Source organism: Toxotes jaculatrix, chromosome 5, assembly GCF_017976425.1.
Source record: "Toxotes jaculatrix isolate fToxJac2 chromosome 5, fToxJac2.pri, whole genome shotgun sequence".
Lineage (NCBI taxonomy): Eukaryota > Metazoa > Chordata > Actinopteri > Toxotidae > Toxotes > Toxotes jaculatrix.
In genome coordinates, this window is record NC_054398.1 from 3,781,169 (window position 1) to 3,925,347 (window position 144,179).

The following is a 144,179-nucleotide window of genomic DNA, read 5'->3' on the forward strand; positions in this document are numbered from 1 at the left end:
CATCATGGAAGGGCTCCCATTTAAAAACAACTCCAACAAATACTGAAGCCAATCACTCAGAATCATGTTGTCAGTTTGTGATTAGTCTTTACCAGGAAACGAGCGACTGGATTGTGTCCATTCTGAAAACACAGCTGTCCTGTCCTGTCCTGTAACGGGACCTCATGCTTTGAACTGGGACCACACCCTGTGTAAGCCAGTGTTTGTTTTTTGAAATTCAGGTTAATACCAGTATTGTTTATATTGTCTTTGTATTGGACACCGTCACAAATAACAATGACAATTTCTTCTGTATTTGTAGGTACAATGCATGCATCATTTTTCTGTGAGTCATTTTTAAATCTCTCTTTTGTTGTGAGATACTAATCATATTGTAAACACGAGATGTATTATGAACCTAAAGCAGACTGTGTTAATTGTCCATTCAGATGTTATTAATAAATATTTCTATATATAGCCCGGACTGATTATTGGGGAGTGTGAGATACAGAGAGAACATGTTTCAGAAAGTGTTAGAGAAACAGAATGAGACAGACACATATAAACACAAGAATACCCCCCACCCCACCGCACCCCGCCCACACACCTTTTTCTTCCACCTGTGCTGTGAGCTCCCCCCAAACCCCCTGTGACTGAAAGTCCTGTGAAGAGCTTCTGGCAACACACACATTCTTTCAGTGGCACACATACACACTTTCATTGAAGCCGGGGACAGAGGTAAGACCTCACGGTTGTGAAATACCTAAAGGCAAAATATCCAGGTGTCTATGTGTGTGTGAAACTGTGTATGTGGATGATGTGTTGCTGCGATTTTCGCCCCAAACCTCTTCGAGCTATACTCATTATAACAATATGTCTTAGCTGCCCCTCAGTAAGCCCATTACCAGACCAGCTAATGTCAGAAGCTGCAGTAATTCTCCATATCCTGGGGTCACTCGGGGACAGAGCAACGAGAACGGTGAGATATCATCACCTCATTAAGTTCACATGTCAGTATATGTTAACAGACTCTTAGACAACAGACATAGAAAAACACTGGCACTTATCTGCAGATATTTGTATCCATTCCTTCTCCTAGGAGCATATTACAGAGCTGAACCGGTTAAAGTAAATGTTCCTTATTTCACTGAATGATTCACATTTTAGGAGGAAGTGCATCCCTGTCTCAGCCTCACCTGTCGAACACATGTTAACATACGTTTCTGTCCACCATCTCAATATGTTCACCAGCCAGATGCCGACTTCATCTGTCTGTGTGTTTAATGGTGACAGTGTAAAGTGGGTCTATCAGAGAAAACAGCTGCCTGCTGTGTCTGGAAAGAAAGATGATGAGAGTGGTAATAAATAGTAAAGTTATGGGTCATAAAACAAAAACAATTAGCGAAAAGATATGAAAACGCTCTGTAGACCTGAGGGAAAATGCAGAGTCGGGTGATAATTGTCTGTGGGTTCATAATCCTTTTAACCATTATTTATATAAAAGTATTGATTGTTGCTTTAAGCCTGACCATCTCTGCATCCTGAAAACATAAAGATCCCTAAGCTCCTAATGGGTAAAATGTTTTCAGCTTCTGGTGGTGTTTGTTTTTTATAACTCACTGCCCATGTCCTCAAATTTCTGCCACCCCCCCGTCACTCCTGGATTAATGTGTCTTCGCAGGTGTCTCATTTCCCGTCTCTGAGATGTGGTTTTATCAGCAGCTGCAGCACAATCTGGCAGCTACAATCACAACATTATAAGCATTATCCACGCAGCATGCACATTTCCTACGATAGATATAGTTCATTCTACTTCTATCGCATCTGCATGTACACAGAAATGCAACACTATGAATGCCTTTGAGAAAAGACTGTCTGAATGTGCGCCATCATCCCCACTGAAACAGTTGCGTCTCCATTTCATAGTTTTTGCCGTCTACATTGTCAAAGTCTGATTTTACCTGTGAGGTCTCTCGTCAGGTAAATGTAAAAGCAGGTTTCAAAGTTTCAAAGTTTCTAAGTTATGTCAGCACAAGTAATCACATAATAACACTGATCACGACCTTATCTTGCAATCTTCCGGCTCTACATTAAAACTGTCTGCTGTGGCGCATTGGACCAAACTCTCCCCACACACAGGTAAACTGTGTGGTCTGACCAATGGCAGCCATTCGTTTTCAGCCCAATGTGATTAACAGCCTGTGCTTCACAAACAGCTGCAGGCAAGAGAAACCTGAAGTAACTGAGTTACAGCTCATTAGTGTTACACACAGGTTTACTGTGACGCCTCTCACACACACATACACACAGCTCATTTCTGGGATGGTTGGACTTTCACTAAATATCTATTTTCACCTGAGGCGATGGGGCCGTTGAAGACCATGAGACACAAGACTGGACTGCACACTATTCATTATGACAATGATTCTGTTGGTACTTTCTGACACCAACAACAGAGTCTCAGAGAATTTAAACATTTAAAATCCTGGATATCAATATGAATCTTGTTAACGTACATAATCCATCAAGTAACTGACCATTGTCCACTCAACAGCAATGATTGATTGTCATGCTGTGCTGGCAATGGCTAATTGTCCATGATGTAGATCCAATAAATTAGTTTAATGACTGTTTCAGTCAGCTAATTTCTATGTTCACTTTCAGTCAGACTCAAGAGACAAGTGTTTAAAATCATGTTTGTCTGGAAAGCTGTAAGAGGCTCACACAGCTTGTCCCAGTATATGCTGTTTTGTCCTCAAATCTCTAGAAAGGAGTTAGAGTTAGAACAACCCATTGTTGTCATGTCCCAGGTGTCATGAATAGAGAGGATCCAAACACTGGAATAAACACAGCTTTGTAAACTGTCTGTATACTCGGGGGGGGGGGGGGGGGGGGGGGGGGGGGGTGAAAAATGTAAAGTTAAATCATTTAGAATAAAAAAAGAGAAGGAGTTCACTGAGCTGGGATCAGTGGTTGGTCATTAGGTACACGTTTACAGCTCATTCACGCTTCTGTCTGGCTGATGTTTGGTCAACACAGTCAGGCCGTTTTATTAACAGCTACTGATTTACTCACTTCAATTAACTGTATATTTATCACATGCAATTTCCCCATTGTGGAACTAATAAAGGTGTATCTTATCTTATATCTTATAGAGTATTTCTCATACAGAACAAGGTGTTCTGTTGCTAAGATATCTGCAGTAAGACCACAGAGTATAGAGGACACTGCAACTACAGTGAGCTCTTCCTCTGATTTACAGAGTTTAATGGTGACAAGCAGAGACGTTGCTGCATGACCTCAGTGTACTGAGGAATGTAAGATCATATACAGCCATATACTTATTATTACACACACTAAAACATGTCCTTTATATATGTGCTTCAGTGTTTGTTGGTGTGAATCATCTTGAGCTTCTCTTCACTGCCTGCTGAAGCTGTGCTGAAGAGGCATTTTGCTGTTTGACCTGTAATAACCCTCTCTGCATTATTTTGCCCCAATGAAATACCTTTTCCAGATCAGTGAAAGGTATACAGGACATATATATATATATAAAAAAGCCATTCAACAAAATTCCCCTTTTTGTTTCGTGGTTGAAAGTATGACAATGCAGGGAGGACAGGAACACGACTCTCTAGGCGGGAAACAGAGTAGCTGAGCCAACAGAGGAACTATACCGCATCAGCGATGTGGAGTCTGAGTGATGTTTGGGATAATATTCTGTCTGAGGCTTCCTGTGTCACAAATACAATTGGATGACACTTCTATTTCCGAGTGTACAAAAGAACCAGGGGAACTTATAAAGGCATCCATGATGAGACTGATACAGATGAAACCAAGCAGACAGAATGCTGTCGCAGTATTTATGCTGGTCGGGACAATGTGATCAGTCATTCTGATTCACAGATCCAAGCCACACATCACAGAGGAATTCAGGCTACATTTAGAAATTACAGGACATTAGTGAAGACAAAGTACATCCTGGATGTAGTTCAGCGTATCAACAGGCACTAGAAAATGATCCAACAGTGAGGCACCTTCAGGCTGCATATGGTTCCAATTTGTCCAACTAATTTATCCCTCCTGAGCTCTCAAAGCAATTTACAGAAAGATGCTGCAAAGCACTTTTGAAGCGGTGTTTGTTGCTCTATGAATATTTTGTGCCCTTCTTGCGATGGCTGCTGTGGGCGCTCAGAGCAAAATCGGCTTCATGAAAACATCTAAGGACCAAAAACGTCTCAGGATAGGTTGAGCAGCTTTGCCACAGGCCATTCTGTCAGATAAAGTGTGGTTCTACAATAAACGGCTGCAAAGGACGGATTTGGAAATGAGAAATTTAGAGACATGTCCCTTGTGCTGTAACAGGCCACATGACTTCTTAGGTATTTGCAGACTTAGAAACAGCAAGCAGGTGCCATTGCTGCGACCACTGCTTCCAGTGTATACAACGTGGCAGCCATGCCTCAGAGGTCGACATCAGCGGACGTGGTAAGGAGAGAGAGAGGGCAGATACTGCTTTACTGAAATCACACAGCTATTTGCTGCTGCCATCAGATGATGGCTGATGATGACTGAACTTTTTCTGACTTGCTGTCACAGTTTGCCGTGTGACCATGGCAACCACTGAAAACGGAGGAAAATGAGGAGCAGAATTTTTTTTCTGGTTCCCAAGATTAAACACCTTCTCACCAGCAGAAAACAAACACTGATTTAAAAAACAGTCTCGGAGCAACATCACCTTCAAAGTTTGTTTGCATCAGTTGATACTCAACTTAAACTTATTAATTAATATTAACTGTGGTGGAGTTGCACAGCAGCACACTTTACTGTGATGTACATTTAATACTATAATGACGACCAGTCAAGTTCTAGACACTTTGCTGTGGCACCACAAAGCGTGGTCAGGTGAATCCTGTTTGCTTTAAGTATCATTGACATGTGTCCAGATGTGAACTTCACTGGCTGATCGATGATTGTTTTCACTTATGTCATCATAGATTATGAAGTGTAGCTCGATCTGCAGACGCAGCAACTTTATCCATTTAATTAAACCCAATTAAATTACAGCACAGCAGGAGTAGAAAGTGAAGGGGTGTGAATACCTTCTGAAGCCAAAATCTATTTGTGTTAATACAGTACAGTATATCAAAGCATATTAATAGTATGTTTAACAGTTGGAGCTGTGCTTCATCTACAACAGGAAGTTAAATCCATCCATCAATTTGCTCATAAATCAGTTTTCTTAGAGCAACTCACTGATAGTTGTCAGTTAATTGTGACTTCAGTGTACTACTGGATGTACTGACAACTACAAGTTGTCAACTTGCCTAGTTTTAATTCCAAAGATGACAGGAACTCCTGACTGCTCTGATATGTTTTTTTTTTTCTCCAACTTGGTCAAAAGAACTACAAAAAAAAGTTTCCTAGTGCGCCTACAAGACTAGCAACGGGGGTGAACCTTCGATGTGTGAGCAATCCCTATTGGGAATAACAGGAGTTTTTCATTTTCTTGCAGCTCTGTTGACTGTTGACTGCAGCACCAGCCTAAGACGCTAAACACTGTTAGCTCAAAGCTCTGATGTTCCGCAGAACAGCCTCACAGAGCTGCCAGCATGGTGGCAGACTCTTCTTCTCCTTCTAAATCTTGGTTCTGTGTTGGCGCCTGTAATTCAATTGTTGCCAGTTTTGTCCAGGACTCTCCGAGAGACAGATTTTAATCTCAACAGACCTCTGTGGTTAATGGAAGTTAAATAAATAAATGAATAAATACGCAGTGGCTTCAGCTCTCTGGTCTTCGCTCGCTTGTGAGATTTCTGCTCTGTAACACTGTGGACCTCTCCTCTTTATTTGAAAACCCACAAGGAAATATATTTCTAATACATTTCTAACTATAAATTTATCTCAAATAATCATGTATCAGTGTGTTGGAGTTCAATTGAGCAAGGGAGCTGCAGAGAAGTATTTGGATGCCCTCGTCATAAATGCTGTCAGTTACAGTTAGGCTTGTTGTTAATTCTGTTTATGCAGACGTGTAGGTGTTCAGCTACAGCTTAGTTTGAATACACTCCCACACGCTGCTGCTTTGTGCTGTTTATCAACCCGTTCCCATTTTAACAGATCACTAAGGATACCACATTCAACCAGCGAGGGACCTTTAATTCATTCAGTCAAACATCTACTGTAGGGTGGAAGCAAATATCTGATGAAATAGGAAACTCAAACTTTAATTGCCTAAGAGACTTTTCAAATCGTTGAATACACACACAAAAAAAAAACTGAGTGTAATTACTGGTATTCTGTAGATTGGTTTTCGGGTTTTTTTCAGCAGGGTGTGTGTGTGTGTGTGTGTGTGTGTGTGTGAGACCCTTTCTCATGTGGTCCCCCGGGATACTGCCGTATATCATTACAGTGTGCTCATGGTCAACTTGGTTGCTTAATTAAGAAAACTTAACCTCGAGGACCAGTAAAACCTGAAGGTAATCAGCTTTTTGTGTGCTACGGTTAAGGAGGGAATGAATGTATGTATGTATGTATGAATGAATGAATGAATGAATGTTGTATGTTCAACTACAGAGCTCATTATTAGAGGATAGGGGAGATGCTGCTCCATTTTCACCATCTAATCTAAATGGAGACACTACTCCCTCTGCGGTTTTGTGTGTGTGCATGCATATGTGTGTGTGTGTGTGTTTGATCTCAGAAAGAACAAGGAAAAAGAGAGAGAGAGAGAGAGAGAGAGAGAGAGAGAGAGAGAGAGAGAGAGAGAGAGAGGGTTGGGGAGGTGGTGTTGAGATCATCTCGTCAGTTGGAAGCACTTTGTTGAAAGAACAGCGAACAAGGTCACTTAGTCTGCAACCACAGAACCACCTATGGGAACTAACTACAATGCGCACAAACATGCACACACACACACTCACACACACATACTGTAATTCTTCAGGCGTGCTAATGGAGAGTTGTTCTCTTCTTCCTGTCACTGAGCAGTGAGTTACTGACTTGTTTGTGATCTTGAGGTGGAAAAAATGTATAAACATGAGCTGAAGGCACTAAAATAACACGCAGCAACATGAAAATGCTCTGTTACAGAGCATGAACTCACTACATGGAAAGATAAGTGTTCAACACACGTGAACAACATGTTGGCATCATGGGGAAAGACAAAACAGGTTGTAAAGGTTGATGCTGAGATGTTTTAAGGAGTTCAAGCATTGAAATTTTAGTAGGATTTATTTAGTCGGAACAAATATTTTTATACCAAAAGCTCGTTTAAAGCTGCACTAATTAGCATTTTTATATTTACACTGGATCAAAACTGAGGGTAATGTAAAAGGAGTTGCATGCAGTGATCAACCCACTGTGAATTATCACCCAACTCTGCAGTTTCCCTCAGATTTACGAAATATTTTTGCATCTTTAAGCTCAATGTTTTGATTTTACGGCCCACAGCTTCGCTGTTCTGGTTCAGACTCTCCTCTCTCACTGACCTCATTTCCAGGAGCAGGCAGCTGTTTGTTAAACCCACCCACTACCTGCCCAGCACCAACCAGCAGACAGACAAAGCAGGCAAGCTGCTGGTGAAGAACATGGAGAACATATTTCCCTCAGGAAATTCCCTGAGGTCGAGCAGGTTCTGGACAGGTTATTTTTAAATCTCTTTCCGTCTCCATCCATATGTTACAAGTAGCAAAACTTTAGCCTCGGCCGTGCGGTCAGGTTTGGCACTGCCTCTGTGGCTCAATCAGGTCTTAATGATACAGGCACAGGTAAGATTCAGGTCTCAGTTTTAGGCCCATGTAGAACTGTACTCAGTCTTAATTAATTGTATTAACTGTGTTGCAACCTGCTTGTTAGTATTAGGAGTTTTCCTCTGACTGAACCAGTTTAAGTCCAATTTTAAATGATGCTCTCGTAAAATTCCTGTGTCTCATCTGCTTTCTTCAGACACATTAGCTGGATTTGCTCTGTCTTTCATGTCCTTTTAAAAAGTGTCGCCGAAATGCTACAATCAATGCAGAAAATATTAGGAATCTTTAACGGTCCATTTCTCAGTCTGCTCAAGGTAAAGAAATCCTTCTCTACCTGGTCTGCATCACCGGCCTCTCTTCCTGTGTATTGATTTAATAAAGGAATCAATACTAGATGACACCTTGTACCTGGTCTCAACTTGCAATGTTCATCCATCGTGTTACTGAATGGACACAGTGGACCCTCCTCTATTCTGTTTCTATTTTTAAGTCTGTAGTGACAACAACAGAGGAAACTGGGATTTAGCCAACAAATTATTTACACGCTCACTACTCTATACACTGATGGACATTAAATAAATCCTTTGTAAGTATTCAATCATTTATTCATGGGTGTTTTAGCACCTAAAAGCACCACAGAGGCATGTATGTCTATTTTTAGAACATGCCATGACTTGTGTTGGGAATAGATTGGCTTATGTAAATGAGATCATGAATACTTCACATCTGCTGGCAAATCAGAGCCCTGCTCTAGACTTTGAGCTCGCGGTCGGCTTTCAGCTGGCCACTGGAGCTGGCAAACTTAACTACATAAAGCTGAACCCATGGGGACAGGCTGACTGATGACAGAGAGCATGCTGGGAAGGAACCCCTGAATAAAACAAGGACTTCAAGAAATCCTCTGCGGGAGGCAGATTTACATGAATGTGCTATACAGCATGTGAATGTACAGGACCGACTGTTTGAACATGGTCTTCTCGGGGGATTGTGGTTTTGATTTATATGTCGCTTCATCTGCATCCTGTAACCTTAGCAAAGTAACTGCCTGAAAACTGCACTAGATTACAAATGCTCCAAACCTTCAACAGCTGAAACAGTCATGTCCCACTGCTGTAGCAGGCTGCTGAGGTGCAACATTGCTCAACAAAGCTTAAAATACACTTTTGCAAGATATGCTGTTTTTAAGAGACTAACAAGGAGGCACTCACTCGTACTGTGAAGACGTGTGATAAAGAACTGGAGCATTATTACTGTCACACATTACATGCACTTTATATCTCACTCTGTTTACTGTTTACTTTACTGTGTTGCAGTAAACTCGAATCTAGAAATGATCTTTCGCGCCAGGTACCAATATCAGTACTTCACCTCTAGATATCTGCTGATACCAGCTATCAACCTGAAAATCTATAAACCTCACTGTGTGGAAGTAATCTGGATCATTTTTATTAGCTATGCTAGCAGCATTGAAATTCAAGTACAAGAATTAAATGGCCATGTAACTTGGGGAGATATCCAGGGAACCAAGGAGATGACTCCTGATGACTTTGGTCATTCCCTGACTTTTCGTTTATGGTCACAAATGTCAAAGGTCTCAGTTATTCAGTGAAATATCTCAACATCATAATGGACTGGCACAGACGTTTTGTTCCCTGGAAGATGCATCCTAATGACTTTGACAACCCTGTGACTTAGATGGTGGAACTCGTACCTGGTAAACTTCGGCTGTCCTCCTGTGAGACTGTCCTCCTGCAAGAGGCGTGCCCATTGGTCATCTGTAGATGCAGCTTTTTGTGACCCACTAGTTCTGGGTCCCAGGAGTGGTACCACAGGAACAAAAACAAAATCCCTGCAAGATAAAGTTCAGCAGCAATGAAGACACAGAGCACTCGGTTCATCCTCCAGATTCCTTACTGTTTCTTAAATGCATAAGTGTCCATCAGTTCAGCTGTTTAACGTTATCCCATCAAACACAGCTCTTGACACATGTACAGTGCACTTCTCACAGTATTCAGCTAAAACAACATAAAAGTACATAAGTGATTTGGGGCAACTATAGTAACGTGCAATTTACAGCAATACTCAGCTGTACATAAAGCAAACTACATTTAGTTTTGTGAAATTTAAACTGGACTTCAGCACTTATAATGGACCTGCATATCAACCACAGAGAAATACAAATCAGTAAATGTTTAGAACAAATCAAACTGGATAAAACCTAAACAGTAACACCTTTAAACCAGAAACATTAACAAACTTTCAACTCTGTAGCCTTCAAACTATGTTGAAGTCCAAGCCACTTGATGCACATTATATACACATATTGCTTGAACCAACCCTCAGAGTAAAACACCTTAAGTTTATGTACACGGCTTTGTATTCTTCAAAATGTACTTATACCCAGGGCTGTGAAACATATGACAGTTACCCTGTCGATACCATAGACTCTATAAGACATGGACGTAGCACCCGTGACGTCACCCATTGGTTTCGGGGAGTTTTGTGACCAAACCATGGGCATTTGAGCTGCGCCATCTTGGATTTTAGTGGGAGTGTACTTTCCATATTTGGCGGAGTGGCGGTTACTCTACGGTCTGCCGGGGTCAGCCGGGCGAGAACCCGGCCACTTAGCTCGGAGCAACCGAGCTAGCCTAAGGCTAATCAGCTAGGCTAACAAGCTAAGCGGCAGCTACACACAGCTACATCCACCACACGACAGTCCCCGAGTCCGACCCGACTAGCTCGACTCCGTACGACCGCTACACACAGCATACAACAGAGATCATAATCGGAAATTAAGTCATAAGCTAGCGGCAAAATATGCTAATACATGCTAATTAGTGCAAACATCCAGGTAAAACAGTGAGAATTGCGCAATTCTGAAGCCAGCACCCAGCGGTCGATACGAGGTGTGTAGGAGCATCAAGTAATCACTGTGCAATGTAAATAAACTCAGCGACATTCCTGCAAGACCGCGTTCAGGTACTCGCAACCCATGTCACCGCGGTGCAGCAGCGAGCCCGCCTGCAAAGTTCAAACCTGCGGGTTTCCAAACTTTCATATTTTCACATAAATGCTCAGAATAACATCGCAAACGTTTACAAAATCAGCGTGTAAATAAAACGTGGGTTTACAACGGTAAATAACAGCGGCACAGGTACTAACCTGCAAGATACAGGTAAAGTTCGGCTGCAGATCAAGTGATTCGCCCTCCAGATTTTACCTCCCACCTTAAGAAACCCCGGGTGCAACTGCTCCGATGCAAATAGTTCCACTTGAGGTGCTGCTCGGACTTTCGCTCAAGAGACATTCACTGATAATCAACATTATTTCTTTTATCCATCACCGTTCCACAGCCATGTGTTTATTATTGTAACCATGATGACAAGGGTCCTCTAAACTTAAGGAAGTGCTTATTAAAGTCATTGAAAGTGCTGCTAGTAGTATTTTACTGACTGTGAAACATGACCATAATTTTTGAGTAGGTTCTCATGAGTTGAGAATGTTGAATCAGCTGCATCAGCTTGCATAACCTCAAGTGTTTACATGCTATTTTTAAGTTTGTGTTCTATTTCCTTCTTTGCTGTGTCATCTCACTATTGATGCTGCGATGTCCCAGTTTCTCCATGGGGACCACACAAGTTTCTTCTTATCTTCACAGACACAACAGGGAAACACTTAGCAGGGACACTGACAGGGGACACAATTAAATCAGAGGAATAGTAAGGAGTAATATTCTGTGTCCCCGCCCCCCAAGCTGATGTACCGGTGCAGGATATTTTTCCTCCACCTGATGGGCTAGAATGACAGTGATTATTACACCATACCCTGTCACACCTGTGCAGAATTACCCACTGTACACCTAAACAAGTGTTTTCACTCATTTTGCATGATGAGAAGTCATTTCAGCACAGAGCGCCTGTGAGCTCAATCACTGTGAATCCGTGGCCATGCAGCTGTCATTTTCAATCCTGCATTCCACTTATTGCAAAGCAGCACAGCACAGATTTACAGAATGCATGTGGGCCAGGAGAATTCAGACGGGGCCATGGATAAATAAGGTTCTGTTGCCTGCTGACTGTACAGCAGACTGACAAGACATCCTCACTGTAAAGTGGAATTTCCAAAGCTAATAAAATGTCTCTTTAATAAAGCTGAAACTGCTTTAACAGGAGGGGAACAACGTGCTTGAGCTCTCACAACAAGATCTTCAAGTGGCAGATTTATATCTCCATGGGAGGTGGAGTGACGTTAATATTACCTGTGCTGGTCACTGATTTAAACCCCATCGGGAGCATTTATGTGAGTAATTTTCCACCCCCACCCCGGCAGTTATTACAGCCACAATTACAAGCTGAGTGATAAACAGTTCGTGATTGCAAAGTGCCCATGGTTGTACAGACAACTGGTACTGGATTAGTATGATACTGAAGAAAGATGAAAATCCTGATGATTCTCAGTTCCCTGATTTCTAAGTGGATTTATGAATGTTTATTCATGATGACCATGATATCAGTGTGTGTTTGAGATTTGACTCAGGTATAACACAGAGAAGATTTACTATTTTTTCACTCAAATCCATCACATAGTATATTTTTCTCATGTCTCTTCCTTCACACCTTACTTTCAACTCTTCTGTGCCCTCCTTGCTTTGTCATGCTGAATGTCTTTGGCTATTATGTGACAGCCCCTGATCAGCCTGTGAGTCTGTGTGTGTGTGTGTGTGTGTGTGTGTGTGTGTGTGTGTGTTTTGGTTTTTTTTAGGTGTCAGAGGAGCCTGATTGAGAGGCCCAGTCAGATCTGGAGCACCTGGGCCCAGTGCACCTGAGGACATAAAGGGCCCAGCCCTCAGAGTGACTTTCTCTCGCCTCTGTTGGAAACCCCTTTCAGTTTTATTTGGCCTTTGGTTTGTTACGACATCTCTCACATTGTTCACACACATTTACACCACTGATACCGACTCACACACCTCACATCCCAAACAAATTAGTGTATTTACTTTACAATAAATCATTTAATTTTCTAGCATTTGTGTGACCATGCATTTTGTCATGGTTCACAGGGCAGGTTAGGACACAGACCACATCCTGTACTTCACCAATGGTTAAAAAGCTGTATGCATCTATGAGTTAAATTATCTAGGACAACGGTGAATATTAAACTCCCCACCTCCCCCTGTAATGTTAATCCTATCCAAATGGGCCTTTATTTCTCATTATTGTAGCCATTGTGTCATCACCTCTATTGTGCTCATCACTAACTTTGTGCTCATCACCTCTATTGTAGAGATTGTGTGGAAATGTGTCCAGGGAAAACAAACATACAAATAAACAAAGAAATATCAGGGCAAGCAGCATAAGCCTCCTGAAGCTTTCCAAATATATTATGAGATTGTATTTTACATAAATTCTTCAAAATGCTGTTAACAAACTGGTGTGCAGAGGTAAATCCCAATGCAGTATATTACAGCCTGGATGGACAGCAAGGTCCGAAATCTATGGAAAGCACGGGACACAACTTATAAGTCCAGGGAGGCTGTAACCAGGACCAATCTGAAAAAGGGCATGAGCCTTGCTGACATGTCTCACAAGCAGAAAATCAAGGAATACTTCAACAGTGAGAAGCTGTGGTGGGGATGGCAAGACATCCAGTCCCATATTATGGGTCCCAATACAGAAAATACAGAAATCCCCATAAAACTGGTCTCCAAGCTCCTAGACCTGGGCCTCAATCAACACCTCTGCACCTGGATCATGGACTTTCTCACTGAGTCAGAATGGGAGCTCATTACTCCTCCACACCAACGCTGAGCATTGGTGCCCCTCAGAGCTCCATCCTAAGCCACTGTTAAATAATAATAAGCCATTGTTAAATACTCAGTACCGCAGTGCTCAGATAGTGGTGAGCCTTCCCATAGAGAGGAGATTCGGCACCTGGCAAAGTGGTGCTAAGATAATCACTTATCTCTTAACACCAGTAGGACCAAAGAGCTCATTACTGTTTTCAGATGTGGAGGTGGACATGCTCCACTCCTCATAAATGGAGACATGGTGAAGAGAGTGTCAAGCTTTGAGTTTCTGGGTGTCCACATGTCAGAAGATGTCTCGTGGACTACCAACAAGACAGCACCGGTAAAGAAGGCACAACAATGGCTTTCCTTTCTGAGATCACTAAAGTAAACCTGAACCGAGATCTGCTCGTCACCTTCCACCGCCGCTGCAGAGAAAGCACCCTCACGTATGGCATGGTACACCAACTGCACCGCCACAGAGAGGCAAGCTCTGCAGTGGGTCATTAGGAGCCCAGCTGCCACTTCTGGAAGCTATCTACAACTCCCACTGTCTCCGCAGAGCCACCACCATCTGCTAGGACCTGACACACCCCTGCCATCGGCTCTTCATTCTCCTGCCCACCAGATGGCACTATAGGTGCATCAGGACCTGCACCGCTAGATTAAGGAAGAAGTTTTACCCAAAATTAAAAAACTCCTGAACTATTCTCTTAAAGCACGGCACATTTAGAGCTATAAAACTGACACCTATCTGTGTTGCACTGATGTGTGTGCACTATTACATTGCTGCTAATGACTTAGCTAGTGACCCACCCACCATACATATGATACGAATGATTTCCTTTCCATGCCTACTCATCCTTTTTATTCCTTTTTTAAAACTTAAATTTACATTTCATACATTTTTTTATACTGATATTTTATTCCTCCTGTGTAGCTTGGTACAGCTTGGTACACTGAATGTGGTTGTACGATGAGAATAGAGGTATTCTATTCAAATTATGAGGACAGGAGCCAGACTGACCTTTAAATTTTTCTATGGGATGTTTATACAGAGGACGACTTGCACTGTTCAGGCACTGTCTTCCTGTCTCTCCATCTTCTCTTTCTCCTCACACATTCATGTATAGACATAGTGATAAAACATTTACATGTGCAGTTTCTGCTATCGTGTAACCCCTCCTCACTTCCCAGGAAGGGTACTGATCCCAGGGGCCAGTTTCCTGATACTGCCCTTAGTATTCCCTGGAAAAGTCCTGGTAATATAGTTTAGTATGCAGGGACAGCAATGGAGTAGCTCTGGGACCACAGGAATGTGATGAAATTATGGTAATAGAGGACAGAGAGACAGGCTCAGAAGAAGTACACATAAGGAGAAAGAAAAGAGAGGGAGAGCAGAGTGGTGAACATGACATGTTATGCAATACTTTGCTCATTATGAGCCTTATGAAAATGGAGCATCAGAACAGTCTATACCAGCCAGGCAGAAACAGATGCTGGATAACAGATATTACAGGCGTCTCCATAGGATAATGTCATTGGCGACCCCCTCAGCATTAGTCTTGCACCATCAGGGGAAAAAAATCCCCAGCATGCCATTCTGTGATAAGGTATGTTCAAAACTAAAGGTTAGATGTCAGTTAGACGTTCTGTTGATAATGTCCCCAGAAGATGAACAGTTTCCATTTGGAAATAAACAGTTACTTTGGGGAAATACACTCTTCTATGGTTTGCACCACTCTCATGTCTGGGTCTCACGTCCAGCCATGTGCTGGATTATTTCTTGTCCAGAGGCAGTAACTTAACTGTGCTGGCAGACAGATTTAGTTACCTTTGCTCAGAGCTGTTTCCCTGTCTCCGGTCTTTATGCTAAGCTGAGCTAATTGTCTGCTGGAGGTTGCTTCTTATCGCTCTTCATATCACTCTCTTCATCTAACTCGTGGCAAGAAAGCGGATAAGCATATTTCCCAAAATGTCAGACTATTCCTTAAAAGATTTACTCTTTCACGTCCTAAATTTCTCTGTCTGGAACACAGCGAACATTTAAAAGGACAGTGGACAAGTTGATTACACTGAAGGTGGCTTCAGAAGTTTCTGTGAATGTTCTGACACTTTTATACACCATATGATTGTAGCATTACAGAAATCCAGTGTAACTACTGTGAATTCACTCTCACCACAGCCTCCATTCTCTGTAAAGGAATAAATTACAAACTTTACTACAAACTTCACTTTGGGTAGAGTATGGTGGAGTTGTGGTCTGCATGAACATCAAATATGCTCTCCCTTCGGATAAAACAAAAGTTATATTCAGGATTTCTCAGCAGCCCTCCACCACCTGAGGGCAGAGCACGGCCAGACATCTCAAACAACTGGAGCTGAAAACCGAAAAGAAAAGCAGGAGAGGTTTAAAGGTGTTGAATGTGCTGAATGTGTGTTCTTGTTTGCATGTGTGTGTCTGTGTGTTGTCCCAGTGGACTCCAAAACAAAGGTAGAGAAGAACAATACTGAAAAGTACATCTTTCTCAGAAGTTCCCTTCCAGGCACCTAATGGGCCCTCAAGAGAGAATATCAACCATTTAGATTCAAAGTAGGGTCTGTTTCTGAGCGGCAGACTTGGAGGGATTATCATGGTGGAAGAATCCTTTATTGATGGATTACTAACATTTATACATGCAAATCAGTTAAATGTAAACCCTCAAGCCTTTATTAAGGACTCATTCACATGCTAATAATCCATCAAATGTGCAGATGTTCTTTCCAGAAGGTGGTCATGGGAGGGTTTTTTTTTTTGTGATTAATTAAAGTTATCCTGGAGGAGGATATGTACAATCTGGGAACCCCAAATGTGTCCTTATTAATGGTATATACTCACATATAAAGCTTTAATAAATTATTTATTAACCATTAATAGTTATTATTGCATTTTACAAACCCATAAACCATTGTAAAGTGTGCCTCACTAAGAAACTAGTTTTTAATGAAACTTCCTCAGGTGAACTTTCCACTGAACCCAGTGTTTCAAAAATAAACATTGTTTTTATGGCATTTCAGCTTAAAGATAAAGATGGAAGTACAGAAGGGCAGTTGTCATCACAATATTAATTCAAGATTTTGGGAAATATGTTTACGCACTTTCTTGTTGAAAGTTGGATGAGAAGATTGATACCAGTCCCACGTCTGTATGGTAAAAAATAAAGCTACAGACAGCAGTCGTTTAGCTTAGCATGAAGACTGGAAGCAGGGGGATGGAGGCAGCCTGATTCTGTCCACAGGTAACTAAATCTAAAGCTAGAGAGACAGATTTTTTTAACCTTTGGACTGAACCAGGCCAGCTGCTCCTCCTGCTTCCAGTCCATGTTGAGCTAAGCAGCAGTAGTTTCATATTGAAGGGACAGATGTCAGAGTAGTATTTGTAACACGAGAACCTTTTCTCCAGTCTTTGATCAGTCTTTTTTTTTTTTTCACAAATTGGATCTGCTTCAGAGTACACTGTTTGACACTACATACAGTGAGTGCTCTAGATGTCTTATGCATATTTTTATTTATACACATTTTCCAACACTCCTGTCCAGCATACAATATTTGCAATCTGCGGATCCAGCTTAGAATTTAAAACCAGAGTTTGAGCAACATGAATCTTAGAGGTTAAATTATTGTATATCTGAACAATGTTTTCAAAAAGTCCTCCACTGCTACGTGTTCTCAGATAAACTCTTCAGTTTCTGAGGTTTTAAAAGAAATGGAATGTAGCCATCATCCTGGGAGCTGTCACAAAGTGCTCCTGCCCTGTTTGAAGTTGAAAGCATGTCTAATTGTTGCTCTCAATGTATGAGCTGAAACACTATGCCCACAAACCAACTGCAGTAAAACATCATTCAATATTGATCATTAGTAGATAAAAAAAAAAAAAAGCTATAGTACTTCATCTGGCTTTTATTATTCATGAGCATCATTTACTCATGATATGTGGGCTGAGTTTGTAACACCTGAAGTCTGCTTGTATTGTACAATTCAATTAAATAGGCAGCTCAAGTTGAACGTCAGTGGCCGAGGTGCAGAGAAAGACTTCAGTTCATCAGATTTACAAGTTATGTGTACGAACAGTAAGTGGAAACAAATGTTTGGATTGTCTGACTTGTTAAAGAGGCACTGGTGGTGAGTACCTGTGAAAATAGGTGTGTGTAATGATTTCTGTGGCTCTAACTTTGTCAGGTCTGAGAAAAAAAAAGCCCTAATAATGTCATAACAATGTCTTCATGGATGTATGAGAGGTGATATACAAGTAAATTTGATTGAACAACAGGTCGGCACGCATTAGAAATCTCTGTCTGGTTCTGACTGTTCTTCTTTAAATCTGCCACTTACAAGGTTTTCAGGTTTATTTTACCAACCAATGAATCGCCTTGTATTCTGGTTTAATCCTGCCTCTTGTTCATATCTGGAAAAAAGTCAGATCAGGCAAATCAAACATTAATTGAAGAGAAATCCGACGTAAAAGCTGATGAAAAACTTTGAGGAAAAAAAGCAGTAATATTATGTGATACCAAGATGAAACTATGTCATATATTATATTGATTATTGAAATACAGAAACAGATTGTTTACGTTTGTTACTTAGTTACTCACAGTATCATAGTCTTGATCAGGATTTTTCATTCTTCTACCTCCATCTAGTGGAGTGAAATTGTAGGTACATTACCAGACATGAGAAAACTGTTAGAACTATAGGAATGAATGAAAACTAATTATGGTTATATAAAGCAAACCATGCAGAGTATTTACAAAGCATTTTAAATATATGAATCCTTTTACCTTTCCTAAATTCCCTCTTATATTTTGCAGACATTGGCTTCAATTCCTAACTGTTTAGAATCTCACAGAACCCAATGTGGGCTGTGTGAAAATAATATTATTTTTAATTATAAAATCAACCTGTGTTTTTCCAGAAAATATTTTTTCCTTATGTAGCACCAATATGAGAAGCATACTGAAGCAGTAACACCCCCCCCCCCCCCCCAAACTGGGGTCGCCCATTTGGTGGTGACAAAAAACAGAGGAGACGATGAAGCACTGTTAACACCAGTGCTCATGCTATGTTGTTAACACCAAATAAGAATATATTTTATGTTTTACATGTTGTAGGCCATTGTTTGGCAAGTATAAGAAGGCTGAAATGTTATCAGCTCAAAATGATGCTTACAAGCCATTCTCATAAAATCAGGAAAAGAATCAAGTAGAAAAACAAAGTCAATTATTGTATTTATCTGTTAAAAATGGCCAAAGATCTCCACTGAGGTTAATCAAAACCAGTTCATGATTTTCACATTTACATTTTTTTTTATTGTAAAGGTGGTTTCTTACAAAATAGTCACATGATACTGAGGCCAAGAAATAAAAGGAGGAGGCCTGGAAACAGTAAAGAGTGAAGACGGAGGAAACATCTACAGAAAACTTTGGTGATGACATTCTTATTAAAACAGAAACAAACTGCAACCTAATCTGCTGAGTAATGATAAAAAAAAAAAAAAAAAAAGATTTTACAGATCACTGTCATCATGGCAACACAAGTGAAAAGCTCAATAAAAACAGTACATGGAAATAACCTGTGTTTTAACCAAGGCTCCAGTAACAGCCATCCTACAGACCTCAACACTGCAGAAACCTCCATATTGTTTCCTTTGCAGCCAGAGCTCTGCACAACACAACACAACACGTGTGAGACGAGTGTTGATTCAGTCATTTTGCTGTTTGAAGACATCTACAGCTGATAAAGCGATAAAGTCCACCCAAAATAATCATTTTCACACATGCTAAAGTAAAGATCTTCTGACAGACTGAGAGCTATCACAGGTTTGATGCTACATCAGCTGAAACAACAGATGAACAGCAGTACAGTATATAAAGACTAATTTAAACAGTATAAAACATCTCCATTTAAATGTACCTGTTTACTAGGGAAAGTGTTTTTAGTAATTACATAGTAGCGTCATTTATAAGTGTTGGTTAGATAATAGATATACAGTACATCCATAAGACTTTAGAGACATGAGCATCTATGTCTTGCAAAAAAAAAAAAAAGTGATGGTTGCCAACTTCAAGTATTCAAATCTAGGATTGAAAGTTTGTCTGCAATTTTAAAATGATTACTCCAATTTTCCAAGGACTTCCTGCCATAAATGAAGTTTGATTTTAAATGCAAAATTGCTGAAAATGAATCATATAATAATTTATTTAAATTTTCTGATGCTATTCTACAGTTTATGTTCAGTAGCACAGTAAGTCCTCTTAAAAGTAAACAATATTTGAGGTGGAAAAATGAACTGCAGAATCGTCGGATCCTTTATTTACTATTACAATTGAATTTTTCCTCAGTTCTTACATGTCAGCGTGGATACAGGTGGAGGAATGAGAACATGCATTTCATCTGCTGTCAGTGCTCCACCTGCTGAACACTGCTCTGCTGGTGGTGTGGAGCTGAGTGGTTCCACTGTGCCTTAGAGTCAAACATTGTGACATGTGTTGGGTTTAAATAATGCTGCGCTGTTACGAATTAAATTACACAACAGTATACAAAATAGTTAAAACTAGCCCTATTAAAAGAACTTACATACTGATTACATTAGTAGTACTGATAGTTTCACTACATTTTGCCGATAATACTTCCGTACTTATACTTTAAATGCAGGACTTCTACTTGTAATGGAGAAATTTTATTTTGCAGCTTTGCTACTTTAACTCAAGTAAAGGATCTGGATATCCACTCCACACTCCTGAGGTGCTGTGGTCACCGCAGTAACATTGTTAACGAACACTGCGTCCCTCTAACTCTCTTTCTGCTGCTTGTAACTGTTGTCGCTGTCGTCGTCCTCCCAGTTGTTTACAGTGTATATTGTGTCTCTGTGCCCGCTTAGCTTGTTTCTGGTGTTTTAATATTAATCAGTATTCGTCCTTTTCAGTACCACACCATGAAGCTTGCAGGTGATGGAACAACAACAAGGCCAGGGACATTTGTTTAAGTATGTGTTTTCTGCTTTAAAGGCTAAAGTCAGGGAACAAAAGTGTAGTAAACACCACAGATGACATGAAAGACTGTAACATGATTTCCTGCAGTCCTGTTCCCACCTCTGTGCAGGGGGGGATTTACAAAATCCCCCCTGCACAGAGGTGGGTGCATGATTTATACACATCACTGCACCTCTGTGAGCCTCCATCCAGCACATCTGATTAAGATAGTTTATATTTACAGATAATTCAGCTTCTTTCACACTTATTCTATAATGACTTTGCTCCACAGCAGCAGGCTGCCATTTTAGCATGAATTAGAATCAGAAGGAACGGATAAAACTAATAATCTGATCCAGTTAGATCATGGAAAGACCAGCACCCCGTGCGTGGACTATAGCAACGACACTAACATGATACCAGTGATGATGTTTGGAGAAAGTATGTTTGTGTCAGTACATGTAGCATGAAGCAGACACAGCAATCAGAGGTTGCTGTTTCTCAAAACAGGAGCAGGTTTCGACAAGAATTCCCAGGAAATCCCAGGATTCAGCTTTATTTCATGCCCCAGGAGTCAGAACAAAAAGTTTGTGTCAGTGAAGAAGCTACTTTTGTTTTTTTTTTTCCTCAAATCAAATTCCTGTAAAGGTGTTTTTTTGGGGGGGGGGGGTTCTTTTTTTTTTTTGCAGGACACAGACATGACTCTCTAATACTTCCATTGTGGTCTAAAGTAAAAGTCAGCCCTGTTAACTAAATGTCTACAATGGCTTCACTAAACAGCGCATCAGCATCTTCTCTTTCTTTTCTCCTCCTCTTTCCCCTACTTGCCCGGACCCTAACTTTTCCTTGGTGTCAAACCAGTTGTCTCACCCTCCCCTCACCTTACTACACCCCCCCCCCCCCCCGCATCATCTTTATCAAATAAACCCATATTTTCATATCTCATGTATTTAACACTCAGCTCCCCTCCCCTCTGTAGCTCAGTAGTGCCCCCTAGCAGGGACTAATGTTACAGGCACGGATCTCCCTCAGCTTCTTACAGCTGGCCTTGGGTCTCCTCATTATCGGTGAACGCTCCTGGATCCCCCCTCCACACGGTTTGGTACATTCTGACCAGTTGCCCCACCGCCGTATCCTGCAATCTGCTGGAACAAACAAAAAGACAGCGGCATCTCAACGGTGGCCTTATATAGCTGCTTTAACAATAATGACAATCTAAGAGATCATGACCATCAACCTGGCTGTTCTTCTGGCACTGCATCTTTACCCCGTTTCCCTGGGCACTTCCTGATCTTGCATTTCTTCCTCTGGACGGTCTCGGGACAAAGGCTGCCTCCAAACTGAGGCTCCAGTTTGACCATGCGGGTTCGAATGATGTGTCCTTTACCGCAGGACTTGTTACACTCTGACCACTCCGTCCACTCTGAGAGCATGCAGTCGATAGCTGGGTGGAGGAAGAATGGAAGGAGCAGCAAAGAGAGGAAAGGGTGAAAAACTAGATGTAGATCGCAAGTCCAGTTTTAGCACTGTGCTCCAGGAGTCATTTAACAAGTCAGCGCTAACTTTTCTTTGGTCCTTCACTCTAAGTTAATTTCCTTTTCACTGAAAACTGATTAATTTCTGTGACATTGACTATTTAAGGGCAAAGGGAGGAAGTGAACAATGATGTACACTCATCTTACCAACAAAGCACAAGAATCTGTTCTTATTCCTTCTGCATAAAGTTCAACTGATGTGTGACCAAACAGAAAGGGCTTTAGGGTTTCAGATATATTTTTTAAAGTAACCTCTCCAGTTATTTATTCTTTGTCACTGATTTATAATTCTCAGTTATCAGACATGATCAAAGTTTAGTGTTAGAAAAATAGCTCCACATATAACCGAGGTCTGAGGGAAAAAGAAGGTGGCATGTTAAAAAAGTACTGAAATGCTTATTGCTATGGAGGATAAATCGTAGTCTTGGGCAGTGGAGATGGGAAAGGTATAGGGCCACATGGTTTATGGGTGTTAAGTGAGGCAGGACCGCTGTTATTAGTCCTAGATCAGATTAGATAATTTTATTAATTGCAAGATCAGAAATTAGTCTGGTTAAAGTCAGATATGTCACAGCGAAGAAAATATAAAGGCAAATTGCCACAACACGCAAAAACAATCTAATACTTCCAACAATTTTAATCATTAATTTCACTTTTGTAAAAAGTTTTAGACAATATGGTAAAATGTGGAAAAAAAAAAATCAACAGCAGGATGCGTTTTGTAATTTCAGCCACTTACGGCACTCAGGCAGCATGCACTTCTCCGTCTGCTCCAGCTCCTCGGTGCACTCTGCGGGATCAGACTTCAGCATCCTCTGACGTGTTCGCACACCACGCCCACACGTCACGCTGCACTCACTCCAGTCCGACCAGGGAGACAGCATGCACGGGATGGTGTCTGCAGACACGCACGAGTACAAGTTTACAATTATGTGACATACAAATATGAATAAATACACAAGTGAATAAATGATTGTTAACTCACGGCATTCTGGCATCATGCATTTCTCCACTTCAGCCACCTCGGTTTTACACATTGATCCATCTATCGGAGGCATCTTCACCATGCGCTCACGTCTTCTCATGCCCATCCCACAGGTGACGCTGCAGGGGTCCCAGTCCGTCCATTCAGTCACCACACAGCTGCTGGGTGCTGTGGGAAGGTCAGTAGGTTCAGTTACTGTGACAAAAGGAACCAGTACCAAGCTAATTGCTTTATTTTTGGGGTATGATTGACAAATTGTTATCACGTCTTTGGAATCTTTTTTATATTAGGGTCAGGGTTATTTTATTTATTAATTATATTAGCACAAAATTAGCACAAAACCCAAAGTACAGCTGAGGCTGATGAGACAGCCAGTTTTGACTTGATGGTGGTGCTACAGCAGGACAGGGCATGACTGAAGTTTCTGCAGCTCTCCCCGGGGCGGAGCACAAACGTATGAACCAGATTTCATGGCAATCACTTGAGTAGTTGTTGAGAGATTTCACTCAAACACACAAATATCAGGCGGATGGCAGCAACAGAGGAAAGGTCAGGGCATCGCCTGGGTGCCATAAACAGATAGCTGTTGAGATATTTCAGTCCGAACCAAAGCGGCAGCCTGACCAAATGACTGACAGACTGTCACTGCCATCCCCAGAGCCATGAGCTCTGTGTTATTTTCAAGGAACTGGTAAAAGGCTACAACCAAAGCTAATAATAATAATATATATATATATATATATATATATAACAATGTCTCATTAAGGCAAAGGACTGCCTTATATTACCTGCGACAATTGGCAGCATGCATCTAAAAGAATCTAATGGAGCTTCTTTGATGATAATGAGGGCCAGCTGTAAGGACAGGGTTTGTTAGCTGTTCTTTTCTGCTTAAAACTAAAGGAGACTGTGCCTTTGAAGTTGTTGCTGTCAGACTTTGCAATTCTCTCCCTGTGGACTTAAGATCTGACAGTATAGCCACCTTTACAAAGCCCTTCAGATCCACCTGTTTAGAACTTCCTTGTTGTTGTTTTTTTAGTAATACTTCAGAAAAAAAATAAGGTAATTAAATTGCGTTTCTTAACAAACAAACAAAAAAAAAACACACATATATTCACACATGCACATAACACTACAGCATTAACAAGGACTCACAGCATTCATCGTTGACGACACACTTCTCAGTCTCCTCGGTGTGGAGCTGGCAGAGCGAGCCGTCCTCAGGATACTGTTTGACATATCGCTCTCTGGACCTCATCCCCATCCCACAGGACACAGTGCAGGCTGACCAGCTGATCCACTCCGACATCATGCACGTGGAAGGTTCTGTCCACCAGGAGAGGAAAAAAGAAGAAGAAGAAGAAGGTTATTGTCAGGAAAATGTCTGTGTTTGTATTTCAGCTGTTTTCATTTTTCATAATTAGTGAAGCCAAAGGACAGACTCAAGTTTTACACTGCAAGTGTAAATAATTATAAATGGTCAGAAAATTGTACTTTTGTCATTGCCAAAGTCAGTTTAAACAGACATCACAATCATTATGCAGCACTACGGGGTTGGATTCCGTTCAGTGTTTCCCATACACTGATTTATTTGTGGCACTCCACCACACTATAAACACTGACTGCCACATATTGATTTTCTATTTTTTCACTTCTTCAAATGGATAAAATCTTATCTCACTGTAGAGCTGCATGGAGTGCACTGATTCACTCAGCTCTTCCTTGTTCCCCTCTCTGTATAAAATACACGTGGCACAGTCCGATCAGTGTCATTAGCTAACCACTTCATTTGTTCTGAATGTTTCCAGGCTTCAGCCGGTGGCAGCTAAACCAGCAAGAGAGGGTCAGGAAGGGAATGCTGTAGCTAATGAAGAGAGAGAGCTGTAGGAAAGGAGGAGGAGGAGGAGGAGGACAGCAGCCAACATCCTGCTGTGACATGATTCATCACATCATTTCTGCAGATTTGTCAGATGCACATTCAAGCTGCCAATCTCCTTTTCTACCACATCCCACAGGCGCTCTACTGGATTCAGGTCTGGAGACTGTGGAGGCCACTGAAGTTCACTGAACTCACTGTCATGAAACCACTTTGAGACGACTTTAGCTTTGTGAACATGGTCAGCAACAATACTCCGACAGACTGGGACATTCAGACCATGACTGATTGGTATTAAGGCCCAAAGTGAACCAAGAAAACCTTCCCCACACCATCACACCACCACCACCAGCCTGGACTGTTGACACGAGGCAGGCTGACTCCAAATTCTGACCCTACCATCTGCAGCCTCAACACAAATCCAGATCCATCAGACCAGGCTACGTTGTTCCAGTCTTCAACAGTCCAGTGTTGGTGAGCCTGTGTCCACTGCAGCCTCAGGTCTCTGACGTGGTCTCTGCTGTTGTAGTCCATCCACCTCAAGGCTGGACGTGATGTTCCTTCTGAGAAACTTCTCTGTTCCCCACAGTTGTACCGAGCAGTTATCTGAGTTAGCGTGGCCTTTCTGTCAGCTCCAACCAGTCTGACCTCTGACCTCTGTCATCATGGTTTTTGTTTTTGGATCCATTCTGAGTTAAACTCTAGAGACTGTTGCATGTAGAAAATCTCCAGAGAGCAGCAGTTTCAGAAACACTCAAACCAACAATCATGTCACAGTCAAGCTGAAGCTCCTGACCTGTATCTGCAGGATTTTATGCAGCACACTGCTGCTGTATTATCGCATAAAGCAGGTCACTGAATAAGCGGGTGTGCAGGTGTTCCTAACAAAGTGCTCGGTCAGTGAGTATGACGTGTGGGAGGAAATCGATGTGAAGATATAGAAGACAACTTTCAAACTCCACACAGGACGGCCCTAATCAGCCTTAAACACTACAGTTTTGAAAGAATAATCAATTAACTATTGAGGATATGTGACCCCAAAAGATATCATCAGTCTAACACTCTCCCAACTGAGCTATTTCAGCCTCAGAGTCTTGCTCAAGAGCACTTCAGCACACAGGATGCCTGATAAGAATATCTGAAACCAAGTCCTTCACTTACAAGACACTGTGCCCGCACACTAAAACAGAAGTATCAGTTGCTTGGATTTCAGTCTCCTCAGTCAACTCAAAGTTGAAGGTGCCGTTTTCAAAAGGCTCTTCCTCAGACACACTGCTTCAGCTCTCTTTTAATAAGTCAAGTTGCCTGAGGGACAGTCCTATTCACAGCATGGGCCTGAGGGAGTGAAAGTCAATATGTATGACCCCGGCTTGTATCAGCCGAAAACTGAACCGCAGCTTCTCTGACTTAACAAGGTCCACTCTGGTGTATTTTATCACTATTAGCCAGCATGGCGCTTCAAGATCTCCCTACTCTTCATTTACAGAGTCATTGTACGAGTCTAACTCCCCTTTACTGCCTCTGCTCTCCTTCAAACACCTCTTCCGAGAGTAGAGCCTTGGTGCAGATGGTATATTAAAAGTGAGACAAAGGGATTCTGTCAAGAAGACATGATTATATGAGAACAGACCTTGCAAACAGGATTTTTTTTTTCAAGAAAGAAGATGAATAAACTTTAAACAACTTAGCATGGATTTTTCTTTGACTCACAACATTTGACTCTCTTACACTCTCCGCCTTCCAACAAACTGAGAGCAGCATTGCTTATCGGCTGTGGCCTAATAAAGCAGAACTAAGTGAATCATTAATAAAAGATACAGGTATCTCTAGCCCGGATGAGGTCCCCAGAGAGCCAAAGCGTTTCCCAGGAATATTAATCACCCCTGGCATCAGCCCCCAACCAGCCTCAGCATGAACCTCGCAATTATCAATCTCCCACCGCACGCTAACGGAGCGCTAAATGAAAACAAAGGAGAGGTGCTTAGGAACAAAAAGCTATCTGTGTTGCTGTCTGATAATCGATACGAGGAGCAGCGAATGGTGTGAACGTGTGTGTGTCTGCATGTGTGTGTGTGTGAGAAGCTCCTTTAGCCTTGAACAGCCTGAGCTGCACTTGTCTGATGACTGGTAGACATCCTGGGAGCGAGGGAAGAAGAGTGAGGAGCGAGGAGACAGGCGCTCACTGTGCTGCCTCTCAGCATTTGTTCCAAACTGACAACTTCACTGGAAATTGGACAAAAGCAAACTCCTGGGGTTTTGTGCTTATGTGTGTGCTCGTTGCGGGATGGTGGGTTGTTACTTGCAGGAAAAGAGCATCAAATTGACAACTTTGAAGGAAATCAGAGAGAAAAGTTTCTCCTTTGACGACAGCTGAGAGAAACAGGAAAAAAGTCGACACCAATTTGCTTTAAAGACATCTGTCGTCAGCTTTGATGCTTGGATTACCGTGAACATCTGCTTTGCTAAATATGTTTGTGTCTTTGCATCTACACTTTGTTTCCGAAATCCTCATACACAATCCTCCTGTTGTTCCTGTTATCTTTAACACAACAATGAAAGCATGGTGCGCTGAGAAGATAAACACAGTCAAATCCTGGTTTAAGCATCCTGCATGCAGGAAGCTGCTCAGCATTAACAGCTAATCCACATAATCTTTTATGTTTCAGTGAAGTAATTAGGGTATCCAATTACCAATGTTTACTCTGTGTAATTAGGGATTTACTGTATTTTCTGACATGTTCTGTTGATGTAACCATATCAGCTTCAGATATGTGTGGATGCGTGGGCGTCGCTGTCTTTTACAGCCGGCATCTGCTTTCACAATCAGCTCCTGGTTGCACATTGTAATCACAGAGTTGCCATCTGCTTCCTTCTGTTTTACCTGTTTCTTTACACACGCTCTAATCCTGCACAACAATAAGCCCCATTGTCATCGAACGGCTGCACAATTAAATTTCTGAATAAAACAACACCACTAGGCTGTGAAACACAAATGAGGCAGCAGCTTTGTGTTTTCACCGCAGATTCCATCGGTTTGAGCCAAAATGAACCACCCACAGCCACTGAATCTTAGCATGAGATAAAAACCTAAGCTTTAATCTGCTTATTATTTTGAGGGTTCACTGATCGCCCCTCTTGTTGATAGGAAATGAACGCCCCAAACTCTAAAACTCTGAAAGGATTAGAACATAAGAAATTAAACCTTTTGTTTTTTTTTTATGCTTTTTGTGTAATGAAGTAACAGCACATGAAGAAAAAACTAAACTTTAACAGAAAACGACAGTCAAGTAACTTTACTCAGTAATGTGTCTCTAAATTGACAGCAACATTGTTTACTGCCGTCTCTGAGGCTCCTTCATATGCTGCTCTCAACATGCAAACATACAGAGTTACACAGTTACACATAAACTATGCATGTTTCCAGAATGCAGGGCTTTTGCACTGCAGCTTTTTCAAAGTATTTCTGCTGTTGTTAACAGCAGCTGCTGGTCACCTTGGTAGTGGATGGACTAATACTTAAGATTTTCCTCGACAAACGACGCTCTCCGGATTTTCACGAGTGTTAATGCCCTATAGTGAGACAAGGCGTCCCTTTTTGGCTCTGTTCAGAGGGAATTAAAGAGCACTTACTTTCAGTGTAATGAGGGAAATAGAGAATTATCTGCATTTGCACTTTGGTTGTGCTACTGGACGTGCTTCCACCCAGCCAAATGAATGTTATTTATTGAAGGAAAACTGGCTGAGAATGCTTGTTCTCTTCCAAATTCTCCATTATTTATATATTATATGAGTCTAAAAATGAGTGTGTGTGTGTGCCTGTGTTTACCCTCCATACTGCATCCTGGACCCATGCAGGGCTGGAAATCTTGAGTATGGGGACACGGCACACTGAGGTCCAGCTGGGCCTTCAGCATCCTCTGCCTCATCCTGCGACCTTTTTCACACGTAGCACTGCTACACGCCGACCAGGGGGACCAGCCTGAGTAGATGCATGTCTCCGGTGTGTCGTCTGAGAGGGAAGGACAGAGGGATGGTAAGTGGGTGAAGGAGAAGACTAATTTCATTTAAGTTTTCTGTTAATTCGGTGAATTGGATCACGAGATCATTGTTAAAGCAGTTAAATTTGCTTTTACAAAACTTACTTTTCTATTTCATTCCTCTAAAGCAGCTGAACTCATTTGTCAGACGGAGCGGGAGGGGAGAAGGGCGGGAGACTTGGCTAACATTGATTATTTAACATCAACATATCCAAAGGTGATTACTGCAGGTAGTGGACCACAAGAGGCCACAGAGTGACATCTGAGGGGGACAGGTAGGAGCAGAGGGATGGAGTTGGAGAGAAAGGGAAGAGTGTGATTTGTGAATGTCTTGTCCAATTATCAGTGGTAGCAGAGCTACAAGAAGTAGCAGGGGTACTGGCTTCAATTAATAATGCTCTCTTGGGGGTTCAGAGAGGCAGAGAAAATGAGAGGAGAGGAGAGAAAGAATATACCATCAGGCCTCAGGGAGGAACCTGAGTGGATCCAATTCTCTGGGATAACATGTAACGACAGAGGAGGAGAATGAGGGAAGAAAGGAGCTGGAGAAGCAGGAAGGAAGGTAAGAGGAGAGCTGGGTTGATGTGTAAGTGAAGGCAACGAAGCTCCGGGCGGACCAGGGGGACCAGCCGGAATGGATACTCGTCTCTGTAGTGTCATCTCCCACAGTGAAGCCGGAGAAAGGGAGGACAAGTGGAGTAAGAGGCGGAAAAGGGAGGAGGGGAAGAAGCAAATGGTACATGACTGACAGAGGAAGAAATTTATTAGGCAGCAGGGGATCCTTGTTAAGAATTCTGCTGCATGAGCAAAATCCTGCAACTTACCCAAGGCCACTTAAAGTAAAAAGAGGCGCAAAGCACCCGTGTATAACACAAACACTGTTATGCACTTCTGCACCATTTAGCCTGTTCTAACTAAGGTCACAGCTCTGAACCTGGTGGGGGCTGGGGAGTACCAGAAAAAAATCTACTGAGTGCGACATGTGACGCCATCTGATGATGACGACGGTGGCTGTCTGATCTGTCTGTGATCGAGCGCTGACATTACTGCTTTATGAAAGACTGGTTGATTGATTGTCCCGTATGGTTTCTGATTTTTGTTTCTCAAAGGTCACAGGATACAGCCAATCTAGTTTCAGCTGGGCTTTAAATCAAGAGTAAAGACAGTGTAAACATACACTCCACACTATTCCTTTAACTGAGTGCTTTGAATTTCCTGAACATATCCATACTGTCATGCATAAATTGCCAGGTGTGGATATTTCCAGATAGGGTTGTGAATATCTTAAACTTTTTTTCTTTTTTTTTTTAGATAGAAACAGGAACTTGATTTGTTCCTTCTTTTATTATTTATTCACTACATTACAGCTCAAACTCTCAGAAACACTCTGTGGGGGCCACAAACAGATTTCCTTAGCAGTACTGTCCAGAGTGACAGGATCTGTGCTGCTCTCAGAATGTAAAGTATGTTTGACGAGAGCAGGACTTGCTTCAGACACAGCTGTGTTGCTCTGCAGCAGTGGGGCGCACGCCTTCTCACAGCAGGGTCCCTGCCAGATGTGTGTTCTGACTAGCTGACCCATCCCATCGGAGACTCAACTTAAACCAGCTGTGCCTTTAATAAGCTAAATGTGTGTCCTTGAGCATCGTAGGACACTGAATCTCAACAAGGTCTGTTCAGTGTGTGAGCTACATGACTCCATAGTTAACGTGAGTGTTTAGCAAACACAGCGAACTGAAGAACTGGTCAAGTTCAAAGAACATAAAGGAATGCAATATCAGGTAATGACAGGGACTGAATAATTAGTTAAATACTGCATCGGATTAATGTAATATGTTGTATATTGGTTGGGTTCTTTCCCTGAACAACTGTAATTGAGAAAGGATGATGTGGTAATACGGGTACTGCACCTTCCTCCTTCTCCTCCTGTCCAATATCAGCTACGATGTCATCTATGGTGTCAGGGACCACATTACATTGTTCCCCCTGCGAACACAAAGAAAACGGGGGTCACACACTGACAAGGACTAACACACACACACAAAATGTATCCGAACACTTCTTACAAGATAAAGCAAAGCAATCATCAAGGGTGAAACATTTTTGGCCCCTGAAAGAAGTTTCTAGCTTTTCTAGGTCTTCATGTAAGCATGTAAGTAAGCAAGTAACTTTGGTCACACAATAGCAGGGACACTCTAAAGGTGAGGGGGTCACATGGCCAGTGGAAGCAGGTGCATGTGGTTGCGTGACTCTATATGTTTGGAAGCTCTGGAAAACTAAATAAGTGGAAGTCGATTTAAATTTTTTACTATTTCTGTAACTAATTTCTAAATCTCATTCACACATACGTGGGCACGTGCAGTCCTACATACTACATTTTACCTTCCGAGCAATGCGTTCCACCACCACTTTAGCCACCGGGGTAATTGCTCCTCCCTCTGGGTCATAAAATGGGCTCTGGGGGTGGTCCAAACTGGTCAGTGGCCGGATCTTCTCCTGAGGGAGGGTGGGCTTGTTTGGCGACTGAAAGACGGTGAAATAAGCGGGTAAGTGAGCGAACGCGACAACAGCAGTGCGAATGATGTGTAATGTCAAAGGTGTCGCTTGTAGAGACGCAGAAAATTATCACCTGACTCTGCAATTGCCCTCAGCTCTACAAAGCCTTTTAGCATCTCCCAGTTATTTTGGTTTCAACAGCCCCAGTTTAACTGTTTGGTTCAGTCTCACTGCTCTCATCGGCATAATTGTCCAGCCGCAGGAGGCAGGTGTTTCTGGCAAAGAAGCTCTTTAAACTGACGTTACAGTACCTGCCCAGCAGCATGCAACAGACAGGTGAAATCAGCAACTAGCTGGTAAATGATGAAGCATTTAACTGTTAATGAGCCAAGTACTTTTCTTTGGAGTTTGACTCCGAATGAATGCTGATGCTGATCCATGTCTGCCTGATGTGTAGAAAAGCCACTCTTTGCCCTACAGTTTTAAATAGTACGGTGATAATCCGTCTGTGTTTTACTGCTAGTTGCGTTGCCCCCAGGTAGCCAAAAAAGTTTTGCAGCTTTGAGTATCTAATATATAAAAGAGTTGAAGCCTCTTTTGAAGCCCCCAGTAACCTTTCTGGAAATAAATACTGTTTCTGAGCAAAATGGGAAATCAGGTGGACATGAATTTAACACCCAGCAGAAGGCACCCCTGCTGCACTGGACATCAAATCAGGAATTTTTTAGCATTACAAGGGCCTCTCAGTTTCCCCAGGTAGCTGTCTCTAAGTTCTCGCTGTCAGTTTAAAGGTGAATTAGCTCTGATGGCTCTTTAATAATCCAGGGAAAATGTGCATGAGCAAATAAGATGCTACAGGTGACGATCAGGTCATAATTTGAAGGGGAACTATTTCCCCTCTATCACATTAGCATTGTGCAAATCAGGTACTCCGAGGTGAATTCGTTCGTGTCCTAGAGGAAAACATCTGCTCTTGTATATTGGGTATCAAATATGCCTGAGGAAAGAGAGTTCGAGTCTTCCTCTGAGGAATGGTTAGAATAATCAAAGTTAAACAGAATTTAGAGAATGGGAATGACTCCTATCAGCCACAACATTAAATTCGGTTAGCGGTTTTGATATTGTGTCTAAATGGTGTATTTGTGGAACAAAGAACACTAATTCAATAGCAGCGTATAGTGTATGCTTTTCTCTGAAACGGACTTTTAAAATGACAAAAACATAATTTCTCTTGAGGGAAGCAGCAGTGGAGAAGCAGTTATTCAAAGCAGAATTAATAAAAAGTAATAATACTACAATGGCTGCACAGGTTTTATCCTCCATTCTGACCAAAAATGGAGAGGTGGGTAACTGTCAAGGTCCTGAAAGAGGCACCTACAGTGGCTGTTTTTCCCATCAGCCACCTGGTCCAGAGCCTCTTTTCTGTTTGATCTCAGTGTGCATTATTTATGTCCATTTAAACACCCCTTTAATAAGAGATTCGTGGCATTGTTGCCAGGTGTGTGTTATAGGATGTGTTTCCACATATTGTTGGAGCTTTAAAAAAAAAAAAACCTCTAGGGAGAGAACAGATAAAACGTGACAAAAATGAATCATTCTCTTTCTTCTTTCAGGTTAAATCAACTCTGCCGTTTCAAGTTTTGAACAAACTTTTGATTTAATATATGCAGAAGTACTGAATAAGAGAAAAGGAAGACGTCTACAAAGGGGGTATGAATATGAAGTTACATTCCCCGTCTACAGGGCTGCAACAATGTCGACAATTCTCTTTGTAGTTTGCAAGTTCACTTAAAGTTTTCTTCTCTGACTTCTCTGGCTTTGGTTGAAAAGATCTTGCGTGACAACAAACAGAAGACATCTTTCACTTGTTGGAGACAATTAGAAATTACAACTCTGTCTGCAAACAACAAGAAACTATAAACGCTTTGCTTTTCATACAATAAAAGGATGAGCAAGTGTCTGGAAGATGTGTAGTCCCATGTCTCTGTCTGCAGGGGGCAGTCATTTCATGTCCGCTGTGCTGTAGGATGAATATATGATGTGGTGGTAAACTTTAACTTCAACATATTTTCATAGGGACACTTTCATCATGTGAGTCTTCATCATGTGAGGCCACCGTCTAGTTCTTTTCTTCTAAGGCTTTGAGTCCTTATCTTGTTGTAGGATGAAGCTCTGACCAAACAGTCTGTCTTCCTTTGGTTCTCGTCATTCAGATAAAAATAAACAGAACAACTTCCTGCACTACAGTATTAATAATAATAATGCATCAGAAGTTGTGGTGACACAGTTTGTTCCAGCACTGTCTTTGTACAGACAGAGGGTTTGTCAACAAAAGTTGGGTCACCTGTATTAACTTTAAAGGCTTCATTTACTTCCATTAGTGAAGTGAAAGTGAAAATTGTATGTTAACCAATGAAAAAAGGAATGTTGTTATGAAGTTTACATGGTCTTTCCATTTTTGGTGACCTAAATAGACACTTTACTCCTAACCCTAGTACCATTTTAAGTTATTCACTGGCCTTGAACTGATTAAAGTTCATAAAATCTGGAAAAATGGGGGGTGTTCTAAAACTTTTGAAAGATGTTTACCTCCTCCCCTCAGCCGGAAAAGTTCCTTGCTTATTCATGAGCCTGTAAACTATAAATAAATTGCTGTAGTCTCCAAACAGTGAGTGAATATGGATGAGCACCTTTCATTCCAAGGATGTAGAAAGCTAAAAAAGTCAAACACAGTAACAGACAGATGGAAGTCAAGTGTGCTGTGATGCAGCAGTTTAAGATAAATGCTGTTTACTGCTAGTGACTTATAAACCATATAATTAGACCATACCACAGCACCTTTCAGTGAGGCACAGCTAATACAAGTGTCTCATACACAATATGGTATCCATTGATGTTACACATCAGCAGCAGCCATTTTAGAGGTGTGTAATGAGCTGTTCATTCACGTCTTCAGTGACAAAAACAACATCACAATATACAACAAAGTAATCTTTAACAGACATCAGCAGACTCATTTTTAACTTTAGCACTAAGTTGGATCCTTCTCTATCTTGGCCACATGTAGCTAACGTTAAAATGCTAATGGTAGCTACAAGTATCTCCATTATATCTCCATTTCAATTTACTTATAGCAGATTTAATTTCTCTCAGTCTGAGCATCGAGGAGTTAAATGAGTCGTAATAGCTTGCTTTTATACTTCTGTGGCAGAAAAGGAAGTGACAAAGCTATATGTGTATATCTGTACATGTACGCTACTCTCTTCCCATTGGCTCGCAGACCTCCCCATGTCTGGGTACCCCAGAGTTGAGCAGTTAGAGCTGCTGACAATACAGTGCCAGTGTAACATTACTGATGTGACCTATGGGCACAGACTTTTAACTTTTTTGGCTCTTGGCTTTTCTTATAGCTTATTTTGTCTATTTTGCTATGTGCTCCATTGTCCACCATGACGACAACAGCTTTAGCAAATTGTGACACAACTGCAGTGCCTCTACTAGATGTTACACCTGCTGGGTTTCTACCACTGCCAGCAAATATTTGAACTCATTAGGTAAATCAGGACTGACTATACCTCATACGTGACGCCACTATCAGTGCCTGCATCCCATGGAATGAGGTCTGTCACCAGCCTCTGGACCCAGCCGCACTCTTTGGTGCAGAGATCCTCTCCTGACAGCCCCACGTTCCAGTCCGGACTGGGCCCGAGCATGGTGAGGAAGGACATCAGGTGCCGGGTCCGGTCCACAGAAAACTCTGCTGATGGAGCTGCTCGCCTGGTGATGGTGATAATAATGAATGTAATGAAAAAAGAGCAAAAGATTTAAAAAATTAACGTGTTCTGAATATTGTTTTAATGAGGCAGCCTTAAGTATGTTTTAACATAATCATCTCAGGAGAAACATTTTCCTAAATCCCAACACGCTGCTATGGCATTTTTTACTTAATTACATTCAAAATGGCCAGTGCTGATGTCACGACCTCTGACCTGAGTCACATTCTGCTAATTGCTGTATAATCGAAGCTCTGAAATATCAAATTAGAGGAGGAAAATAGCACATAATGAGATATTCTCTTTACGTGTTTAAAACCTACTGAATTTAATAATGTATTTTGAATGTAATAATGAGCTAATTTGAAGTTTCTTTGCAGAAAACTGTCTTTGGTATCTTAATTATCCTGTCTTAACCAAGACGTAAATGTAAAAGCAACTCTTCTAGAACAACTTGACAACTTTGCATGCAAAATTGAACAAAATGAGCTAATATTTCATTCTCACAGTGTGAATGTGTGGCTGTGTGGGTGCGTACACGTGTGTGTGTGAATGTTCTCATTAGTAAAAATAATAGTGGCACAATATATTGCAAATGACAGACAACGCTAGGAGGGGTAATTAAACAGATGTTTGGTGAGAGATACAGTACATTAGTGTGTGTGCGTGTGTGTTCATGCCCGTGCAGTGCTGAGGGCTAAAATTGTGATAAGTTTCTAATTGCTCTTGAACTCATTCCAAAGAGTGCACAGGATGCCAGAGTGTGCAACTATTCAGACAAATCAAACTGGCTTTCAAGAGGTGTATAAAGGAAGACATCATAAAATAATAATTAAGAATAAATTTACTGAAGTTCATACAGTAGCATCAGAATTGTAATTGTAATTTACAATTCATTCATGGGGTAAAAGAATGAAACTTTTTCCAACTTAAGAATTTGATTCTGTGTGTGATTAAGATGTAGTGTTTTTCATTTATTACACATATCACTCTTTACTTCACGCTAAACAGATTATGTTATGCTTGTGAGAAAATCTAGAATAATCTTGGCTTGATGGATGCTCAGACAGCTTCTCAACAGAAAAGAAACAACATATTGTTTTGTGGGCCTCCAAAATACCAGCTTTTCATCAACCGAGAAATCTGCCATGTTTTTAGCTTATAGCCACCACACCAATCACTTAAGCTTGTACATTTTCCTCTTAAAAACATATTTCCTCAACCAAAATCATCCAGCAGTAATATACAATATAACAGACTTTGTAAAGGACGGTGCTGCTGAAAACATGACCAATAAATGATCAGCACATCTATCAAGAAGTGTCGATGACATGTTCTTGTCAGGAAGTCAGCTATCCTTCCTTTTTCCCTTTTGTTTCCCCTTCTCTGGTGTTTCATGTTTGTCCCCCAGTTAGTCTCTCTGTGTTTGTGTGTGCTGGGTGTGGCTTCCTGGTCTCCATCTCCAGCTGATTTGCCTGCGCGCCTGACGTTCAGCTTTCTCATTAAGCTGCTGCTGCTGCAAAAAAAAAACTCAAGACCCCAACTGACTCCATCAGATCGTTCAGCCACCACTGTGGCACAGACACTATGGCCAAGCTCTCAGTATTCTGCCATGTTGTTTTTGTGTTGTTCTGAACCTTGCTAATTCTCTGCTCTGGATCCACTACACTTGCAAACCTGTCCATCGGCCATGTCCAGCTTTGCTCTCGTCAGCTGTTACCTGTCTGGATCACTGATCCCCTGTCTGCTCTGTCCTGCTTTGTATCAGGCTGTTGCTTCTGTGTCCTCCTCAGCTGCCTGCTCCACTCTGCCACTACCTGCCTTACCGTCATGTCCAGATCCAGGATCCTCTAGCTAAGCTTTCAAACCATCTACTACTCAGATTACAATCAAATACCTTTACCTTTATTCATTGTCTCCTGGTCTGTGTTTGCGTTTGGGTCCTTAACCAAACTGTTACAACAGTTTTTGGTTAACTTGAGGTAAAATATAATACATCTATTGTTTAGAGAGAAGCGATTTAAAGTCAAACTGAAATTTTATTTCTCCTCACTTTTTGTGGTAGAAAATATAAACTAATGTGCCTTTGGGTTTGTTTCTGATGGCAGCGGTTGACTGGCATCTGAGAGCGGGTGTTGCTAGGAGACGCACTGTCAACTTCTGTGGCGCTCTAACGGATGCGAGGGGGCTTTCCATTCCACTAATTATGCGTCCTCCCTTCCTCACCCCTGCTCCAACCTGTGACTTGGAAATTGATCTACGTTTGCCATCATCAGGGATGTTGCAGTCCCTCACAGTAGGGTTGGGAAATACCTACTGAATTGCCATATGATGATATCTACAGTGAACCTCCATGTCATGGTAATCAGTAATGACATGGAGACAGGGGGGCAAGACTTAACAATTCCTGAGAATATAACGATTAACAATGGTTTGTGTAAGGCGTGTCCTGCTGTCACTGTGAACCGGAAGGACAATGTTTGGAGAATCAGGCCATGACATTGTCATCACCACGTCCACCTGGTTGCTACGGATTCTCCAGAGACTGACCTGCTCTATTCGCACATTGGCTCACCGACTTTGTACAAGGGAGCTGGCAGGACATGGTCCGTGTAGGACATTTGCATTCTTCAGGTAATGTCTAGAAAAGTTCAGGGTTGCAGTGGATGTGTGAAAGCAACTTAACCGGTGGACTTTCACAAACTAATTAAGCTATAAAGTTTATTCAGAATATTTATACCTGTTTTTATTGCTCCCTCATATATGTACTGTTGTTTCTATCAGTCAGCCTTTGATACCACTCACTCTGCATATAAAGTGTCTGTATTACATGCTGGAGCAGCAGTCTGGTGTTCTTTTTAAGTGTTGTTATTTCTACACATTTGACAGTTGAGATTGTGTATGTCATGAGTAGCTGCTGTCTCTTCAAACTGACGCTGGAGGGAGCAGAGATGTCCTGTTTGTCCTGTCTGTTAAATGAAACTCTTCCATCCTCTCGTATCCCTGCTGGGAAGAACTAAGGAGGAGACACGAGTGATGGAAGCAAAGGAGCCGCATCAGTTAGATGGAAAGCACCCACACTAGGTTTTTTTTCCCTCTTTTCCACATGGTGTAAGTAATGTACTGTTGGAAGCTAGTTAGTCGAGCTTGCTAATGTTAGCTCCTCTAGAACTGGACGCTGTTCTGCTTTCACCTGCAGCTCCTGCCCAAATTATAAAAATAAGGAGGTCTAACTCGCGTTAACTGTCAAGGGTCCAGATGTGGTGATGGCAAAGGACCAGACTGCCAAAGTTCCCAATAATGGGTAGTCCTGTAAGCACAGCGCTTTGAGGCGTTACCCCATGAGTGGACTGACACTGAGAAATAAACACCGGTAAATGGGAAGAAACCAACAGCTAATGTCAGCTCCCCAGCTGGTTAACTCTCTATGCAGCCAGAGAGCTTAGCTGATATCATGAATATTTGTGCTCACCCACAGTAATACTGACCACACACACACACACACACACACACACACACACACACACACACACACACACACACACACACACACACACACACACACACATATATATATATATATATAAAGAGAGAGAGAGTGCTGTTGTTTCACATTGTTAAAGTTTGATTTTCAATCATATCTCTCACAGAAGTGCCTTTTCCCTTTACTGAGAGTGTCATTGAATGATACTTACAGGTTGAGTGGCTGCCACGCTGGCCACTGAGCCTTAGTTTTGATCACAGTCAGTACTTCATCTCCCTGTAGAGAGAAACAACCAGAGAGAGAGAGTAAGAAAGAGATAGTCACTAAATGGATGACTATAAAAAGAGAAAAAAGAAACACTGACATAGAAAAGACCAAAACTGACAAATTGACATCACTGAGGGTGAGTACTCTCATCCAAGGACAGCAAAGCATATTCCACTTTTCAAAGGCTTAAGAACCTGGACAAAGTGCGTCTCTTATCAGGACAAAATGGCTGTGTGCTGTTTTATAATAGCCGTCTGTCATTCTAGTGGGGAACCTCATTCTGCACTCCGCGCAGCACCCACCAGTCTCTGTAGTCTCTCTGTAGCATTACGGCCACTTTATGGGCCGAACAACACATTATCTATCATAATGCATCGGATGTAATTATTCAGCCAGAAGCAGGAAGACAAATGATGGATTTAGTTTGGCGCAGCAGTTGATTAGAACTGAATTGGAAAGTCCAAATGTGCCCTTTCTGGTTTAATAAGAGCCTTTATTGTGTTTTCTCCACTTCTCCTTCGTTTTGTCTCTTTCTCGGTTAAACACAGACACAAACACCTACAAATATATACACACATAAACACAAACACTTTTGGATATGCCAAAAAAAAAATTCTGGTTGACTGAAGATTCCAGAGTTGCTTTGAAAGCCTCCTCTCTTCCCTGGGGCGGTGTGGAGAAAATAAGTGTGTGTGTGTGTTGGCAAGTGGTTAGGTGGGAGTCTGTATGTGTATGTGTGTATTTGTGTATGTGTGTGTGTGTGTGTGTGTGGATGAAAACAAGTTTACAAGTCAGTGTCCATCTTCTCTTCAGAGCAGCCTGGGGCTCTGTGGCCTCTCTGGCCTCAGACCTCACTCCATCCTCTCACATACACAAACAAACCCACAACACACACACACACACAGTTGGACACAGGTGGACACACACACAGACAGAAATGTTTGTGAATGTAGACGGCAAGAGGGACAGAAACACACACTCTGCCAAGGAATCAAGAAAGACAAACTCATGAATGGATGAATATCCCGACAGGTGGGATGGCAGCCAGAGAGGTAACAGTAAGGTTACGCTTCCACTCGCAGCAGCACTGGCTTATGTGTCAAAACAATGTCAAACCATGAATTACAGCATTTTTACCAATGTAAAATTTGAAAATGTAACAAATCACGAGAAAATATGCAGATGTGTGTATGTGACTAGTTGGTGAACGTAGTGGAGCATTTAGCAGCTGAAGAATTTTTATTAGGAGTTGGTGGAGATCAAAACAAAGCTGTAAGGAGAGTCGGACATGCGTTCATCAGGTGACAGGAGGTATGATACCAAACACATGCTAACGTAAATACACAACTAACAAGTTCATATTAACTTAGAAGCTTGAGTATACAGTGTTAATATCGTTTCTTTATTCATTCATCCATGTGTTTGTGTTAGGTTATGTCCAGCTGTTAACCCATGCCAACCAAACTCTTATTGCTGGAAGTAAACTGCTCATCTTTGGACAGAAAGAGGGCTGGTGCTGATTTGCATGTGGCCCGTGAAAACAGACAGATTACGATAAGAGAGGCGATCTGACTGACGGATGCATAAAAGTAGTTCTGTATGGTGTCTACTGAATTTTAAGCAGATGTGATACACTTGAAATGACAAGTTTAAATGCGGCCATTATTTTTCAGTCTTATTCATATAGCTGCTCTCTGCTATGATCTGCCACTGCTGTGGTTAAGGTTTGATTAGATGGAGATACATCAGAGACGGTACTTGGTTACGATTATTTAAAGATGATTGTCATGGTTAAAAGAAGAAGTACTTGTATGGCATTAATATAGTTTATTAAAATGCAAAGAAATGTGGAATCACAACCCAAATAAACTGCAACCCAAGGTTACTATCATTCAAAAACCCGTCAGAGAGCTACAGCATGAAATGCGGAGATTTGCATCTAAAATCACAGCTTGCATTGCCTCTATATGAATTTGCCTTTTAACGTTTCTCAGCTTCTCTTTGCACGTCTCAGTTCTTCTGAGTTTGGTTGTTACGGTAAATGTACAAATGTTCCAGGGGTGAGGATTGTTCTCCTCTTCTACTGGTCTGATAAACTGTGAGTCATCATTATATTCAGGAACTAAGCCTGTAGACAAAAGCCTTGTTGTCTTCATGGGCTCTTACTCACCCCGCTCCCTCACCCATACAGATCAATGCTCTCTCTCATGCACATACACACCCTTCTGTGGTTGAGCTAATCAGGGATCAGATAAACGCTACAGCAGCATGGTGTGACTTGTATTTGATTGTATGTAGAAATCGCTGGAGCTGCTTGTAGCTTTAATGAGACAGAGAACAACGGATCATTTCATTGTAATCCTAGTGAAACGTCAGCTGGACAGAGGAGAGAGAACATGGAGCTGATACAGTCACTCTGTGGGAGGAGTAAAGATTACATTCATCCTGGAGAGACTGATGCACTTACACCTTTCCAACATCTGGTTAGAACGCAGCTCAAATTTGCTCCATGGGTGGATAGAGCAATCACATTTCAAACCATCTTGAATGCCTACAGATGCATTTAGACTTGGTAATAGCTATCCAATCAGCCTGAGACGCATGAAGTGACTAAGCGTAAACAGGGTCCTGCCAAAAGAGGCATCAGACCAGAAAACGCACATATGGCTCAGTCTGGAAAGCAACATCGAACAAGTTTTCCAGATGTTAAAACTCATGCCAACAAACTTTTCCAGCCCATCACGTGGCACGTGGGCTCAGTGGGCTTTATAGGCCAACATCAGCAACGGGTTCCCACTCCAGCACAAGCTTTTTAAGCAGCCAAGGATATCCTGGATAAGAAACCGGCACATGAGGAAATCAATTGACTCCAGTAAATTAAGCCCCAGTATAATCACTTCAGTGACAGAAGTCCAATAAAAGAAATCAAATATCAGTGTTTCATAGTATGACAGGAGTCAGGGAGGTGAGGGAAGGGTCAGTGGAAGATGGCATCATCCCTTCAACTTCTGTTACACATTACCCTGTGAGACAACAGTATCCATCAACACCACATTTCACACAGTACACTCCAAATCATGCTGAAATACTAAAGTACAGGTCAATTAATTTTGTCACAGTGATGTGCTACACACTCAAATCATAGTTAGACATGACTGAAAACACTTCACCCGCAATCGTACATGTTTTTCCAACCTTGCTGGTTCGAATGCAAGGAAGCCAGCGTGATTACAAGTTTCCCACTTTCCAGATAAACATGCTGAAAGGATAAACATGTTGAAGGCAATTTTCTCCGTCATTTTTTTCACTCCATTCACCACCTCCCACTGCTAGTCACTCTCAATGCTTTGGTTCAATTTAGGCTAAAGGAAAAGGATCCTATTCCTGTGAAACAGCCCAGCACATTTTATGGCAGCCCTCAGCTGGTATCAGGTAATACAGAATGCTTCATGGAGGCCAGTAGGAGATGCAAATCTTCCTGTAATGGCCTTGTTTGTTTATGGTAATTATTGTAATGGAACAAAATGACTGTGATTTACCAATGTTTAAAGGCACATTACATTTTCATGAACGTTTTCGAGGAGAAGAGAAAGAACAGAACAGAAGGAGAGGGAGGTGGAACCAAAGAAGCTGGACAGGTAGGAATAAAAAAAAGAGAAAAAGGAAATTGTAGAGGACAGGAGAAAGAAGAGAAACCACAAGCATTAATTTGCAAAGTGAGACAAGGGGGTGAGAAGAGGGTAAGATAGAGAAAGAGAGAGAGGACAGCAAGAAAAGACGAGACAAGGATGAGGAAGAAAGGAATAAGAAGTTACAATAAAGACTGAAGTGAACACGCAATAATAATGAGACCGAGACGGACCAGGAACAAGGGAGACACAACTGAGAGAGAAAAAAATGACAAGATGCACTTAATGGAAGGACAGAGTGACAATCTGAGAAAGGAGAGAGGTTAAAAAAGGAGCAGAGAAAAAGAGCAGGGGTTAGAAGAGAAGCACACACACACACAGTTAAAATAGTCTTACATTGATTACATTCACTCCATTTTCCCTGGCATGATAACACTTCCTTCACTCCCTCCTTTGTTCCATCCTTCCCATCTCATTTCCTTTCTTTCCAGTCTTTGATTCCTGCCTTGTACCCTTCCATTTTACCATTACCTTCTGTCTTATAATTCTTATATTATTTATACTTATCCTTTCATTTTTTCCCCATTTTATTTTTTATTTTCTTTTAGCCAGTCAAATGCACATAACCAATATCCAAACCTATCCATAACGCTAATTATTGCTGGGATGATTAGTTGCTTAATTGATGAGACAAGTGAAATATAAAATCAGCTGACGGAAGATTAATTTTATATAACCTTGTAAGTAACTGCCTTAATGCTGTAACTACTTGTTGGCAGACATTAACTTAGCAGATTCTTGTCGCCATAGTGACAGTGAAGTGGCAGAAATGCTGGATGAATGAATAAACTGCTGTTTGTCCAGAAATAATTTCAGCACCTAACTCCCTAAAAACCCGTATGTAGTTGTTACGTGATCATTTGTGTAAGGACAAAAACAACAACAACAACAACAACAACAAATACAATAAAATAAAAATAAAATTATAGTTATTGACCTTCAGATACGTGGACAGACTTGCCTCCCTCTACTTCCCATTTTTATACTAGGCTAGCCTTATTGCCTCCTGCTTCTAGCTCTGCACTTAATGCCCAGACATGAGAGTGGTGTTGATCTTCTCATCTGACTTTTGAATAGAAAGCAGTAAGTGTTTTTTTCCCCCCCAAAATGTTGAATTATTCCTCACATCTATTAATACAAATAAAACAAGGCTCAGAGTCTACACAGCCATGCTAGCAGATCTGAGAGGATGTGCTTTGGCACAGCAGGGGTTTGAGCTAAATGCCAGCTTGGTAAAATGCTCACAATGACAATGCTAACATGCAGATGTTCAGTTTAGCATGTCAGCATATTGCCATTTAGCATGAAACATAAAATATAGCTGAGGCTATACTAGTTTTGCAGGTAATTTAGCCACAAACCAAAGTATTGGAAAAATTAAATTTTGGTGATGGTGATAGAGGAAAAGTTATGGCTGGAAATCTTTAAATTCATCAATAATGGTGATTATTAAGAAACTATAATTAAAATTGTAATCAGTTTTAGTCATGATTCTAATGTTGCTTTATTGAAGTGCCCACTGACCAATTAAATTATCTTACATTTTGAGACGTCAGTGATCCACACACATGCACATTTATTTACCACTGGATGTGTTTGAGCTCCTGTTACAGTGACCGGATCCCACTAAAGTGAGACTGTCTCGTACCTCAGTGAATTTCCGACACAGATCTGCTGCCATTCATGTTCTGTCAGACTTTACAGCAGCGGGTGTGACAGCAGAGAAGATGAAGAGGAATGAAATTACAAAGATTAGTAAGTGACACTGCTGGCCAAAACCCAGGTACATGGTGCTGAGGTGAAGGCCTGTAAAAGAGTGCTGTGACTCACTGCTGCTGCTGCTGTTACTCTTTGCAGAATATGAGCCATGACAGCAAATATGAACTCTATATCTAGACCATCAGGCTGATGGATAGGAAGATGGTGACAGAGTAAGAGAGAGGGAAAAAGTGATGCACAGAAAATGGGCAAATATAAAATCAGAGATGGAAACAGATCCAAACAGCAGCTATGTTTTAATCTGCCTATTTTGCTAATTACAACCTATCAAATTAAAGGCTGAATGGAGGAAACAGGAGTTGATACCACACTTTCCCCATTATTGTAAAAAAAGACCTTTTAAATTGATATGGTAAACTTGTTATCAATCAGCTGCCTGTTTACACATCCAGTAGAAGTGGAGCAACATTAGCATTCATTTGGAGTCATGTTTGTATTCACCTGATGAATCCACCACATCTTGTGGCCAAGATGTTGCTATGAGGCATGAGCGTGAATTAAAAGACTAAAGTTGCCAGCTGGAAAAACAAAACAATGAGCTGAAAGACATTGTAAAGCTCCATAAACCTCAGAGGGAAACTGCAGAGTTGGTGATAATTCTCCATAATTATTTGATCCATTGTGATTATAAAAAAAAATATTGATTATAGCTGCTTTAAACTACATTTTCTGCCAAATACTGAATGCTTTTGTTGTTCTAGCCATGCATTGTAATAAAAAAAAATTCTTCAGATCAAAGAATAGTGTAACTGTGTGTGTGATAACAGCTGGACAGAAACATACTTGTGTGAACAGGACAGAGGCAGACACAGACAGCCTGCACCATTCCCTCCCAAATCCCCTCAATGGTCTCAGTTCTGCCCACTTATCACTCACTCACTTTGGAATGAAGTTTTGCCTGGAGGGACCGTGTGCGTGGTGGCGTGAGGCTCTGTATTGTCTTTCCAGACTCGGTCTAATAAAAGAAAATGAGCCTGGGGACTTTGGGAAAAGGTGTCTAATAAAAAATCAACACTGCACTAATGCAATTACAATTGCATAGGGGCCATGGAACAGATGGATGACTGGGCCAATACGTTTTAACTCAGTCGGATAAAATTCACAGCTACAGGTCAAACTGTAGGAACACACACATACACATCCACTGACACATGTAAGTATTCACTTAGAAAGATGCCACACAGGTGAACACACAGAGTTTCATCCAAAAGGTGACTACATGATGAAACAATCTGCCCTTGTGGAAATAAATTGTTATTTCCCTCATCTAGCAAGATGTCTTCAATCATTTGTCAAACATCATTCCACAAAGCTATACGCACACAACAATTTCAGCTCAGCAGGTTATTTATCAACCACCTGTGACATGGATATGAAGCCAAGAGCCACGATGTATCATCTGTCCAATTACATTGTAATTTACTTGTCCCTCAAGCTAGCGGCTGTAATTGCACTGTACAAAATAACAACCTGTGTTCCCTTATAGCAAAACCATCAACAGATTTGAAATAATCAAAGCCCATGTCTTCTTTCCCCTGAAAGCTTGGTAGTTTCAAATCACAATTTAATATTCAATGATCTAACATTTATATATTTCATCATTTGAAGTCATCTGATAAAGTCTGACAGTGAACAGCTTGGTGTCTGAAATGTTCCTAATTCTACTAATATCCTGATAATTCTGCACCGTGGCCCCTGGAGATATGAGTGTGTTTGTTCCCATCTCACTGTGGACCATGATGGCTCATATTTCAGTAATTTGTGTTAAATTTTAATACTTCACATTAAACACTTAGAGCTCCAATGTTCAAAACAATGCAGCTGCACAACAAATTAGAAGTTTTTATGAGACTTTGACGACTGTGTTCCTATTATAATGATGGTAGCAATGATGATACTGGCAAAGGTAGTAATATCAGGGTATAAAAACATGCTGTTTCATTGAATGTAGCCAGTTGAATTGGTGTTCGTGTAGAAGAAGAATTCCCTAATGGTTTAGGATTTGTATATCTGCTGCAACACAAACAAAAATTACACCCACTGCTTTTAAACCCGGTCCTAAAGTCCCTGAAAACTTGGTTTCAAATCTTAAGTATTTTATATAATATTTCTTTATAACATTTGTCAAAACAACTACTCATGTGTCAGGATCGTGAGAAAGCAAAGACGCAGGAAACAATGAGGCCAAATCACAGCTTTGGGACAGTGTGCAGGTTAGAAGGGCAGTGCCAGACCCTCAACATACTCCAATGGAAGGACAGGTGTCACATGGCTCAGGAAGAGCAGGAGCAGGACTGGAGGAAGTACGTGCAGGCAGGATGGTGGGAAAGTGGAAACAGGCCATGTGGACCCAACTAAAGTAAGCCGTTGACTGCTTCACTGGAGGAAATTTTTGATCCAGTTGGTTTATGAGATTCTCTAGAGCTCATCCAACCATTTCTGATGGGGTCTGGCAGAAATATCATTTGTGCTCACTTTATCAGAGGAAAGGGATGCCTGGAGCATAACCAAAGTTGTTCTCCAAACTACTGAGGAAGGGGTACTACCAGAGAAGTCCCCTCAGGTGCTGAGGGCAATAGGAGATGCCATCTGCACAGGGATTGTTAGCAACAAATGTCTACACCCAACAAATGAAGACAAGTGGCTTTGCCAAGAAAAAGCAGAGACCGAAGCAGCATCCAAGATCAGCAAATGTGCTTCTTGCACCACTTTGGACAAGCAGCTGAAGGCTGACCTATGAGGCAGCCTCATAGGTCAGCCTTCAGCTGCCATGTAGGAAGATCAAATGGAAGACCTAGTAGCCAGAGCTGAGGATGGTGTGCGCAGTTAGTGCCCATCAAGGAAGGAGGCTGCAGAGGCTTTGCCAGTTAGTCCATACGCAGGGCCCTAAAGTTCTTTGTCATTACAGGGCTGTACAGGATGAGAGCCGTAAGGAAAAGGACTGATGCCACAGAAAAGGCATCAAGATGGCTGTGCATCAAGAAGATTGACCTATGGACCACGCACGCTACTTGGGCAAAAGATAGGGCCTGATAAACCCTGACTGGGTCTCTTGGGCAAGAGTTTCTGATATGGAAAGACTTAAAACACCCAAAGGCCTTAAGTTACATCACTGATGAGTGTCTCTCAGGAAAGGGTATCTAGTTTGTTTATGTCCATCCAGTGAGGGAGCTTGAGGAGGGCCAGTGAACCTACCCTCCATCTCTTGTGTCCACGCAATCCACGGAACACTTTTTACCTTCTCCGCAGTCATGGTGTTTGTTTTGGTTTGGAATGTCCACTTCTCTTTTCAAAGCCCCATGTTTTCATATGCACTCTGATTGGATATGACTCTTCTGCCATCTCAGACTCATCTTCAAAGTGCCCCAAGCGCAAGTGCCTCTTGTTTCTCGCTACCATGAAATCAAATATTTTTGAAAACTGACTTGAGGGCTTTTGTCTTAGATCTAAGAAACTGGACAGAAAGATCCAAAAATCTTTTGTCTGCATTTGGTAAACAACCCACAACTGTCATCAGACTTTGATTCAGATTTAATCCGTAATCCTGACTGAAGTAAGGAAGGACGTGAAGTCAGCCTTTTCCAACTGAGTGTTGCCCTCTTCAAACCAGTAAGAAGGGCACAAACAAAACACAAGATATAGAAATCGTGTCAAAAAATTAAAACTGTTTTAACTTTGGAAGATAATGTGTTGATGTGACAACCATCACTTTAAGGAAGAATCCCATTGAGAAAGCAGGTTTAAAAATGTTGTATGTCTGTTTTTTGTCCATGTGATGACACCCAGGTTTTGTGACAGTACAGCACTGTATGTGTCCCTTTTTTGAGCACCTTGCTATGTGTTTCAATACGAAAATTACTTTCTTTGTGCATTTTCTCCAAGATATTATAACCTGAGAGACAGGTAATCCATCACACCAGTGTCAGGTGTAATATGTGACACATTCACCTGAGGAAGCACTGTCACATTAGGCAGCATGGATCACTGTTGAAGAATCCCGTGGCATTCTGAGCTTTTATACTGTGAATACATCAGGCCACAGAACTATGTGGTGTAGACCTTTATGTACTTAATTATTTGTATTTACATGAGAAAAATATGAGGAAAAGCAAACCCACAGATCATCCTATTTTAAGCCCTCTTTACACTTGCTGGTATAACTTGATGATTTGTTTATCTGTTTACCAAGCCACTTAACTTTGAGATGTGTCTGGAAAATGGATGACTGCTGTGTATGAGCGAAGAAGTCATTTTTTATCAGTAATGTCATTTAAAAAAAGAGGAAAATAGAAAAACATGTTATGACAGATGAGGAAACAGAAGAAGAATACTTTCAAGCTGAGATAAGAAATTAGATGTTATTACAGTAAAAATAAATTAGCTGGCATGAGAGCTCTTTCGAAAACCAAGGTTTTGCTGTAGAAGAAATGTGGAAGCTTCAGCAGAAAGCCTTGTGAATTTGCATTTGAAGTGGATCTGGAAATGTAGATGATGCTTTAGAGACTGCAATCCAGCAGACTGCAGCCACTCATCCAGGACACCTCAAAGGCATTTGGACCAGGCGCCTGGATTTAAATCTGAAACACCATTATCACTGAGATCTTCCTGAGGGTGAGAGAAGAGAAGAGAAGAGAAGAGAAGAGAAGAGAAGAGAAGAGAAGAGAAGAATAATTTCATCTTATTAACCTGTGCAACTTAATGCCTTGTCTTGTGTAATGAGGGTATTGTACCATTAGGGGGCTTCTTCTCCCCTCCCCTATCCACCCCTATGTGTTTATTTCTCTGTCCTGCTCTGTGCAGTTCAGGTCTGGTTGCAATTCTCATTTCTTTTCATATCTTTGCAATCACTCAGGTCAAGTAAACCGTAACTGCCTGTGTTATTTAGGCGTTTGGGAAAAGAAAGGTTCTGACATTTTTTCCAAGGTTATGAATGTAGCCTTTTCTACAGATAATTGATCAAACTGCAGTCTTGAACCTTTCCTTAGCTGTAATTTGGGAAGAAGGCAAAGGTCATTATGTGCTCAACTGAGAACTGGTTCTATGCCTCTGGCAGCTGAGGTGATGATTTTGAAATTGCCTCTGGCAGTTTCATTTTGTGTTATATCATACTAGATAGGCTGACCTAAGAAAACCTCTGTGTGGAGGAAATAAAAAACAAAAGAAACAGATCTAATGGCTTCACGTTAAAATGGCCCTTTAAGGTTGAAGACAAAACGTCTCGAGTCATGCTAGGCGTGGTTAGGCATGGATCTAGGAATGGCAATGTTCGTCTGTCAGTCAGCTGTGCCATGTATCACAGTGTAATATCTCAGCAACTACTGGATAGATTGCCATGAAATTTAGTCCAGCACTTGAACACTTGACCAAGTTCCACAAAATTGAAAGTATGCTTTAAGTGAAGTGTTTTGGGACAAGTTAACTTCCACACCTCCAATAAAGAACAGCACACAAGGCCTAGCATTCCATCTTGAGGGACATCTTAAATCTCAGAGAAACTTAAAGGTCTGTTGTCAAGGACAACAATGTACTTGTGATTATTTTTGTTAACTGTGCTCTTTCTGAAGGGCTTCTGCTTTTTATAGACCTCTTCATGTTTCTGTGTATTGTCTGTTGCCCCTCTGCTTTAAGTCGCGTTTCCTTTGGTAAAGAAAAAAAAAATATGTGTACATACTGTATGTGGTATACCAAGTTGCATTAAGGTCTGCGTCCTGAGCATCTTTCACACATAAACAATCAGTTAATTTATCAGTGCAATGAGATCTAATAACTTGAGGTTAACAGATTTATGAGCCAGCATCATCCAAATTCAACATCAGTGCTATGATCTGTTCCCAGTCAGAAACAACACTTGAGTTAACTGTTCACTTTGGACTCTAATGATAATGAATAGTTGTATGTGAAGATAATCAGAGAAGCAGACTTCCTTTGTAACCGCCACTGAGTCTGTGAGATGAAGCACCTGGAAATCCTGTATTGCAGTGATCTCCAATCAGACCAGTCCGCTGGGGTCTATCTTAGATATCAAATCAGGGACTGATTTATACCCAGGGTTGCTACTGCCGACCCACCGGCGGGACAGAAGAGTAGCAACAGAGGTCATAACCATGACTTTAAAGCAGCTTCAAAGTGTCTACTATTCAAAGCATGTTACACAGTAATTCATAAAAATTATTTGAAAATCTCACAAGAAAAAGGGAGGGAGGGGGGCAATGATTTTCTGTGAGCAACATGTCAAGGAGAAAGACATTGTGGAGGGAGGAAGAAAGGCGAGTAAGTTCACAAAGTTGGAAAAGGAAAAGAGCAGCAAAGAAAAACAAAAAGCACAAAAAAAGAACGAGTGTCAGAGAGAAAGGCCGAGCAGAGTGGTGTGGGAGAAGGAAGCGGGGTCGGGGGGAGTAAGAGAAGTAGAGTTTTGTGAAGAGGAGAGCAGAGAAAAGGGAGAAGAGGGAGGTCAGAGTGGGAGTGAAAGTCCAGTAATTGCTTTGACCTTGAGCTGAGCGAGGTGTAACTCAGTCAAAGAGAGTGATGAATTCCTTGCCCCCGGCCCTGTCGCGGGAATAAAGTCACTGCTCGCAGGGATTTTTGTTTATGACAATTTGAAAAAAAACAACAAAAAACATGGAAGGTGGACAGAAGGCTGGCTGAAAGAGTCTGGGACGGGCAGGTTTCACAGCCTCCCAGGGAAACTGTTAAATGGAAAAGGTGGACTGGAGGGGATCCTTAAAGGCCAGAGAAACAAGAGAGACTGCAGCAGAAATATTTGTAACACAGCTGAGGCAGATGGATTCTGGTCTGTGTGACCTGTCAGTCAGATGATGTTTACGACCACTGATAGACTGAACTCTGGAGAAGGACTTGGCCAGAGAAGCACTCACACTGCTTTTCTTTGTGCTCTTCTCTATTGGGTTGCAGCAGCTCCAGAGTTTTCTAGCAAAGAGTACATTAACAGGTTTTTCCTGCTCATTAAACTTTCATAAGGCTTGTGGCAGCTGCAGGAAAATATGACATATTCTGAAATGGCTTTCACCATGTAACCCACCGTATGAAAAATGATCCTTTATGAGCCTTGCTTTTTATTTTTATTTTTTCCATGCTGTTTTGGCCACCCAAAACATGTCATATTTTTCAGTGTTAGAGGAAGTGTTCACATCCTGAACTTCAATTTCAATTTCAATTATTCAATTTATAGTAACTGTGCAAGTGCAACGACAAGAGCAGCAACAAACGCAAAGCAGTGGATCTTGCACGACTGTGGGCACACCTGCTATTTTGGTTCATCTGGTTGCAGTGCAAAGTGCAAAAGGGCTGGCTGGGGTGGAATACAAATTGCAGGGTGTGGTGATTAATAAATTCACTCTTTGCCAGTCACATAGTCTCATTTGCTCTGAAACAGCTGTGCCAATCACAGTGATGCATGACAACAAGGGCTCAACAAATGGAAATGATATTGTTGTTGGATGGTGCAGAGCAGCACAATCTGAACCCGCAGCGCCTCATGTCTGCAGTCCAGAGGCAGACGGTGTGGATTTTTGTTTAACATGTACAGAGATGACAGAAATAAGTAATTTAAAAAAAATGTTGATGAATCCATTTTTAGGACCACCTTTCTTTTGTATCTTATGTCATAAATGGTCATATTTTACCATAAAATGTGATATAATAGAATTTGAGCTGTGATACATTTCAAGAATAAAACATGAAATGCTACTCTTGCTGTGTTGGATAGGAGGCAATGACATGAGGATCGATGAGCCGCTGTAATATGACATCTCCAACTTAAACAACAGAATCCTGAGTCACTATGGACCAGTTTGTGTGTAGTATTGTACGGGGCTACGTTTTTGCAGTGTGGTGTCAGGTGCACATGATTTAATAAGGCCGTAGACAGTTGTGCGTTACGGCACTGTGTTCTGAAGCTGCACTTCTCAAATCAGATGCTGCAGATTTATCAACATATGTGTCCTTCTGCCCTCAGATGCTGCCATGGGAAACATCCACCCATTGGCTTGAGGCTTACACGGTGTTCACACTGATATGTTGTAAAATGGCTTCATTTACCCTTGACAAATGGTTACAGGTGTAGTATCATTATGGTTTATATTTCCTTGCACAAAAACAATTAAAACTTTAAAGCAAAAGTCCTGCATGAAAAATATTATTTTACTAAAAATACCACATATAATGCAGCAGAATGATTTCTGTCAGTGTTATACCGCCATGCATTATACTTTTGGATTCTTCTTACATTAACATCTAAGCAGAATTTTAATGTGAATGGGCCAAGGCCTTATTTTAACTTATGCTGTTGGCAAGGATTAAAAAAAACGGGAAAGTGTCCTGGCAACTGCCCCCAAAGCTTCAGGGCTTCAGTTTATCTGTGCGGTAATTACTTTGTGATAATTTGATTAATTGCACATTATTGGTAATATGCAAAACTAAAGTGCAATCTAAACTGAAATAAAAAGGGCCTTAATGTGACCCTGGCATTATTACCTGGCCTTGAGGTCGTGTATCAAAATCTAGTTTTATTATTAGTTTTATCACTTACTACTAGAGTTTTTCATAATACGGTGTTTATTTCAATATTTTCATTTCAATTAAATTATTACTAAATAACTTAGGACCCACAGCCTACTTCTGCCCAGGGCCCTATAGCTGGGAAAAAATGACTGTTGGGTGGTTTAATATATAGTGACACATCATGTTTTATAATTAAAATCTCATCAAAGGTTTCACATGTAAAATATTCATCTCTAATGTAAGTAATACATTTATCAGTCAGCAACATGTCAGATAAATGTAGTAGAGTATAGGTATAAAGTATATAAAATGGAAGTATTCAAGTACAGTACATCATGAGCTGATTATTTATGAGCACTCCTGCAGGTTGTTAAGCACTCCACAATCTCTGCACCCGCCCCCACGTTTCTAAAAACAGCCACAGAAAAACCCTGACTGAAATGATGGAAGTAAACGTGTCCTTTAGCCTAATGGCAAAACTGCAGCTACAACTTCTACTTGAGTTCTGTGGTCCTCCCCACTACACGTCTCCCTCGGGAACCCACGGTAATTATCTTGTCATGGGGCTAGATTGGTGTGTTGAACACAACTGATTACACCAAGGCTGATTGGCGCAAAATTTAACTGGCTCCAGCGTCCCTAATGAAGAGGGATGTGAACTGGTGTCAAGCTGCTGTCGCACAGTAAATGCCAACCCACATGTCAGCGCTGACACGAGCACTGAGGTTGGAGATGGGGGCCCTGATTACGCCTTATCATCCAATATCCGGCTGATAAGTGTAAAACAGCAGTGGAGTGACAAGAATAACACAGAGCAGAGGAATCCAAAGAGGGAATGAAGGGAGAAGGAAAGGACAGCAGGGAGAAAGGGCAGCATGGAGAGATAATGACAAAATGTTTGTGTGTGAAAAGGCAGAAAAAAGGAGTAAACAAAACTCAGTTTTGTGTGTTCTGAGACGGTATGTGGTGCATTCAAGCAAATATTACTCACGTCAACCCCAGGTCTGTTCGTTTAAGGGATTGTACATCATACTATGGAGCTTGTCAAAGTGATGGCTGGTGGCTAAGTTATCAGTTTTTGTCCACTCTGGTGGAGGGGATCTGTGAATGACAGTGTCAGTTGGATGGTCCGCTACTTTGCTCAAGACTGAAATATCTCAGCAACTATTGCATGGATCGCCATAAAATTTAGTAGGCATTCAAGATCCATGAAAGATGAATCCTGCTGACAGTCTGGTGATCCTCAGACTGAAAATGGATGGATGGCAGACCTCCCCAGAGTCGTACACTCTTAGGGCCACATCACGCGTAGCAGTTTCCATTGACTTTGCAATCATAGCCTACATGTATTTAGCTCCTGATTTACTAAGACAGCAGGTCTTTATGCAGTCAGCCTCTGGGCTGTGCCTGGACGCACTCTGGCAGTAAAGGAGAGCCCATAGGCACGGTTCAGTGGTGGAATTTGTAATATATTGATCTCGACTGCAAAATATTCACTTTGGCTGCATTTTAACTCCACCTGAGAAAAAGTGTCACTATTACTCAAAATATTAATCATGAAAGTAGTGCGAAACAGTCATCTTTAGGCAGTGTCTAATTTTTAATGCTGTAGGAGGCATTAAGCATGTTCATGGCAAACAAAAGAAGAAGGAGTGAAATAAAAAGTTACAGATACAGAAAATACACAAGACACCGCCCACAAAGCCCTGGTGCAGAGAGAGAGACTGAGATCAGGATGCAGAGGCAGGGTGGGCAACAAACAAACAAACAAAAATTAAAATTAAATAATCCCATCCATGCTATGTTTACACCTGGTTTTAAGAAATAGAGAATTGCTGCAAATTGCCTTAGTCAGTATAATGGAAAACGTTATCAACCATCATCCCTTCATTGTGTGTATGCAATAAGGAGAGAGAAGCACCGCTCACACAAACGACACACAAATTGCACCTCCTGTCTAGCGGGCCTGTTAAAATACGTGTGTGGGGCAGAATGTTTTAGATCTGCACCAGAAAAACAGGCGCAAAAGCCTTAACGGTAAATCCGTGCCTCAGTCTTTTGACAAGTTCTGCTGGACAGCCCACACACGCACAGCAGCAATCGAAGCCAAATTCAGCTCTTCATACACTTCATTTAGAGTTTATATCCGAACCAAGGAAAAAATGAGTGCAGAAGTTTGAAATAATGGTTAGGGGGAAAAAAAAGAAGGGAAAAAAGATGGAGAAAGAACACACTGGGTAAGGAAGGAAAACGGTGACAGCAAAAAGGAGGGAACGGATGAGAGAAGAAAGGTGTGGGTACATAAGTAAGGAAGAAATGAGCAGACTGATTAATTTCAGAGGAAAGTGAAGAGAATAAGAATGAAATGTACCAGAGGAGGAAGGCGTGTAGGTGACAAACAATGCACTGTTTACCATATGTCACACTGCCGATGTGTTGGGGATTAAAGCTTCAGTCCACATGAAAGAAGCAGCCTCATTATAAAGCTCCCAACATATTGCTACCTGGTAGGCGTGCGATGCTAACAAGCTACTGTACGTCCCCTATTTGCTGTCAGTCATCTGTGTATTTCTGTTACCGACGACCTAAAAGAGAACTAATCTTACCATCTCTGTCTCTCTCACGCATGTGAAAGCCCACACTCCCAAACACACCCCTTTGATCAAAACTTAATCTTTCCTCTCCACTCTAATGAGATACAATGGACAAGAATAATTAGGATGAAAATCTATGGCGGGAAGTGCAATAATAACTTGGGAAAAAAAAAAAATCTTTTCATTATTTCGAAACTGGAAGACAGAGTCGGATCTGGCCCGAGGGCAGCCGCTTGGGAGATAATTGGGGATTCATGATGTGATTGTGATTATTGATGAGAGAGGAGAGGGGATGGTTGGCCGCTGTTAATCCTGACCCGCCTCCAACAGAGCAGCCACTGACATAAACAACAGGTGTGGACTTGCATCTTAGTGTTCATCCAGGGCTTTTAATGAATACAAATTTCAAATTAGGAAAGGATGGAGGTACACACACACACACACACACACACACACACTCACGCACAGATGCAAACAAATAAAGCGGCAGGTGGAGAAGTGCAATAGTGTTCCCTGTGGAAAAGAAACACTGAGCGATGTGCTGGATTAACAAAGGCGGAGTGAAGGTATGCAATCATTTCACATTCCCAAAGGATCAATATTGACAAAGGAAAATGTAGATATGATTTCAGAAGTGAACACAAAGAAACTGTGTGAGTGCTGAAATGAGAAGAGTGTTTATTTTTCACCTTGGACCCACAGTCTACACGAACCAATCATACCACAAGAAGCAGCTGTTCCAGTGTTGTCACTTGTATTATTCAGTCATAAGCACAGTTGTCATGGAATTGGTGCACCTTGCATGTATGTATACATTCTATACAGTAAAAACTACCAGGAGGTGTTTGCAGCTTTTAAGTCATGTTCAGACTGTAAGTATCGTGGAAAGGCAGAAATTTGCCCTGGACGGCACAAAGTTTGGACGGATCCCGAAGCTTTATCTCTTCAATTCATTATGAACAGAAGCAAGAGGGAAAAACACAGAGCGGAGAAAATAGAACAGGAGTTCCCAGTGGGGTTTTTAGATCAGTCAGAATCCAAGCTGTCACACAAACATAGCTCAGGCACACTTCACAAACACACTGTTAATGCATTCATTGCTAGCAACAGCAATAGCAATAACACCTATGCATGCTGTCTGAAAATATTCAGCTGCAAATCATCCCGGCGTGCCACAATCTGATGAAGCCAGCAGAGCCACGTCATGTGCAAGAAGCAGAGATGCAGTCCTGTGGTCACCATAGCAAATAGTTTCAGCACATTGACTGTACTTCAGGATGGTGTCCGTGAAAATCGCAGTCAGAAACACTCATTATCCACATACACATTTTCATAAGCCTTGTTCAAGTCCAGAAAACACATGTAGACAGTGTTTTCAGAGTCCTTGCACTGGTAAACAGCTGCTCTATTGTGGTGGTGGTGAAAATGATGCCCTTGTGTCCAGTCAGTGTCGTCTGGGCATTAGGACAAAGCTGTGCTTTAGGTTCCCCAAATTTCCCCAAGGGACCTCCCAAAGGGATCAATAAAGTATATTCTATTCTATTCTATTCTATTCTACACTCCTGTCGAGCAGGATTATGGTCACTTCATCCCCGAGCTGGCAACTTCTCTAAAATTCAGTGTCCTATGTTCTCCGACTTTCTCATCTTCAACTTTTTCCCCTTTTCAATTAGGCTTAGGCAAGATCCCCGTACCGCTCTTCCCTTCAAAAAAAAAAAGTAAAAGGAAATCCTGACCAAGAAGTAAAATGACCAAACAAAATAAAACAAAGTAAGACATGCCAAGGACAAGACAGGCCCCGCGGTGCCAGCCAGCCTAACAAACTGTCTCGCTACAGCCTCAATCTCCTCCATTGATTTGCTGACAGAGGATCTTTAGCCCTGAGTAAAAACGATCCATTCTGGACACCACTTTCTGTCAGCGCTGTGCATTTTGAAATACCTTATTAAACATTTATGAGTGGGCAAGAGTTATTACAACCACAATTCTATTAATCTATTTTATCACTTACTATACTGTTTTATCCATTTGGCTCTGCTATTACATTATCTTCACAGACAGAATTTCACTGTGGCCTTTAAAAAAAAACACATTTACAAGTTCAGTAGGTTCATATATATTCAAAAGACAACATTAGGATATATACTATTTGACAGCAGATAATTCAACAGGCAGTAGTTGCCACGTATGGCATTAAGGAATTAAACATAGGGGAAATTACGGAATAAAAGGCACTTTAGAGCAAGCAGTCACCTCCCCAATGAAGAAGATATGATAGAACTTGTGAAAGCAAAAATTCCCTCAGTGCATCTGAGCGTCGAGCTTAAACGAAGTCTCACTACAAAGTGAAGCGTTAAAGCCTTTCAACACAAGATGAAAGAAAGACAGAGGCATGAGACGTGCAATGAGAGATGTCATCATCCTGTCTAACACCAGGATCTAATTGACTTGTAAACCCTCTTAGTTCACCGCTAAAAAATTACATACTGTAAAAATCTTATTTGGATTATATATATATAATCTGTGTAAAAGAAAAATAAATATATTTGTCTCAGGTAGTCTCAGGATTCTGCCCTGAAAGCATTTCCAAGCTGCACTGACAGCTTTTCATGTTGGAAGCTTTATATGGCTGTATGGAAACTGATAAGTGGCAAGTTTGAATTTCAGTACACAAAACCCTGAGTGGTGATATCCATAAAGTGCACATGAATGTTTGCCAGCCAAGCGGATGTGTGCTGCTTTGTACCGAAGGAGGATAAAAAGAGAGAAATATCTCATGTTGGCGAGTCCAGCTGTCTCTGGGGGCCGCTCGCTGCTCTTTATGGCAGTTTGCATTTCAGTTTTCAAGTCTGGATTTGTGTCTTTTTCTGGGGGCAGAAGCATCCACAGCAGACACCAGAATTCAATTTAGGCAAACAGAGCAAGTTTAAAGGAATAAAGAACGAGCAGGTGGAGCTGGGGCAAACTTCATGATGACCAATCACATGAGCTCCTTTCATCCCCTTTAAAAGCAGCAGGGAGAGAAAACATTGATCTCCTTGAACGACCAAAACAAACAAACAAAAAAAAAACTCACCCCACCCCAAACATTACTAAACTTTGCCTTCAGTATGGTAGAATTAATAGCCTGCTGATGTATGTTGGAACGGCAGCTGCTGCATTATAATAGTTGTGCAAACAATTCGGTCATAGGCGAACTAATCTACACTCTGTGGCTGTTCTCCTCCTCTGCATAATTAAAAACATTCATTTATGTCTTTAAAGGACAATAAACCCACAAGTCCTTATGTATCAAGAGAAAAAAAAGACACAAATGAGCCCAGTCCTTCCATCTTTAAACACACAAATACAAAACGGTTCGGAGATTTGCTTTTTAGTGATTAGAAAAACATATATGGTCAGGTAATATCAAATCCTGGTATCCACACCGTGCCACTGCCACTGTGTGAAAAGAATGCAGGATTTGCCACACTGAGTTGGTTCTAATCAGGAGACAAAAGAAATGAACCTACTGAAATCCTGTTTCTGCCTCCTGAATCTGTACTATCAGTGCATTTTAATTCATTTTTTATCATGTATTCCTTCCTGCCATTGTCTATCCTGACAACATCCTGTGTGGTGAGCTTTTGCCTTGACTGTCCAAGTATGACTAAGTGTTACATTGCTCTAATCCTTTTCACATGACGGAAAAAAAAAATTTTTGATTCTCTAATTCTCTCGAGTTTGATCCTAAAGACAGCTGTGCTAGTTGAGATGATTTTACTGTTAAACTTTGCTGCTGAATCTTTGCTGTCCGACATGTTACACACAATCCCTTCCTCAATTCAGACACTGTAGATTCATTCATTCATTCATTCACTCCTGCGGCTGTGTGATGAATACTGGTGTTTAATCTATAACACAGAAAAGACCTGACTTCCTACAAGTTGTTGCAGGCAACTGACTCATTGACCAGCAGCACTGATGCTTTTGCAGAACTCTGAGTCATGTGGATGATATTGTTGGTGATAACAGCTGATGACAAAGACAGTGGGGAAAATTGCCTGCTTGAATTTTTGTATCCCTGTGCTTTCTCTAGTTAAAAGGCTCTTTACATCTGCCTCCTGAATCGTGCTCTTTAGTCTTTTTTCTGAGAACCACGACACAAATATCTTCAGCGGCAGACGGAATTAATGGCTGTTCCAGGCCAAGGACGTTGTCCTGTGTGTGTAATGACCAACAGAAGGATAGATGCCAAAAATTGCAGGAAAAAAATGTAGGTACATTAGAGAGATTGCATCGTGTGGTCATCACAACCTAATAACACACCGACGCATTTAGTGGAACCAACATGCTGCCATTTAAAGGTAAAAATTAAATGAAAATAAAAGTCATACTTTACGACTTCTAATGAATTCTCATGGCTGTGTGATGTTTTATCTTCTTAGTCTTCTAACTGTAGGACTGTACTGTCACTCAGTAATAAAGAAAATGGTGGTAAGAACATTTTCCATGATGTACCTTCCTTTACTTTTTCTTTTACGTGCACAACAAACAGCACATGGAAGTGACATTTTACCGATCAGCCAATCTCTCAGTGATTATAACTACTAAAATATTAATGTGAGGATATTATATCGTATAATGCTTTCTAAAACAAATGAGGTATTGACTTTGGAGTTTTTCTTCACTCTGGCTGCTAAAATGTATCGTGAGGGAAACACTCAAAATCCTGTTTATTGCTTATGATCACAATAAATACACATAAGAAATGGCATTTATGTTAGGTCATCTATCCTTTAAGGTATTTTACCAAGAACACAGCAAATCTACTCATTAGATTCTGTAATTTATCCAAAAGTGTATTCGTAGGAAAGAGGATGAAAAGAGAAATTTCAAAGGAAAACCTCAGGTTCCAGTGTTTTCACCATGCTGCCGAGAGCTGATGTCTCCATTCAGAGATCTCTCAGGTATGATTCCGGTAACTGTCTCTTGATAACTGTCTCTGGTGGTGAGCTAGGTAGTGTTCAATGAATATACAATGACTAAAAGCATTAACTTAAAATTTCTCAGTCACTGACATCACACTTTAGGTATCAACACGCACGCACGCACGCACACCCCCCCACACACACCCTTTGGTATACAAACTACAACAAACAAACTACGACAGGATGTCATTTACCATGCAATCATTTTATCCCTTTCACACCTGTTCCCCTCGTTCGTGCATCACAGGAAGAACATTAAAAACTCATCACATATCACCACAGTGCAAAAGTATTACATGTTCGCCACACTTGTCAGTTATGTCAGTGACAGGCAGGTGGTAATGACTGTAATCAGCACGTACAATATCAGAGATGCAGTCTATTAAATAATTGGTAAGAGAAAGCCGAGGTGTGCAGGAGAATGAAATGAAGTAATCTTTAAAACTAGGGAGGATGTATCTCAGCTGTCACTGTCTTTATCCTCCGCTTCATTCGTCCAGTTGTCTCCTTCCTGAAACTCTCAGCCAATTAGAGTCAGTTGTGAGATGCTGTCCTTCTGTCAGCCGCCAAAAGCTTTCCAAAAATCCCCCAGGACTCTGTGAGTGTGTGTCTCTGTGTGCATGTGCATGTGTGAGCTTGCTTTACTATATTCACGGGGTCTGAAACAGAGCCCACTATGCTTGTGAGGCCCAGTAGCTTTGTGGGGGAAAAAATGTTGGACCCCACAAGTTTAAGTTGTGAGACAAGACTTGTTTTTAGGATTCAGCTTAGATTAGGTCAGGGTCAGGGTCGGGTTCAGGCTTTCAGTTGTGATGGTTCAGGTTAGGGTAAGGAGCTAGGGAATGCATTATGTCGATGACAGGCCCCCATGAATATAGTAAAACAAGGATGTCTGTGTGTGTGCATGTCCCATTGTCATCAGCTGCTCCCTGACTTAACTACCTCTCACTCTTTCACAGTGAGAGCTCAAGATAGTGCTACATAATACTACTCCCACGTGTGCACAAAAACACACAAAGAGGAAAAGACACACTCACACACACACGCACACAGCCAGCGCTGAGCTGAGCTGTCTTTCATTTTCCACCCACCTCTCGCTCTCGGAGACAAGTGAAGTTAAGTCCAAATATAGTGTGCCGGACAACACCCTTCATATGACCTGCTGTATGGCCAGCTCGACAAATACTGTCAAATCACACCAAGGCCCGATAAAGTGTGGGCACTTTACTAAAATGCATAAAATGTTTGAATAAAATGGTGTGAACTACGTAAATAAACCAGCAACAGAACAGCAGAACTGGGGTTAAAAGGGTAATATATTCTGTTCGGTTTTTATTGAAGATGACATGTATCTGATTAAAAAGAAGATGCCTGGAGGCAGAGAGAAGTGCAAGGCGTCAAACCCATGTAAGGCAGCAGCGTGAATTCATCAAGACACGTCCAACCAATAAATATCCAGATAGGGGTCGTTCTCCGATGAATAACAAGTACACAATGAAAATAAAATTATTCCCCACGTTTCCAAGAAACACTGTTGGCATCAGTGCGTCATTGTGGAGGCTTGACCTTGGCAGGACCATGTGACGAAGATACGCGTACACCAAGTCATTATGTCCCCCGATGAGTGTTTTCATGGCAGAGATTAAACTACATTGTGTTACTGCAGTTTGACACCCACCCCCCACACATTTCTATTTTCGTCTAATTCCTTTGAAAGTTGGAAGTGCTGGAGATGTTTATGTGCACAGTTAGTATGACAAAAAAATATTCCTCGATGATCTGACTTCACTGACAAAATCTGGAATAAACAAACACAATGTAATTTTCAACAAAGACTGAACAATGATGTGAAAGATGGATGAGTGGACAAATGAATTAATAAATGTTTTAACAGAAAGTCTGATTATTATTTGTTGAATCACACATACAGAAACATCCACGTTCTGCTCCAGAAGTAAGAAAACCTCCATTTACAGCAGAGTGACATGGACACTGTGTGTATGTGTGAACTACGGCCTAATGTTGTAAACACTTCCTTGTCTGATAACTTGTATAATCTAAGATACTATTTACCTATAACCTAAAGCTAATGTCAGTGTGCTAACAATAACAGATACAACACTGTAAAAAAAAAAAAAAAAAAAATGAAAACAACAACAAAATCAAATGGCTAAAGAAGGTTTCACTTAAATTAAAACTTTTGTGTATCCCTACGTCAAATAAAATGAAATGAATCTGATTTTATAATCATTTTACTGTATGCAGACATTTTTCATGGTAAAACCAAAAAAAATATATAAAGATTCTCTATAGTCAAAATGGCTTTCTCAGTGAAATACAGGTAGAGAGGGAGAAAAAGAGCTGCACAGACTGGAGGTGACTACTCCTCCCCTTCACTGCACACATGTCGAACAGCAAATCTGGCTAACTACCAAACCGGCGGAGAGAAAATTTTTCCTGCTGAGGCACTCTGTGCAGCGGCACAAAAACATTTCTCAGCAGAGAGTAGATGCTGTGACGGCTTGACAAAACATCTCGGAAAGCAGTGACGGTTTGTGAACACACACACACACACAGGTACACTCGCAGAAAGAGAAAGTTCACTTAGCATTACTTTCCTCGCTCTTAATCTGACAGGTGTCAGCCGTGAGAAAGGAATGGGAGGGAAACTTTGGAGTCCTCTCAGAGCACCTTGTGTTTTCTTTGTCTATCCAGTGGTGCAATCCGGACTTCTGCAAGGAGCAATAAAGATGTAGGGAGTTGTCTGTGTGTGTGTGTGTGTGTCTGAGAGTGTGTGTGTGTGTCTGAGTGTGTGTGTGTGTGTGTGTGTGTGTGTGTGTGTGTGTGTGTGTGTGTGTGTGTGTGTGTGTGTGTGTGTGTGTGTGTGAGTGTGTGTGTGTGTTTGCCTGTCCGCCTTTATGTCTATCTGTGGAACGTCTGCAGCAATTTCCTGTGAAGTGTTTTGAGTAGACAGATGAAAGTGAAGGATAGTTCGCTTGGTCCTCTTTTCCCACCCTGTCTTCTCTTCTTCGTCTCACCCCCACCCTTCTCTGACAATCTGTCTGAAATAAGGCCTTTCAAAACAGAAAGAAAATCGTAAAAAACACTACGAAAAGACTGAGAAAGAAAGGAGAGAGAGAGAGAGAGAGAGAATAGGATAGCTGAAAAATGAAGACAAGTCAAGAAAAGAGGAAAACTGATATGCTCATAAGATCACAAGAAAAAAAAAGGCGTTTTGGTTATCCATGAAAGGACGTCAATCAGTCAGCGTGGTGTTTGAAAATGCAGAAATAGGAGAGGACGTAAGGATGGATGGAAGAAAAAGAACGATGCGAATATGGAAGAAAGGAATAAGGAAACGATGCAGGCAAAGGAAGAAAGGTGGAAACAAGAATGGAAGAATGTTACCAGTTCTTGGAAGGAATAAAGAAAGGAAAGGAAATAAACTGAAGTAAGGCTGGAATAAAACAAGTTAGGAAGAAAGGAAGGAAACATGAGGGAGGAGTGGAAGTGACAGAAAAGGAGGAAAGAGAGAAAGAACTAGGGAAACAACAACTGAGAGGAAAGATGCTAAAAAGCATGCCTAAAAAAATATGAAACATAGGAAGGAGGAAAAGGGAGAGGACATCAGCAAAGAACATTAATTAAAATATAAAAGTAAGTACAAAATAACTTAAAAAGCATCTGCGAAGAAGAAGGTTGTGTAAGTGAAGCAGCCTCAGAGCAACAGTGGAAACCTGTAAGTGTACCTCGGGCCATGACCGATCTCTCCGGGCACAGAGAAGGTCACCGTGACACATTTCACATCTCCAACAGTCAAACTTTTTGTCAAACCGAGACTTTGTAATGGAAAGAAGCGTCAGTTTGTACAGAGGAAATATCAGCTGCTGCTTTCCCCAGAGAGGTCTGATAGGTACTAGCCCAGGGCATTATATGACCAGGCCTATGGCTCAGGGCAATGTTTGCAGGGGGAAATCTGTGGCTGTGTGTCCACCTGTCTTTATTCTCCCGCCTCCTTTATCTCTGTGCTTTAAAAGGAAAAGGTGAGCCACTGCCTGCTCCCTACAGTGCTAAAAGCTGAGCCCATTTTTAAAAACACCTTAAGCTTCCACACAAAAGAATCGCACGTCAAATGGCTTTTCACAACAGCTGCAGTCATGACAGGCAATGCCCCGGAGCGCCTGCTGAGCAATGCATGCAGAAGAAGAAGAGGAGCCCAATTGACAAATCCTTTTAGAGGTGAGGAAGAGTGCACCGTGGAGCGAGCCAGCTGCGCTAGACCTTGAGATTTTGGATGTGGAAATCACTGCGGAGGCAGAGAATTGCATTTACTTCATTAAAATGTAATTGACTGGGCCTGTGATCACACTTCTCCTCTTTAAAGTTGATACAAATGGCTCATTGGCCAGCAGCTCTTGACATTTTGCTGTCTGATCTCAATGTGATCACACCTGCCAGAAAGCACGTGGCATTTCACAGAGAGTAATAATTGGGTAGCTACAGGTTTTTTTTTTTTTTGGTCCTGTGTCAGTGCGCTGTGACATTGAAAAGGTTGAGGATTTACTCCCTGGCCGGTAGCTCTTCACATTTTACAACCTCCACTTGCGTGATTGTTATACACTCTCGGCTGGATGTGACATTTCCAAGCAATCAATAATTAAATGAGCCGTGTAATTTTGTTTCTGGAGTAAGACAGTGGTGACATTAAAAAGATACTTTCAGGTCCTCCAGACGAAAGAGACCCGTATGTGTCTGATCTTACCCTACTGACAACAGTAGCTTCAGTTCAGTTCAAAATCAGCTCAGTCAACTTTAATTCACTTAATGAAGACGAGAAGCATTGTGTGTGGCGTGTATGGTCCAAATTTAGAAATAACAGAAGTTGGAACCTTCTGGCACTTTTTCATTTTCAGATGAAAAGTCAGATGAAATGTGGAGCTAGAACCACTAGCATGAAGACTGGGAACAGGGGCTAGCCTGGCTCTCACCAGAAAGTGCACCTGTCAGCACCTGTAAAGCTCAGTATTTCACACATTGTGTCTCATTTGTTTAATTGGTTCATGGATAAACATGTATGACTTGCAGGCTGTAACTATTTCCCAACTATTTCCTAACTCCCCTAACTCCAACTACCATAACTTGGACCCATTTGCTTGAACCTTTTGCTTTAAATGTTTTGGTTTTTTTTCGGTTCCCAAATACAGCACTATACATTTGTTGTTTTCACCTGCTGATCTCCAGAAATGTGTGAGTGTTAAGCACTCTCAATTCTTGTGTTTTATTTTCTGTCAAGGAAAAAGTTTGGGGGACATTTATAATCCTAATTATAGCTGATATCACTGATGTGTATCTACTCGTGCACAGTTCAGACAAACAATTTCCTCCTAATTTCGCATAGTAAAAAGCAAATGCTAAATCATGAAACACTTTTAAGGGTAAGTGTCATGCAAAAAAAAAAAAAAAAATTAAAACAGAAATTTTCTTGTTCTAAGTCAAATAAATCTTAAACTTTCTTCAGGGGTAGTCCTCACCATGCAGCTCTGTTTGTCTGTAAAGCAAGTGTACCTTATTCTGACAGCTTCACTGAAGTGACAAAATCACTTTGGGATCTTGGCACGTTTTAACCTGTCGCTGAGTGCTGTTAAGTCAGAGATGCCAGCATTTAGAGTGAGACGCATTTTCAGAAAGTAGTCCGAGCTGTGACTCCCAGCTGGCGTGCAGCAATGTGTTGCTGGCGCCGCGGTATGAGCTGATATGTGCCTGAAGCTTTTCAGAATGAGCTTTATCACACATATTTTCTACAGTCTCACGCGTGTCAGGTCATGTCCAGTGAGCCTCGGTGCTCACATTCCCCATAGGGAGCTTTTGATGGACGACATAATGGCCAAGTTCAACTTAAACAAAACGGGAGAGATTTAGATTTAGATTGTGATATTGTAAAGTAATGTGAGCAGCAGCAACTCAACAAACACCTAAACTTTGACTGTGGCTCTCACTCGGTTCACACTAGCACTAACTTCTCTGTGATTTCTGAATGGTTATTAAATGCTGCCTCATGACTTTCTGAACATAATGATGTCTTCCTGCGGTGCACAAGTTTGAAGAGGCACCTTTCTGACAGAGATGTTCTGGCTTGTGCTCAAATCATCACAGTGAGAGCTCTCAGGTATCGTCTTCCCTGCCTGTCTCTGTCTGCGTCTCTGTGTGCCAGTCTGTCTGTCTCTGTCTGCGTCTCTGTGTGCCAGTCTGCCTGTCATGTGTGTTAGTTAGGGGAGTGCGGGTCGGCACTGGGCTGGAGAGGTTGGTCTTAAGGCTTTGTCCACACATCACCACAGCTGATTGCTCCTCTGGATGGTTGGGATTCTCAGCTAAGACGGGGATTACTGACCCATGTCGGCTTCCCACCTTTACAGCAGCCACTTCGCTGTTCACCCAGTCTGAACCTAGATGCCCCAGAGAATTGAAGAGAGGGTGCGTATGTGTGTGCTACAGTTTGGGTCTATAACCTTGAAAAGATGACTTAAATATCTTTTTCAGCAACTACAGAAAACTGTTTTATCTACAAGGTGAAGTGTGCGTATGTGCATGAGGACACATGAGGATCCAGTGTCCTCAATCATTCTAGTATGATGGATGAATACACATAGTTTGCTTCCATTTATGTACCAGAATACCTGTAAATAATCAACATGGAATCGGGCTGCTGATGATATGAAGATGATTTGACTCTCACAGGCCATCTGGCACAGTGTCACCTCACTTTTTCCTGGTTATTTATCAACTGCAGCTGCAGTATTTAACATAAATTCAATGTTCTCATGGGACTAAATGAGAATTTTCCAGTTGTGATGCACTACTTCATCCTCTGTCTGTAATCTGCTTCCCTGTGGCCTACAGTTCAATACTTAATTACTTACGCTCATTTACTTTGTAAGTCACACATAACATCTGCACAGAACCCCTACAGAACCACAAACTGTGATTTTTACACTTTGGTTTGTGCACAGATAAAACAAATGAGATATAAGGTGTTACTCAGTGAGCTTTAGAGATGCTGGTAGGCACATTTTGGACAGAGTTGGGCTTGGTGTTTCCACATTTACAGTCTTTATAATGAGAAACGATAACTAGCTGCTCCCTGTAGCTTCATATTTTTATGCAAATGCTCATATGAGAGTGGTTACGACAATTGTTACGCAACTATTAAATGATTATTTAATATGTGCTGAAGTATGTACAGATCAGTGCAGCGGTTAATCAGTTTTGATAAATAATCAATTGTTGAAATCGGTCCAACTTCTCAGATGTGATGATTTGCTGATGATATGCTGTTTTATGTCATTTCAAATTTTGTACTGCTGGTCAGGTAAAACTCGAAATCAAAATTTGTTTTTTTTTTAAATTATTATTATTTTTAGTCATTTCCTAGACTATGTAGACTATAAACAATCAATTAATCAAAAGAGAATCCATGTGAAATCAAACAGTGATCTGGTTTTGTATATACTTGACTCTGCTGAGGAAGCTCCAACAGAAACTCACAACACTCGCCGTGTGGAGGGCTTTGACAGTCGCAACGCCTGGCACCTTAAGTAACTGGTAATATTGTTGAAGACTTTAAATCGTTCTTAGTATGTCTAATGTGTTATAATGGAATGTCTTTGAAATTTAGATATATATGAGTTCATTTTCCCTTTTTTATATTTTTGTACTTGTTGGGCTGATTCTCAAATTGAAAATAATATGAGCTGTCAACTAGGATTTTAAGTGAAAATCGTATTTTTCGCTTAATGGATGGGACATACCACAGGCCACAAAACCTTGGATTAGAAAAAGTTTGAAGACTCCCTGTTACAAAGTCCAAAAACTCAATAGCTGACATTCCAGTCTACAGTACACAATCAAGCCATCTCATTCTGCTATGAAAGGGGCTGAAGTTTCCATTGTGTTAGGGTGGTTATTAGCCCCAGAGACAGACAGAGGCAGCCAAGAGAGGAGTTAAGGCTGTCCGTCAGCCTCTAATGTCTCCACACAACAGCCTAAACCTAAACTGACAGGCACACACCACACTCACAGCCCACTAACAACACACTATTGTTCCCTCGCAAATGGCCAGGACACACCTTTCAGTGCCCACAGAGTGGGAGAGTGTGGCAGAGAGTGGATGCTCAGAGACAGCCATATACTGTAGGTCTACACTGAACCAGCAAACAGAAGCAACAACCGCGTAACATATAGATTAAGGTTGTTCCATGTGGATAAAATCTTCTATCACAGTACATATAATTTTTCACTGTGGCACTGAAATTCTCTGTATCGTGAAATGTTAGCTTGTTCCTCGAGTGAGGCAGTGGAGGCACCGCAGAAACAGAATAACACTGATTCTACATGCATACGGTGGTTCAGGATTAGTCGGTGTGGGCTGTGTTTGAATTCATTCCAATTAATTATATGTTAGTTTTCATTCTTTTAAACTTAGCCTGAGACAGAGGTGTGAGGTGGTGGGAATGTCAGTGGATGCAGAGTTTATAAATAAGTGAAGGAGCTGTCTTCAGGCTAAAACACTGTTAAGCTGCTTTTTAACGGTATTTAGAGGTTCTATTATCTCATAATAAATACTGTACTGTCACATTACCCAGCACTATATAGATTTGAATAGCCATTCAAGCATTTGCCTCCCATACACATTTTGCCACATACACATACACACACAGGTATGCTCAAGCACACCTCTCAGCTGTGCCCTGTCATGCACTCTTCCCTGTCTGTGCTATGTTTCAATTCCTCTACACACACACACACACACACACACACACACACACACACACACACACACACACACACACACACACACACACACACACACACACACACACACACACACACACAAACACACACACACACACACACATACATACAAACACAGACAGACAAATTCTTGAAAGGCTGACGTAACAGACTGTCCTCTTGGGGTGCTGCTGTCCAATGGATGCCTTCCAAAAAACATCTGATCCCCTAAAGGCACAGTTTACTCAAAAGAAGTGTGCTGATGTTTTCCAAAGGATTCTGAATTCATGCAGAGTCCAGCATAATGAGAGGGTAAGCACAGGAAGACAGTCTGTCTTGCTATAAATGCTTAAATGCTTTACCCAGTGTGGAAATGGGAATTTCACTGTATTGCACATTAATCAGGTGCCATTTTGACAGAGGAAAATTAGTGTGTGTATGTGTGTGTGGTGTGTGTGTGTGTGCGTGTGTGCGTATGTGCGTGTGCATGTGTGTGTCAGTCATTTCAGACTCTTATTGCTTCAGCCCATCATTAACCTCACAGTATGTTGTAATAGCCCCAAATGGCAAGTGGGCAAGAGAACATATAATGGATAGCTGTATATGCTCTCTGCTGTATATGCACTGATGAATGCTGCTGCAGTGTGATCCCATTTTCTGTCACTAGCACTTGGGTTCAGTCCAGTATGAGGGTCAGAAAACACATGGAAAGTCATGGAAATAGTGATGTTACAGCAGACATGGGGTGACAAGAGACCCTCGGAGGCTCCGTCCCGTGTCAGTCCTACCTTCTGTCGAATCTCTTCTTCCATCTTGATGGGGGATCCGAGCTCAGCAACCTGACGGACACCCTCGCTGGCGTAGCCTCCGTACTCCCACAGCACGTAACCTCTGGAGTGGGACGCACCAATCAGAGCCGACCAGTGGTTGGCTCGTCCTGGACGACAGAAGCAGGAGAAAAAATTTAATCTGGGTTTGAGTGGCTTCAATTCTAATGAGCAAATCAGGAAGGGAGAGAATACTAGCTGACTGAATGAGTAGCTCACTGCCCGACTTCCTGTTTCAGTGTTTTCAGATATGGATAATAAACAGCATTTTTCATTTTTTACATCATAGTGAGTGACGTATCCATCCATGCCACCGGCATCATATTCAGCTGACGCAGGAGTAACGGTTGCTAGGAGGAGTTAAGTTCTGGTTTTACAGGCAGTTATCGGTGGGGCTGTAGCATGGAAAGGCGCAGACTCATTATCATGACGTTGCCAAGCAACCAGAGGACACTTGAAGTCACTGCTTCTGGCCAAAAACGAGTCCAGCACCTAATGCCCCCCCCCAAAAAAAACACAGCTTTCTGTTTTCACAATTCAGTTTCAGATCAAACAAAAGGGACACAACATGTTCGTCCAGCAGCTTTGGACAGAGACAGGCTAGCTGTTTCTCCCTCTTTCCGGTTGTTATTCTAAGTTAAACTAACTGGCTACTGTAGCTGTGGCTACACTTTATTTATTACTGTATTGAGAAAGTATTGCACTAACTTTGGACAAGAAAGTGAATAAGCGTATTTCCCAAAATGTCACGCCATTGCTTCAGGAGTTGTTATTTCAGTACGCTGGCTCAGAATAACCTGTGCAGCTGCGTTGATCCATTTTGTCAATATTTTCGTCTAATTTTCTGGGTAATTTTTTTTTTTTAACCAAAATTCTTTTTATTTTTTACTGTAATCGTTATCATGCTGGATATACAAATGCTTGTGTGTTTCTGAATTGTCATGCAGACCTGCTGTGTACCCTCTACTTACATGGTGCGCAGTGTACATGCACACATTAGCACATGTCCGTGGTTTGAACTCACTTGGATAGTCTTTGGGATGCACTTTCTCCGACCAGTTGCCATAGAAGGTGAGTCTGTACTTGGCTGTTCCACAGGCGCAGCACTCCATGGCAGGAGTCTCAGTAGCTTCACCAAACACACGTTCTACAGGGAGACAGATTGTGATGCACATTCACTCATATATAAAGATTTACGGGTAGAAAAGATAGACAAACCTGATAAATTACACACAGTTCAGGATTTAACAGACAGACAGAGATCAGCTTTGACACAAATGCACATCTGCATAAATTACCAGATGAATGACTACAATTTGGAACAGAGTGAATCCGTGGAAGAAACTGGTATTTAAATGACACATTAGCCTTGACGAAGACTCATAAATATTCAGATGCTGCCCTGGACCAATGTTTTGCAAAGATAGGTCAAGGGGAGTACTTGAATATTTATGAGTTACCAGATTATTTGGAAGAAATCCTCACTTGACATCTAAGTTAGCAGGATGGCAGGATGAGTCAAACATCGTAGACGACTAACCTATGTCAGCAAATTGAAACAGTGTGGCTTGATTGGCTTGCATAATAGCCTGGAAAATTTGATTTTGGTGAGGAGAGGAAGATTTTATGAAAATTAAATTCCCCTGAGACAAGGTTTGAGAAACCATTTGTCCGTACTCTGGTTTTTATTGTACAATAAACGTGCATATCGGAGCTAAGAGAGTCCTGTCGTTTCACTGTCTCACAAGCGTTTATTTGGGAAGCTGACAGATTTCCAAAACTGGCTTGGCATTTTTCTCTGCAGTGAAATCACAGGTAACATAAAAGCTATGGCACTGCTCTGAGCTGACATGCAAAGGAATATTTAAATTTCACGCAGACTCCCAAGAGATCCATAAATCACTGTCCTCACAGTTTTCCCTGCTGCCTCTGCCAGCTTCATATTTTTTTTAACATGGTATAAAAGACTGGGAGCTGTTCTGCTCCAAAAAGGGGGGAAAAAAAACGACAGATGAAACAAGAGATAATAGCACCATGATGAGCGGTCAAGGATGAAAAGATGAGCAGCCAACGAGGGAGAGGAGGAGATGATGGGCAGCTGTCATTACCTTTCTCACAAAGGCGAACAGTGAGAGAGCCCTCTTCCTGGAAATAGATGATTCTCTTCTGGACAATACTGGCCCTGGAGACACAAAGAGAGAGAAAGTGAGAAAAGGAGAGGGAGAGAAAAACAGAGAAATTATGAGGGAAAGAAAAGGGAGAGAAAGTTGGATAGTAAAAGGGGCGCAAAAAGGGCATTAGATGGATGACACTGTGGTGTTTTGTTTTTTTTCAGCATCTGATCTATGTAATCCTCAGTGAAAGGGGAAAGTAATGGGTTCCCTGAGGTTTCATAACGGACACAGAGTACACATCTTTCCACAGAAACAGTGCTGTATTCTCCAAACATCACAACACAATCACTCTGCTGCAGTATGAAATTTAACGGAGCAATCATGCCCACGGACATAAAGAAGAGAGAGCTGGAATTACAGTCGAAAGTAAGAATATAGATCTTTACACAGGCTGTGGACAGAGTCGGATTCTAACTTATGAGCTAATATTGACTGACAGTGAAACTGTCCTGATGAAAATAAGTTGTTTTACCAGTGCCATTTCCTAGCCATTATCTAGCTATAGGTATTTGTTTGGTGTATGCTTCAGTACTGCTGATTATATTACAGCCTGTTTATGCAGCTTGTCTTATTTATCTTATCTTATTTATGTATGTCTGTGCATATGTATATGAATATGTAAATAATCTTAAGTTGTTTGATTAATCTCATTAAATTGTTAATTAATTCCTGTGAACGCCAGGGAGAGAAGCTTTTGCGCTGGTAACAGAACATAAATAAATATAAAATTTAAAAAACAAATAAATAAATAAATAATAATAATAACAAATTAAAAAAACAATTAATAAAAACCTGAGCCAAGTTTTTTTTTCTTTTATCTTTATATTCACTTACACTTTAAAAGTATGCTGAATTAGCTATTAGTAGTTTCCCTTTGCAGTTTACCCACAGATTATCACTGGGTTACTGTGACACTGAAAAAAAAACCCTTAAAAATCCAATGATTCTCAGGAGAAGTATCTTTTTTTCTGGCCCCTTGTTTGCTATGAACATGGAGCTAATGTTCTCCTCAGAAAGTGCAAGTTACTCTGAATCAAATAATATCTGCATCATATCTGTGGGTTCAGATTTGACTTGGTTAGGACTCAGAGAAGGAGTAGGATTGTGATGCAAATTGCAGCTATGGGGCTGTAAGGGTCCTAAAGTACCTTAATTACTTCCAATATCTGTGTGTCACAGCTACAATGGTAGACTGTTGGTAAACAAGCAATATCAGCCAGCCACACTACAATAGCTTCCTTCTTGTTGTTTTTAGAACACCTGCATGCACCTGTACCTCAGAGTATTGTTGCCTCCGTCCGTGTTTCCCCTTAAAAGTGGCTTCAGGTAATCTTACTTTTAAGAATTAATTTCAGAATTTAGTACAAGTTAACTTTTTTGACAGCAGACAACCCAATTCTGACTGTTGAGAAGCCCAGATAAACGACTTAAGACGATCAAGTTTCACAGTCATAATGCCTAAAATTTTTCAGATTTAGAAAATACCCAAAAAATTGTATAACATAATTGTGTTACATTTAATTGAAATATATCACAATTATATAACTACCCTTTTTTCCTAATAGCAGTCTTTGTGTTGCGGCATCAAGATCTTCATCTTGTGTCTCCACCTCCTAGAGTGGAGACCCATAAAACCGAGATATGAAAGCGAGTTGAACGACACTGAGTGTGGAGACAGAGGAGGGACTGGTGACATTAAGTAGGAGTTAGTGGTTATATTGCTCCTATAAATCTTACACAGACTGAATGGTGCAATATACCCTGCAACATGGGTTGACTGCTTGGGCATGAAATTGAAAAACAAAAGTGAAATATACAGACTATTACTGAGCTGCCCTCGATAGGTTTTAAGTAAATTCTCTAATAGTTTCAATGATGCAAATAGTCAATTGGATTATTGATCAAATGAATTCATCAATCAATCCAACAGTAAATCGGGTCATTTGGAAAGAGGTTTTTACATCTTCTCACTGTCAGCTCCCATTAAAGTATTCATACCTACGAAAATCTGTCAATTAGAGACCATTGCACCTCAGAGAAGGCAGACTGTACTGAAGACTGAAATGAAAAACTTTACCATTTATGTTAAACATTCTGTGGTTAAGTGTTGCATTATGTATGACAGAGCTTAACCCTGTTAATCTTGTTATCACTGAGCGCCCTGTTATGTGCATATGTTTTGCTGCAAGAGTAACAAAGCTTCACAAGTTACTGTTTGACTAAGGTCACCTCATCTCACAGAGGAACTTTTCCAGGAACGCACCTGAAAAGGTGCAAGTCTGAGACATAAAATTTAAAAAAAATGTGACTGCCTCCTTTGTTCAAGGTCCATTTTGTCTCACTGTGACATTATGGTCCCATTTGTACAAATGCTACAATAGAGGTCAAGAACGATAAACTTCTCTTTTGGAAATCTTTATTTTCAAAATACAATTACAAAATAAAAATTACAACAAGACGTGTGTAGGAGGACACAATACTGTTGCTGCAGTGAGTGCTTCCTATCATTTCTGGTAGTGCACGTGGAGGCGTGAAAAAAGTCCTCACATCATGGCATTTTCCACATTTTTAACTGACCATAGCCAAAACTTTAACTGTTTCACATGCCTTAAACTATCCTAAGTTGTTTCACCTAACTAATCTTGAGCATTAGCTTCTTCATAGGTAACATTTGCAATAAGGTAAACCAGTGAATAAATTCACTGGAACTAGAAAGCAACAAATCAGGAACTACTTTCCAATTAATGGACAGCTACTACCTAGATTCTGAATATTAAAAACTTCAATATTTGTTATGTTACAGCTCATAATACTGGAAGAAAAGGGAAGAGAAAAACAAATTCTAATACACAAATGTGTATTCTTTCTTGGCCTTTTCCATAATTTCTACTTTTTGTAAAACATTGGATATTTATTTTTACATTTTTTACTCTCAAAAAGCTGAGCAAATAGAAACATCTGAGAAGTTAAAAAGGGAAAATCACTGCTAACAACCTACTGACACCAGACAGTGAAAGGTCCTAACCAGACACTCTCCATTTTTTTTTAATAAGTTTGGAAACCACTCATTTAGCAGTTCTGCTGTTTTACAGCTGCATTAGCTGATTATTTCGGCCCCTTGGGGCCAATGGAACAAGCTGATAACGAGACACTGACATCATCTGATGAACTACTTAAGTATCTAGCAGACACAGAGCAAGTCCAGGATTCAGTCGGAGTCATATTTCTGGCCACCTGATAAAGTCGAATATCCCCTTTCCTTTCAGCTCCGCTTGGGTCCCACCATCTCTGTTGTCAGTCATTTGGTGTTGGGCAGGTAGTGTACAATGGTTTTATATAAGATTTTGAAGCTGAAAATGGAACTGATGACACCAATAAGCGTGAACAATAACAGTGAAGTTGCAGGGTGTAAAACCAAAACAATTAGCTACAAGGTGCTAAAATGCGCTGTTAAGCTGAGGGCAGCTGCACAGTTGGGTGATAATTCTGTGTGGGTTAGTCACTATGAGCGCACCCCCGCCCCATTACACACTGATATTTGATCCATTGTTAACCTAATAATATTGATTAGTGCAGCTCAGTGGTCAGTCAGTGGTAAATGTACTGTATTTATATGCTTCTATCCTGCCAAGTGTGTCTTGCTAAAGGACCCTTCAACAACTTGAACCACCAGTCCTGTTTGTTCCCTGCTTGTGCCTCAGTAAACACTCATTTTGTGTCCCTTGTTATGTCTCTTACAACATCCTGTACTTGTCCATACAATACTGCTGATGACAACCATGAGAGCACCATCTGATCTACTGTGCTTCCCCCTAACATCCCCTCTGATCACAGCTCTTACCTTTGCTGTGTCCCCTCTGAGTGTGGGATTCAGCACTGAGCTTCTCCCTTTAGATCTGGAAACTCACACTGGGTAAGAACATCCAGTGTAGTTTGTCTCTGGAGATGTCCTCTCTCTTTGGCTTCTCTGTCAAACGGCACACCCGTTTAGCTGCTTTGGCTACATGCCTCTAAGTCTTTTTTTATATACTATAATTGCTTGGCAGAAAAATGTACAGGAGATGCCAATAAGGAGATGCTTTTAAACATGGAAAAACAAAACAACAATACCACTTAAGGCTACGCAGCAAACAAAGCACCCTAATGATTACAAATCTAGATTTTCCAGCCTGCCATATTCTTATTGACTGACTTATTTTTTTTTTCTTATCCCCTCTGCTCACCCACCTCCTTCTGTTCAGGTTTCTTATTAATCATGCTTCCAATGGCATCTCATGCCTCATGCATTGGAAATTGTATATTCCACATCTCAGTGACATGTCTGCTGGATTCTCTTCCATGTACCCTGGAGGCATGGACGGTGCTCCCCGCTGAATCTTCAGCAAGCTGTTTGGATTACTGGGGGGAGCTCCCCAGAGAGCAGCTACTACACAAGCAACTGTGTAACTGTTCATACAATAATGTTTTCAGTCAATGACGAGAGCTCCTGACTGCAATAATAAACATCACTGACGAAATGTGGAGGAAATCCAATTCAAGCTACCAGGAAAAACAAATCAGCTTGTGTTATTTACTTTTGCACCTATACAAAAACTGAGTCTGTGGACGAAAATATGATACAACACATAATGCATGAGTCAGTAGGACTGGACAATAACAAACCTGAAAATGTACCACGTAAAATTGATGTTTACAACTAGGAGACTGTTCATTGATTGACAAGGATGAAGAATTCCCCCCTATATAAAAATATGAACTCCATAAAATGTTTCCTCTGTATCTAAATGAGAATTAGACCAAATTGCCCACCAGGGTTTGTAGAATGTGAATGAATACTACAGTTTGCTGCAAACCTATTAGAAATTGTCTTGGGTACAAAAGAAGGCAGGAATCAATTTTGACCAATAAAAGTCAAAAGCAGTGTGCTGAGCAAGATGGCGCTCCGCACGGTGCGACATGGCGTTGCTCTCCGGGTCAAGTTTTACAGTGTTTTGTTATTTACAGTGCTCTTATTGATGTTTCATGTGAGATACACCAAGGCTCATGTGAAGTACGACCGAGATGCCCTGATAAAACTTGGGGAGATGAGTCACAGAGGACATTTTAACATCGACATCCTCCGCTCCTTCCCAGAGCTACTTCTTCACCCCGAAGAAACGCCGGGCCAGGCCGCAGCAGGGGGATCTTCTAGACCCCAGAGACCGATCAGGAAGCGCGGCCGGCGGGGAGGAGCAGCACGAAGGCTCCGTCGTCTGGTTAGCAAAGGACGGCTAACCCTCCCGGTCTTACTTCTCGCCAACGTTCAGTCTCTGGTAAACAAGATGGACGATCTTCACGGTCGGATGGCTGCACAAAGGTACATCCAGGACTGCTCTGTGCTGTGTTTCTGTGAAACATGGCTCGGACCACAGACCCCAGACGAGGCCATAACACCGGCAGGCTACGCTGTTTACCGAGCCGACCGCAGCGCGACGGATAGCGGTAAAACTCGCGGAGGAGGCACTGCGATCCTCGTCAAACACGCCTGGAGTACCGACAACACGGTAATATCACAGTCATGTTCCGAAGATGTGGAATATATCACCGTGAAGTGCAGGCCGTTTTATCTGCCCAGAGAACTGCAGTGCATCATACTGAGTGTGGTGTATATACCCCCCTCGGCCAACGAGGACAACGCACTGAGGGAACTACAGGACATGATAAGCAAACATGAAAACACATATCCAGATGCTGCTATTGTTGTGCTCGGAGACTTTAATCACTGTGATCTCCGGAAAAATATCCCAAAGTTCCATCAGTTTATCAACTTTCCCACCAGGGGAAGTAACATTCTGGACAAGTGCTACAGCAACATTAGAAATGCTTATTCTGCTGTCCCCAAGCCACACTTTGGGAAAAGTGACCACACTGCCATCTTGCTACAGCCCACCTACACCAAGCGGCTCAAAGCACACCCGGTCACTGTTAGAACTGTAAAGATGTGGACCAGTGATGCAGTGGCAGAACTGCAGGGCTGTCTGGAGGCCACAGACATGAGCATTTTTAAAGAAACCACGGACAATATTCATGAGTATGCAGACACTGTGAGCAGCTACATTGACTGGTGCACCTCCATATGCATCCCTGTTCGGACTATTCGTACTTATCCCAACCAGAAGCCCTGGTTTAATGCGGATATACGAAACAAGATCAGAGAGCGGTGCGCAGCCTTCCAGTCAGGAGACATAGAGGGCTACAAAGTCGCCCGATATGAGCTCCAAAAAGCCATCAAAACAGCAAAGAGGTCGTACACCCAGAGACTGGAGAGCTGCTACAGGGAACACAACACCAGGAGCATGTGGCAGGGGATAAAGGCAATCACTTGCTACAGGAAGGACACAAATGGAACTACCACCAGGAACACCCCCGAACCAGACAACCTCAACAGTTTTTATGCCAGATTTGATTTGCACAATAAAGACATCCCCTTCAAGGTCCCCCCCAACCCAGAGGAGACTCCACTCCAGGTGTCACACACACAGGTTCTCAGGGCTCTGAGGCAGGTGAACCCCCGCAAGGCGGTAGGACCGGACTGTGTGGCGCCAAGGGTACTGAAGGAATGTGCAGTACAGCTGGCAGAGGTATACACGGACATCTTCAACACCTCTCTCTCACAGCAAACAGTCCCTCGCATATTCAAATCCTCCATCATAGTCCCAGTCCCCAAAAAAGCACACACAACCACAATGAACGACTTCAGACCTGTGGCTCTCACTTCTGTTGCCATGAAGTGTTTAGAGAAGCTGGTCCTGAAGCACGTCAACTCTGCCGTTCCAGTGTCTGTAGACCCCTTCCAGTTTGCCTACTGCCCGAATAGATCAGCAGACGACGCAGTGGCCCTCACGCTGCACTACATCCTCCAACACCTGGATGGTCCCAACACCTACGCCCGGCTCCTGTTCCTGGACTACAGCTCAGCCTTCAACACCATCAGGCCGATGAAGCTCACTGAAAAGCTGGCTGACCTCGGAATACCAACACCCACCCGCAACTGGATTCTGGACTTTCTCACAGACAGACCACAGGTTGTGAGGATGGGGAGGAAGGTCTCTGCTGAGCTTACAGTGAGCACAGGAACCCCACAGGGCTGCTGCCTCAGTCCTAAGCTCTTCACACTGTACACACATGACTGCACAACCACACAGAACAACACAGCCGTTATAAAATATGCTGACGACACGACCGTCCTCAGCCTCATCAGAGGGGGAGATGAGTCAGCATACAGGGACCTGGTGCACAAGATCACGGTCTACGGTGAGGATAATGATCTTGTGCTCAACCTCGAAAAAACAAAAGAACTCATTCTGGACTTTAGGAGACGGGCGTCCCCTCTGCAGCCACTCACCATCAAAGGGACTATGGTGGAGCGAACCGACAGCCACAAGTTCCTCGGCCTGCTCATCTCTGAGAATCTCAGCTGGGCCAAAAACTCCACATTGGTAGTGAGAAAAGCCCAGCAGAGACTGCACTTCATCAGAGTGCTGAGGAAGGCGGGACTTGGACGCCAGCCGCTCATCCAAGCCTACAGAGGACTCGTTGAAAGCATCCTCACCAGTGCCATCACAGTATGGTACGGTAACACCACGCTGGCTGAGAGGAAGTCGCTTCAACGAGTCATAAAAGCTGCAGAAAGGGTCACTGGATGCAGCCTTCCAACCATGGACTCCATCTACACCGAGCGCTGCAGACGCAAAGCACAGAGCATCTTGAAAGACAAACACCATCCAGCTCGTGCTTTGTTTCAATGGGTGGACTCAGGCTACAACCTGAGGCATCGCAGGCCGGTGAGCATCAGTGCCCACAGAGCCCGCCTCCACAACAGCTTCTTCCCAGCCACTGTCAGAACAGTGGCACAGGACATTAAGGAGGGAAGAAGCTACTACATAGCATAACCCTGACAACGTGCAAAAAACCATGTCAAAAAACAATCTGGTATTACTATGTGCAATATGTCTTTATATTCACCATGTGAAACAATTCAAAAATATTCTAAAAAAAATTGCAATATCACCATGTGCAATATGCCTGTTAAGATCACCATGTGAAACATCACATACAGGAAGTGACAGTGTGCCTATATTAGGCACCTAATATTCTTAATTTTCTTAAGAATCTTCCAGTATTTTAAGTGCACTATCTTGCTCCTCTTTTGTATTATTTATTTCTTGGTTGTTTTATTTTATTTCTTATTTTACTGTATTATTTAAACCTTAAGCTTGACTCTGGGGAGGGATGCACAAGAATTTCTATGCACATGTACTGCAGTGTATCTGTGCAAATGGCAAATAAAACTCTATTCTATTCTATTCTATTCTAAAAGTGCAAATCAGCTAGTTATTTATGTTGAAAATTCAAAAAAAAAAAAAAAAAAAAAATTCAATAAAGGTTAGCTTGGGGATTTGATGGGTAAATGCTGACGTGTAAGTAAAATAAGGATATACTCAACTGTGATAAATATTGGAGGTGAGAAAAATAAAAATCACAGGGGCACGGGCGTGCGTGCAGCTTGGTGCGCCGCTGGAAAGAGTCCCTTGGGTCAGCGGACCGTATTAAGAACGTTCCGGGCGCGACCAAGTGGCAGGACAAGAAAGGGGGGAGTCTGGAAATTGCCTTATGTATATATTTATTGTAAATATATTTATGGTGTTTGTTTTGGGGTTTAGATTACAGCAGTATTACAGCAATATTTTAAATATTTTTGTTAAATATAATAATCATATTTTCATATTAGTCATTTATGTTTATAAATGTATATTTGGTAACACCTGGGATTGTATTCATCCAATAGGTGGGTTTTGCGTGACTTCACGACGCAGCGGCGCCAAATTCAGATATCCCTGTAAGATGTGTTTGTTGACATTATAGCCGCTATTGCTAGCTGCTAGCTTATACATAACCAGTATAAGAATAAACACTCACCCTGGCGAAGACCAAACGATAATCGTCTTGGAGCCGTTTGGTAACAAGGTTGCGGACCCACCCGCTCACAAAAAAAAGTTATATGCCTCCAGGCTTTTGTAGGCTTTCATTTGCTGTTTCGTATAATAAGAGGTCTGAAGTACGAGATAATGGGTGATCTCAGCAACCTCGATTGTCGGCAAATCTTTAACGTCCGTTGAAAACTCGCTCATCTTCATGAGCTCTTCGTCCAACATATTGTTTGGTTAATTGTGTGTATATCCGTCTCGACACGGGATCCAAACCCGTACAATACGGACTCTCTGCTATTTCCTCCATTGGCTTTGACGTGTAACTTACTTCCTGCCGTCCATGTGAAATCGCTCCGCCTACGTGCGTCATCATGATCACGTGACTGAAACCGAGCTATTACACCTACCTACCTACGCAGTATAAAAGGGCGCCAATTGTAAATTTGCTGTTGTTGCTAGTTAGGTTTCACCTGTGGTTTGCTGTTTCACCTGTGCTGCTGTTAAAAAATAAATAAATATATGTTATTGCATATTCGACCTTCGGCAAAAGTCAATCAGATTAGCTGTTGTCAAAAAAAATAAAAATACTGACAGAGATTCCTCCGTTTATAGTTAGATACGTTTTTTTGCCTTTTTCCACTGTTTAGTGAGCAACTGTGATCTGACGCCGCACACAGCCTGAGTCTGCCGCCTGTTGCCCTCGGTGACCTCAGCTCAGTGCTGACCCTTTGTGTTTCATTACTCACTGCAAAATTTCAAACTGATCCGCTGTCCAAAAAAAGCCAAAAATTACAGCTGTTTTGTTTTGTTTTGTAGATGCAAGCTCGCTGACAAACACATTGCATTTCCTGTGACTGCTTCATAATAAAAGTCAGCAGCAAACGTTCAGTTTGCATTCGCAGTTCCAGGAATGTCACCACAAACACCCAGTTCATGATACTGCAAAGATTGGAATATTGCTTTTATCAGTCAACCATAAGCTCAGTCACCATTAAGTTACCTCATTATTAGCTGATTCTGCTAAATTCCTGTGTCATGTCTTACAGTGCAGGTCCTACGAAATAAATCAAAATCACATTCTGGGGAAAGTTTGACTTCTTGTTTTATATTCTAAAACTCATACACTAAATTACATTCACCTCTGATCTGTTTAAAGTAAACACAAAGTAAGAAGCAAATGGACACCAATTTATAAATGTACCGATGGAGGAGAAAGAATGAAAAAGCAAAGGGCTGAAAGCTAAAATACAGTTGGTACATAGACTATTTGGGGAGAATAAACTCAGCCCAGTGGCTATTTGCTTTGCCTTCAGTCTGAATACAATACAGTTCTTCATCAATAAAATAGCTAGAATTTTCACTAGCCGAAAGTTCAGAGAAAACAGCTGAGGCTGCTACAACTGAGCAAGTTTGTTGGTTATACTACTTTTATAACTGAACTGAGATCTGAGGTGGAAAAAAGGGAGACCAAAAATAGCACTGCCTAAATGACACCAAAAGAAAATACATAACATTTCCATCAAAATAGTTGTAAAAGATACCAGCTGATGAAGTCAACTCAGTTTTACATCAAAATGTAGCTCCTCACCTGCGAGCTGTGCTGTGTGTTTTCACAACATGCTGCTTCCTTTAATCATAGTTTGGATAGGTTGGATAGATCAATTCGATTTGGCTTTGCCACATTTGGCTTTGTCAGTGGATATGATTTTGTGTAACATATTAGGATCCAGACTCCAGGCTGCTGAGATGACATGTACATAAAGCCTGATGGCCACGCAACCCGGCAGCAGTGACTTCTGACAGCTCATCATACTTGAAGTAATCTAGTCCTTTGATCAATACAAAAGGCTTGTTTGTTTCTGATTGCATCAAGACAAAAGAGTTTAGATTAGGTATAGGTCATGATTTTCAAATTCTTGAATCATTTCATTATGAAAAAAATCAAAGACTTTATGCAACTATTGTCCTGTGTTAAATATTTTCCCTTGTTTTTAGGGGCACTTGGTAGGCGTTGCTACTGCCAGAAGATGGCAGTAATGCACCTAAAAGCTGTATGCCAACTGCCATTAAACCACAAAAGAAGAAGGAGAAGGAAGCAGGACTACCAGGTGGTGGTAAAGCCTGTGGTGCTGTGATGTTAGAAGCGACTGTACCGGGAGGAGACTCATTCAAAGGCAAAGACTACAACAGCCATCAGAAAGTTGTGTGTGGAACTCCTTCAAAAAAAAAAAAACAAAACAAAACAAATAAATGAGGTGCAGAGTAAACTCTGCCAGGTAAAGCTAACACATCATAAGTCTACCACAAGTATTCAGCATTGCTAATTTGCCAGAGTAGTGGAAAGCATAAATTGGTCTCTCTCTCTCTGTCTGTGAGTGTGTGTGCAGCACGCACACACAAAAACAGGGGGTTTGAAAAATGGTTGAATAATTTCCAGTGAATATCAGACAGTATTTCTGCTTGAAAATGCTGAACCCTAGTTTAAACGCAGCTCTCAAACAGCTTCAGAGTCCGGTAAGGTTTGTGTTGTCACTGAGTGAGCAGGCGACTTAGTGGCCTCTTCCTCCTCCCGGAGTCGTCCCAGCAGCAGCACCGGAATACTGATGGGAAGATTGAGTGGGAGGTCGATGTGAGGTGAAAATGTGATGAACAGATGGCCAGAGGGCAGTGATGGAGTGAGAAGAGAAACATAAGAGTAAACTTGATAACGAGATGAGGAGAAGTGATCAACAGGACAGCACTTGGATTGGAAAACAGTCATGAGGTGGACTGTTTTCCAATCCAAGTTTTGCTGTTGCTCTTTCTGCTCACTTTTCTCTCATCTCTCCCTGTAACTTTTAGCTTCGGGCGGTAACGTTTCCAGACACCCAAAGACTTTTCAGGAGTTTCTGCAGATTAAAGAACAGATTTGGGCTGAGCTCATCAGAACAACCGCAAGGACCCTGGTGACCTGGTGTGGAAAGTACACAAACGCAAGCACACAGTCTTTCTCACTGACGTGCACAATCTCGTACGTACACGCTCCCGCAGCCTGAGGAGCTTTTGTATACAGGCACATCACGCTCACAAAAGATAAAAGTCAAAACAAGGCAGAAATATAAAAATTTCTTTCTGCAGAAAATTCTCCTTGTAACTTGTGGCAGCTGAAATTGAACGATGCTTTGAAGATGGAGAAAGGAGGAATTCAGCACTATTAAAGCAGAGATTTGACAGTTTTCCCATGAAACAGAAATGTAATCATGTTGTTTTGACTATATGGTCTAGAGTTTCTAGTACCAACTGTTTTCATCTGTGAAGGTTGTCAAACCTGAGGTTGGGGGAAAATTTCAAAGCTCAGTGTGTGTGAGTGCGAGTTGTGTTCTTTTGAAACTGTGTAAATTTCTGAGGGTAGAATCACATATCAGTGTTTGCATCTAAACAACTTTGCTTTGTGGTTAAGAAAAGAGTCGAATGCTGCTAAAAGAAGATGTCATAAATTATAGATGACATTAAATCAAGGCTAAAAACTAAATGTGGTTACAGACTGAAATTGAATCTTTGAGTTAAAGGTAGTTATAAATTTAGTTCTATCTAAATCAATCTTACTCATGGGTAAATGAACACAATCACATTTGAACTGACTATAAACAACTCTCTTTTTTTTTCTTTTTTACAATTTGAACAGAGCTTCTCTTTTTACTTGTGGTAAGCAGCCAAATAAAATCTCAACAAAGCTGTTATAGAAGATAACATACACATTGTTGTACTAAACATTAAGTCAATAGTACATAAACGATCAATTTGTGATTGTTTGCGAACTTGTGTGTTCAAGCTGAATTCCCCATTTACATTAAAACCGAAACCTCGGTGTGTTGCAAGAACAGGAAGATGGAGAGATGCAGTCTCAAAAATAAACGCAGCAAAGCTAAATATGTGTCAGAGAAGTTAAAAGTAAAGCGTCAGCGTGGACTTCTTCAGGGCCTGTAGAGGTTTTACAGTTGCTGTTTCCCTCGGCCTCAGGCTACATGTTGTTTTAAGGCAGACAGCTCTGCTGGGTAAATGACAAGAGTTGGGGTGAAACTTGACTAACTGAGGAGGAGGAGGAGGGCAGGCCTGACAGTACACTTCCTGCCTCGAGGAGAAAAGTTGCACATTGTATCTTGAAGTTGTTGTTAGTTCCAGTGCCAGTAACGGCTGAGACGAGCAGAGATAGCACATGTTGGAGGGTGCTATTTAAAAGCTGCTGACATGTTCTGCTTGCCAAGACACTGATGAGAGTGTTTAACAGCTGACTTCTTTCAGGTGTTCGGCTTTCACATCACTTCACTTCACTGAGTGAAGTTTAGGGAAAAAAGAAATTCAGTCCCCAAAGTGGAGTGTCACAGTCAGTGATCATAAAAGAGTGGAATCTTAAATAGGGCTACATCTAACTCATTGGGTTTATCCACTTCAGCAGCTACTTCGTGGAATATGACCGTCTACAACTGAGTTTGTTTCCTCTGGGGACTGAAACTCCTTGTGCAGATCAATGGAAATAACTGGAAATCTTTGCTTCTTTGCTGAACACTGGGAATTATGCAGTCATTGGAACTGAGTGGGTCGGCTTAAAAAAAATGGATAGAACTGATTTCTGAATTTTCTTTCATAAACATAAATCTCATTCAAGAATTTTGTTTGTTTTTTATTATTACTAAAACTCTAATTGGCTCCAGCAGTGATTTCAAAATTGGGATTATTTCACTTACTGACCATGTAACAGTGGAGCTTCCTATATCAACTGGGGAGGACTCAGTGACAGATGAACAGATGGAGACACAATACCTCTTTATTCCAGGACTCACTATTTAAAGAAATGTTTGATGAAAACATTAAGTTCTTCTTCCAGGTAAACATCGGATCCCCTGAGAAAAAATCTGCACTGTTTGAGAATCATCCAAAGCTGTTATTAGGGGCATAATCACTGCATATTCTAACAAAGAAAAAAGACGATAGTTATTTAAAAATGTTTGTAAATTAAAACTTAAATTAAAAGATATGAAAGAATTTAATAATAAAAAAGCAGAATATGTTATTTTAGGATGACGGCAAATTTCTTTGAGAATTGGGAAAAATCAAGGCAACTTTAACAAAAAAAGAGATCACGTCAGCCCAGGTGTCAGAACTGAAAATGGAGAGGTACTTATTAAGACATGTGACACTGATCTGAAGTTTTATTTAAATCTGTACTCCTCACACACTGAGATAAATAAGAGCAAAGTAAAAACCTTCTTTCCAAAGACTGAACTTCCCCTGGTGTTTTTGGATCAGACACAGGAGACTGAGGAACCAATTACTGAATCAGAGGTTGGGGGTTATTCAGTCTAAGAAAATGGGGAAATCCTCAGGTTTAGATGGTTTCTCAGTAGAATATTATAAGAATGATATAGATTTATTAGCACCAATTGTAACAAAGGTTTAAACTGAAGGAATTAGAATGGGATGCCAGCCTCATAACTTGCTCTCATTTCCTTGATCCTTAAAAAGGACAAGAATCCACTGGATCCTGAACGTTGACAAATCTATGAGGCTAGAAAAAATCTTACAGACAATTAGGTCGATGAGAAGATTCATATTATGATTGGTTGGTTGGTCACCAGGGAAAAAGAAAACAATCAAGCTCCACTATCTGATCTTGTAATAAAAACTAGTCCCTCTGTTTAAGCGCTACAGCTGTCACTAAGAGCTTTGTCACTCCTCCTCCAAAAATATAATTGCACTGATTCTGAAATAGCAGGTGTTGAAGTTGGCATCAAATTGAAAACACAGTCCCGGAGGCCTGCTCCACTCATGAAGGGAACCAATGAGATTCCCACAACACAGCAAAGGTACTGGAACACTCCCAACTGTAAGGATTTGTTTTTGAAGCTTCTTGGAATGAGCTGAGAGACATGTGCCTGGCGACCTGGACGGGCAACATATAGTCAGAGAGCTGGGTAGAAGAGAGACACGGACTGCAAGATAAAGAGAGGAGAAGAAGAAATATATTCCCATGGTGCAGGACGATGTGGGATACGAAAATGTGCAGTTTGGTGTGAAGATTCATCGTTACATTCTCTTTTAACTTGACACTGGCCAATACAAAAAGGCGTGATTCACTGGAGACAGATGCTAATGTTGTCCACTAAAGCGATGTCTCTTAGCACAGACCTACTGCAAAATGTCTCCCTGACTGGCATGAATTTGCCTCTGAAGACGGCGCCAGTAGCACCATGGGAAAAGCAGGAAAACAGTCTGAACAAAGATCAAGTGAGAAGCAAGTTACGCCAGCAAAGAGCGGACAGTTAAGGAGGAAGACAGACAGAAAGAAAGGCATACATGTTGGATGAGGTAATGCTAAATCTCTATCTAACCGCTGACAGAGAAAAGTGACAGTAATACGAGGTGAATTTGCATAGCAGATGTTCCCCTACGCAGGGCTAGATTTATTGAACTAGCAAACACTGGGATGGCTACGTGCCATCTGTCATACAGCAGCAGGTAAATTAAAAGTAAGGGTAAGGGCAAGTTATAGCATCTCAGAGGAGGAAGAGATGTCTGTCAGGGATGGAAACGAGGGAGAGAGAGGGAAACGGCAGCACTGTAGAAAAACAGGGAGAGAGACAGACAGAGGGAGAAACAGTTTCAGAGCCATGTTCACGCTGAGTTCATTCTCCATTCGTCAAAAAGCGACTAGCAGCTACATATTGCCATAACTCACTGTAGCTGTATGAGCTCACATAAGATTTGTTTGTTCTCGCACAGGCGAGACACACTTCATTGTGTATTAATTGTAAGAAATCAGACAATATAACTTTTGTACAAGCATAAATCATAGTCACTGCGAGTAAAAATCATTTCCTTATTTCTGATGTCAGTGCTCTGTCTTCTTGGCATCCTACCTCACTTTTTTTTCTCTTAATTCCACAACAACCCATGGCTCTTGTAAGAACAACATTAAAAATTAATGTGTTCAACAAAACATGAGCACCAAAGTATTTTAGTCCAGGGGCTAAGCACAGACTTGACTGCACTCCTCTGTGTTCAATCAAATTCAAACCACAGTGTAGCTGAACGTTAAATAGAAATATGCAACATTATAGTTTCTGCAAATATAAAACACAGAGAGTCTGTTAGAGGTGTGGCTGCACAAAAACTTTTAATCAAGAATTTAAAAAAAATTTTTTGCCTTGCTTAAAGTTTGTTTCCATCTGTGAGAACAGTTAGAGATAAAACGTCCTCACAGACACAAGTTACCAGCTCATCATCATCAGCCTTAGTCTCATATGATCTCCAGAATGGCTTCACATCAACTCTGGTTGACTATATATTGTGCATTAGACTTTAATATTTATGTAAATATTATGCCCTTTGTACTCAGGTCCATTTAAAGTAATTTTCCATCCATTGTGTAATCTTATGACAGCTTTGTGAGATGTGTATGTCTCCACTTACACTGAAACCAATTTCGCGAACATCGAACGTCAAACGAACACATGCTCTGATGTCTGCGGTGAAAAAATACGTTCTTCACATGTGGGACAGGTGGCTAACGGTCCTCTACCAGGTAGACAATGACTCCATGGTAATCATTGACCAGGAGGCAGATACTGATATTGATAACTGAGAGTTAAAGCTGCACTAATCAATACTTATATATCAACAGTGGGCCAAAAGACTGCAACCCTGAGAATTATCACCCGACTCCTTGTTTTCAGCTGCAGCAGGCAGCTGTTTTCAGTAAAACATGTCGGATAAACCCACTATATCCTATCAGGACAGCGCAATGCAGCATACAGACAGTTAGTGACTAGCTGGTGAACATCTTAGCTAATTTACAAGCTAAGTAGCCAAATATTTTTTCTCAGGAGCACATGGAGACCAAAACGCTATCAGCATCAGGTGAATGCTGTGTCTACTTGATATGTGTAAAAGTTAGTACTACTTTATAAGGTGGTATAAGGTATGAATGCCGTCCCACCAAGCATTTTGATAAGGATCCCACTCAGTATATTTACTAAGATATGTGCAATGCAGGAGATTTTACAATTTAAAAATAAACAAAAAAATAATAACAACAGTTTCAAAATTGCCAGAAACATGTTTTTCAATTTCTGTGCTGCATTTTCTTATTTATTACTGTCGGACTAATAAGCTAATACTGGTACATCTGTGAAGAGTCAACATCGGGTGGTCTTGGCCTGGCAGAATTATTGGTTGGGCTCGAAGTTTGAACGTCAAACTCATGTCCTTCCTATTATTAATATTCATATTCATTAATATTAATTCATACACATATTCTCAACTGCCACTCCATCGCTACTATCACCCCACCATCTTTTTTTTTTATGAGGAAACCCAGAAATCACTGAAAAAAACAAGCAGTCTCACAGCCATTTCAGGAACCTTTTAAATGACTGACAGAGATGAAACCATGAAAACCAGAGTGAATATGCTGCGTTAATATCAGCCGTCTGATCTGATACCATGTAAAGGAAATTTTAAGGAATTCAGAGTTTCAGAGAATCCTTGAAGTTCTGGCTGCCATTTCACACAGTGAGAAAAAACTAAGCACACACACACACACACACACTCACACACACACACACACACACACTCACTCTTGAAATAACGCTGTGCAGATTTTAAGTCACACCTGCTTCAAACCACAAATTGCCCCCATAATCATCATCTGTCTCTTAGTTGTAGAGCTGGTGCCTTTCTGGAGAAACACCTGGCATTAGCTTACTTATTGTGCTTTCTATGGCCAATAATGACTGTCTGTAAAAACAACAATGACCATGCCAGGGAGCAGTGTTCATTGGTGGTGCAGCCGTCCAGATTTCAGGGTTTTTTGCTTTGTGCAAGTTAACAAAAAAAAAAAAGAAGAAACTCTAGATAAAGTGTTCTTGTGTGAAAAAAGCACATGTAACTCCACAGATCATAACGGTGGCTTATAAGCTGCTTTCCAGTACTTCACATTATTCAAAGCACACCATATGGTTTTAGATGGATTTCCTTTCTTTCAGACATCTACTTGTTTTCCTTCCTTTTGTGAGCATAGCTCATTAATGTCAGGCTTTTTAGTAAATGACTTTCAAATCTGTTGCAACTGTTGACTTTTCAAAACTGTCCCACTCGCAACGGTACCGTATGAGGTGACTCGATTTAAAAAAAAAACAACACAAAATGGGTTAAATCTTCACTGTGATGTCCAAAGTATAATCTTATTTAAAGATAGGAAAATAATTAGACAAAAAATGAAACTCACTTCAGTATAACGCAGCCAGTCCCAGAGGGTGGCGCTGTCCAGAACACCTGTATCCTGGTGCGTCTGCGAGGTGTGCTTTCCGTCACAGCAGGGGGACAGTTGGTTAAGAACTGTGTGTCCTCCTCATCAATGATCTAGAAACAAAAGAATGGAGTATTTAGTATTAAAAATGACGTGGCTTTTGAATATATCACTCTGATGTTTTTGAATTAAAACGCAGGAATTCTGAATATGGAGGCCTGAAACTGAGGAACCCAACCATCCCAAGCAGTGGATTATAAAACCATTGCTACAGGAAGCAGCTGGCCTTGCGGTGCAAACCCACAACTGCACCTTTCTACCAGAGATCAATATTATTTGCTTGAAACAGATGTTATTCAGGTAGCAAATGCAATACATGGCTGACATTTGTATTCTCCACTCAGACAGGATCTTTGCTCACAGTTTTGAAAAAGGAAAAACATGGAAGAATAAATAAACTGTGCCCAATATTAAGACCACGTATAAGAATAATGTGATCGGTCTTTGTTTCTGATTTGATGACGTTGCAAAGTGTTTTTGACACCAGCTTGAACCGGCAGCAAAGTTGTGTGAAAGAGGACAACTCTAAAAGTCCCTAAGTGAGGCTTTGGATAATAACCATCTTGTGTTTTCAAGATGTGTCTAGCCAGTTCCCCTCGGCACTTGGACCTTTTCAGACGCTTTCAAGACTAAAAACACACAGAGACAGACACACACACAGACGCCCAGGGCCTATGACCTTGTAGCTAGTGTTTTCCAGCTGCCTCGGCTTAACAATAACAATGACCTAACACCCGGTCCCAACCTCTTGGAAGGACATTAAAACAGGGACAAAAGTATTTTCTAGAAATACTTTTTTTATTTCTGTCTTATTCAGAGTTTGGTTTACTTTGTAGGACTGAGGTTCTGTCAGTCAAACGCAGACAAACAACTGGCTAAAAGGAATAGGAAGAGAAAGGGAGACAGAGAGCAGGGGAAAAAAGAGAGCAAAACATAAAAGAAGAGGAAAGTAAAGACTTAAGGAAAAGACAGACACAAAGAGTTTTGTAAGAGACGGGAAAATGGAGATATTAGGGCTTAAAAGATAATTTGAAACAAGCTACACAAGAATAATACTTAAATACAGAGCTGCTGTCTAGACGTGAAAAAAATACAGCTGATTTTCTGTAATAATGCTGTCGACTCAGACGTGTACGTACACACTTAACATCTAGAGCAATCACACCACAGTGACAGAGTGCATGGATAGGACAAGTGTCCATCCATCAGGCTAGATTTGTCTACTTGACAGCCCTGCAGTACAATAATAATAATAAGATAAGATAAGAGAATCCTTTATTAGTCCCTCAGTGGGGAAATTGCATTTAGCAACAGCAGGGATACAGTACAATAAGTGAAAGTGAGATATAAGTAAGAGGCCAATATGGCCAGAACAAGATTTAAATAAGGTAGAATAACTATGAGACAAGAAAATAGCTGCTGTAAAAAAATTAAAAAATATACCTACATAAATAAATAAATATGAGATGGAGATTGTTGAGTTGATAACAATAATAATAACAATAATAATAATAACAATAATAATAATAATAATACAATTTGTACAATCAAGTCCTAAAGCAGGACAACATTCATGACAGTCCAGTTCCAAGTTAAGACTGTTACTGCCACGTTAGGACACGTACAGCAAGTCTGAATTCACGATTCACAAGTCCCACATTAGGATTTCTAACAACTTAGGCACATTTAAGTCTAAAGCCATCACTTGTTACGGGGAATGTATGAGAGATAAAAGGACCGACAGAAAGAGAGACAGACAGATAGAGGGAGAGAGGGAGTGTGGGAAGACTGGCAAAGGAGCGTTTGTTTTCACTGCAGAGGCTGGCATGTCTGTGTGTGTCCACGGTTTGTCTATCTCAATCTCTCTCTCTCAATCTCTCGCTCTCTGTTGAGACGGTAAACACAGATGCTTCAGAGTGCACAAGCAAATGCACAGCCCTGTTCAAACACACACAGACACACAGACACACAGACACACACACACACACACACACACACACACACACACACACACACACACATCATCATCTTCACACACACAAAGAGACAGAGCGGGAGACAGACAAGGCAAACCCAGGCTTTAACAAACACCCAGGATCCCTGGAGAAGACTGACAATAAGAGTGATATTAGTGTGTGTGTGTGTGTGCGTGTGTGTGTGTTTGTTGCTCGGTGTGTACACACACATTGCAGGTTTGTAATTAAATGCAAAGCAGTTACAAAGGAGTGAATACAGTTGAAACCTCTGGGACTTGAGTGCAGGGATGAAACTTTTCCAGAGAAAAACAGACAGACAGATAGATTGAAATGTCACGTCAGCTCTTGAAGATGAGCTTATTTCAGAATGTAACCAAGTTCTCTTGTCTTGATGAAGACCTCGGAGGCGCCAACACTTTGCCTTGAGCTTTCCATCAATCAAAGCAGTACTATTACTGCAGAATACCACTGAGATCTTGGGGCTATCACCAATATTGCATCATATTACATTTTGTGTCTGAGCCATCCAGCCCAGGCAGCAGTGTCACGTATCCAAACAGCTTCTCTGTAAGAAAGTGACTGTATGTGTGTGTGTGTGTGTGTGTAGGTTTATTTCCTAGCAAATGGAGCCAATTTTGTGGCTTTTGGCATTCAATTACACAAAACAACATTGGCGAAGAGGGAGAGTCTTGTTCATGGGGTCTGTTTAATATAAAAATGACCCCAAAGCTCTTTTTAAAATCCAGTTTTTACAGTTATATCCACATTTTAGTGCTATATCGCTCCATAGAGGTCAATTTAAGAGAGATTTAAAAAGTTTCTATGAGCTGTGTTGCTGACATCGCTGTCAAACCAAGAAGTGTTTGCGTGCTGTCTGCGTTGTCATGCAGACTAGATACGCAAATGGACTGTCTCTGTTCTACTAGTAAAGGAAACTCAAATGATTTCTTTCCTTTCCTTCTTTAAGTCTGTCATGTCCTTTTCTCATTTCTGTTTTTCTTGTGCAAATGCTCTGACATTATTAGGGGTTTGGTGTGAAAAGCTCTGACAACAACACACAAGTCTGTCACCTTGACTTAAGAGCATACTCAGGGAAAGGACTAAATGACACACAGAGATATACAAATACAAAGTGGTGAAGTGCCAGACTTTCTATGACACAGTCAATTGCCATTTACAAGCACCAAGCATTCGGCTTGTGAGTGTGAGATGGGGACACCCACTGTAGCCTGAACTAACACTGAAGCAGTTTTGAGTAATCTGGCAGGTGTTTCTGTCTCTGTCTGTCTGTCTGACTGTCTGTGGACAGGTTTTGTTACTGCCACAGCCTCTGAACCGCGCAAGACGCAGCAACAAAACTTTACAGGTGTGTAGTTGAGTGTGGTCTCAGCAAGGGTGGTAGTAGGTGGTAAGAAGTGTGGAAGAAGCCATTATGGACCCCATTCATTTTAAGTCACAGATCACTGTCTCTCAGTTTCATCCACTCCCGTCCACTCTACAACACCAGGTGAAACAACAGGCCATCTGGTGATGGGATCACACAGTCAGGCATATTGAAGAAATCTTGCACAGTTCACCTGTTCAGCCAAACTAACGTCTCTCATGTCGTGTCTTCCATTGAACAACCACAACGACCTGTTGCCACGACTGGTGTGACGCCATCGCAAGATGGTTTCTAGTTTCCGACTGCTAGCACAGACAGTCACTCCATTAAAAATCAAACCCATAAGTTGTTTATGCAAGCAGCTTATTATAACCCACAGATAGGCTTCATTGTTAGGCACCATGTAGTGGTCATGAAAAACAGCACCAGTCTTTTCAGCCCCCCAAACGACGGATTTTCACGAGACATAGCCCTCTGGGGACTGTAGGAATGATTACGTGATCGAAGGAGGAAGTCAGGTGACACTGTTACACGGCAACGTGTCGTGTGTAGGGAGGAGGTATGGGTGGGTGGACCGGTCAACAAAACAATGTAGTTTCCTGTGTCAAACCAATAGTCCAATGACCATGATCGTTTTATAACCTTAACCACCTCCTTATATATTTTTGTGGGTTATCCTGATTATTCACAGCAACAGGGAGCCTCACTCAGAAGGTATCGTGGGTTCATGTTAACAATTTAACCTTAAGAAGGCCTTAAGAAAAGTGCACAGCCAATATCCCTCTGAACAAATTAACACAGCCACTGTGTATGTGGGTACGTGAGCATATGAAAATGGTTGACTTTGTGCGCGCCTGTTTGTGAGTGCATGTGTTTCTGCTCTCCACAGTGTTTTGTCTGCTCAGTTTGTTTAGCCTATTGTCAATGAGAAACAGCATGAATAAACTGGACAGGCTCCTGCTCGACCGAGGATGAGTCACAGAGCTGTTGCAACTGCTATCGTTGCTCTAAATCACTTCTGGCTTCCAATCACTAAAAAAGAAGTGGTGACATTTTCTATGGCACTAAACTGTGGTAATTACTTTTCTTTTGCAAGTAGTTTTACTCAGCCTAGTATTATTATTTAAAAACCTATGTTCTTTCTTGCAAATTCCCACAAATCAACTGTCAATTATTGTGAACAGTAGTGAGCGTGGACAAATCCCATATCCCATTGCCAGTTACGGTGCCTCGGGCCTGATCATGGTGCCCATCGCACACAATATTTGCGAGTGGGAAGCTGGTGAAAGATAAGGTCACTAAATTTCCCTCCGAGGATTAATAAAGTATTATCTTATCTTATCTACTGGTGTTGCACTTCTGCACATCAAAAAGTATTTGTCACAGCAAAAGTAAAAGCTCTGGGTATAGCTTGAATAAACATTATGTTTGATTATCTGTGAGACAGACGACTATAATGATCATTTATTTATATGAAAATGTTTTGGATGACTGTAAAAATACATTTTGCTCATATGTCTCATATCAATTCATATTAATCCCAAAATGATTCATCACATCGCTGTGAGAACTCATTTTCTCAGACACTTGAAGAGCCATAACCGAATCCCTGGAGAATCACAGAGTGCGATAAGTAAGAAACAGTGGCCTCATAGTGTTGATGTATTATGTATTTAATAAGCTATAATCAGCGCTGAGTACAACATTACTTATGCAAACCTCGAGCATCTGAACCAACCAGTTTGTCAAGCATAATAAATAAAAGTTGTGTAAACTATTCTCTGGCACCGCTGGAAGTTCCTTGAAGTAAACAAGCACACTCTTGTCCTTGCGAACTCCTGTTAATCAGAAAACAGGGAGGGGTGTGAGACTCAACCTCCTGCAGCATGTATCTATCTTTTGGTACTCAGAGAGGCAATAATTGCTTTAGGATCACATTTCAGTGTGATTATGCTGCATATCAGGTCACCATCATTACAACCCTGCACACATCCTACATGTCCTTTTCTTTAAAGCCCTCTAAGCTCTGCTTGGCTTACATAATTGCCTCTATCTAAAACCTATGACTTAGCTGTGGCACTTTAAACTGATTGGGTTTGTTTATCCCTGGCTAAACCCAGAACCCTAGATAATCTGTGCAGAAAAAAAAAAAGAAGATAATATCTCATGTCTGCTCATCTCTCCCCTTATCCAAACAAGCTCCGTTTGTCTCCCTGAGCAATAACACATTGCTGGCCTAGATAAATATGACCCACGTCCCACACTAACACAAGGAGGGCTGGGAAAATCACACACGCAGACCCACACATATACCAGCATGCCCGTTTGGTGCATATATAAGCACAAAGACACACATTTCCAAGCAGACAATGGCTGCAGACTCAGTGGGATACTGAGTCTCGCACATTCACACAGATGCACACTCGCAGATATGCTCTCTGAGGTCTGACACATTAAGACAGAAGTCTTTTAATGGTAGTAACAGGGACAAAGAGCTGATTATTGCTTAAGGAAAAAAACAAAGAGCAGCAACTCTCCGTTGTGGTGTTTTAGTAAAGCAGCAGGCGGGCACATTCCAGGACAGCTGCCAGAAACAGCCCAGTACCAGAAAGCGAGGAGAGAGAACAGCCGTACAGGGAACCACAACTGTGCTCATTTGGCTCCTCTGCCACTGCACAATAACAATCATGACATTGCAAAACTAGCCGCATAATTAACTTGTGGAAAATAAACTGTCAGGAATATGAATCGTTGCATTCAGCTCCATTTTAAGTATTATTATGTAAACCTCGCTGATAAAGAGACGCTGAGTTTGATGGATTGAGGTCATTTAGATAAAAAGCCAGACTCATGTCATGCTGCATCTTCTCTTATCGACCCAGTAACATAACTGGGACACAAAGAATGGCGTATTTAATAAATGAAATCATTCTAAAACTAATTTCTGATACTAAATGAATCCAAAGTAAAGTTTATATTGAGATAACATTGTATGGTTATAACGTAATATCATGATTACACATCTTTTTTTTCTTTCATTCAACTTTTCAGAACTTTTCACATACATTCTTTAAACACTTGACGGTGTTTTGACATTTCAACAGGCCTTAATTATTTTCCATATGTGGATAAAAGTGTGTCAATTGTCAATTACAGGACAAAAAGTGTCTGATGGATTTGCCAATATGTGTTAAACAGACTGCAAAGCCAGATTGTCAAATTTAATTTTGTTCGAGCTCAGCCCACACTGTTCCACTTTCTGCTCACTGCCTACTGCCTGATCTCAGCCTCACTCCAGACTCTGCTGGGACCCTGGGGTTGAGACTGTAAGGTGTTTATTGTGCAGGGAGCAGAAATCAAATAGAGCAGAGTGAGCTGAGATGTTTGAGTTTGAACTGTTTGAACCAAAAGCAAGTTAACCGCACTGTGTGACCGCCCAGCTGACTTCCACTGACTCAGATGTCTCAAAATTTCCTTGATCCAGATTCAGACAAAACCAAAAGTCCTACTGTGAGCAGCAAAATAATGCGGCTACTCCAGTATCTTTGTTTTCATGCAACACACACGCTGTGAGAACCTATTTGCTAGACAAGAAAAGAAGAAACAAGACAAGAAAACACACTCCTCAGCTTCTCAACTTTCTTTATCCTGCCTGAAGAGCTCACGCAAAATCACTCTAAATCAATTCTTTACAGGCCGACACACAATTTGTTTTAATTGTTGGTTTTTATTCTCTTGTGTCATTTAGTGTTTAATTGATGCATCATGTTTTTATTCTCATTACCGCGGTTGTTGTTTTATCATTTGTAAAGCACTGTGAAAACACGCAAAGATTGTTCATTATAATTTAGTGGTTGGCAAAGTTGAGAGCAGACCCAGAGGCGATGCCGCTGTGAGCTGCAGAGGTCGAACCACTGTCAGACTTTACATCACATTAAGTGGTGAAAAATACGCTTGCAAATGAAGAAGAGATGCACTCGCAAGAAACATATAGTGTGAATATCAGACACAAAGCTCACTGCACTATCTAGCTTCACTTTACACAAAAGGGAGGGCATCGTCTGTTTACATGTCCCATGAATTTGGATTTATATAAACATACGATGATCACGGGATACGCATCGCTGATTTTCCCATATCTAGCCTTCATATCGGACCGCATCTACCAGGAACTGATTTGGTCAGTGTAGTTTCTTTTACCCCTTCATCAAGGGGAAGCCCAGGGGTAATAGAAGTTTTTGAGAGCAATGTCAGCAAAGTGGATCATAGTTTAAGATAAAGAGTCGGGTTAATACCTTACACTCACTGTTCAGTCTGCGTGTAGGGAAAGCAGCATTACTACAGAATCTCAGCAAATATGATTGTTTGTTTCAAAGTCAGAGATCTGGTGGAACCGAGAAGGAAAATCGTCTGAGTCCTCTCTTCAAACCGCTGGCTACGTGAAAGCAGCCTCCTCCTGCTCTGTTTGTTAAGAGTCTGGTTGGGATGAGCTTGTGGAAACACAGCTACAGATGTGTGTTCCTGTTTACACTGAGCAGGAGGTAATTGAGGAAGTCTGGCTCTCTCCTCAGGAGCTCTCTGCTGCTCAGTGGGAGTTGTGTTACTACTGAACCAAACATCTCACATCTCTCTCCTGCTTTCTCTCCAACTCTCTCTGTTTATCTCTTTTCTCTCTGTCCTCACATGCCTCTTCCTCTATATCCTCCTCTGCCTTCTCCTTCCCTTTCTCCTTCTTCCGCTGGAGGAAATATCTGCTACTTAGCGAGAAGGATGCCGCGTCTGCCTCACCCTGGAAGAGCTGCACCAAAGAGGCAACTAGATTCTCTTTTCTTCTCCGCCACAACAGGAGAGCTCAGTTTCCTAGCTTCATCCAGGGGAGCTGTGTTACATCTGTCAGCAGCACCTCCTTTAACCTCCATATCAGAAGACAGCAGGGAGCAGCTAAGTCGACTCCCATGTGCATTAAAGCATGCAAATGAGTTCATCTTTTGCAAACTTTCGCAGAAAGCTCAGAGCACATTCGGTATGCAGATATTCTGTCTTTGCCTCTCCACACCTGCTCATCCTTACCTGAAACTGGCCGCTGTAGTCGTCATCTGTGGTGCCCTCTCTGCCCTCCTTCAGCGCGATGAGGGTGAAACCTCTGAAATAAGCAGGGCTGGACGCCTGGAGGACCACTGTGAAGGAGGAGAGGGTTTATGTATTTACTCCACAGAGGCACTGAGCAGTAATGAGGCCTTACACATCAGAGTCACACTGCATGACGCAGGGTCACCCCAGATGATGCTAGAGAAGCATATATGAAAGCTGAAAGCCTTTCAGCATCAGTGTAATGTGGAAGAGCGAGGGCTGTAAACAAAAGGTTTAGCATCTAGCTCTGGAGTTAAAAAGAAGCTATAAATCCCATGAAGGAAGTATGGTGCAGGGAACGGGCCAGAAACAGGAGTCATATACTGTAATGTGGGTGTCATTTTATTCTGCTCACCCTCACGGCCTGACCTTGCATTTTCATACCAGCTCCTTTATCTTAAAACTGAGAAGGAAGATGTCAATATTTTCAATCTCATCTGGATTTTAAAAAGTTAACTTATTCATCACTTGAAGGTTGCGCAGGCTTGGGGAAGCGGTGTCCTTCACAGGTCTCTGATAGCTGATTAGAATTTAGCCCTGAATTGCTAAAATGTGGTGTCACAGCCAAAAAAAATTGCATGATCGGGCGTAGGATCTCAGTGGGGAGATCTGAAGACTAGGTGACCTTTGATTATCATCCTTATTTTTGAAGCCAGTTTGGTAAGCTGTATCATGCCAGGTCTTATTACTGTAGAATCCCACCATCTTCCAACTAGATTTATATGAATCTTTATGAATAAACTTTTCTTTATAAAAAGATTTAACACAAAGAGTAAAACAGTTGTATTTTCAGTTGAAAACTGCCTAACGCTCACTTTTAAACTCACTTTCAATTTATAGGGGTCAGCTTAATTGGAGCCAGATCTGTGTGTGTCTCTGTGGCTGTATGTACAGTATGTGTGTGGTGTGTGTGTGTCCACTGCAGGAAGAAGAGAGGAAGAGAATATAGGTCAGACATTATAACACTAAGTAGCCTTATCAAACCACCACTCTCCCTGCAGAGTAGGTTGACTGGATAGTTTGGAATTTGCGTCCTCAAGGCTGCAATATCTAAAAGAATGTTGTATTGCTATGGCTATTACTTAAAATGTCGGCGAGTACACGGTTGCTGGACACACTCAAGCTTTCTGGACATAAAATAAAAGTAGAGGGATAAAATTTCAGAGACCACTTTTTGTTTTTCCAACTAACATAAACAGTCCACTTGTTAAATTTGGCGCAGGTTTACGCACGAATTGCGCAAATGGACTCTTGAAAACAAACTCTACCTCTGTAGGTCCTGCCAGGTTGGTAGGTTTCCGGGTCCCCCTCTACCCTGAGCCTGAACTCATGGTGTCCATCCCTCCGGGTCCCCTGGGTCTGCGCCCGGAGGATCCGCCCGCAGTACCCGTCCGACCTGCCTCCGGAGGGCTCCTCAACGAAGGCGACGGCGTTGCACACAAAACTCGAGACGAAATAGTATTGCAAAAGCAGCAGATGCAAGTACATCCCCATCTCGGATCTGCAGCCCAGAGATTAAGGTAAAGTGCCGGTCCAATCAAAAAGAAAAACCCAGTAATGGAAATGCGAAACAGTGGACAGAGGATCAGCTCCTTCCACACGGACTCCCACCAAACTACAGCGGCGTCACAGTCAGTGCTAAAGGTGAAGACAAGGAGAAGGAGACGAGTCCATCCCGAACAAGAAAGAGCGCGTCTGGGGGCGCACAGCGGTGAAACCGAGAGAGGAACGGCTGCTCCTGTTTCCGGATCAGTCTCTGGTGTGGACAGAGCCTGGGAACAGCGGGGGGCCGCCAAATAACCGAGCGCGGGTGCACGCGGGTGGCTCTTTGACTTGAGGAGAGGGACGGTCCAGACTGGAGCTCCGCACTTTAATAAGAGCCAGCCCTCCACTAAAACACACACACACACACACACACACAGTGTCACACACGAGCATACAGTACACACGCTCTGTGTCTGTGTGTGTGGATTTCGCACCTGGAGCTGCCTCTTGGGGAAAATACAAATGTTGTGCCTGCTGTTCAAATACGACAAGACGTTTTAAATTCACTATACATTGGCTGCACGGGAGCTGAAAGACATAACGGAGTTAGATCTGATCATAAACTCAAAAGTGAGCAGAATAGTTTTATAAAAAGCAAATAAGGAACAGAACTGTGTTTATTCATCCTCAGTTATTGCGCGTATTTACGCATTTTTGCTTCAAGGTTACCTCGAATGACCATGTTTCATGAACAAATGAACAAAGACCATAATTTAATTTTCTTCTCGGTGTATACTGTGGGCTACATGGGAGTTGGGAGACATCGTGAAGTTAGATAACGTCGGTATAAACTCCACAGTGACCGAAATAGTTTCACTTAAATGTTATATATTGGTCCTGTCTGTGCGTATTTACGCGTTTTATGGTACGGCGTGTTCCGTGACAAAATGAGCAAAGGACATCAGTAAATGTCACTCAACGACAAACACAGAAACGAATGTAAAGAAACTGTATATTGCGCATCTTGTGCGCTTTCTAGACACAACGCACTCAAGGACACCTGAGCAGAGGCACCACGGTACAGTCTCTGCTACCTGTGCCTCTGATAAGGACAACAAGGAGCCTTAAATGTTGATCACATTAACTGAGTTGCTTTTCTAACATGACAAATAATTTCCACCTTGATAACCCCTATGCAACGTGTGCTCCATTAGAGCTTGCTGTAATATTATTCGATGATTTCCCTCTGGATTAAATGGACATCTGTTGTTGGTAAAGCGCCCTCACCTTTCCTCATATCTCCTCACACACAGACTATAATCCCCTGTAAACACTTTTACAAGACAGACATGCATTTACACTCGGAGCTAGTGTGTTTTGGCCAGCAGGTGTCGCCAGAGTATCTTTGCACCTTCAGGTCCTCTACACTACAGCTACTTAGTAAATTTGTCACTCTCCTTATCGCTACACCCCTTTACTCTTCCATCTCCTCAAGTTTTATTATAGTGTAGAGAAAAGTACGAGGGATTATGAAAATGCAGAGGTTTAAGGTCTCATATTAAATGTGCAGCTTGGACTCAGCTGAAGCAGTAATTTGAAGTTTAATGATATTTTGATCCATTTCCCCTTTTTAAAATTTATTGTGTTCCTTTATTTGTAAGCCTCTGGCTGAATTACAAAGAAACATGCATGGCTTCGATTAGCAATGGCTTTCCTTGTTTATTTAAAACACTAAATGTCTGGTTTAGATAACAAATGTGTGTAAATAGTAAACCCTCGCCAAAATGAGCTTCATTAGACAAACTCGCACCAAACTGATTTGCTTGACTTTTTGTGGCTTTGGGTCCACATGCCAAATGTGAGTGTGCCCAACCCTGGGAGTGTTACCTAGCTGAAAGCACTTCTCAGAGCTGGAGATGGTTAAACTAAACAGCATCAGCCTGGATGTCTCTGTGTGATGGATCCCATCTGGAGTGACTCTGCACTATAAACCGTCTGACGAATGTCTGACGTCTGGAGCGTACCCTTGACCAAGATGTGGAGTCAAAAACAACCCCCTGACCTTTCTGAATGAAAACAACCTGTTTGCACACCAGCCAGTAACATTCCTGCATTCAAACATCCAACTTTTTTCCTTCAGCTTGAGGAAATCAAGTCTGTCTGCTTGAACATGTTGAATGAACTCACTGGGATACCAGTATGAAACTGATGTGTAACTAGATAGGTGTAAAACCCCGTTTCATTGTATTAAAGACTTGCTTTTTCAAAATCCCACAGCCACTCTAATAATATATGCATTTGTCTTTAGTCGACTTGCCTGCTTAAATAAGACTTTCATGAGGGTAATAAGGTTCTGATGCAGGAAGCGCGGGCCAAAAGGGTGTATTAAATATGAAAATTGCACTGATCTTAGTGTGTGGAAGTCATTTCCTCTAATGGACTATAAGGGTTCTAAAAAAAAAACCTTGATATTGTGCTCAAGTGTGTAATAGGATTTCTAATCATTTTACAAAGCCTTTTTCATTCTGCTCATAGAAGGCATTTGTTTCCTTTTTTTTTTCAAGTAATGAAGATGGATTGAACGTATTGAATTGTATAGGCTGAGTGTTCATTGTAGAAGGAACATATTCCTCATTTTGTCTTGTATTTCTATGGTGAAGGAGACATACTTCACTGAAGTGGAGAGACTCTACGGCGTATTTTTACAGTGTTACTCATGTGAGAGTGCCTGTTCGGAAGATAAACATAACAGTAGAGAAGCTTCCTATACAGTTAAGCGCTTTGAGGCCAATTAGTCACTTGTGTGACAAGATGGCCGATACAAAGAGTCGAGTCATGTCTCACGTTCAGCGTCCATGCTGACTCTTTAGCGAGTTGTCTAAGTGTTTACAATACGACAGTCTGCACTTACATTACATGTACAGCCGAGCAGCTTGTTTGTTCTCCTGTTGAGTTGGTTCATGTCAAGTCTGTACGCTTTTGGTGCCGAGGCCAGAACAATACACGTTAGCTTGGCGTAAGAGGAGAAATATGCCTCCCACTGTCTTCAAAGTTGTGATATTTATGTGTGGTGTGTTCTCAGCGGACTTGCTAACGTTAGCCTCATGGATTACTTCAAGCCTAACTGTACTCATATGGTAATATCCTAGGATTAAGACTAACTGTTTACAGGACCTAAGCATGAGAAAATGGGAATGTTGGCAGGCCTGAAGCTGGATGATAGCTCATTTTAACCACAAACATCTCAACCCGACTGACTTGACAATGGGCTTGGTTAAATAAAAAAAAAAAAAAGAAAAGAAAGCCATAAAATCTGGCAGCTCTTATGTACAAACTTCTAGAATAACAGTCCATTCTCACAGCAGATATTTTGACTTGTCAAACACAGGTGTAACTAATAACTTTAATAATGAATGCATTCCATTCAGGTGTGCCAGTGCTGCTATTTTGCATACTGGCTCACTGACAAGGCTCACTGGCACATCTGAATGGAGCAAAACCATCATTAATATAACTAGGCACACCTGTGCATTTCCCGCCACAATAAAGCCAAATGCATCTTGTGGGAAAAGGTCTACTTCTTCGTGTTTTCACAGGAAGTGAATACAATTTTCATAGCCACACTGTTAATTGTCTGTAAAAGAAATTTAAACAATGCCAGATGTTTGATCACTGATTGGCTGATTAATGACTGTTGTGTGTATTGCATTTTAGTTTTAGCTGTGCACAAGACAAAAAGAATATGATTGTAATATTATTTCTCTAGTAAGGCATCACTGATGATCAGATATCAAGGGAAACTTCAAATCTGGTAACTTGGTAACTGAAAATAAACTGAAGGATTAAATGCTCTTTTAGGGACTTACATTGGAAAAAAAAAAAAAAAAACTTTTTCTTATTCAATTCAACTTATTCAATTGACTAAAAAAATACACTGTGTCTTTGACAAGCCTCTGTCAAAGCTGTTTTTCTTATTTCATGAATAGTTGACATTGTGGACTGTCATTGACTTTCATAAGTTTTCTACGTTATCCATTTAACAGAGTAGGGCTTGGAGCCAGATAGCCATCAGAGACAAATGAGATCTATATTCCAAATAAAAGAACTTGATGAAATCCACTGTACCTAATACTGAACGCAAATTGGTTAAAGTTGAATTAAGCAGAAAAAAAACCCCCTGAAAGCTGAGGAAGGTGTAAGTTTATTGCCTCTCTTGTATAAAGTTAGTTGAAATGTCATTTGTAAGCTCTTGGCACCAAGGCCAAGCAGCAAACTCTGTTATCTCTGCTCTGTTGAGGAGACATCCATCAGGGGTGTCATCATGTCTTTGTTAAAAAGCACAGGCAGAGAGAGAGACACACACACACACACACACACGCATACGCACACGCGCACACGCGCACACGCGCACACACACACACACGCGCACACACGCACACACACACACACGCACACACACGCACACACACACACACACACACACACACACACACACACACACAACATGCAGGCAAATGATCGCTGATAAGAGAACATCTAACAAGTGCAATCAGCCCTGATCACAAAACATAATTACAGGCAGCATGTATATAAAATCTGTGCGTGTTTTTAGTTATACAGCTGCACAAGTGTACATGTCTATCTGCACATGTACACTTGCGCAGATAGTAGAAGCTGTCAGAGTAGTTTTGTTGCAAGGTTCACAGTCAATGTAGGGAAAGTAATCTATATATCTCATGAAACTGAACTTAAAACTACTCTAACCAATATTTTTGTGACAGTGGATCAGATGAATGCATAATGTGAAAGATGTTGCTCGTAGCATCTAATCGGTATAATCTAAGATTGTTCGTCAAGACACCCCTTCAGTTATCACCCGACAAGGCAGTTCCCCTCAGCTCTACACAGCTTTTTACAATCTTTTACCTCATTATCTTGCTCATCACCCGTGATCAGTAACAGCAGGCAGCTGTTTTGTAGGTACCCTACCTGCCCAGCACACCGACAAAGTTAGCAACTACCTAGTGAACACAGTCTAGCACCTGAAGCGCAAGATATTTCCCTCAGGAGTTGGTGGAGACCAAACCAGAGCTACATGGCAAGGGGATATTAGACTTAAACTCATCAAAACCCAATAACTGGAAGCGGGTAGCATGCAAACTAAGCTGATTCTCTTTTGCAGCAAACGTGATTTAGTTTTACATAAATCTACACAAACTGAGCTGCAAAAATTGTGCTCTGCAGTTCTGATTGATTGGTTTCAAAAATAAAATTAGAAAAAATAAAATAAAATGGAGATTATTTGGAACATGATGACATGCTAATGACATACAAGTGTCTTCCACCAAAAAGACCAGGCTCATGCAGTCCCACGTTACAGTCAGCTTCTTTTCTATTGGCTGTCTCCTCTCACTGGAGTGCAGTTCGGGTCCAGTAGAAATCACCACCCCAAAACGACTGATGGCCATGCAACAGGGTGTCTGCCAACAAATTATAGGGCCTGAACATCTATTACAAAGTGTCAGTCTGCCAGACTTATCCAAAATGATTTTAAAGTATGAGGCATAATTTGCATGCACTCATACCTCCTGAAGCTGAATGAATCATTCATGGCAAATTGGTGAAGATATAACAATGTGAAAGCACGCACACGGATATTGTTTCCATGCAGTCCCGATGCATGGACATGTCTGTTACATTTCCAAACCCTCACTGCCCTGACACTCACCACAAATATCTGGTTCTGTCAATCAAATTTAACAAGCTATAAATGGGGGAGGCAGTGTTGGTGGGGTGGGGTGGGGGGGACTGGGCAGTGGGGGGTGGCGTGGGGTGACAGGGAAACTGAATTAAAGAAAGAGCAGAGTATAATGACACCAGGCTGTGTTCATTATGTGTTTATGGAGCCAAAGGTTTCACTTCAGGTTGTCCAATCCTTCTGATCACCAATTAAGGACTGCCATCAGCCAAACAGGCGTAGAACACAATTTAGTCACTTTACAGTGTTGGAACAAGTGTTAAGAGGGGGTGGGAAAAAAATAATCACCCAGCACACAGTTCTAAAGAGAATAAAAAGTAATGTTTCCAAAGTAGTTCGCGCTCATCAGACCTTAAAACAGTATCAGACGTTTAGATCCACCACAGGATAGAATAATTGAGCTGACATTTGGAGAGGGAGGTGATCAGCTCTGCTGTGCCTTTACCTCCAACTAATATACACTTCTATTTAATGTGTTCTGGCTGCACGCGACTCTGTTTTTCTTCCTCCACCTTCTCATCCTCTTACTTGTCTCAGCTCACACCTTTTCTTACCAGCCATAGCTGTGTGGTAATATGGATGGCAATGATAGGTTGAACTGTGCATCCACTATTTTGGTCCAGATTGAAGTGTCTTAACAGTTATTAGATGGATTGTCAGGGCGTATTGTACTGATATTCATGGCCCCAGAGGATGAAGCCTAGTGATTTTTCCTCTGACTTTTTCCTCAAGTTCCACCACGTGGTTGACATCTGTGGTTTAATTTATATGGTCCGGTTCTTTGGTTTAGACCTGATAAAACCTAATAGCATTCCCGTTAGCCTCAGCTGTACTTTGCATTTAAAGCTAATTGGCAAATGTTTGCATGCTAACAACACACAACATGATAAACTAAGATGGTGAACATGCGAAACATCAGCATGTCAGCTTCATCATTTGAAGCATGTTGGTATGTAGCTTAAAGCGCCACAGTGCCTGAAGCCTCACAGAGCTGCCAGCATAACTGTAAACTCCTATCTTTCATGTGCAATGTTAGCATGCTAACATGCTGATGTTTAGGATTTATAGAGAGCTGAAGTGAAACTGGAACTTCTGGGTTCTGGAAAGGAAAGGATAAGCAATCACTGAAGTCAGTAGGATTCATCCCCTGGAGAGCATAATGTCTCTACAGAATTACACTGCAATCCATCCAGTAGTTGCTGAGATCTTGTAAAGTTTAAGGGTTTCTGGACCCAAATGCAGACTTGTACAAATGCAGGTTGGAAGCGTGCAGTAACTTAAATAAGTGAGAATAAACTTACACTGATTTAGGCAGAGAAGAGAGATGACCGCAATCCAAAAAAATCCAGGAACTGGAAATGGTACGCTAGGAAAATCAAAGAATTCAAGGAGGAGCTAAACTGTTAAACCAACATAAGTCATAAATCCACAGGGAACTCGGGGGAGAAAACACAGACAGACTGACAAAGAGGGGAAGGAACACAGAGGCATAGATAAACCAGAGAGGGGAAGACAACAGGACACAGGTGAAACTAATGAGGGTGGGGCAAGCAATCACACAGGTGGGGAAAAAAAAGACAGGAAGTAAAACATATGGAACACACATGGAATCTAATTTCAAAGTAAAACAGGAAACTCAGAACAGGGTCCAAGAAAAAAAAGGAAACAAACAACAGAGTCCAAAAAAATGGAGGACTAATCATGCATGTGTTTAAGACCAGATCTAATCTCAGTGAGCATAACTGTAGATGAGATGATATTTTATGAGAAGCTACAATTCTGCCCTGTTAAAACCTTGGTTAGCCTTTGGCTCTAGCAAATCCACTGAGTGCAAATACCGTCTGCCTGGCTGATTGGCACATGTGCCATCTTTCTGCAAAAATTGCATCACCTAACTGACAAATGTCGTTATCGTTAGCTGCTCCACTGTGTCAGTTTCTTCAGGACTGAGTATCGCTGACCTAAACTCCGAGTACAACTCTGAATAAAGCACAGCCATGTCTGGAACATTGCTTTGACTTTTTCATTCAGTGGTTCTGCTGAGACTTTACATCATAACAGAAAGCCAGCTGGATGAATCAGAGCCGATGAAAATTTTTGCTTCCTTTGATCCGCTTTCCTTCCTTACTTTCCACTTTTCTTTTTCATTTTCTTCTCTGTCTGAGCCTCCCTTCCCCCCTTTTCTCTTCATTCTTACTCTTCTTTAAGGGCATGATAAAAGAATGTTTTTCTCCTTGTTAGTTAGATCTAATGAGATCTTCAGAGATCCATTCAATGCCGCATTTTTCCCAAAATATACAAAGAGGCAAGCAGGGAAAAGCATCACTCTGAATGAAATGCACCAATATGCCATTCTGCAGAATTTAATGTGAGATACTTGGTGTTGTCACGCGTAGGACATGCACAGGAAGTCATCAAGTAAAAATCCTGATTCAAGTGGAACACTGTGCTGTACACCTGCACGGGTATGATTCGATGTTACTAATCAGTCGACTGAATGAGCCAGTGGCTGAGCCAGTAATTGTGAATAAATATGAATAAACACGGGTAATGAAAATCAGCAAATGCAAGTTCAACCTTAACGCTCTGCCTGAACTAATGCTACGCTTTATTTGTGATGCTGGACTTTCCATGGTAGCCATACTCACTGGATGTAGGGTTTGCAGTAACTTCTATTATTTCTATTAAGTTTCAAAAAGTGTAAGCAGGCTGTTGACTCATAATATTTTTGTATGCTTTACTTCTTTTTCTGTATTTACTGACCCCAAAAGCAGGCAGAGACGATGACGAGAAAAGAAAATCTAACACAATTGAGCAGCAGCTCATGACCACAGTGCGTTTTTCTGATTGTATTTGTCATCTTCATGCTTCATGACTTTGGATGGTCTTGTTATCTTTGTGCCTCTTGAAATGATAGAATGAAAACAGTCAGGGGCGAAATGAAGTTGTTCAACAGGTGCATCAGTGCCTCTCGAGTACTTTTCACTGTGAGTTTGACCATAAATGAACATAAAAATGGAAAAGTTCATGACACCATATTCTGAGTCCAGAACAACTGAGGTGTACCTCATCAGCAGGCCTGTAGCTGACACACACACACACAGCCACATTTAGATTTACAATCCCTGTTCCATGTCTCACTTAAAAACTGAATGCCAGGTTGCATTTTTTTTTCTGCTTGTTCATGAGTTTATAATCTACATTTCTTGCAAGAATGCATGTAAAGATTTTGCTACTAACAGCACATAATTGGTTTATGGGATTCGAGGTAATGTTTGTCGCAGTTCAGTTGAAGGTTTCGCAATCCATTGTTGCAGGAATGGCAGAAATTTCCTCAAGCTGGGAGCCTTACATGATGAATGGAGGGAAAAATTACCTCTTGCAAAAACAAAAAGTTGCTAACACAAAGAAGCAGAAACTTCAAAAGTAAACATTGTTGGGGGTGTCTGAAGACCATATTGCAAATATGCTGCAGTTGCGTTTTGCACTGACACTGTGGAATTAATGTGCAGAAAATAAAATATGATTCTGGCTTTAGTTTGTAAGCTGATGTTTTCAGGCTGTCAGGAGTCCATGAGAATCACTGTACTTTATAAAACAATAAACTTTGTCTCGTCGTGGATTATTGTGTTATTTGACAAAGCTAAGCTTCTAAGGAAACAGCAGTATGTTTCCTTTAAAATTTCTTGATTTGTTAGCCAGGCTGAGCCTCGCTATCAGACAAATGTTGCAGCAGCATCATCCAGAGGGGAACAGATTCTGGAGAGTGGTGCTTGAAAATAATTCAGAAAAAGGACGAGGTTGACAATCTGTAAGAAGAAGGAAACTTTCCTCCTGTTGGATTTTTCTCCCTCATCTCCTGTGAGAGCAAAACACTAACTGGAAAGCGGCAGTAAAAGGTAACTGACAGCTGCTTTGGCAGAGGTACTGTTGGGTCAAAGGGTCAGCAAATACATGTCACATCAAACGCATCTGTGCACAAATGAGCTAAATTATGACAGTCAGATAATATAGATTGGCCTGTACAGTAAGTTGTGTGTTACTACTATTACTGTATCTCCACTACAGTATCCAGTATATGATCACAGTTTGTTTGTTTTCTAATTAGATAACAACCCAACATGATGATGATATTTGTGCAACAGATGTTAAAGTAAAGTTTCATGATCTGACAAAAATCCTCTGGTCAGGGAATTTCACTCATGCTGGACAATTGCACACCTCGCAATTTAGGGTACGTCTGATAACAATGTTCCTTTCTAATGCAGGAAGCAGTGCACTTATGTAGCAAGGTAGAGAGGTAACACTTGATCTGTGAATCAAAATGGATCTATTTTTTTTCCCAGACTCAAGTTCAAAATGACACTTGACATGTTAAACATCTCCTGATAATTCTGTCACTTATTCTTTGAAGAATAAGTTGTGTCTTGTATTATTTTTCCTATTAACTGATTAAAATTATGTCAGCATTACATTCATTCCTTGTCCCTCATTGTAGAAGTCCACAATCTACGAATCAATGCAAATATTTTTGGTTTCAAAAGTTTACCTGCTTGACTGAAAGCCCATGGGTTTGAGAGTTCTGATGGGATGGAAACACCTTTTATAATTGTATATAATGAGAATGAGGTGTGTGAAGAATGATAGCAAGTGCCCCATGACAATTGTGGGAAAGCTAGAAAACAATAGCTATCAGACTCGGGTATGCGAGATGATGTTATCATGTAATAATTTACAACATATTAAATGACGTGAGTCATGAGACTGCGGCAATCTTACCAGGATATTTCATTTTCCTAAAAGTAAATGTGAAACTTTGATTTGTTTCCTGTTAGCAATCTAGATTTTACATGACAACGTAATTATATTATTTTGTTCCCTTTAATATCATGTTGTACTTTAAGTCTTGAGTCAGTACAGATGTGAAGCTGTCCCATCAGTTTGAACAGTCTGAACATGGTATGGATGCTCACAGAGTCGAAGCCAGGATTTTACAAATAATGAGATCATGGATCCAAGTTCCCTGGAACATGGTAGCCCTGGATATTCATGGCCTCCTGGAAAATACTTTAAAAAAATGAGCAGATTGTCGTGACATTTACTGAACACACTGGTGCTCCAACAATATGAAGCTTCTGCATTTTTGATGTTCGGTGAACTGTCACCACCATCAGGCCGAAACATAATCAAACTGATGGACTGCTATGAAATTTGCTTGTGGTTTTAATGATCCCATAACCCCATTATAGATAAGAATGAAAAAAATCATCAGTATGTTGTTTGTTCACTTTCTTTTTGTTTTCTGTCAAGAACATGACTTGTAGGAGAAGCTAGCAGGGGTTTAGCCTTGTCTCGCTGTTATGCCAGCTGTTGCCCTTCTTGCTGTCGGCCATTATAGTCTCGCTAGGCAATTAACTGGCAGTTCTTCACCTTGATTAAAGGACAACGGTTTGCCACTGACAGCCCCGCATTGCCTACAGGTGATATGCTTGTAGATGCAGCAGATGGTTGCATGTGTTGCTTTTCCTCCTGCTGTTGTCTTGGCTAATGAATTGGGCGGGTCATCTTATCGTGAACATAAGCGAAACTTGCTTTACCGTCTTAATCAAATCCACTACAAGCCTGGTATGAATTCTTTCAGTCATTACCAAATTTCAACAACTTTGTTTTGCTAGCAAAAAAACATTTGACTGGCCAATAGGCAAATCCCTACCAGCACCCAAATGATTTGCTCTCTCTGTAACAACGATGGAATTTTACTCTGCGTAAAAACGGCTTTTTTTCTAACCCTTCATTAGCGACATGAACATATCTGACCATTCACCACGCAGCTTGCTGGAACATTTTACAAAAAACATTCAACACGAAAGATCATCTGACTGTTTTTGTTTCTGAATATGTTGAATTAAATGACAAAAAGATGAACATTATGGACAACATGTTCATCTACCTAGCTCAGAGGTTAGCAGTTAACAGTGACTTACCAGCTTACTCAGTTTTTAACATTAATATATCAACATGTACATCATCATCCATTGATGCCGACTTGATTTTCTTCATAGAGCATTTTTTAGAACCTGTTCTTTCATAATTACACTACATTTGATGTGATTACATGTGATGCAATGATAGAAAAATTGTCTCATTTATTCCCATCACGCAGGACGTGTAAAGACCAAGACTCTTAGTCTGAGACTCTTTAGTGTTGTTAAATATATATAATATACTCGTTATGTCAATCATGGGTAACCACAAATAAAGTAAAACAAGAATGTGTGTGTGTGTGTGTGTGTGTTAGAATGCTGATGTAGTTGCAGTCTTTTCTGCAGCACACACTGGTCGTCCTTTCTTTATTACCTCTGTAAAAGGCCTATAGCCCTCCAGGCTTACAGCAGTTGCAATAGCTGTTCAGCCCTAAATTGCCTGGCATCGTCCCTAAGCAAACTCATCCGTTTTGCTGCATGTATTATCATATTTCTAAATCCACCTGATACACTTTTGGAACTAATTGACCACTTTCTGTGGAAATGAAGCATCAAGGACACAGGGACCCCCTCATCTAATTTCTGTGAACACTCTCAGTATTGCTTCAAAAAGACAACACACACTCGTCCACACAAACCCACACACACGCACACATGCAGACCTACTAAAGCCTTATAGAGTTTAAAACTCAAATCTTCTAAATTCTCTGGTGAGCAGACTTCCCTCATATGTATGTAAATGAATCACTGTCTCAGCAAAACACACCCTCAGCAGCAGGGGGGTTTAAAGACCACAGGCTCTGAACCTCACTGTCCCGAGAGATTCCCCTTCCAAGACATGCTTCCTATGTTTTTTTTTTTTTGTTTGTTTTTTTTTTAAGACAGGCTGCTTCATTTCTCCAGTCAGCATTTGCAACAACAGGCTTTATCCACGCCAACAGCCCAAGGCAATGTGTGGATACTTTTGTTGTGACCGTGTGTGAATGGATGCAGATTATCATATACTCGTCGGTGTGTGAGCTTTGTCTCCAATGTGACTGACACCTGACACTGCGAGCGGCAGATTCTGCATAATGTTGGCTAAGCACATTGTCATCTTATCATTCAGTGAAGAAAAGTTGAGGGGAAACTTGTTATCGGCACAAATAAAGCTCCGTCTTTGTCATTTCACACATTTAAATGGATGCAGACACTAAAGCATCATGTGACACTTTTCTGTAGCATCCTCCAGCTACCAACTGCAGCCCCTCCTATCGCCCCGGCCTCCCTCTCTCAGTATACTTTTCACACCAGAACTGACTCAAACATAAGTTATGATTTTATGACTTCTTCCTTGTTTACTTACTTCCCAGGGAATACAGCATTATAAGATGTAATAGGTCAGAGTAGAAGACTGCCACTACTGGAGAACAGGAGTCTGCTAACTAAGCACAAATACAAAAGAAACAGCTTTAGTTGTGTATGTGTGAAGATAAAATCAGAAGCAAATGAAGTGCACCATTTAAAAATAAATTAATTATGAGTCAGTTCCAAGTATACAAGTGAATCTGAGAGCTGAGAGCTGCTCTGGCAAAAAGAGACCCAACATGTAAACATAGCAGAGCTGGAAAAGAGCCACATGTCAGGAACAGACCCAGCTGGACACACCCCCACATCGGAGAAACTGGCAGCAGATCGTCTCCAGCAGCCGCGACGGAGCCAGAAGATGATGGAGCCGGATGTGTACACTGGCTGTCATTCTACTCACTAAGTTTATGACTGAGATCTGAATATGGCAACATCACAAAAAAGCAGTCAAACAGGGCAATAAGAACATGAGGGTTCAAATGGTTATACAGGTTTTCAACAAACCCATAAACATACCTGGCAGAGAAAGCCCAGGAAAATGGTAGAAAGTACCCAGATAAACACTGTTTCTGTGGTTTTTACCATGTTCCCAGACACCACATTTCCTCAAATCCTAATAAACAACTAATCCTTTAAGATTGTAAATATAGTATTTGATTAGACAGTGTTCCCTTTAAGGAATGGGATAAAGTTTGGTGCTTTTACTGTTAGATGTGGGAGCTTCTTAGTACTGATTTTTTCTTTTTTTTAATTAGTGACAAACACACCAGGGAAGAAAGAAGAAAAAAGGATAGGGTGAGAAAAAAGAAGCACGAGGCAGGAAATTAATTCAGCTTGATTAAGTGATTGTTTATGAGAGACCAGAAGCATTGAGTAGACTGTTATTTTCCCCACAATCCCTTTAAAATAGCCTTTGTCTTTACACATTGCTTCATATCCTGCAGAACAGCTGTTGTTTGTCACACCGATTCAAAAGCTTCAGATTAAGCGAGTGTTTGAGTAAGATTTGGATAGCCATTGCTACAGATGGATATGCACATTTTCTACCCACAGACAAAAGACTTAATTCGAGTGTCGCTTCCTTATGATGCTCGTGTTTGTCTTGTGGATGATTGCCCAGCACACTCATCATCCAACAGAGGGAATCAGCATCAAGACTTTTCTGTTAATGGTAATAAAGAAGGACTGTTCCCTGGTCTGTTTTTCATCCGTTCATCACGTACAGAGGCATCTGACTGGATTTTTGCATCAGGGAACGAGTGAATGTCAGATCTTTATGGCATTTTAAAATATTTTTAAAGTAGGCCTTTATTGCTATTTTTCTGCTTGGATGGGAAGCAGCAGGTCATATTTACAGTTTTTTTTATTGTGTATTACATTTTACATGATGTATGCAAATGTGACAGGGGCATTTAGCTCAAGAGCTTCATTACGCTGTGGGTGTTTAGGGTGTTTCTCGGTTTGCAGGAAATGGGCAAAGTCACAGTGCCTCATAATAACTATAGTCATTATATTTGTGTTAAACAAAAAAAAAAAAAAAAAAAAAAGCAAATTAGGAGAAGGGCAACAATTTTAATACTGTATGTTTATGAAAAAATATAGTGGGCAGAAGTGCTTTAAAGTGCAAGACAAACTCATTTCACATTTCCAATATTGCGGTGATCCCATTTGCACCCTCAGCCAATTTTTTTCAACTGTACCATAGAGAAAAGGGTGCAAACAGAGAGGCAGGGCAGTGGCAGTAAAAACCAATGAAATAAACTAAGGCAGATATGATGTCAGAGAGACAGGGTCACATGGTGTATGCTATAACTATGAGGTGGAGGTAAACCTGGCCTGTCAGTAATAAAGATCCCCTCAGGCTTCAGAGGTGAAAGTGATGGATGTTACTTATGAAGTTCAGCCAATACCTTGACTCCTGTCTGTAAACAGCTGCAGGGCAAAACTCAATAACACAACGGGGGGAAAAAAATCAGCGTAGATGTGAAGAGATGTGTAACCACTGTATGGTGTGTGTAACATGTGTCACACATGTTGCGATGATTACATTTTGATTGCTGGCAATTAGTTTGATGATATACAAAAGCTGAGACGGTGGGAGAGAGCAAGATCCTCTGTCAGCGCTGGTTTCAAAGTGCAAGCATACGGCTAATTCCTGAAAGCAGTATGTACCAGTGCAGACCCTGCACATACCAAACAAAGAGTCTCAGCAGAAACGTGTTTGTTCATGTTTTGCCAGTACTACATAAACGGCTTTTCTAAACCAACTGTATCTTATCTGCTCGGCATTAAACAGCAAAAAAAAGTACCTGCTTATCACCAAAATGCTTTTCTCTGCAGTTGGTGGAGACCAAAATAAAGGTAAAAGATAATTTTGAACATAGCACGATACTATAGTACTATACTAGAGAACATAGGACTTACATTTATCGGGCATATAGAAATAAAACAAATACTGATGCTGAAATTGAAGGTACTTCACTAAAGCTTAAAATCTGCCTTGTTAAGTTCTAACAAGCTGAACAACTGAAATGCAAGCACATAATGTAATGACAAGAACATACTGACAGTATCACCTCAACTTTCTCAAAGGCTGGGAAAATGATAACTGTTAACTCACAATGGAGGACTCACCATCGCCGTGGAGAGAAATAGAGGCAAAGAAAGGACACAGAGAATATGAGAAACACCAAGATTACAGAGAAATGAAAAGTCAGGGTTATATATCCTCTTTGTGTCATGTTTTCCAAGTTCTTCTTCTTTACTGCAAATGATCTGAAAAGTCATATTTTTAATTAGTTCCATTGCCATCCAGTGAGTTAATAATACCACATAGCTACATATGTGGAGGTCACAGTGGGTCACTCCAATTAGATCAATTTCAAATGCAGAAAAAGTCCCTGCAATGCCAGTATGTTTGTGTAACCTCAGCACCTGACATTTGAGGGTGAAATGTGTGTAGTTTTGAATGTGGGTGTTTGAGTGAGTAAATTAGATGACTTAGTTGCCCATCATATATGGAATCGCTGTGATGATCTTAATTTCAGTTCTCTCGAAGGTGGATTCATGTTTTCTCTTCTCTGAAAAGCACATGGTGGAGGGCTGTGTTAGAAAACCGCGGTTTGTCATTGTCTCATACCTGACCCACAGTGACCACGTATTCCTATCAAAGTAAACCAAAAAACCAATTACAGCTGCAATTATTTTTGTTTCTCATAAAAATCAGCGCGCGCACACACACATTTACATACACACACGAAAAGGAAACCAACATCAACCTAATCCCCAATCAGTGGTCTGTCTGTGGAATAATAAGACAAACTGACACACAGTGCACGTGTCTACGCCTCCTCTCCAATGTTATTTTTGCCATTCTTAGGCTGCAGCAGCAACACAATATACAGGCTGCAAACAATTTGGCTTGGTTTGTTAATCCAGTGTAATTATGTTAGGAAGAGCCAGTGTTTTATTGCTGCTTTTCAAAACAGAGCCTACAGTATGTCCCTTATAGTCCCACTTTAGAAATGAGATTCTACTGTCGCTACATTGCAGCATGTGGTGCTCCAACACTGTTTTAAATAAGAGGGTCTCTGTAGCAGTGGTGTCAAACCAGTCACCCAGTTCCTGAATACTTGACGAAATGGCTGCGTAGCTTGAATGTCTTTTTGAATGTGAGACAATGTGAGCTATCATCCGACTGTTTTCAGCTGTAGTCTCGTTGAAGCTCTCTCCGAACGCTCTTGCAAAAACTCAAATGGGCGTTTGGCAAAGTTCCACGGCACTCCAAACAGCATTCAATCAAGCGAGGCGTTGCTAGGTTACAGCGCTGAAATGCTGGGAGTTAAGTGGACATCCAGTGGTCACTTCCCATAAAGGATCTGTCACATCAAAATCCTATAAATGTACAAATATGCTAATAGGTCATAGCTCTAGTACATCCACGTGGTTGCTATAACTACGGTAGGCTGGAAGAGGAGATCAATCATCGTGACATCACTTGGCAACTGGTGTTAATGATGAGCGTGAATTTCCACATCTTACACTGTATAAAGCCAAACTGCCAGAGAATGGTTTTCTCTGAAGCTTTTCTCTTCCCATTTTTTAAAATTCATTCTTTCCTTTCAATTTACGTCACAGCAGTTTCCTCTTGCGTTTATTTAAACCTGGCAATATAAACCATACTGTGCAGCTGAGGTTTGCTCAGCTTACCTGAAGCATCCAGAACTATGAATCCACCCCCATTGGGCTAAAGACCAGCGATTCAGCAAGAGCAATAAATGGTTGATTCTGTAATTCTGACAGAGAAACAGTCACAAGATGATCATTTTTTTATGATGTTTTCTCCAACCACTTCACCTACAGTGCGAACATTTAATCAAATAAAATAAAACGAATTTTAATAAACATAGGCCATTAAGTGGAAGTTGTTATTTTGCATTACTTGTGTAACAACTCATATTTAGTCCTCATTTAGTTGATCTCTGTTTTGTTTTGTTTTGTTTTGTTTTGTTTTATTACATCTGAAAAGCCTAAACTTGTACAGCTCATTCACATGTAAGGTGAAAAACTGAAACAAAGAAATTATATTAATGTGATTATGATGATAATTCAGTCTTTATTACTGGAACTATTAAATGTGTGGAGACCAGTACAAGAATGTCAGAGTGGCTGGCAGGTGTTCATTTAGGACATCTCTAACATGTCTGGGCAAGTTTAACCACAGTTATAAATCAGCGCACACAGCATAACATGCTGCGGGTAACCAAGCAACCATACCTCGGCTTCATGCTACATTACCATTTGACCATTTGTCAGTCAGCGTTATTCTCACCATTGTTTCCAGTTGCAGCAGCTGTTTTCTGTTAAAAAGCTCGAATAAACCCACTGTACATGACTTTTTCAGCAGCTAAAGATCCAGATTTTTCCCTCAGAGTTTGTTCATGGCAAACAAAACTGAACCTAAAGGAGAGTAAAAATGAGATTTGTCATTTGTCACATGGACAGACACACGGCTCCAAATGAATGCTAATGTTGCACCTTGCCTGCTGAATGTGTTAGTTGGAAATTGTTTGCTAATGTTTGCCATTATACAAGGTGATAATTGTAATGTCAATGTTGTGTTTACAGCTTGATTCCAAATGGCCCAAAAAAATTATTAAAATTCATTACAAATATCTTAACTATGTGATTATTTGAACTGTGAGTATGAGCACGCTCTCCATTATTTTCCTTTATCAGGACATGTTCCTCTTCATTAACGCTTGCAGAACGGATAACAAACTTTTTGACCTAGCCGACCATTTAACGTTTGGAACCAAAATTCCTCTGACCGTGGGAGGAACTCCACATGTAAGTTCATCAAAGTAAAGCCACAATAATACACTCAAAGTTGTCTTCCTAGGCAAAAATTAAAGACAAGGTGGAGTTGTACACTCCACCAACTTGTGTATTATCCCTCACTCGTAGAAAGCACATACTGACAAACTGCTGGTAAAGCACACATAAGCAGTACTAGATCACTGTACAGATTTGTGGTTGAATTTCTTGAGGATTTCTTTGTCCACTTTCGGGAAGTAATCAGAGCACTGAAACTGGAAATGTGCTGTTTTAAAAGTATTTTACTTCGTTCTACTTTGCCAAATTGCATTTCCATGCTTAGTTACAGCCTCCACTAACAAGTTTTTTTTGCTTTGTCTCCGTCTCCACACTCTTCCAGGCTTCATGTAGTGTGTCTGTCCCGCTTCATCCACATTAATGAGCTCCTCCTGCTGTAAGCTCTGATTTACACAGCACGTTGAGCTGAGGCAGCACAATTCTTGTCCAACTCCACTGTTTCTGCTCAATAAAACAAGAATAACACTACAAATATTCATCCCAACAGTATTTTATCTATTATGGAAAAAGAGGGAGAGAGAAAAAAAAAGACAGAAGATGGGTGTGGGACAGTGAAAGAGAGATAAATGGTAGGGTTCATTATCCATTCTGAATGACTACCTCGGTGCTCCCCTCTGTTCAGAATGATTTTTACGGCATCGCAGAGTGCTGACACAGTGAAAGTATATTGTGTACCTCGACTCATCAAGGCCAGTCTTTTCAGGTGGTGCTGTCCTTTGCGTGCGCGCGCTGTGAGTCCACTCAGCAGGCGTTTCCAGTAGGTGCTGCAGGAGCAAACAGCACCTTAAGAAACAAGGGACGCGTTCAAGAGCGACTGGCGAAGACAGAGGTCTGATGAATTATGGTAATATCACAAACACACGAGCACAAACACACCTGTGTTAACGCATGCACGCACGCTCATGTGCTCAGGGTTGGAGCCGGCACAGTCACCACGGGAAGAGGGATGATGATCCTTCAAGATAATGAACCATGTGTGACAGTAGCCAGCAGCCACACTGGGAACACTGTCACTGTGTGTGTGTGTGTGTGTGTGTGTGTGTGTGTGTGTGTGTGTGTGTGTGTGTGTGTGTGTGTGTGTGTGTGTGTGTGTGTGTGTGTGTGTGTGTGTGTGTGTGTGTGTGTGTCTTTCCTTGTGAAGCTTTCCTCAAGGATACAAAGATGTATGAGCGGGAGCAGAATTTGTAAGTAAATTTAAGAATTTAGCCTTCTTCTTTTTATCATTGCCCTGAGGCATCAAAAAGGCTTTTTGACCCTCACACCTTCCCATTTATCAATATTTTAATCAGCTGAGCTGAGGTGTGTGTCACGTTGCAATTTGGAATGAGAAGCAAATCCACATGTGGAGCAGAGCCAGAAGAGAGAGAAGAGATCAGCTGACTATTTAACACCTTTGCAATCAAGGTAACCTGTTTGGAAAAATCCGAGCATGTGCATGAATCTTTAAGGAAGCATTATGATGAGAACAGATCCCACAAGTAGTATTTTCTTTTTCTTTCTTTTTTGAATCTAAATGGCTCATCCTTTCCCCAAGGCAACAACAAGTATCTGGGTGGGGGCAGAGGTGTAGTGGTGTCTCAGCAGGTGGCTGTAGTGTGTATTTGAATCTGAATACTTCCTCCCCCACGGATCAACACACCTTTGCAGTGCTGCGATTGTCAGTGTAACGTCTTTGACCAACATGACGTTCATCTCATCATCTCCCTCTGAACATGTTTTTTTCTCGTTGAACTCAAGCTGCACTATTACCCAGAGAGAGAGAGCCTTTCAAATTGAGCTCTACACTGATTTTAATAGTGTTCTCTTTAGCATAAAAAGCCAAGGACTCTGGCCCAGTGGCCGGTTTTTTACCTGCAGTGTACTAATCAGCTGCATGTTGTGTTCCATCCCTCCACTTGTTTACAAGATCTTTCCAAAGGACTGATGAAAGTAAAAATTTAGCCTCAAACGTGAGAGGCGTGTGCTGTGTTAGAAGTAGTTATTTGCATTTGCTGAGGAAGAGCAATCTGATTTCATGGTTGATGCTGGTGATGCATGTTAATGCCTGGTATAAATCACGTATGGGTGATGCCTGTCTGGAACAAATCTGGGCACACGACTCATGTTAATGCAAAACTCAGTCCTTCATAAACAGGTTTTTTTTTTTTTTTTTGCTGTTTTCTTATCATCATCATGTTTCAGTCACAGAAACCGGATTACTATAAGAACTGACATATTGTACACCCACACACCCTCACGCTCGCACGCACAGAGAAACACACAAGAGACTAATTGGAAACTTCAGTCATGCATCTTCTACTTGCCAGCAGGTTGTCATTCTCACCTTCCCTGGCTACTACTGATATGCTGACAAGGAGAGAACTGCCCCTAAGACAACGACCGCTACACGCTGCTCCTCAACCTCTGCACGAGGAGGGGTTCTACTAGAAACTAAAATGGAGTCATTAAAATAAGTTGTACCATCACTGTGGCTGAATTTATATTGTCAACAAATGCACTATTTACTCATGTTATAGTAAGATTTGGTACAAACTAATGGGCCCTTTGTAAAAAATGAAAGTCTCAGGCAGAAGAGGGAAGATGAGAAGCCAGATAAACAAATTGTTGCTTTTGCTCTTTAAGCTTAGCACAGGCAAAGGACTCAAATGCACAGCTCAGCAACACAGGAATTATAGGAGGCAAAGGCCGGTCTTTAATGTCAACAAAGTTCAGTACACAGGAAGGCAGTCCACTGTCTGGCTGAGGTGTCCAAAACATGAGGCAAAATCAGCAACAACCACAACAAGGTCAACCCAGCAGAGAACACACTAGGAGCTACACCACGAGCAAAGGCCGGAACGCTTAACACTAGGGACAGAGACAATCTGGCACAGACAGAGGTGAAGACAGCTTAAATACACTAGGGAGTTGGGAGGCAATTAGACACAGGTGCAACACATTAGGGCAGGGCAGGTAATCAAACAGGCAGGAAACACAAGAGGGCAGGAAGTGAATCTGAAACGAGACAGAAGATGAGTGACTTCAAAATAAAACAGGAACGTCAATAAAATGAGACAGAAGGAAACGGAAAAACGAGACCAGGCTCAGGAGCTGGACGTGACAGATGGAATTTACTAAAAATATGAAACAGCAATCAATTTACTATCCATTTTGTATTGGAAATAAGTATGTAAAGATTAATGGGCCATTATAATAAACACACTTATCAACTTTGAGAATATGAATAAATTATATAAAACTACAAACAAGAAAAAACAACAACACTCGTCTGGAATTTTTATACTGCCATGAATCCTCAATATCCTGAACTGCGCTCACTGAGCATGTTCACATGCTCATTTGTATCTCAGTTGTGATCAGGTTATTCTTCAAATTTAATATCTGTTTGCAAATGTAAACATCATTTCATGGTTGGACTACTTAGATGAAAACCGAGATCACTGTCTGCAGTGCGGGCAGGTGGTTCTTCAATATGAGTTCAGTTAGTCAGAGAAGAAGAATGACTAAAGAAGAAGAAGAACAATGATGCTGTGATGATCGTGCTGAGATGAAAGTGGATGTCTGACAGCTACAGTGTTCACTGCTGATCAGACTTACGAAGGCAAGTCAAGCAGACCAGTAACTGCGCTGGTAAATGAGCTGGAGTGACAGAGAGCGACAGTAAGAGCGGCTGAGATGTCACGAAATCAATGACACACTTGGATTTTAACAGTGTACTACAAAATGTGGAAAATTTCATTCATTAATTACAACAATAAAACAGGAGACGTGCGGCACACATCTTAATGTGAATAATAATAATTAAAAATAAATAAGAAACAGTATCAGCAACTTGGGTATTGTTAGATACTGTTCCAAAAGTACTATGTTGAATGAGTTAAAGATAACACAGCCACTGAACAACAGAAAAAACCCTCCAGTCCACATTAAGTTGGAGTAGAGGTAGTGACTGAGAATAAGTGAAACACTGCTCTTAAATGAATAAAACAAAAAATCTGTGTGCCCCACCCGTAGAACCATCAGTGTTATAGCTCTGCAAGGCTGAGACAGGTTTAGCTTCATGAAAACACGAGCCAAGAAAATTTTCTTTGTGTCTGCCCAACTGTGCCGAGAACAGACGATGAGGTTGTGGTTTGTTCAGTTTGCATTGTGTTTATTCGGCTGGCATGAATGTTGCAATATGGAAGCACACAAACGTAATTAGAGAAAAACTGTTGGCGAAGATGAAAATACCCAACACAGGTGTTTGAGTTGTCAGAAAGAAGGCAGGTGTTAGCCAAGCTCAGACTCTTTTTTTTTTCCAAGTTTGATCAGCAAATATATTTGTAGTGTCTATCATCAGTGTTTTTTTTTTTTCTTAAAGCCAGCAGCTATTTGTACCTGTTCACAATGTACTGCAAAAATGCCAAATTAGTTCAGATATATTCAGGAAAATCCCTTGCGGCACATTTCCTGTTTCCTATTCCGTAGCTTGGTTTTCAAACATTTTTATTCTTGTTCGCTCGGTTGTGGATTGTGAGAGTTACTCATTCGTTCTGATCCTAAAGGCCTGAACTCATTCTACACCAGTGATCTTACTCTGAGAGGCATAATGAAAATACCAGCTGCCTCTGGCCTCGCATAACATCTGTTTCAGTCTGCATATTAACAGCTGATTTATCACTGCCAGACGGCCATCGAGGTAATACAATGGTAATACATGTTTGGCGACAGATGTCAAAAAAAAAAAAAAAAAATAGCCCTTAATAAAAAAGAATTAAAACTTAAAGATTAATTTACAGAAACAGATGTAGATGCAATATGTTTGTCAAGCCTAGTAAACTGTAGCAATGCACTGTGTATGAAAAAAAAAATCTTTTTTATTTGACAGTAAGAGACTTTGATTCACAACAGCTGATCAGTGGTTACAGTGATTACATTTCTCATAGGCAGGAGCTGATTGCATTCCCCTCAGTTATGGTGAAAAGCTGCTTCAGTCTGCAAAGTCTTTGGGATGAGTGCTGCAAAATGAACATGCTGTGAGAATTAGATTTGGACACCAAAGCTTTACTTTAAAAAAAAAAAATTTGCCATGCAGGATGGAGAAAAGACAGTTTGCCTTACGTCTTCCACTAATCCCAGACAGCAGGCTTCTTAAGCTCAGAAACCAATAGGCCAATTAAACTCCTTTTTTTTCTTTTTTTTTTTTTTTTTTAATTGAAAGCTTTTCTCCAAGCTGAGGATCAATGGTATGAAAATTCCATGGGTTCAAAGCAAGTCACATCCTAAATGTTTAACCAAATCCCTCTGGCTGTGTGTGTGCGTGAGGATTTGGTTAAACACACACACATACACACACATACAGACACACTCAACCCACACTTTGTGGCTCCTGAAAAAAAAAAGGGAGCATAGAAAACTAAACTGATAATAAATGTCATGCTGTGTGGATGCATTAAGTCAGAGATTTGGAAGCTGACTTGGAAAGTTGACAGAACATGTCTTGGTCCTAATCCATCAATCAGCTCTCTCTCCTTCTGATTTCCCCACAGAGAACATGCTGATTGATTTAAATCTCTCGCAGCTCGTCTCTGAACTTCCCCTCAGAACCACTTTAACTAAATCACTTTCTCCTGCTCCTCCTTCTCCCTTTCCTGTGACTCTCCACAACCATGCACTCAGTACATTTGTAAATATAACTTACACTAGAGCGTGATCCCAGGTACAGAGCAGCTCTTATCCCTCTCCTTAATGCCACGTAAAGGTCTCCGCTGACGTACAATGCTTCCTTAAAAGCCTCATCAGCTCTGGAAGCCAGAGACCAAAGAGCACCCCTCTGCAGTAAATATAAAATACGTTACCTTTTTCAGAATAGTTAGAAGCTCATTAAGAAACTTTTATTCTGTTTTTCAAAGACAGGGAAATAAAAAGGCATCTCCAGGTGCAAATGTGATCAAAACAAATAGGAGACGAGAGGGGTGGTTTGTGCTGGTTAAAGGCTTTGATCTGCAGCGTAACAGGACTCAGAACTCAGGGAGTCTCATTAAACAGATCTCAGCATTTTATCTGACAGGGGCAGGTGCAGCACTGGGGTGCAGTACTTACAGCAGAGGTACATTGTTGAGATTTGTGGGCAGGAAAGTGGAAACACTACTGCTTCTGAGTTTTTTGGAATTATATCTGCTGTATAATTTCCTTTAAGTTACAATGCTGCGTATCAGAGATATATGGTGAAGGTACAGAGGGAACAACCAGGACTCTTCCTGGACCTTGCCTCCATGCACTCTGCACAAATGCTGTGAATTTATTTCCTTGTGTCCCCTGTGTGAACATGGTAGCACTGAAATACTAGAAGTGCTATTTAGAATTATAATGATTGGATGCGATGCCTTTTGCAGTGCTAACTTGGTTATAATATTAAATAGTGCACACAATCGAGCTAGCTGGCTGCAGGACTAACATATAGCGCACTCACAGAGGATTCAGACCTCTTTACTGTTTTCACATTTTGCTACGTGGCAGCATTATGCCAAAAACGTTTAAATTTGTTCCGCCGATGGTGCACACAGAGCGACTGCTGATTCAGCTCCGTGCCCAAGCTTTACGTTTGTCAAGCGGCCTCCAAATGAATGCACGTGACCTTAGCCTTGACAACTTTGTAAGGTAATAATATGAAGGTCCCCAAGAAGGCAAATAAAATTCATGGTTGTAGCTGTAAGATTTCAGTCCTGGTGGATTTGGTGAAATGTGTGTTTCCTGGTGTTAATGTTGTTACAGGTCCCAGAGGTTTGTTTAAAATGGCCCCTGTATTGACTGCTGGCACTAGCAAACTCGCCTTGAGAGGCTGCTCTGACACAAACACAACAAAATAAGAGCAATTTCCATCATGTATCGATTCACAGTGCGGCCCAACAAACTGAAGGCTGGAGGGATTCTCCACATATTTTTGGCACTTTAAAACTGAATTCATTATCAAATTTTGCCCTCTAAATTACAGTAAATTCGCACACATACATTCTGTCTTCTTCGCCCAAGTGCATGAGTTAGACAGAGTTGTCAGATGACGGAGCAGACCACAAACAGCAGAGTAAACTTATTTAAAAATATGAGGGATCCAATATCAATACACAAGTGCTCCATTTTAATCCTGTTCCCCACTTTGTTGAAAACTGCTGTGGGAAAAGCAATTTTGAGTCCAGCATGCATAATCTCATTGTAGCAGATCAATACAAATTACGGAGCAGGGCATCGCCTTCTAATAGTTCTTTTTTTAATGACCTAATTAATTGGGTACAGTTCTGCGAGTAGTTTACAGGAAACAGTCAGCAGATTGTTACAGGGATGATTTCTTGCTCAGCGTCTATCTATGGCATTAGTTTCCAATTCCAACCTGCTTCGCATGTCGTTACCAGGCTGCTTCTGTGTGGTTGATTTTTACTGTTGGACATATACACACATACTGTATGTATGCATGTGGACACGGGCTACCACACACACACACAGACCCGGTGCACCAACACACTCGTACACTTTAGGGTCGATTTATAATCTCCAAGATGACTTTCCCATAGTCCAGTGCTCCGGTTATTGCCCTTCCATGTAATTTGATTTCAGGGAAATTAAAAACTGATTGCACTGGGGTTTTGATCCAGCCTACCAACGCTGTGCGCACACGCACACACACGCACGCACGCACGCACACACACAAGCACATGGTGCTAACAGTGAAATGTAATCAGTTCAGGAGATGATGTGAAGGTATATTTCTGCTCCCATCTCATCATTTGATGATGCTGTGTTTCAGATTAAAAGCTGTCCAGTCAAAGAAGCACTTATGGAAATCAGTTTGTGACTTTATCATTTCATTGGTGTCATGCTTTTCTACATTAACAACGTGTGAAGAACTTTACCCATCCTGCACTCGTGTCCTAAATGACTCCTGTCTAAGGCTCAGCAACACAGCAACACTGAAGTTTCTACATGGGGAAATAACACACGGAGGAAAACAAACTCTGAACATGAGTTTATCAAAGTTCAGCTTCCCGTGAATCTCAGCTTTGTGCTTTCACAGCTGATGCGCAGCAGATGAACTTAGCTGGCGGCTGACAGGATAAATTACTATGAGAGCATTAACTAATGGATGCTAATCCATACCTGAGTGATATACCCCTGTGCCATCATACAGTCCGACCTTCAAACACAAACAGAAAATCAAAAGCCTTACTATTCTAAACAAGGTCTGTGTATACACACCTGTATTTGTTTGTTTTGGAGTTGCATTGATCTGTGCGTCAGATTCAGAAGCCAAATTTAAAAAAAAAAAGTCATTTTATTCATCTTGTAACTAGCATGTTTGTTCTTCTTCCTGAGCTTCATATACATCATGTTTTCAAACAATTAACTCTCATCTATTCAGAACCTTTTCTCTTTGGGAGTATTCTGGGAACTACTAAAAGGAAATGACTAATCTTTTGTTTGAAGATTCTGGACTGGTTAGATGTTTGTAATGAGAGGGGGGTAATGGTGCAATCACAATAAGTACTTCATTTTGGGCAAACTGTGCTAATGTGTGTGCTTATTAATGTTTCCTCTCCAGCACAGAGAAAAGCAGTTAGAGGACTTCAAAGGTCCAGTCTAACACTGCTGCACTCTGCACCCTTTCAGCTCCAGCTGTCACACTGACACAGACGTAGTCCAGGCTGTGGCTGATGCAGAGCCATGTACAATCGTTAGGTTAAAGCTGCACTGTCAACTGACATGTTGAACTAAATCAGTTTTCGTATGAAGTTAAACAGTCAAGGCTTTCTGGCTGTGTAAGTGTGGACTTTGTCTGCAGCTTGCAGTCACATTTTAATGCAATGTTCCAGCCATTGTTCTCAGAGCTACACTAAAACGCTAAGTAATTGTAAATGAGCAAAAATCTCATTTGCAAATAAAAACAAGTGAATTGCTCTGTATGATGGGCAAATTTATTACATCCACAGCTTAATATATTATACTGAAATTCGTGGAACCAATACTTCAATTAAAAATTATACATATTAAACTAAAGAGTTCCCATCATTAAGTTTTCAACCACAATAATAAAAACCTGTGACAAGTGTAAGCAGTGTGGTTAAACCTCATGCTTTTCCAGGGCCAAAGCACCATCACATGCTGGTGTACTTACACCCACAGCACACACACACACACACACACACACACACACACAGAGCAGAACACTGCAAAACCAAACAGGAGGTGCCAGCAGGAACAGTGAGATCAGCAGCTGGTGTCCTACTAAAACAAAAAACAAAGTAAAATCTGGCTTAATCTACTAGTATAATGAAAACAATCAAATTATCAATGAACAAAATGAGTATAAAGGTTTGTTATTCAGTGATAAAATAATGTTACATAAAATCAAGGAAATACAGGCAAAGACGTCCTTCAACAAGAGCAGAAATAAAGTTACTCAAAGTCCACAAAAATTTAATAGGAGAGTTATTTCAATCATTTACTTCTCTGAAGTGAGAAAAGACCATAGGTTGTAGACTCTTGTACCACTCTCATACTGTCTTCAAACACAACAGATATTAAAAACACCTTCACAAGCCACGTGCCATATCCACACAGTCAAGGCTGCTTCTAGCAGAGATTGAAAATATTTTAATCTGTACAGCTAAAATATTTCAGACTCCATAAAACCACAACATAACTCTCTCCAGCCAATCATCTGTCCAACAACACCCAAGCTGACAACCTTCCCCGGCGTAGACAGCACTAATCAGGAGAGTGTTTGTGGGTGAGGCACCAAGGCAAGAGGGGGAGAGAGGGGCACAACTGTACATCTGCACAGGTTCAATTCAAGAACCTTCAGTCTATCGCACAATGTTCGGTGGCATGAGTTTCACTCTCCGAATGATGCAAACGATTTATTCAATGTCACAGTTAATGGTGACTAATGCATACCTGGTAGCACCGAGAAGCAGAAGATAGGCAAGCCAGGTAGGGTTCGAGGCAAAAGAGCTAGAAGTGTGAAGTGTGTCACACTGACAAACCCTGAGTAGCACATGATCCAGTGGGGACTGGCTGTCAGTGCAGGGCTCTTGTAGCGAAGGGCTGATAACTTGATGACAGGCAGGTGTGTTGGCTTCGATGATGAGCAGGTGAGCAGAGAGAGAGAGAGAGAGAGAGAGAGGGGGGGGGGGGGGGGGGGGGGGCAGGTGAAGAGGGGGAACGAGCAGACAGACAGACAAAACCACAACACGCCAACCACCTCACTATTACTAAAGGACTGAAAATAACAAAGACACACTCACGCCACAGGCAGACATTTGTCATGGAGGAGGGGTCATGACACATTTCTGCCAACGGCTTTTACACTATTCCACTTATTGAGAGTTGGAGGTGGTAACATGGCAAGAAAAATAAGCAATGCACCAGTTAAAATAAAAAAGGAGAAGACTTGTTTGCTCTCATTGATACACACAGTGTTCTTGGGTAAGAAACACTGAATATAAACAAAACTGTTTTTGTTTAGTGAAAAAAAAAGCCACAGGGTGCCTTTAATCAATACTTGGAGGTGTAATTGCCTCAGGTGTTTATGATATGACTGACTCTTGAATGGATGTTGCAGTCTGTGTGGCTGGAGTGTAAAGACGTCGGCTGGTTTCATATTGCAAGTTCAATAAAATCGATGACTGAAAATTTAGCTTCTGGCAGCAAATAGAATCCATGTGTACAGACTGTGCTGTTCTACATTTCAGGTAGAATGGTCTTAATGGATGCCCCCCCCAACACGGACAGATGATGAAATCTGCATCACGCCAACCTTCAATAAAATCGAAAGCGATGAGCCTTAAAAACTATCACAACAAGACTGACGTGCTGTCATTCATTAGTCTCCTGACTGAGATGGTTTTGGAGAGAAACAGCAACCGAAAGCTAGAAAGGTATCGATGTCCTGCTCAAGGGCACTTAAACAAGGTGGGTGAACAATTGACATGAAAACCTGACGCTCAGCTAAAAGGACGTCCTGCATCCTGCATTGTGCGACAGGAGTCTGTCTGAACGGTTCTTTGTATTCCATCCTCTATCCTCTTATCCAAACTTTCATTACCTCTGAGTCTGCCTGGCTCTGACCTTTATGACTGGCTTCTGTCATGAGAGCTTGGTTGTGGCATCTGACTGAATGCCAGCATCAGATAAAATCAGTCTGATGTTCCATTGAAAACAGTGATAGCGATAAAATGTCAGCTCTTTCTGATATTTATTTATTTATTTATTTTTGGTTTGTTTACCTCCCTTACCACACTTAATAATGGCGAATCTTATCTTTCTGTTGCAGTCTAAGGAGAAAGTTTATCACATAATAAAGAGATAATATCTTAGTTTAGAAAAGCACAACTTTGTATCTATGATACTGTGTATCTAAGTGTGCTGTATACATTAAGTGCACAATAATTACTATATGGCTTTAGTATGGGTGGCCACAGTAGTGTCAGAGTCCTCTACATATTGTCACAATTCTACATATTTTACACAAATTTTTACTTAAGCTTTTTCAGAAAAATAAACCGTGTGTGAGGGGGTGAAACATTTGTTGCCTCCAGTTCGGAGGCTCGATAAACCCCCAGAGAATGATTGTACAACTTTAGGAAGTTAATCACCGCTTAGCAGTAATATTCTCATTCATCTTGATGCTGACAAGTTAAGCAGCAATATGCTACAGGGTATTTAACATGACATACAGTGTGCTCACTGATGTGGCAGTGTACCCTAACCATAACCAAATGTTTTGACAATGTAATGAGGCTGGGTTAGAATGAGGAAGAGGCCCAGTGTGAGTGCACTTCAATAGCTGCGTCCACCACCTGCCTCAGGATGATCAGTGATACGACAGAGTGTAACATATTAACTGGACTTAAGTGTCTGGCCAGATAAAGTGAAATTACAACTAGCTGTTCTAACTTTCCTTCATACCATCAGCTTACCTCTGCTATGTTTTATTGGCACGCTCTGATGCTACGCTGCAGGGGTACCAGTAGTTATCACTGTCACCGCTCCTCAACAAATGTCAGCCAGCACCAGGGAGAGGATCCTCCCGCACCGAGTGGCTCTCAACAGTTTCACGCCCTCTTAACTCTCTCTTCAAAGTTCTTTTCAACTTTCCCTCCAGGTACTTATTTGCTATCAATCTTGTATAAGTATGAAGAAGACTGGACCTCGGCATGACAGGGGCGGTTATCAGCCTCACACTGTCCACGGGCTGACCCTAGATCAGAAGAACTCAGGCCCCCGAGTGACATCAGGCAAGCAGTTTTCCATATGCCAAATTTCCCACACCGCTGGTGGGACAAGGATTCTACGCTGGGCTCTTCTGGTTGACCAGACTCTAAAATACAGCCTCTGTTTTTTAGGTAGCAGGCCAAGGTGTAGGACACCGAGCAGGTCTTATCACATCCCCAGCTGAGAAATTACAGTCTTGACTGTCCACCTGGAATTAATGAGCACAAATGACCATGGCAGACCTTTCTCATGGTGGATATTTTGACATGTCACGGCAATGAAAGCACATCTGTAACCACTAACGCTGATGATGGCCAGCGAGCCCTGGCACAGAGCAACTAAATGGAATTCATCCATAATTGATGTTATTAGTTACACCTGTGTTTGAAAAGACAGAATGTGTTCAGAGTAAGGTCTGAAGCATGGACATGCTTTAACACATGGATGCCGGCAAAGCTCACTAGAAAATACACAAGCTATACAAATGTGCATGCTGGCAAAAGTGCACATAGCATATCTGAATATACACACACAAAAAAAAAAACATGGCACAGCTGCTGCAACATCTGGGGCATGAAACAAATTAGAAATAGAAGTTGGGGCCTGATAGTGTTGTAGGAAGAGTTCTCAGGTACTTAGGAGTGTTTTGAGGCAAGGACACATATACATACCTGCACCCACATACAGCAGCATCTCACAACCACACATCTAACATACATCATGTGGGACGGTGATGAGGTCACCGGCCTGTAACCGCAGACAAACTATAACTTTGGCTATTTGCTAAACTGAAGCGCTGTTTGGAGCCTTACTGTGGAATGTAGAGGACAGCGTTATATTTTAGCACACAAGTGGGAGCAAGAGTCTCATACACTGCACCTCGTCATGCAGCCTGAGTGTGCCAAATACAGCCTTTCAGAGCAATGAACACTTTTAATTTATGTTCAGTCTCCTTTTCTCTGTGTTAATTTGTTTAATTTAGCACCATGTAATTGATTGTATATTGTATGTCAGACCAGTTATTGAACAAAAAAGCGGCAATCTTTCTAAATATTGCTGCTCTCTTGCCATTTTTCTCTATCTCTTCTATACAGTAGAAGCAAAAAAAAACAATTTGTTCATTACATAAAGCTGCTTGTGAGAGGAAAAAACTTTCTGGGCTCTGTATAAGAGAAAAAAAAGTGCTTCCCAAGGCCTTTTGGGAAAAAGGCAGAACATCTCCAGAAAAGTAGTCAGCCACAGTGTGAATCATTGTGAATAAATATAACCCACTCATGTGAAACTTTGAGTCTGTCATTGTGGTACATTTCATGGCCTTTTGGGAGACATTGGAACTTCTCCAAACAGCAGTCAGTGAACAGATATGTGAATCGTGAGGCACAAAATATAACTTGTGAGCATTAATATAACCTGCAAAGAGAGGCAGACGGGGGCAGGTATTGTGGAGTGAAACTCGTGGAGGGTTGGTGGGATAGAGGAGGAAGGAGGAGGTGTAAGGAGGAGAAAATAGATGACTGCAGAGAGATACGGGTGTCCACGGTGTGTGTTTACAGCTGTCTTTTAGAAGGAGCAGGCTTTTGTTCAGGGCAGCAGTGTGTGCAAGTTGGATTTATTTGGCATTACGTCCACGCTGTCTTTCTCGTAACAGCGAGGACAGTTTCCTCGCAATGATGAATCACATGTTTTGTCAGTTGGGGAGAGTTATGCTTCTTTAATTTCATTTTTTTTAAGCTATTTGTCTTCTATTTCAACCCCTCAAGAGATCCAAAGGCTGTGACTCATTTTTAAGGGCTGGATTTTACTAGCATTCTGGCATCAAGCAGAAAAGCCTCTGCATAGAAAGTGGCAATTCTTTCTTATTAAAACAGTGTGGATGTTTTGATTGCACAATAATTGATTGTGTAAACAAATGATGTAATCTTTGTGTGAGTGTAATGTAGATGTGTGTACCATATGTGTGAGTTTAAGGGATTTATCATCCTGATGTAATGCTGGGAAAACTATTTCCACATGGAGTCCTGCTTCGCCGAAAGTACGTGGCCGCTCACATTGTGTTATAAAGTACTTGACCTCAAAGGAAAACTATGGTTAACCAACAGTCCACAGCTAAAAATAGGCTCAAGGACATAAGTAACTCAAGCAATATGCAGGTCGTAAATAAGACCACAGTTTAGTGACATTATCTAAACAACTTTATCAGCAGGTAAACCTGGAAGTTAAGGCACTTGCAGTGTTTTTAATAGTGCTTCAATGCACAAAGAAGCAGTGAGTGCACACGTCTATGATAAGTCTCAGTAGTAATTTGCTCATGGTGTAAGATAGTAGTAAGATGCCCCTGGTTCTGCATGTTAAAGTCCTGGTCATTTTCTCCAAAGACAGTGTTACAACTATGGTAGAAAATACAGAACCTGCTGTCAATCAAATGGCAAACAAATGTAGTCACTGCTCTTTGTATTATGGATTTCAGTGCCACATACCAGTCATCCTGGTTCCGATGTTATGGGCAATGTTATGAAGGTGAGAAAGCGTTATGGCTCATGCACTGACCAGTTTACATTCAAGTAAATGAGTTCCATACTGGAGTTCAGTAACCACTGCCCAGAATACATCCATGCTAAACTGTGATGGATGTTTTTTCTTTTTTTTGGCTGTGTTGCCTCCTTTGGAGATCTCAGTAATTATATTTTATCACAGGTAGTACTGGAGAAACACTTTGTTGTTAAGTATAGGGGAATGCATTAATATGCATTGAATGCGCATATTAATGCACTGTAAACACAGAATTATTATTCATTGTCCATCACTGTTTCAACAGAAGAGTTCCTCACTGCAGCACAGCAGCTGTCTTGGGTTGGTGATTCTTTGGTTCAGCTCTCCCTCCCCCTTCAGAGGCTGCCTTCTGACAGATCCATATCATGTAAAACTTGGCTTCTTGACATTCAAGAACCAGTCAATAAAACAAATGACCACGTGACTGTGACTTTGATTGGTACAATGTTATTATAATTGATAGAAATGCAGTCTTCATTTACAATCCCAGTCACTCAGCATTGCTGCCCCCTGCTGAAGGCCGTGTGGCTGCCATTCAAGCGATACCATCCACTGGCAGCACGCAAGACTACAAGACACACCCGTTGTCAACCACAGTATGTGGCACAACCAAGTTTCTTTGTTTGCGTAGCATATTTCCCAGATTTACAGTAGTTGCCGGAGCTTAATTAGTGTTAGCAGCCCATCTAGTTTTCACATAATTGCACATTTTAACAGCATAAACCTTGATTTGAGAATTGGTAGGGCTACTTTCAGTGTAGGATGTGAAAACATACGACTGTAATTAGGCTATCACAATTAAAAAGCACATTAATCAAGTGATCATCACAAATAAAAACATGATTGTTAAAAAATACTGAACAAAGCTACCGTATAATCTCAATATCACCAGGAATTATCATCCTGGTGATCCTGTTTCATGATCTGCTGAGGTGCCACTTTATAATCAGGTGGCTGATAATGTCTGTCCAAAGTGAGCATGTTGTTCCTGTGAGGAGAAACAGTGGGACAGAAGGGAAAGTCATGAGCAGAGGAGAGAGAGGAGCTCACAGTTTGACATGCAGGAGTTTTAACCACTTCACTATCCCTGGACATAAACACACACACACACACACACACACACACACCGGTATTTAATCAGCATGTCAGTCCAGCACTACACCAACTCTGAATATCTCATCTCAGATCTTAATCTCATCTGTGATTGGGACAGAAATTGATTGTCTTTCTCTTGCAGTGAGGGCTGCCCTTTTTAAACTTTCGATCCTTAATGATTCAGATAAGACTTGCCGGGTGGGAAAATGTTATCATCTGCTGACATATTGGATGCTAGAAAAGCAGACTAATCAAACATGCTTTGAATAAGCATTGGCAGCTTGGAACAAACACTCTGATTAAAATGCCGTAACATCGATACATAAAAGACCACACGTGCATGAGGGCCCACGTCCTCGCTACCAATAATTCCACCTTTTACATGTATTCTTCACTGCCACTGTATTATTGATCTAACTTTTAAAGGTATTGTCTTTGAAATTCAGTTTGACATTCCCAGTGTGTGTGTGTGTGTGTGTGTGTGTGTGTGTGTGTGTGTGTGTTGTCCTGCTGTTAATTGCATTATCAGATCAAATCGTCAGCCTCTCCAGGTTGAAGACGGCTGGTTCATGGTCTGGCAAATTTAAATTTTGACACTTTTATTTGAAGTTGGGAAGTTCATCAGGAAAGAAATGTCTGAAAAGTTTGACTGTGGAAGGTGAGAGGGCCATTTGGTGGGTTCAAGGAGACGTAGGAGTTCAGTCCTCCAGACTGAAATATCTCAGCAGCTTAATATTTTGTACACACAGTCATGGTCCACACAGGATAAATCCTAGTAACGAGCAAGGAAATTTGGTTAAAGCATTTGTGTTCCCCTCAAGGTTCCCCTCAGGTCAAAAAAATTTAATATGTCCAGAACTTCCAAAACTGGATCACGACAAAGTATCTGCAAGTCTATGTTATTCCCATCAGTCTTAGATGTACTCTGTGTCCATGCTAACACGCTAAAGAATGATTAAACAGAACCGCTGCCAGGGACTGAAACCTCTGAAGGGATTTTACCAAGCTGCAAAAACATATGCCACAGAACCCTAAATATTCAAATGTATGTAGATTTACATGTACACATTAAGGTGCTAATCTGAACCCCCTTTTAAGATGTTGGAAAATTTCCACATCAGTTTTGTATAAAGAGGAATTTTCAAAGCAGGTGCGGGATTCTCCGTTTGGTGGATACAGGCTTTGGTTTGTGTGTAATACTGTCATCAGTGATAATAGTATATCATGGTTAGTTTTAACACACACAAAGATTTCATGAACCAGTGTCTTTCATTGACTGGACAAAATGCAGTAAACGTGTAATTAGTCAGACAGAGCAATAACATCCAGTCACTCTCGACCACAGCCCATACACCTTTCATTGCTAATTCAGATCATTCCGCTTTGTGATCTACAAACTGTGACAACTCAATTAAAACATGTCTCCCTCTCGGCAAATATCTTCTTTGAGTCGACTCTGCGAGGAAGAGGGAGACAGCAAACAGACTCCCAGCTGAAGAGCACACAGTCAGTGCATTTATCAGCGCACAGCAGAGACGACTTCTGCACTGACATGCTCACAAACACACATACACAGAGTGAGATATACACACACACGTCAATTGAAACCCAATGCACACTGATTTATACAGGCACAACATATGGCATCCGAAGTGCATCAAGCATTCCTACACACACACATACACACACAAACACAAACACACACATATACACACACACACACACACACACACTCAGAGTTCTCTGATCAGCCACTGAAGTGCAGTGGATCATATCAGTCACGTTATCAGACGTGGCTCCCCCTGGTTCGGTGTGTGTATGATGCCTCTCTGTAACACTCTCTGCTAGTTGTTGAATGCAGATGTTAATAATCTTTGTAAGATTATTTTCAGTTGCTAATAGAGAAAACATCTGATCAAATATCATGTACATTTCACATGAAATGTACTTCCGATTATAATCAGGCGCCTAACAATAATTTGTTTCAAAGTCTTATGGTTGGATTTGTCAGGAACAAAACACAAAATCTAACTTTTTGTCCAGAAAGACACGCAGCAACAGCAGCTTTCATTGGGAGTCTTGTTCTGATGACCTGGTGAGTGCCCAGAGTTCACTCTGCTTCTGTCTTTGTCTTTACCAAATGATGGGACAAACATTTGCCTTGATAGCTTGGATGCTTCACTATGCTCACCAGCTAGAGGCTGACTGTGTCCGTTTGCTGTTTTATGCTGTGGCACACAATTAGTTAATCAGAATTTTTTAAACTCAGATCTGATTACTGTGACAGGAATAAAGGTTGATGAGACAGTGAACCAAAACAGAAAAGCTGCGGCCTATAAAGAGTCGGGAGATAAATCCATGTTGGTTTGTTGACACCTTTCATTTTGCTCAGAGTCGTTTGACTGATTGTTCGTTCAAAAAGATTGATTAGTGCGGCTTTAAAAACAGCGAAGCTGCTTAATCTTGGTTTAGTACAGCTAATTACTTTTGTTTGTTAAATTGCAGCAGACAAAAGTCTGCTGACAATATTTAAAGGAATCATATGAACGGCAGTGGTGAAACAAACACGTTGACTTCAAATTTGTGCCAGAACAGAAAAAAAAAATGTCCTGATGATGATTAGCTTTGATTATCTTTCCACAGGAGCCCCAGTTTCAGTGGGTGAGTATCTTCAGCACTGGTGCCCCCATCAGCTCTCTTGTTATGCAGTCATCATCTGGATGTAATGGATTTCTAGCTGCCAATCATCAGAAAAATCCTATATATAAAAAATCTCTTTCCCTCCCAATAAAATGTCTCTGTCTTGTTATTTTGGAACAGAAGTGTCACTCTGATCCACAGCCCAACCCCAAGCTAAACTCTAAATGACATGACCAAATGAATTTGTATTGAACCAGTCCTGAGGGCAGTAAGGGCCTGGTAAAAGCTGCTTATTTCTGAGCTGATACAAAGCCCACCCAGAAAAGTAATGGTCATACTGACACAGTGAGCTAAATGAGTAAACACATCAGCTCCTGCCCCGGGGGTAAGAAGATTGCTTGCTTCTTCTTCGAAAAGTTTCCTCTTTAGCTTTTAAAGAAAACTGTCACAAGATAGTAATAGTTGTTCAGACAGACAGAAAAATAAAATGTTATCGTGACCACCCACAAGGTAATGTCAGATGTATAAACCTGAAGCTGTGTCCTTATGTTGGGGCAAAACATGTACGTTCCCCTTTCCTCTCGTCCGGTACCAATGAATCACTGAATTCCCAGCAAACACCATAAATTATGCACAGTGGCTTCGCTGAGGTTTGGTTGCAACCATTTTTCAAAATTCCTCCATCTGTAGCCATTAACACCTAGCGCTCTATTATTATGGAAAGTATGATCACTTTGCCGCAGTCACTGAACAATTCAAACAATTATTGTGGTTATTATGGAGGCCCCAGCAGCATGCCAGGTCTCTTTTCATTTGAAACTGCTGAAACACTACTGAGCGAGTAAAACCAGACAGAGACCAAATGGCTAAAAGCAGACGGCATTACTAATAGTGCTTTTTAGCTGCGTGAGTGAGCCCACTGAGATAAAGGCTGCGCTGACACAGAGGACGGATGCTCTAATCCATCACAGCTACTCTGACAAGACTGAAAACATGACTGATATCATAGCTGCTGTCAAATTACTTCAGTGAATGAAGAAACAAAGGGACTACGTTCTGCTGAGTTGTTGGGTCCAGCAAAACATATCTCAGCATCAGTTGGCCAGATTTTGTTTGTTTGTATATTCACAGTCCCCAGAGGATGATTCTTAATGATTTCCGTTCAATGCTGACCTTTTCTTTAGTGCCACTGGCAGACTCCTGAGTATGAACTTCCCTATGATTCCACGATCAGTCCAAAATTTCCACTTTCACTCACAAAACACCTGTATCTAGTTTGCTAGAGTGTTCATGCTCCCCAGAGAGCGATTAGTTTCCGTTTTGGACCCTACAAGCTTTCCTGTAGCGCCACCCTTAGACCAAAATGTCAACTTTGCACACAAAATATGTCAAAGTCCAGTTGGCAGAGTCCCCTCAAATATGCTGAGCACATTTCTGCTCTTCAGAAGATACATTCTTCTGATTTTTAATGACACCATGGCTTTTCTACCACTACCACCCACAGGAGCAATCTTTCATTCTTAGCAGCATCGAGGCTCTATATCTCGACAACTATAGCCGGCCGGGATTTCAATTTTGGCTGGGCCAAAGTAATTTTGGCTGGGCCATTTAAGTATAGAAATTAATACTGTCTGCCTTCCTTTGATGGTTTCAAATTGGTAGTCTCACTAAAACAGAAATGACTGATATCATGGTGTGAAAGGCGACTGGCTTGTCTGGTTGATTGTGACACTTTTTAAATCTTTTTCAAAAACATTTTCAGAGCAGAGAAAACTTATGATTCACCTGCGGCAGTGGCACACACGGGTATACAGATCAAACTGTGTGAAAATGGATGGTATACCTATCTATCATGTTTATGTTTTGCTGTGCATTGTCTAGACCAATACAGCCGTTCATTTAGAACACTGACATTTTAATTCTGCTTAAGGAAATACCGTCTTGTTTGGATGATCCGGCTGGATTAGTATTTGTTTAAGTTGATTGCATTGAAGAGAGAGGGATCGACTGCTGGGAGAGCTAGATTGACTTCTAACAAGAGAGAGCGGCGCACTGCACTGTCAATTCATAGGCTTGTCTCAAAGCACTCAACAGCACTATGCACTATGCCAACGTCAAATGGCCTGTTGTGATTGGTCCACAATTTATACCTGATAGTAGCCTAATAAATGTTGTTTTTACATTTTTGGTAAGGTATATATATATATATATATATATATATTAGTTTTTAAGTCTTTGTTGTGTATTTTAATGTTAATTTTAATAATTAAAAATAAAAGTTAGTTAAACATATGTTTTCCATCATTTAAGATGGTGATTCCATCATACAAGTGGGCCTATCCACATCCTGTAAGCTCAACCACAAGATTGCCATGAAATTCTGTTCAGACATTCATGTTGCCCAGAGGATTTTCCTGTGGCACCACCAGCAGGTCAAAGTTCTCATTTATCCGCTGAAATATTTCAGTGCCTACCACATGGCTTGGTGCAAAATTTGGCAGATAGATAAAGGTTCTTAGATGAACTATCCCATTGTCTTTGATGATTCCATGACTTTTCTCCTAGTGCCACCATGAGCTTGAGAACCTCTGCGAGGCACTGCCATGGAATCTGGTACAAACATTCGTGTCCGCCAGAGGATGGACCGTAATAACAGTGATAAATCCCTGACTGTGTTTTGTGCAAAGAAGCAAATGCTAGCACACTAACACACTGAACTACAATGGCTAAATACTACCTGCTGACACCAGCAAGTAGACACTGTCATTGTGAACACATAACATGCTGATGTTAGCTTAGGCAAACTACCATTGTACCAAATGGCAGAGTCACAAAAGTCCAGAGTTCCTTGTTTGGTCCATTCAACATTTTCAAGGAAATGAGAGGAATTAAAAATGCAGCCTCTGTGGACAGCTATTTTAAAACATGACAGTGATTGTTATGTTTAGAAAAAAAAAAGTCTTTTGAGGACTCAAACACATGGACAGGTTAGAGTTCAGTCAAAGGCAGGCAGGTAATCCAGACCTGAGTCTTTTAGACAGAACTAGACAGACAGGGAATTTGACCTGAAAGTGGCCTGGGAGAATGATCTGCAGGAGACGACAGGAGAGACACTGAGCCTGGCAAGGGACTGAGAACCAAGTGTAGGTGAACCTGGGGCAGAACACAGACTGGAATAAGCTTTAGGAAAACACACCACTGTATAAAAAACCCTAAAGAGTCAGCCACATATTACCTCTGACATGAACTGACAATCAAGTGAAGTGAAGAACCGGTGTCTTTATACTGCTGGCTGGGGGTGTAGTTGACGAGGTGATTTGCAACAGGTGAGCAGGAGATCTGGCCAGGCCTAGACACATGCATACACACACATACAGACAGGAAAAACAGACAACCAGGGGACAAACAAGAAACACGATGGGGGGGACAGCAGAGACACAAGGGAAGAGGGAGAGACTGTCTGCTCCTAACACTGATACCAAACAGTTCCATTTTTATGCAGCGTTTCAGTTAAATGAGAGTGAGTTTTGAAATGAGCTCAAACATAAACTAAAATGATGTATGATAAATCACTTTGCTCTCCATACAGGGCCATTTGCAGTTTCAGTGAATAAATGCTAACATGAACAATGTTACGTATTAGCTTACTGAATGAACCAGCCCTAATGCAAGTCATTACTTGTGTCCCAGAACTGGAGAGTTTCTGCCATCATCCATCATCCTCCCTGACAACCACAATTGTGTCCTGAACTGTGCCGACAGCAGCTTCTTACAAATAGACGACGGCAGGCCACTGATATAATTGCATCCTTGCACATAGTCGTGTCTTGCGCTCCATTGTTCAGCCGGTCTACGTTCCCCCTCTCCTCCACAGTGCTCCAGGTGGTATAAGATCTGTACACAGCTGCAGCAGTTTGAGGAACAAACATCATCAACAAAGTGAGATAATCCATCACAAACATGACACCTTTGTTTGGTTTTACCCTTATTTAATTTTGGAGGATCTGACTTGGTTTTCACACTGGGCCTGAATCACATCACGCTGTGCTTACTGTCAGTCACCGGAATCCATCAAAACAAAGCTGTGTTTGCTTGACTTGGTCCCTGATCTTTTCATTTGATAGAAAAGCCCCTGGTTCTGCTCAGTACTGTACTTTCATGATACATCTGAAACTCTGAATTTGCTCAGATAATGAAAACAAAAAGCGTCTTCCCACGTCACAGTTTCCCATTTATGAAGTTAGACTAAAGAAAGAATAACCCAGCAATCACAACCTTAAGAATCAGTGATTTTCATTACCACCTCTTAAACGCGGTATGTGACCTTTGGAATTTCTCATGGTCATTCAGTAAAGACCTTTTCCTTCATTCATCATCCTCTAATCAGTGACTTTAAATCATGAATTGCAGTGGCGTGGAGTTTTTTTATGCAAACGAGTCCATTCAATTTGGTCAAGAGTGTCCAGTCCGCAAACCTCCAAGTCCGGTCTGAAAGCCGCTGTCCCAGCATCCCCCCTCCACTGCCAGTCAAATGACCTGGAAACCTCAGACAGTTATGTATTTCACAAGCACATACAAGTCTGCACAAGGTATTCACAGGGCCGCTTCTGGGCAAGAGAAGGAGGAAGATCCACATTCTTCCTCTAACAGATGTGAAGAAATGAGGTAGGGAAGGATCAGAAGGTAATGCTGGGGAAACTGGGGTGAAGAAAAACGAAAAAAAAAAAAGAATGAATAAAAGATGAAGGAAACAAGGAAGGAAGGAAAGAAATTGGACATGGAAAGGTGACATGTATTCGGCTGTGTCTCATTCAGCAGTTTTCACTAAACCTCTCTCCTGCCTCATTTCCATAACCCTGTGCGTTTTCTCATCTGGTGTGATTCTGTGATTCATACGCTCCACAGATTTTACCATCAGGAAACCATGTCATCAGCCGGTAGAGGATCTCACTCAGTGATGTAATTCTACTCCCTGTTTCCCTGTTCATTATTTCTTTTTTACTAGCTCTCTAACAGCTTTTCTCTAAGGACTAATGCAACAAAATGGAGGAAAAAAAAATCATCCTGCTCTTTATTGAATAAATCACAAAGCATAGCCTTGGGTTGTTTTCTTTGGTTTCCTTTTTTTTTTTTTTTTGCTTGGGTTCTTTCTTTGTGTGTGTGTGTATGTGTTTATGTGTGTGTATGTGTGTGTGTGTGTGTGTAGGTGTAGGTGTGTGTGTGTCTGTAGACAGTAAAATAAAGTAGATAAACAACTTCATAGTGAAGACTGTTGGACGTCTTTAGTTCTTTACATCAAAAGATGAAATAAAGGCTCTTCTGTGTTGATTTAAAGGGTGTGTTTTGTCGCTCAGGGGTTATCAGTTGTTGATAATTCTTAAAGGAAGAATCCACTGAAACACTTTGGCGATGTTAAACAGCTACGGGCAGTGAGCAAACATGAAACTCTGATGCAAATGTCAGGTTTTGGTGCCAGTCCCTCAGAATCAAAGAGTAACAGCTTGTTTACAGTTTCACCAGCGAGGAATCCATCAAAGTAAAACACAGGAAAATAGTGATTTTTTTTTTTTTTTTTTTACACCAGCAGTCTCACCACCCACAATGCAATGCAACCTTAAGATATACTCTGGTTTGAGAAAGAGGTTTGGTTGTACTCACATGGCAGGTTTTGCAATCAAGGCTCATATAAGTAATTCATACTGAAACTGGGCTAATTAGAGACTGCCGAAAGGCATTGTGGGAGATGTGGGAAGTTGTGATGTTTGCATTAAAATGTTGCATATTTAAGAGGACATTACAATATCTAATCAGTGCCAATGTCTCTCGTTCAAACACACATACACCCACCCACACACACCCACCCACACCCACCCACACACACACACACACACACACACACACACACACACACACACACACACACACACACACACACACACACACACACACACACACACACACACACTGATGGAACCAGACCTGCCATGCAAATCACTGCTATCAAGAGTAATTTAAGGTTCAAAGTCTTGCTCAAGGACAGGAGGAGGAGGAGGAGGAGGAGGAGGAGGAGCTGGCAATCAGGTCAGTTAAAACAGGAACAAATGAGTAATTAGCATACAGGCAAAATTAAACAAATATACGATATAAGATAATGTTTCCAAAAATGAATTAGTTTTAGCTTTGGTTTAAATGGAGCGGTTCTCTCAGAGAAAGGCCTCTGTGTGAATCAGTGGCTGCTTATTCATTTAAAACAACTCGAGTTAACTCAGATAACTGTCTCTGATCAGTGTCTCTGTTTTTCTGGTAATTAGAAACACATTACACAGTTCTCTTCAGTGGCACGAAAAATGCTGTGTCATATAGAAGCAGAGGCAGATTTCCGTCTGCCTTTCTTTATTCATTTATGTTGCATATGCCAATTTTTCCAGCTTCGGCAAGAGTCAAATTATTTTTTTCAAGTTTTCTTTCTCCAACTTTAGGCCACACATGACGTTCGGTGCCAATTGGAAAAAAAATGTGAAAAGGTAAGACTGGTAAAATTCAACAAAATATGACTGATG

General features: G+C 41.3%; 1 protein-coding gene across 4 annotated transcripts; it reads right to left on the reverse strand.

Annotated features, from left to right (window-relative positions):
- Window positions 1-19,751: 19,751 nt before the first annotated feature.
- Window positions 19,752-100,950, reverse strand: spon1b (spondin 1b). 4 transcript variants are annotated; one of them, XM_041037697.1, is made up of 16 exons: window positions 100,386-100,950; window positions 99,058-99,164; window positions 90,547-90,680; window positions 72,247-72,320; window positions 71,163-71,285; window positions 70,100-70,248; window positions 38,917-38,981; window positions 35,024-35,225; window positions 31,335-31,475; window positions 30,863-30,938; window positions 28,742-28,924; window positions 24,195-24,365; window positions 23,040-23,207; window positions 22,794-22,952; window positions 21,787-21,963; window positions 19,752-21,661 (listed from the first exon to the last, which is right to left on the reverse strand). In XM_041037697.1, exons 1-16 carry the CDS (start codon window positions 100,609-100,611, stop codon window positions 21,513-21,515), a joined length of 2,304 nt encoding a protein of 767 aa, XP_040893631.1. In that variant the 5' UTR covers window positions 100,612-100,950; the 3' UTR covers window positions 19,752-21,512. The 4 variants fall into 4 exon arrangements, with proteins under 4 accessions (XP_040893631.1, XP_040893630.1, XP_040893629.1 ...); XM_041037696.1 differs by having other exon boundaries at window positions 19,752-21,664; XM_041037695.1 differs by having other exon boundaries at window positions 21,757-21,963.
- Between the last annotated feature and the right edge of the window lie 43,229 nt (window positions 100,951-144,179).

What these genes read in the sequence shown, in the direction of transcription:
- spon1b (XM_041037693.1), bottom strand. Translation starts at nt 100,611, where the DNA reads ATGGGGATGTACTTGCATCTGCTGCTTTTGCAATACTATTTCGTCTCG. An exon ending in ACTGGCTGCGTTATACTGAA is followed by an intron (nt 72,321 to 90,546) that starts GTGAGTTTCATT and finishes TTGTGTCTCCAG; the next exon opens with GGCCAGTATTGTCCAGAAGA. An exon ending in ATAGTGGCGTCACGTATGAG is followed by an intron (nt 31,476 to 35,023) that starts GTATAGTCAGTC and finishes ACCGTCTTTCAG; the next exon opens with TCGCCAAACAAGCCCACCCT.